This window comes from Bos indicus, chromosome 15 (assembly GCF_029378745.1).
Source record: "Bos indicus isolate NIAB-ARS_2022 breed Sahiwal x Tharparkar chromosome 15, NIAB-ARS_B.indTharparkar_mat_pri_1.0, whole genome shotgun sequence".
Lineage (NCBI taxonomy): Eukaryota > Metazoa > Chordata > Mammalia > Artiodactyla > Bovidae > Bos > Bos indicus.
Window position 1 is genome coordinate 6,398,426 of NC_091774.1, and position 144,179 is coordinate 6,542,604.

The following is a 144,179-nucleotide window of genomic DNA, read 5'->3' on the forward strand; positions in this document are numbered from 1 at the left end:
CTCCTTGCAGTCCAAGGGACTCTCAAGAGTCTTCTCCAACACCACAGCTCAAAAGCATCAATTCTTCAGCGCTCAGCTTTCTTCACGGTCCGACTTTCACATCCATACATGACGCCTTGACTAGACGGACCTTTGTTGGCAAAGCAATTTCTCTGCTTTTGAATATGCTATCTAGGTTGGTCATAACCTTCCTTCCAAGGAGTAAGTGTCTTTTAATTTCATGGCTGCAATCACCATCTGCAGTGATACTGATGCAGCCACTATGGAAAACCATATGGAGATTCCTCAAAAAACCAAAAATAGAACTACCACGTGACCCAGCATTTCCACTTCTGGGTATATATCCAGAATAAATGAAAACACTAATTTGAAAAGATCCAGGAGCCCAAATGTTCACAGTGACACTATTTACAACACCCCAAATATGAAAGCAATCCATATGTCCATTTATTTAAAGGCCTAGATAAGGAAAAGAAGGGCTTCCCTGCTGGATGGGAGGGTAAAGAGTCTGCCTGCAATGCAGGAGACCAGGGTTCGATCTCCAGGTTGGGAAGATCCCCTAGAGAATGAAATGGCAACCCACACCAATATTCTTGCCTGGAAAATCCCATGGACAGAGGAGCCAGGCAGATTACAGTCCATGGAGTTGTAAGGAATTGGACAAGACTGAGCGATTAACACACTTGAAGGAAAAGAAAGTAAACTAAGGAGATGAGAGAGGAGCCCAAGGACATGGGTATAAGCTGGTATAATGTGGCTAAGAGGTTAGGGTTGGGGTACATGAACTGAGTTTGATAATGCTAAATCTCTCTATTCAAATATTCATAACTTTTTTATTTTGATTACCTAGCTTGACAAAATTTTTTAGATATTGATGAATTCAGAGAACAAATAAATTTATAAATTTATTATTTAATGTTCCTAATTTAGGATGACTTGTTCCATGTATATTTAAATTTTATCGCATTTCTGACCATTGTAATTATTTTCTGGGAATTTAAGAGGTCATATTACTCTCCTTCCTTAATCAAGACTAGACCAAAGCTAAAGCCTAATATTCAGCCTGATAATTTGGCACCTTTCAAATCTATAATCTTAGAAGACTTATTCAATGCTTAGTTAAAAAAGATGAGGGAAAAAATCTTTTCTGGTAACAAAGTTCATGTGTGTGTTAGTCACTCAGTTGTGTTCAACTCTTTGCGACTCCATGGACTGTAGCTCGACAGGCTCTTCTGTCCATGGATTTTCTGGGCAAGAATACTGGAGTGGGTTGCATTCCCTTCTCCAAACAAAGATCATATCTTCTGTATATAAAATGAGATTTATCACAGGCACTTAATGGATCATAAACTTTTAACTTATTTGGATTTATCTTTTATTTCAATTTTTCCCTTAAATATTTAGGCAAAGCTAATGAGTTATTTTGTGTGGGTATGGTTTTACAGATTGTTTATAATAATTTTTTTCTGGCTTGAGTGTTCTCAAGATCGCTAGCATTTACTCTTCTCCTCATGAATATGTGCATGAAAATTATTGCCTGCCGTATAGTAAACAAGGGATGTTGCAGCTATCAAGGCATCACATCATAACCATCCCGAGGGATCTCAGGGTGGAGGCAGGATGCCCCATCTAGCAGTCCGCTGCTGCAGCTACCCCTCACCCCCAACCCTACCCCCCGCCCCCGGGTTGCATCCTGAGGAGACACAGGGTGAGAAGCACAGGATGCTGGTCCTAGATCGCTGAGGCGCATATCAAAGGGATTATTTCCATAAACTCAGATTATGTATACACAGAAGCACTAAATTCCTTAACTTGAGATATCTGGGTTTCCTTAATTAGGAATAATCTTGGGACTTCCCTGGTGGTCCAGTGGTTAAGAATCTGCCTGCCAATGCAGGGGACACGGGTTTGAACTCTGGTCTGGGAACTAAGATCCCACATGCCGAGAGGCAACCAAGCCACAACTACTAAGCTCAAGTACCGCAACTACTGAAGCCTGCACGCTCTAGAGCCTGTGCGCGAGCCACAGCTACCGAGCCCAAGTGCTCGAGAGCCCATGCTCCAAAACAAGAGAAGCCAGCACCGTGAGAAGCCTGCACATCGCAACCAGAGAGAACACACACACCACTCACCCCAGCCAGGGAGAGCCCCCACTCACCCCAGCCAGGGAGAGCCCCACTCCCCACAGCCAGGGAGAGCCCCACTCCCCACAGCCAGGGAGAGCCCCACTCCCCACAGCCAGGGAGAGCCCCACTCCCCACAGCCAGGGAGAGCCCCACTCCCCACAGCCAGAGACAGCCACTGCTTAGCGACAAAGTCTGGGGCACTGCAGAGAAGACCCAGCCCAGCCAAAACAAACAAAGAAACAAACAAAAAGCAATAACCTTCTGATGCTCTGCCTGCATGGTTTCTGTTGTAAAAACCTCTGTATATCTGGAGGCCCCTGCATTGCTGCCTCTTGTAGCAGTCTCCCCGAGTTACATATCTGAGATGCTGTGTCCCAGGCTTAAGTCGTTAGTGTCGTCCACCAGATAAAATGTTACTCTCAACCATTAAGCTGTGCATTTTTTTCAGTCGACAGATACAGCAATTGAAATTCGCTTTCACACTCTTTCACTAGCTCCTCGGAAAAACACTTCGAAGGAGTTCCTACTACATGGGCCTGAGTCCTATTTTTCTGCATCTAAGCCTGAATGATTTAAATGATCATTTTTTAAATGTTTATTTAAATTTTTCTTTTCCATTTTGAAGCAGCTTTAAGCTTACAGAAAAGTCGCAAGAAGAGTATCAAGGACGCTCACCCAGAGACGTCATCCGAGACCTGCTTTATGCTGGACACATCCTTTGCAGCAGAGGATCCCAAAGGCACCTGGTCATCGCTCTAGGTTCCTTCCACCTGGAACAGCTCCTCAGGCTCTCCTTGCCTGTTGTCAACTGCAAAGAAAATCACGTGACACATCCAACCCAGAACTCTTGAGTTCCCTTGCTCCCAAATTCACCCCCCTAGTCTTTATCTCATTAAAAGAAAAAAAAAAAAAAAGATGTCCGCTGAGTGCTAACGTGTGCTAAGATGTCTGACACAGTTCCGATAGCATTAAATGTCCTAACATTTAATCCTCAGAGCATTTCTAGCAGGGATGTATAATTACCACCATTTCTACTTTCCAGATGAGAAAAGTGAGGCACGGGGTCTGAGCACAAGCTGCAGACCCCGTCAGTAACCTTCTCCCAGCCCCTTAGCTAAGGTCAGAGGCTGAGTGCTGTATGCGGTAGTGTCCGACTCTTTGCGACTCCATGGACGGTAGCCCGCCAGGCTCCTCTGTCCATGGGATTCTCCAGGCAAGAACACTGGAGTGGGTTGCCATTTCCTTCTCCAGGAGATCTTCCCGACCCAGGGATCAAATGCGGGTGTCCCGCATTGTAGGCAGACGCTTTACCATCTGAGCCACCAGGGAAGTGTCAGAGCTTATCTACAGCCAATTCCTATCTCTTTATGGGGACATTTACTGTCTGGATGCTCCTGAAAAGGAATGTCCCAAGAGTAACTTCAACCAGTGAAGACAGGAGTTACTAGATAAATATCCCAGTTTCCTCCCACTTCCTGGGGAGTTCTGAAGTATGCTCCACATAGGATCTCAGGGGTCCTCGGTGGGGCTGAACCTTCTGTGGGTACACAGTGGTAACTTTCCTGTTATTATACCCTTTATTGGCTTCCTTCCCATCCCTGGGAAATGACACAGGATGCCCCTCTTGGCACTTCTGAGGATCACTTCACCTAAGTCATTCTTTCAGTGTCTACTTCTGCAGGAGACCTTAATTCCCCAAAGTCACACAGATACTTAGTGATGGAGTTAGGATTGAAACCCAGACAGACTGTCTCAAACTAATGTTCAAAATTGCCATGCCTCACTGCATTCCCTCACCACTTGCTCAGATGTAACAAGATTCATTCTGGATTCTTGTCTGATCCATACCGGATCCATGCCATCAGCAAGCCCCAGAAGCTCTCTCTGGGTATATCCCAGATCTGACATGTTCTTCCCACCAGTGCCCCGGACAGGAAGCATATATCAGAGTCTCCTAGCAGGCCGGTTAGAATACCGCTTGCTGGACCCCTAGCCCAGAGTTTCTGATTCAGTAGGCCTTGAGGGGGCCAGAAATTTTAAAACCCCGCAGTGATGCTGATATGGCTGGTCCAGGGACCAACTTGGAGAACCCTTCTCTAACCACCACCACTTTTTGCCTGGACACCAGGCAAAGTCCCTGCTCGGACTCACATGTCTCCAGAGCGGTCAGTCACCTCTATAGATGCGCTGGCTGCACGGCGAGGCATCTGCTCAACCCATCCTCCAGGCCTCCCCTTCCCGTGGAGAGCCAGATGTGGGACCCAAGTTTGCCGCGCTTGCCCCGCAGCCACCCTGCCCCTTCTGCCACACAGCCCTCACCCCCTCTGCTCTGGCCTCCGACTCTTCCTGGCTCTACCTGAGCCGACCGTTCCCTCTACCTGAAATGTTCCTCCCCCTCCACGCAGAAGAGACTCACTCCGTCCTTACATTTAAATCTCTACTTAAATGTCTCCTTCTCACTTCTGCATTCCCTGCATCCAGAACAGTATCTGAGACAAGTAGAGGATACTCAAAGAAACATTTTTGAACACATATTGAAGAAGGGGGCTTCCCTGGTGGCTGAGAGGGTAAAGCGTCTGCCTGCAATGCGGGAGATTCAGGTTTGATCCCTGGGTTGGGAAGATCCCCTGGAGAAGGAAATGGCAACCCACTCCAGTATTCTTGCCTGGAAAATCCCATGGGTGGAGGAGCCTGGTGGGCTACAGTCCACAGGATTGCAAAGAGTCTGACATGACTGAGCGACTTCCCTTCCTTCCTCCCTTCCTCCCTTCCTTCCTCCCTTCCTCCCTTCCTTTCTTCCCTTCCTTCTTTCTTTCTTTCAGAGGGGATGGTGGGAGATATGTGTGGTAGATCCCTCAAAGTGATTGAATTTATTTTGCATGCAGATAAAACTCTAAAGGAAAACGAAAATGGAGATTTCAAAAGAAACTTCTGGGCCAGCTATCGACTTCCAGAAATTGCTGATTCCTCCACTGAAATAGATCTGTAATTTAGAGAACTGACTGCTAAAATGATTGGGCACATGGTATGTGGTCTCATGGAACTTTTGACATCCCACCCCTCACACAGGCCACAGTAAACACACTGAATATCCGACCTCAAACGCTGATATTAGTGGTCCTTGCATTACAGGCCCGGGATTTTACAGAATAAACAGAACGCTAACCATACTGACATGCGTGTCTCCACCGTACTTGATCTAAGATAAACACAGCTGCTGGCACTCTGCCCGGGCTTCCTACAACCCGCCCCTCAGTGACCCCTTCCTGCCGTCCTCAGTCCCCTCCAGTTTGCGCCGTGCGCTTCAGAACAGTCTTTTCTGGAAATGCAAACCCCGTCATGTCATTCCCGGGGCAGAAATGCTCCCGTGGCTTCCCATCACAAACCCTTAATGTCTAGATGCCTTAGCCTGGCACACAGGGCTCCATGACGTTGCCCAGTCCACCCCTCTCTGCCCTTTAAATAAACCGAGCAAGCTCTCCAAAGCTGTCCAAAGATCCAAAGCTCTCCAGGCTCTGCTGTAGCGGCCCCAGGTGGTGCTGGGCATTCTGTTCACCTTCTGCCTTCTGGGTTTTGTCCACACGTGGCAGATCTGTGCCTGCACAGATCAGTCCTGCCTTCGGACCTCAGCGTGGGGCAGAGCTCGCTCTCCGGGCTTGCTTCGTGGCTCCCCCGGCAAACGGCCCCTGGCCTGCCTGGCTGATGCAGTCATCGGAACTGCGGGTCAGAGGCATCCTCCAGCAGACAGGTCTCTGCTACCTTTTCCGCTGCGTCTCCTGATGCTGCCCCCAGACAGACTCGGTCACAGAAATGCCTCCAGTCTCCTGAAGGAAACATGCCTTTTAATAGCTCCTCGCCCCCAATTCCTTCCCCTCAGAATTTCCCCTTCCCGCTTCCCTGGCTCAGTCCTCACCTCACCTGTCTTGCGGGTGGACTCAGCTGAAGCTCCACTCTGCAGGGAGCCCACTCTGACCCCCTCCTCCCGTCCCACCTCCATTCTCAGGAGTGCTCTTCCACCCTCATCCGGACGCCAGATACCTCTATTTCCAATTAATTATGCTGCAGGACTCTCTGAGTTTACCTCTGATTCGCTCCCTGGAGACCCAGAGACCCTTGTGGGTAGGAACAGGTTTTATTTACCTTTTGTACCTCAGCCCTAAGCCTAGTACCAGCACATAGATAAGATGCAAGAGCTTTAGAGTGGGGAAACAAATGAAGAATGGGCAAATAAATGAATAAGTAAATATGCCATTGAGTTCATCATATAGGTTTTCTCAAATACAAACGGAAGAAGTACATGGATGTAGTCTTAGATGGTTCACTGGTTCTTTTTTTGTGGCATCCAAATGTTATACTTGTTTCAAGCATAGTTGATGTTTGTTATAAGTATAGACATACAATACAATGATTCACAATTTGTAAATGTTTAGTTAATATAATATACTGGCTACATTCCCTGCGATGGACACTACTTCCTTGTCGCTTATTTTTTCTGTGTAGATTTATGTGCTTCTGCTCTTTGGCTGTTGTGGGTCTTTGGCTGCACGCGGGCTTTCTCTAGCTGCGGTGCGCAGCCCTCCCACTGCAGCGGGGCACGGGCTCCAGCTGTGCCGGGGTCCTTGGTGTTCAGTAGCTGTGGCCTTCAGGGTCAGTTGCTCTGGTCATGTGGGATCTTCCCAGACCAGGGATCAAACAGTGTTCCTTGCACTGCAAGGCCATTTTTCTTATTTTTTTTTTCACTCATTTATTTTAATTGGAGGCTAATTACTTTACAATACTGTGCTGATTTTTGCCAAACATCAACATGAATCAGCCACAGGTGTACATGTGTCCCCCATCCCGAACCTCCCCCGCCGCCTCCCTCCCCATCCCATCCCTCTGGGTCATCCCAGTTGCACCAGCCCTGAGCGCCCTGTTTCATGCATCAAACCTGGACTGGCGATCTATTTCACATATGATAATATGCATGTTTCAATGCCATTCTCTCAGATCATCCCACCCTCGCCTTCTCCCACAGAGTCCAAAAGACTTCTATATATCTGTGTCTCTTTTGCTGTCTCGCATATAGGGTCCTTGTTACCATTTTTCTAAATTCCATATATATGCATTAGTATACTGTATTGGTGTTTTTCTTTCTGACTTACTTCACTCTGTGTAATAGGCATTTTTCTTTAACCACTGGACCACCAGGGAAGCCCCCCTTGTAGCTTATTTTATACCTAATGGCTTGTACTTCTTAGTCTTCTCCCGCAAACGGCCCCTCCCCCTCCTCTCTCCTCACTGATAACCATTAGCTTGCTCTGTATATCTGAAATTTTCACTATGGTCAAATTAGAAGAAGATTTACAAACACAGTTATGTATAAGACCTTCCACCTTAACACTACTGCTGCCATTTCTCCAGATATTCTCTTTTGCCTTTATGTATATATATATATTTCGGGAGAAGGCAGTGGCAACCCACTCCAGTACTCTTGCCTGGAAAATCCCATGGACAGAGGAGCCTGGTAGGCTGCAATCCATGGGGTCTCGAAGAGTCGGACATGACTGAGAGACTTCACTTTCACTTTTCACGTTCATGCATTGGAGAAGGAAATGGCAACCCACTCCAGTGTTCTTGCCTGGAGAATCCCAGGGACGGGGGAGCTGCTGGGCTGCCGTCTATGGGGTCACACAGAGTCAGACACGACTGAAGAGACTTAGCAGCAGCATATATATATATTTTAGCAGACTGAAACAAATTTGCCCAATTTTGTGATTTCCTTTTTTGGTTGAAATTGTTCCTTTAATATTTTATGCATTGCTCTTTCCTTTCTAATGACTAAATTATACAATCTTGAGTTGCTATCACTTACATAACCACTTCCCTATTTTTAGACATTTAGGTTGTTTCCAAGTTTTTGCTGTTATCACTAAGACTAAAATAAACACTTTGGATTTTATTCTTTTAAATTATATTCTCAGTGAGAATTCTGAGGATTACACAAAATGTTCAAAAAAGTATGAACCCTTATATGGTTCTTGATACATAGTGATTTTAGGATTATATCAGTTTGCACCATTTTTACAAGTCAGACATTCAAAGTGGAGTATGTTTGTTTGAGAAGTATGAAAGAAAGGCTATGGTAATGCTGGTGGCTGATTTGCTAGGAGCCTGTCTCCTAGCAAGGCATTCTCCCAAACTGCACCTAAACCCCTCAGAAGTCCAGAGATCCAATCATTTGCCAGAGCCGAATTCACTAGAGATTGAGATGCAGAAACCAGAAATGTAGAAACCACACCTGAAAGTGCTCGGGAGCTGCTGGCAGCTGGAGTCAGCCAGGTGGTCCTCTCCTCGCTCGAGCCCAGCATCCCGAGGACACTGCCTGGCCCACGCACCCATGTGTGCATGCTTCCTGTAACCTACAGGAGCACAGGTATTGAGCTCTGACAAATTTGGATTAAAATCATGGAGCCATCAGTTAGCATCTACGGATACTCCAACTAACTATTCACCCTCCCTAACTAAGCCTGAAGTGTCTTCATCGGAAAAATGGAGTGTTCTACACTTTTGGGGGAAGTGTACATAGGGTGCTTGGCTCAAAGTGTGGTGTCTAACAAGGGTTTAAGAATACCTTGGGGTAATGCTACACACGTTGGTTTGATTCACCATATGGGTTAAGTAAAATTTATCCCTCTGAGGACAATCATTTTTCTTATTCCTAGCTTTAATCATTCAATCATTCATTCATGCATGCAATCATTTATTCAACTATTTACTGAATACCTATTTTGTGCCAGACACTGTTTTATGTACTAGAGATATTGTTGCAGAGAAAATATAGAGTCATTATTCTTATGGAGCTTACATTCTAGTAGTGAGTGTCAGACAAAACACACTTAAACAACATAGAGCATATCAATATGTACATTTAATGATGTGATGCTTTGTTTTTTTCCCATAATTGTTATTTTAATCAATGGTCAATTCAATAACCAATGGTATCTTAGAAGTTAGAAAACGCCATATGTTCATTTGTTTATTAATTAATCACAGTATTTCTGGGGAATTTTTGCAAATCATAGCAAAAAGCAATTCTGAAACCTCCTATTTCAGAATTGGACTGAATCCTAAGCTTCCATAAGCTATTTTAATCCTCTCAACATCCATCTGAGATAGATATTACCCCACTCCCTGATTTTACAATGCAGGAGATAGTTTAGGAGGGTTCACAGATTGTAATAGACATTTTCTGGGTTTGGTTATGTTTTGTTCTTTGCCCAGCACCAATTTTCTCTCCAGGGGATATTGCCATTATATGCATAATATATATATATAATCAGTGATCTCTATGGAAGGTGTCCTGCCTCTTAATGTGGAGACATGCTCGTTGACCCTGAACGTCAAGGTAAAGACACTGACCCAACCTAAGCAACAGAATCTCTCATTAAAGACTCTGAATGCTGTGGGAGAGAGAAAAAGACAATCAGAAACCAGAGCCCCGCAGCATGGCCTTGACTGTCAGCTGGGCCTGTGCCCGGCTGTAAGGTGCCCGGGTCCCAGCCACAGAGCACTCCTTGGCTTTCGTTTCTGCTGCCCTTATTTCTGCTGGATCTCCCAGCCTGATGTGCCAGCCTTCCTGGCAGTCCTCTCAGATGCCTGATATCCTTTCAAAACTGAATTATCCAAACAGATTTTCATAGCTTGAAACTTAATAACACTAACTAATAATACATTTAGAAAGTGACCAAGTCAATATTTAATTTTAGGTCTGTCTAAAAACAGAACCCCTTAAGTAAGTCAACTGGGCAAGCAGTAATTTATTCAACAATTATTCATCATATGCACAGCAGGCACCATCTCAGCAACCTAAATGCTGAGGATTTACTAAAACCCCTATGGAATCAAGGGCTTCCCAGGTGGTGCTAATGGTAAAGAACCTGCCTGCCAATACAGGAGAGTTAAGTGATGTGGGTTAGATCCCTGGGTTGGAAAGATCCCTTAGCATAGGAAATTACAACCCACTCCAGTATTCTTGCCTGGAGAGAGAAGGCAAGAATCCCATGGACAGAGAAACCTGGTGGGCTATAGTTCATGGGGTCACAAAGAGTCAGACGTGAGTGATCACACCATGGAATTGAATTCAGTGAGAGTCTAAAAAAGAGCAATTATTTGCAGTGAACTTTATTCTATAATTTGAAATACTTAGCCCCTTATATTAGTGGTATATGGAAACCTAAGTTCTGTATAAACTTTCTACAACGTCTGCAGGATCCCCAAAAATCAACCCAAACATCAGTAAACATGAAACAGATTATCAGCCTCCAATCTGCATATTATTTTTATCACCCAATTTTTCTACAGATACTGTGCTTTCCACATTTCTCTGTGATATGGTCTCTCATTTCATTACCTTTTAGTCCTTGACTTGCTTTGATATGAACTTTTTAGGTTGGAATGATTTGGATTTAACTTAGACTTGACACAAAAACGGTAGAAAGCAAATTTTTTCTCCTCTGTGAAGAGAGAAAATACCTAGAAATTATCAGCTTTTGTTCTTAACAATCAAAGGGTCGTACTTGAGAGTATTGAGATTTATTAAGCTCATGCAAATGAAAACTGGATGCTGGAATCTTCTAGAAATATCTAGATCATACCTTGTATTAGTTGATCAGTTGTGTCTGACTCTTTGTGACCCTAGGGGCTTTGGCCCACCAGGCTCCTCTGTCCATGGAATTCTCCAGGCAAAAATACTGGAGTGGATAGCCATTCCCTTCTCCAGGGCATCTTCCCAACCCAGGAATCGAACCCAGGTTTCCTGCATTGCAGGCAGATTCTTTACCATCTGAGCCACCAGGGACGCCCAGATCATACCTTATAAGCAGTTATTTTCCTCAATTTGTATCCAAAAATGGAATTTTGTAAACTCTTTGGAGTTCTGGAAATGAGAGCATTTTCTCTCAATTGGTCCAGAATTTCCTGCTGCCATCCCTCCACTTCCTGTCTGCACTGGACCATCATGATAAACTGGAACAGTAGTGTGGGGAGAAAACAGGGGAATGAGATGATCAAACGGAGGGAAGTTTCAAGGACTCATTCATTCTTTGTTCTTCAATTGTGGCAGCTGTTATGAAGTTATAGTATTAAGTAGTACTGTAGAAGATAGGAGAACATATAGATGGAAATTTTGAATGATTATTGTAATGTCTTTCCCTTTCCTCAGACCAAAAAGTGGCAATGAGTATATGTGTGTGTGTTCATTTATTCATTTGTAAAACAACCTTAAGTGAGACTTGTATCATTCATTCTTCAAGGAACAATATAATTTAGTTAGTTGAACTAGCCTACTGGATCTGTGATTTTCTTTTTTCTTCTGAGGATCATGTTTTGTGTATCTCACAGCATATGACAGAGATAATGTTCATATGTATAACACATTCTCATTGAGCACCCGGGATTATTCACCAAACCCCCATACACGGCTTGTAACTCCACTATTTTCTCTTCATGTAGGAAAATATATCACCATGCAACAGAGCAAGAGAGAGAGAGAGAGATCACCTAGGAATAACCTTGAATCTAATCATACTTATTCTGAAATCTAAGTAAGACATTCACATATTTTTATCTATCACCTAACAAATATTAGTGTTAAGTTATTTGCAACAGACTTCACAAATGACTTTAAATACAAGAAATGCCACACTGCTGCAGATGGCAAGGGTGATACTGTATACTGTCTGTGACCAGGATGTTTTGGCATTTTGTATATATTGTTCACTTCATCCCATATTTCATAATCCTGTTTGCTCAATTACTCCAATGGTTTTCCAAGCATGCATCAGAATAACCTGCACAGCTTGTTAAAACGTATCTCCTACATGTGTACCCCAGTGTTCATCACAGCACTGTGTATAATAGCCAGGACATGGAAGCAACCTAGATGTCCATCAGCAGATGAATGGATAAGAAAGCTGTGGTACATATACACAATGGAGTATTACTCAGCCATTAAAAAGAATACATTTGAATCAGTTCTAATGAGGTGGGATGAAACTGGAGCTTATTATACAGAGTGAAGTAAGCCAGAAAGAAAAACACCAATACAGTATACTAATGCATATATATGGAATTTAAAAAGATGGTAATGACAACCCTGTATGCGAGACAGCAAAAGAGACACAGATGTATAGAACAGTCTTTTGGACTCTGTGGGAGAGGGAGTGGGAGGAAGATTTGGGAGAATGGCATTGAAACATGTATAATATCATATAAGAAATGAATCGCCAGTCCAGGTTCCATGCAGGATACAGGAAGCTTGGGGCTGGTGCACTGGGATGACCCAGAGGGATGGTATGGGGAGGAAGGTGGGAGGGGGATTCAGGATTGGGAACATGTGTACACCCATGGCAGATGCATGTTGATGTATGGCAAAACTAATACAATATTGCAAAGTAAAAAATAATAATAATAAATAAATAATTTAAAAAAAATTTTTTTAATAAAACATATCTCCTGGGCCCCCGTCCCAGAGTTTCTGATTCAGTAATTCTGGGTGGGGCCTGAGAATTTACATTTCCAACAAGTTTCCTAGTAATAGTTATGCTACTGGTCTAGGAACTACATTTTGAGATTCATTGATTGAGTCATTCATATATCCATCAGTCAAACCAGGCTATCCTAAAGGAAATCCACCCTGAATAGTCACTGGGAGGACTCATGCTGAAGTTGAAGCTCCAATACTGTGGCCACCTGATGTGAAGAGCTGACTCCTTGGAGAAGACCCTGATGCTAGGAAGGACTGAAGGCAGGAGGAGAAGGGAGTGGCAGAGGATGAGATGGTTGGACGCCATCATTGACTCAATGGATATGAGTATGAGCAAGCTCCAGGAGATGGTGAAGGACAGGGGACCTGGCATGCTGCTGTCCAGGGCATCACAAAGAGTCAGATACAACTGGGCACATATATTCAAAAAACATTAATTAAAAGCCTACCTGGTGCCTGGTATCAAAGTAAAAAGATGAACATTATTTTGTAAGAGCTGATGTCTACTGAGCATTCTGTTTTGTTAAGACCTGATTTACTCCTTTATAACAATTCTTCAAAGTAGGCACATTTTCCCCCGTTTTCTCAGGAAAAATTACATAGCTGAAAAAGATTAAGTAACCTGCTCAAAGTCATATGGACAAGTGTCAGAACTAGCATTTGAACCCAGATCTACTGGATGCAAGTGGTGCCCACAGACATCATGCTGCCTGCTCTGCTACCTCTGTAATGTGACAAGCTTGCACACAGCATTAGTTAGTCTTTTGCAGATTAAAACAAACTGATGTTCAGAGGTTACATAACTTGTCCAAAATCACACAGCTAGAAATTTAATCTCTATTTGATGCCAAAGTGATTTTGCACCATTTCTGCATGCTATCTTTAAGTCACGATCCATTTAAATCAGAGCCAGGAACAAGAGGATGACTCTAGTTAACCAGAATGCACAGAGAATGCAGAATTTAATATTTCAGTTAACAAAGAACATCTCTCTTGCGCTAACTTATTCAAAAGCTTTCTAACAATTACCAGTGTACCTTGCAACCTAAGTCAGCACAGAATAATGTACTGTTTCCTTGATGACTCAGGATCTTACGTGTCCCAGCAGCATCGTTATAAGCGGCATTCGTTTCTGAGAAATGTCCAAGTGAACGCAGAAGAAGGTGATAGGGGTGAGCGTGTGGGGAGCCCAGAATTACTGAGGACAAATTAAAGTATATTCTATTCCTTTACCTTTCCTGCAAGTAGAATGGACAAGGCCCCAAATTGAGACTTATCAAAGGTTTCACTTGAGATGGGTTCAGATTAATCATGTCTACTCCAATTCGTGGAATTATTAATAGCTGACAAAATGCATTAAAAGTGATTGTTTTTCCTCCTTTTGCCACTTGATAAATGGCAAAGAATGAAGCTTTCCCTGACTCCTGTGTCCTACTGTGTTACCCCATCATCAGGGGAGAAAGGAGCTGTATAATTACCTTTTGAGACATGAATCATCCTTACTCTGAGGGCCCAGACCTGTTTGACTCTATAAAAGCAGCTCAAGGTTGAAGTGCAAACATGCACTGTCTCGCGTCCCCCAGGGTTACTATAATTACCGATCCACCAAGAGGAGATGAAGATGCTCCCTGCATCTGGCCTTGCTGTCCTCCTCGTCACCGCTCTGAAGTTTTCCACCGCAGCCCCCTCCCTACCTGCAGCCTCCCCCAGGACCTCAAGGAACAACTACCGCCTTGCACAGGTTGGTGAATCTTTGCACAATTCCCTCTTCCCCCTCCTGCCCCAGAAAATCTAAAGAGGATAATAATAAGAAAATCAGGAATATCTGTTGTGGTTTTGAAATCATCTTCTAAGTCCACTGAAGCCTGATGGATACGATTCCCTGTTCAGCTAAGACTGGTGTCTAGTACACGCTGAGTGTCTGTGTTGCAAGATTGCATAAATAAAGGAATGAATATCTATCCAGATATTTTGCTGCACACAGAATTTGAGGGGGCTTGCAAAAATACAGGCATTACAGAAAGACAAAAGAAGTGTTTGAGGAACAACGTAGAAGGAAAACTATAAGAAAAATAAAAAACAAAGTGTAAGATTTGCACAGTAGCTGCTGCTGCTGCTGCTAAGTGGCTGCAGTCGTGTCTGACTCTGTGCGACCCCATAGATGGCAGCCCACCAGGCTCCCCCGTCCCTGGGATTCTCCAGGCAAGAACACTGGAGTGGGTTGCCATTTCCTTCTCCAATGCATGAAAGTGAAAAGTGAAAGTGAACTCGCTCAGTCGTGTCCGACTCTTAGCGACCCCATGGACTGCAGCCCACCAGGCTCCTCCATCCATGGGATTTTCCAGGCAAGAGTACTGGAGTGGGGTGCCATCGCCTTCTCCACTGCACAGTAGAGGTGGGTTGCAAATTTAGTGCTAAGATTCCTAACAGTCACAACAGAAAGATTTCCTGTGTTCATTTTTCAGAAAAATGGCTTTTATACTCAGGGCAAATTTGATCAAAATTTGAAACGAACCGGCCAACCCACTTCTCATGCCAAGGTCTTTCCTCTCCAAAGCATATTCCCAAAGTCCCTTATTTACTTACACTTTCTGTATCTTTCTCTTTCAAAATCTCTCCCAACTGACTGTTGGCAAGGATTGAATACAAATAATTCATTCAGCATACCAGAATTCCTTCAAAGACTAAGAGTGATTCAAAGTGATTCAATGTATATTTGCTTCCAAGCGTTTTTTGGGTGTTTTTTTTGGGGGGGTGGGGGTGGTGGGAGGGATTTTTTTGCTTTTGTTTTTTTTTACATTTAAAATAAAGATGTCAAATTTTAGCCTAAAGAAATAAACCTTCAATGGAGGAATTTCCAACGTTCGTGAAAGGTGTGTGGTGAGACGTTTTTGCACCAAGGCCTCTGTTTTGTGTATCTGTCACAAAGACAGCATACTTGTGATTGCAGCCCTGCTGGGGATTGCTTTCCTACCTGCCAGGCTACACTCGTGGGCTGCTTCTTCTGTACACACCGCGTGGCCCTACTGATGGCTCATGCCACTCTTGCTTTCTAACTGATCAGTCCCCCTGCCACACCGGTCGTTCAATGTTTTGAATATCAGCTCTCCGTATAAACAGCACAGTGGGTGCCGAGTACAGAGCAGTCGAGTTGAACGTTCTTTGATTTGAAACCACTTTCAGACGAACTAAATTCTAAATAACATATCTCAGAATATTACCTGGGTCTATTTCCAGTCGTATTTTGCCACCAGCCTTTGCCTCCCTTCTCCTGACATGTGATTGTCGCTTACCCAGTTTCATGCCACTGGACCTCCAGAAGGAGTGTCATACTGAGGTTAGAACTGATCTGGTGGCTGAAAAACCATGGTTTTGTCCAGGTTCAGATAAGCTATGGTCGTCGGGCCCAAACCGGCCACCCTTGTTTGTTTACAAATCATCTTCTGCATTTGTACCGCAATGGTGGAAATCACGTGATGAAACAGAAAATATTAATTATCGGACCTTTCAGAAAACAGTTAACTGACCCCATAGTGGTCTATGCAGGAATAAGGCCAGCCAGCCTTGAAAGAAATCTGTCCTTGCTAAGAGTATTAGGAAAGAATTAGGTGTTCTTGGAATGTTAGGGGTCTCTAGTGACCCCCTGGGGCTTCTCTGGTGACTCAGATGGTAAAGAATCTGCCTGCAGTGTGGAAGACCTGGGTTTGATCCCTGGGTGGGGAAGATTCCCCAGAGAAGGGAATGGCCTGGGAAATCCCGTGAACAGAGGAACCTGGAGGGCTACAATCCATGGGGTTGCAGAGTCAGACACGACTGAGTAACTTTCACAGTGACCCCTTACCCTTTCTCTCCAAAGCAAGTCAGCCCCCTTCAGTTTCCCTTACGACATACTTTGAAAGACCTTCTACCGAGGATCAAGGAAACTTGTTGACACCTGGCAAACAGGCCTTCTCCTGCCTGCAGGGGCCCTAGGCGTCAGCTAGGAAGGAAGGAAAGGGTATCACTCTTCAGCAGGCTGGTATGATCTAGGCAAACCTCCTACGTGCATCCCAATGACTAGAAAGAATTACTGTCCCACCTTATAGTTTAAAGAAATAGCTAACAACTCAGGCAACAATACAACAAATGAAATGACATGAAAATAGACTTATTTCATAAAACAGCTTAAGTTTATTCATTTACCAATTATTTATTGAATGGCTTCCCTGATAGCTCAGTTGGTAAAAGAATCCGCCTGCAATGCAGGAGACCCCGGTTCGATTCCTCAGTCGGGAAGATCCGCTGGAGAAGAGATAGGCTACCCATTCTGGTTTTCTTGGGCTTTCCTGGTGGCTCAGCTGGTAAAGAATGCCCCTGCAATGCAGGAGACCTGAATTTATCCCTGGGTCAGGAAGATCCCCTGGAGGAGGGAAATGCTACCCACTCCAGTATTCTGGCCTGGAGAATTCCATGGACTGTATAGTCCATGGGTCGCAAAGAGTCGGATACGACTGAGCAACTTTCACTTTCACCCTTTCACTTACTATGCTATGTGCCAGGGTTTGTCCTAAGCAGTGGAGAAACATCAGTGAACAAAACAAGTAAAGTTCCTATTCTTCCAGCACTGACATGGGCATGACGGAGGAGTGGGAAGAGCTGGGAGGAGACAAGCCAGGCAATCAATAAGTGTCCATGTGATATTAAAAAATAAATTTACCAGGATGATAGAGAGTTACTAGGGCCCTGGAGGGGGAGAGGGGCATTCTCACCTGAGTAGTCCAGGAAGGCTTCTCTGAGGAGGGGATATTTGCAATGAACCTGAACTCTGTAAAGAACTATGTGGACCTGAACTTCTTGGTCGTGTGAAGATCTGGAGACAGAGCTGTCAAAGCAGAGGAAAGAGTATGAATGCAGCAGCCGGGGCAGCAGGCCAGATTGCAGGAGGACACCGCTGAGTCCAGAGTCAGGCCAGCACATACCGGGGCCTGGGCCTCCACCCTGCTCGCTTCTCTCTCGATCGCTCACCAAGAGCGGGCAAACGGTTCCCTGTGCCTGGGAACTCCAGGCAGGAAATGTTTCCAAGTGCTAGTCACTTCTTCCTCCAGGAACACAATAGTCTATTCTTGAAAAGATAAACAGGTTTGTAATTGATTTATTTCATGCCCACTTGTATCTTTTCAATTCTTATTGGCTATTTATCACAAAGGCTTAGAAAATGATGAAATAATTAGTCTCATCATCCAGAGTTTTAGCCTATTGTTTGTTTGTTTTTAAATAGTAATATCAATATGACATTTAATACAGGCTGTTAATTTGTCCTTAAAATAATAGAAGCTTTTATTATCACATTATTATGAACTTATGGAGAAGGCAATGGCAACCCACACCAGTATTCTTGCCTAGAGAATCCATGGACAGAGGAGCCTGGTGGGCTGCTGTCCATGGGGTCGCACAGTCGGACACGACTGAAGCGACTTAGCAGCAGCAGCAGCAAGCAGCATTATGAACTTAAAAGTTGAAGAAACTAAAAAAACTTCCAAATACAGATTGTTAAATTCAGGTGCCTTTACTACCCTTTTACTTTCTGTGCATAAAGATATTTTAAAATTACCATTATACTCAAATTTTGGTTCCTTCTTTTTTGTATTATTAAATCATAATAAAATTTTAATGTTTATATATCCATAAACATCATGTTTAAAAGTGACAAATATTTCAGAAAATAAGTGAGCTATAATTTGTTCCATTTATATAGTTGGATACATGGAATATTTCCATGTGAATAAGATTTCTGTGAACATCTTTGTACATCAGCTTAATTTAAAGGATTATTTTTTCAGGATAGATTTCCAGAAGTGGAATTAATGAGTAAAAGGATATGAACATGTTAAAGTCTTTCGATATATTTCAAAGCATTTTCACACTGAGCATCTCATTGGATCCTCACCTTGGTGTGGGAAGGCTAGACACTGAACCCATCTCATAGATGAGAAAACTGACACCAAAAGAAATTACAGGAATTGCCCACACTTTTTAGAACCTAGGATTTATCACACAGATGAAAATTCACACAGTTGCATTTCTGTGACTTTGCCAAAACAGAAAGAAATGTTGAAGACATCATATCTTGATGTCTTCATCAAGAAGAACTTGATGAACTTGAACTTCACCTTCTCTTGAGGAGCACTTAAATCTGAGCTTTAAGCTCCTTCCTCCTGGGAGGGACACTCGGAAGGCACACTCAGTAAGAGCTGGGCGGGATGAGAGCTTCTGGGCCTGTTCTCCAGGCCTCTGCTATTCTAATTTCTGGAAAGAGGATCACCCAAACACCAGCAGCAGGCTCCTGTGGTTTTACCAGTGGGGATGAGGAGGTGGAGGCATGTAGGACAGTTCTGGGGAAGCCTCAAATCCTTGGCCCAGATGATCCCACAACCAAGAGCTGAGCCAACAGCACGCAAGTGTTAGAACAGAACACACAAATCTAAGTGTGCACCTTTGTGCCTAACTGAACATTTTGACTCTGGAGAGCATGCTAAAACCTCGTCAGTAACCTCATCGGTAACCTCGTCGGTAATTTTAGCAATAAAGTGCACAGAAAACATTGGCCTCTCTGTACCTCGGAACACCTGATAATTCTTCAAAGAAGCATATTTGCTATATTTTGCCTAAAGGATAGGACCTCAAATTGTAACTGAACATCCACCCTGTGTCTGGAACTGGGTCAGGCCACAGCCGTAGCTGTGAAGGCATCATCATGCCCAGCAGGGAGGACCGTGAGGCCCCCGGGTGGGAGTGATGAGAAGGCCGTGGACTGTGTGCACAGCGGCCGGTGCTTCCTCGTGTAGGAGCCGCGTCCTGCGGGAGCACCCAGCGGGGAGCAACTCACCCGCTCACTTCAGCAACCAGTCCTCGTGCTCTAAGGAGAAATCGTTTCTGATTCTACCTTTACTTCATCGAAGATGGTTTGCATCCTGTTTACTATCACTGGCCTTAAACTTCTTGAGCTGCAGGCCTAGCCTCTTGTGCGCATTTTTAAGAAGAACCATTTTATTGTAAAAATTTTATTGCTATACGTTCATAGCAAACATATATATATATAACATATATGATTTTAAAAGTATTATTCTTAATTCCATCACCAACATATCAGAACTGTTAATCCCTTAGTCTGTATTTTTCAAAATACTTTCTATGACTCAGGGCTGGGACTAGGACAAAGGACTGCTGAAGGTTAGATCCTATCTTTATTTAAAATTTTAATATTTTTTCCACCATGAATTTTTTTGTCTTTTTAAGTTTTTTCCCAAAAATATTGCATTTGATATTATTTTTCTGGATCACTGTTTTTGGCAGCTCCCACCCACTTCCTCACCTCATCCTAGTTTATCACTGTATGTCTGTGTGTATTCATATGCACATATTTCTATTTACAAACTTGGCTTGTACTATAATAATAATAGTGATAAATCCCTTTTCACTTAATGCATAGTAAGCATCTTCTTCAGTTCAGTTTAGTCGCTCAGTCATGTCTGACTCTCTGCAATCGCATGGGCTGCAGCACGCCAGGCCTCCCTGTCCATCACCACCTCCCATAGTCTACTCAAACGCATGTCCAGTGAGCTGGTGATGCCATCCAACCATCTCATCCTCTGTCGTCCCCTTCTGCTTTCAATCTTTCCCAGCATCAAGGTCTTTTCAAATGAATCAGTTCTTCGCAGCTGGTGGCCAAAGCATCTTCTTATGGGACTATATTTTGTGAAATGAAAGTCAGAGTTTAGAATGTAACTGTAACACATACTCTAACAGGAAACAAAATATTTGAAATTTAAACAGCCTCAGAATATATGGAGCACAGAGCTCCACACAGAGGTCACCTCTAAAGAGTGTAATTCAGACTCACCACGAGCCTTGTATGACTACAGCATCTGCTTGAGCAAACAGAATAGCTCAGAGAATCAAAGTCATCTTGCCAAAAGAATTAGAAAAAAAAGAAACATAAATGTGCATATCGGATAGCTTAATGAGACACGGAAATGAAAGCAAATAGTCACACCTCTGTTCAGGGCACCTCTCCTGGGTTCCAGGGCTCCCTCACCCTTTTTCTCCTCTTGGGTTCTCATCTCACTAAGATTTTACCAAGAACAACCACCAGGGAAGTGAGGTCTGCTCACAAGCAGGCCAAGGACTAAGGGCTGTTTGAGCCCACAGGAAGGACACAGAGCACCTTGTCTAAACAAGTGAGTCTTACTCCTTTTCACTTTTTGCTTAACAATTACAGCTTATGTTGACACAAGAAATCTTTGGGATATAGGAAAGGATAAAGACAAATTGTCACCCATAATTTTATAACTCAGAGAGAAGCAAGATTAATATTCAGACATATTTCCTTCCATTATTTATGTTACTTATGTTCACTGTATTAAATTATATGTGCTAATTACCAATGCATTGATTAGTGTGTTAACTTTAAATGTTAATATACATGCTAACATTATTATTGATATATTAACATACAGATGTAATAAACATGAACGAAATACATATACGTTATATGATTTGGTTTATGTATGAAATTGTGATTATAATCTGTATAAAGATTTCACTTCTGCTCTTCTCAGTGTATTGCCATTATATTGAATCATTATACATGCCACTAAATATTTTCCAAAAACGTGATATTAGCAGAGGCCTAGTATTATTTCATATCAATATATAATAATGTATCTAACACATTCCCTATTGTTAGATATTAAGATTACTTCCAATATTTTATTATTTATACATAAATATATTTAACGAAAATGAATAATACACATAGTTTATATAGAACATAATAAAACACAGTTTCTGAATATAGTTCATATGATATACAAATAATATTATTTATATACAACAAACACCTTATAACATATAAACATTTATGTTTAATAAAATACAGATATAAATCTTTAGCTGCTTTCTGTTTTCCTGAAACAAGTTGGGTGGATGAAACTCCTAGGACAACAGAACACATTAAACCTGCATTTGCATGACTACGTTATTCACTTCACCTAAGAACTCATACAGAGTGTTTTGAGTGATATATTAGGGGTTTTAAGCCTTTAAACGCAAATGAAAACATTATATTTATGACTAATTTTCTAATATTTGCTTCAAGGGACAAAGAGTCAGTCCTAGAAAACCTGCCCCTTGAAAAACACCCCATATATCCCACACACCTGAATTATTTAAAAGTCTCAGCCAGGAAACAGATTGACACCTACTGCTTCACATAAAAGGAGAGACGGCACTATGAGGCCTCACAGAGCTAAGAACTCACTGATCTTACATAGGGTACAATGAAAAGGCAACACTGATAGTTGCTTACAGAGAAATAGGATAGTCTTTATTTTGCAAATTGGTAAAGACTTCAATACAAATAAATGGGCTGTGGGGAAAATGTTCACATTATTTTCTTTCTAATTTTTTTTCCCTCTTAAAATAGCAGGTCATTGTAGAAAAAGCACAAAATGCATGCAAATAAAAAAATCTAAAATCCCACCTCCCAAAGATAATTGTTGTTAATAACTTGGACTTATCTATCTAAGCTTTATCTATGCAAATACATCTAATTTTTTTTTTTTCCAAAAGTGGCAAATGCTGTGCAGACTGTCTTTAGCATAACAAGAATACTGTCCTGTCTTACCTGAGCATGAGTGTTGCTCAGAGCTTGTGCTGTAGACGTCAGCCTGCCTCTCCGTTTCAGGCGTACCTTGACAAGTATTACACAAAGAAAGGAGGGCCCCAGATTGGGGAGATGGTTGCAAGAGGAGGCAATTCCACGGTTAAAAAGATTAAGGAGCTGCAGGAGTTCTTCGGCCTCCGAGTCACCGGGAAGTTAGACCGAGCTACCATGGACGTGATCAAGAGGCCTCGCTGTGGAGTTCCCGACGTGGCCAACTATCGCCTCTTCCCAGGTGAACCCAAATGGAAAAAAAATACTTTGACATACAGGTAATGAGATCGAGTCTTTCCAAATTCAGAAAGAAATAGCCTCCCTCTCCTTCTTTTCTTTTAAAAGTATCTTCCTTCTGATGTGTATAAAAATCATGACTCGTCCCAATCATAAGAGAGAATGAGAACTTTTTGGTCTACTCCTTAGACACGAGAATTCACGAGAAAACATGACTTCGAGATTGTCATAATGAGTGGCCACTTTAGGTATAACAATTTTACCAGTTTAGAGACAACACGTTTTTCCATATAGAAAATGAATCTTGCCTAACATTTAAAACCTGATGGTACCAACCAGCTTTCTTAAAATAATCTTCTAAATTAGAAGTAAAGCTCACCTAATAAATTAATTTTTATTAATTCCAAAAATAATTTATTGGCAATTTGTTAAATGTCTGCCATAGGCATTCAGTTCTGGAGGTAAAAGGTAAGTACATCACTTTCCCTCGCCTTTTGGGGAGAAATACATGCAAATAGCCGCAGCTCCGGGTGAGAGATGTAAAATCACAAGTCTAAGCAGAGAGCTGTGACAGCATGTGGAGGAGCTACAAGGTCACCCAGGGATGGCCCGTGACATCCGCGCCTGACCCAGCACCTGCACCCCCCCCACCCCGGCCATCCTCCCGTTTCTTCCTGCCGGAGGGGGAACAAGGATTCTGCATCAGCCAAGGGGACTCATCCAGCCAGAACCGACCCCGCACTGTGCTTGGGAGTCTCAGGCCTGAACTCCAACCCCGCAGCCCGCATCCATTTGCGGGGCCAATGCTGGCTTCCTTCCCACTCAGTCCACCTCAGATAGACCGACCGTGGCTCTTCCTAATTATTACAGTGCATTTTACTGTTATCGATGTTCTGTTGGGGAGGTGAGTTACAGGTCTTATCTGTGTGATGGAAATGACCTGCTGCGGCTCATCTAGTCCCAACATCTAGTCCTACCAGGTTCGCTGGTGGCAGGCTGGTAGCTGAAGTTAGCCGTAGTGAAGAGTGTTTCTAACACGGTGATCAGCAAACCCAGCACGGGGAGGGGGCTGGCTACAGAGCCAGCTGTTACACTGCCCCAGCAGTCTGGTGACTCCTTGTGACCGCTGAGGGCCCAACCCAAGCAGAGATCAGATGATTCCTCTGTTAGTTGCTATGAGCCTCTGAGTCCATAAGGTGGCACTCTGAATACAGCTATTAGTTTCTGCCTCAGTTTAAGAATGCCTCAAAGATCTTTCTTGGCGGGGGGGGGGGGGGGGGGGGGGGGGGGGGGGGGGGGAACACCTAAAAGAAACAGAGCACCCACGAGATTACGAGGTAAGAAAGGAAATTTTTATATAAACTCATGAAATCTTTCCCATCATCTCCTAAACTGTGTCATAGGAAGTTTTCCTAAACTGTGTAAACTTTCCTAAACATTTCCTAAACTGTAAACATTTCCTAGCACATCGTCTATGATTACGTTTGTGCTAAATCACTTCAGTCGTGTCCGACTCCTTGCAACCCCATGGACTATAACCCACCAGGTTCCTCTAGCCATGGGATTGTCTAGGCAAGAATAGCGGTTTCCACGCCCTTCTCCGGGGGATCTTCTCGGCGCAGGGATCAAACCCACTTCTCTTTTGTCTCCTGCATTGGCTGGCGGGTTCTTTACCACTAGCGCCACCTGGGAAGCCATAGTCTGTGATTACGCACAGCAAAGACAAGCTAACTTGGGATTTGAAGTATAGTATTCTTGTGGTAATATTCTCTGGGCAGTCCCCAAAACCCCTCAACACACCCACACTGACCATCCACTTCCTCCTGAACAACTCGCCTTCTCCTCCCCTCCCCTTCTCCAAAAAAAAAAAGAAACCAGAGACTACCTTAGCTCTGTGAAGCTACTGGATCTCAGAATAACTTCTTTCAACATAGCCCAGAGGACTGAAAGGATTTCCCTGTAGCTCAAACGGTAAAGAATGTGCCTGCGATGCAGGAGACCAGGGTTCGATCCCTGGGTCAGGAAGAGCCTTTGGAGGAAGGGAACGGCAATCCACTCCAGTATTCTTGCCTGGAGATTTCCATGGACAGAGAAGCCTGCTGGGCTATAGTTCGTCAGGTCACAGAGACTTGGACAGGACTGAGCGACTGACATACACACAGAGGACTGAAAGGGCTCCCCAGGTGGTGGCAGTGGTAAAGAGCCCTCCTGCCAAAGCAGGTAGACGTAAGAGATGGGGGCTCAGTCCCTAAGTTGAGAAGATCCTCGGGAGGAGGGCATGGCAACCCACCCCAGTCTTCTTGCCTGGAGAATCCCATGGACAGAGGAGCCTGGTGGGCTACAGTCCATAGGGTCCCACAGAGTAGGACAGACTGAAGCAACTTAGCATGCAGAGGACTGAAAAAGATGAAATATAGCCTAGTGCTTATGTGCATAAACTTTGGAGCCATGAAGAACTGGGCTCAGTTCCTGACTACGCATGAAACATAGAGTGATACTATTACCTCTGAAGGTAGCTGTGAGGGTTACTGGGCATTCCACATTGAAAAGTGCCTGGAACCGGTCCAGCCCTTAGCGTGTGTTCCCAGAACGTTGGCTGTCATCACTGCTGCTGTATCGATCTCTAGACCCTCTTGGCAAGGACCTCTGTCCACGTGCTCTTCCTTTCTGGTCCACCCCTTCTCCATGCCTGTTTTCTCCAGCCCAGCACTCACAGGCCACTATGTGGGGATGGATAACTTATCTACAATATGAGAGAATTTGGGGATGCTAACTATACAAAGCCATGACAAATCACAGATTCATATTATGCTGTGGGAGTGGCAAATTCGGAAAACACTAACTGGTCCCTTTAAGAGTCCTGGTTCCCCCTCTGGACACTCTAGCTGCCTCCTCTTGGACCCAGTTACTGGAGTGAGAGATCTTATTCCTTCCCTCTCAGTTGCTGGGTTTGGCTATTTCCCCTCCTCTCTGTGGGACATGGTCCCCTCCTTTGGAGCCTCTGGGACAACTACTGTTGATTTCTGTCTGAGACTGCACCACCTGCATCAGAATAGCCTGGGACACTTGTTAAAATGCAAATTTCTTGATACACTTGTGTGTTTAACAAGCTTTCTGAGTTGTTATCACAGGTCCTAAACTTTGAGAACAACTGAGTAGGCCCTAAAAAACACTAGCTTTTATTCATTAGTTCATCCATTTAGCAAGTGTTTGCTAAGCACCTATTATGTGCAAGGGCCAGGGCTAGGACCTGGAGAAGGTAGAGTATGTGTCTGGCTCTCAATGTGGGCATTTACGGAATTCACTTCTAAATTTATTCACTTCTAACTCACCCCCACTATTCAACCTGAGCCCAAGTTCCCCCAGGTTTCAATTCCTTACTTCCACCCTTCCTTTATGGCAGCTTAGAATCCCCAGCCCTTGGGTTCCAGAGTGGCACGTCCTAGAAAAACACCAACTGTCTCTACCCACTGTATCCAAAAAGCTCTATACTTTTATGCCTTCCAATGTCATTGTCAGAGCAGGACTTGATGAAAGAAAGACTTGAGCCTTTTTCAGCCCAAGTGAGCATCCTTGTGACAAGCTAGCACTTCCTCTTTTAAGATGTACATTATTTTAAGAAAAAACATTCCCCCATGGCCCTGGGGAAAACCTGCTTGTCTTTGAGTAAGAATTTGCAAAACCTCAAAACTCTTTGTCTTTATTTTTTACAATTGAAAAATTTTGGTCTCTTTAGGGGAAAAAGATTCCTTCTCAATTAAAACCGCTTTAGAAAAAATGGACTTCTAGCTACTCATAAAGTTACACAGGTATTATTCTTTCCAATTAGTGATGTATAATAACAACAAAAGTCAAACTGTTTCAGCATCAGAAATCTCAAATTTTTCATTTCACCCCCTTCATTTTTCTTAAGTTAGCATGTTTCAGTAATGTAATAAAGATGAAAGCAAAATAAGAATTATTAATTTGGAGAAAAACCTATAAATTGTAGATTTATGGTCACTATTTTTATCACTATTTTTATTTTCAATATGAACTAGACATAACTTTCACTTTCCTCACTTAGGACCACTTGTTAAAAGGAAAACGTGTTGCTTCTGTATTGACAGAATATCCAAATACACCCCTTCCATGACCCCTGCGGAAGTGGACAGAGCCATGGAGATGGCCCTGCGGGCCTGGAGCAGCGCCGTCCCTCTGAACTTTGTCAGAATCAATGCGGGCGAAGCAGACATTATGATCTCTTTTGAAACCGGAGGTACTGTGGTGCTTCCTGGATTTTGTCTATTACTCCAGAGGAAAAATATTTCAGTACTTTTCCTCATACAATGTTTAATCCATGTGACCAGCACGCTCCTTCTCAGAACTGTGAAGGGCAGAGGCCAAGATAACGGCAAAGTCATGACCTTTATTTAGTCAGAAAACAGAGCCAGGGGAGTTCTCCACATGCTGAGCTACAGAATGGACTTGGCATAGCCCATTTTCGCTGTGGCATTGCCCCGTCAGGGACGAGTTCTGTCAGGTTTAGCTCCTCTATGGCTGGGAGGCCCTCTGACCTCACCCCAGCCCCATGATGGTGTCCATCACTCCCCTTCATATTAGCCAAGGATCTGCCCCTCTGAATCCTCTCTAAGGGTCAGTCCCACAGAGCTCCTGCAGCTTTCCTGGGCAGTGGAGGTTAGGAGGGCGGCTGCCGCTGCTGTCTGGCCCACACTTCAGACGCCTGTTGGTGGAGTTGCCAGGCCTGCCACCAGCCTGCAACACTCCGTCCCTCACTTGCCCCTGTTTCAGAGAAACGGGTCTAGAAGTAAATGAAGGAAAGGCCGTTTAAGTCCTTTCCCTCTCAGCTTTCTCAGAGTCAAGGTGAGTATCCCCACCTCTTTCCCTCCACAGATAACCTTTCTAAGTGTCCTCTTTAAAGTCTTTATCCTGATTTTAATCTGATGTCACTGGGGAGAGACATGCATAGAAGCTGGGAGAGAGGACCAAGCAAGTCCTGAGCCGGAGCCCTTCAGAGGTGGCCCTGGGGTGACTGGCCCATGGTAGGTCTCGACCCTCCCACAGGGTCAAGGCCACCCCCAGGGAAGCAGCAGGGTGGTGTGGCTTGGGGCAGATTTGGGGGTGACAGAGTTAACATCTGGCTCTCTCTTGATCTTTCAAGCTGGCTCTGTTCCCTAAAACAAGTGGACTGGGCACTCTGCTGCCATTTAACCAGGACCTCAGGGCATGTACTGATTAAACAACACTGCCCTGAAACTTGCGGAGAAGGCAATGGCACCCCACTCCAGTACTCTTGCCTGGAAAATCCCATGGGCGGAGGAGCCTGGTAGGCTGCAGTCCATGGGGTCGCTAAGAGTCGGACACGACTGAGCGAATTCCCTTTCACTTTTCACTTTTATGCATTGGAGAAGGAAATGGCAACCCACTCCAGTGTTCTTGCCTGGAGAATCCCAGGGACGGGGGAGCCTGGTGGGCTGCCGTCTATGGGGTCACACAGAGTCGGACACGACTGAAGTGACTTAGCAGCAGTAGCAGCCCTGAAACTTGGGGAATGGCACACCAGAACTTTGTTTTGTTGGTTTTAAATAAAACAAGGTATTCTCACAAAAATCCTGAAAATCTGTGAAATGTATTCTATAATATCCTTCATTTTATTCTTCCTCCTTTCCTATTATTTTGTAATGAACTTTTAAGTAAATATAGATACTAAAACAAAAGCCTATTAAGCTTTAAAAGCTGCAATTTTATAAATACTTCTGTTGCTTTCAGGAGTTTTATGCATGAAAGTATAGTAAAATTACAGAGAAATTTTCTTTCTTCTTTTGACATGTCCTTAAAATATATTGGGCTATACAAACAGAAAGCACACGCTTGTCCAATTTACTATCATCGTCTTAGCCAGATCGTATTTTTGTTTTGTTTTTTTGTTAGCAATTTTTTTTACATATACATGATATACAATGTTGTGTTAGTTTTAGTTGTACAGCAAAGTAATTCATATATATATATATATATGTTCTTTTTCAGATTTTTCCCCCTTATAGGTTATTATACTATACTCAAAAATGTTGAGTATAGTTCCCTGTGTGATATAGTAGTTCATTGTCAGTTACCTATTTTATACATAGAAATGTGTATATGTTAATCCCAAACTCCTAATTTGTCCCTCCCTCACTGCCACCCCCTAAATAATACATTGAAATCACTCTGCCAACATGTGTTCACAGTCCAGTGAGTGGATAAGATGGTGGCTGAATAACCATCTGCCTCTCTCCTTTTGTAATCTGCAGCATGGTCATAGTCTATAGTTGGCCATGTGCCAATTAATAGTGCAACAAATACAATAACGAAAGAACATTTTTTTTTAATTTTTAATGCTTACTATCTTTAAAATACAAAATATTGCTTTTATTATTTTAATAGATCACTCACTGGTATGTGAGATTCCTCTTATAAAAAATGAATATTGAAAAGTAAATCTATTTGTATGAGAAATACCAATGCTATTCAAAAAGTTATCCATTCCCTGTGATATTATGTACCCCTCAAAATTTGCTAGAAGGACTAAATCCTGTTGGCATTTTGCCCCATATGTCTAGATCACGGGGATTCCTATCCATTTGATGGGCCTCGAGGGACTCTAGCCCATGCATTTGCACCTGGAGAAGGCCTGGGAGGAGATACACATTTCGACAATGCTGAGAAGTGGACTATGGGAACGAATGGTATATATGCACAATTCACCATAACCTGGAAAATATTGTACCTTCTTCTGGGCCTCCATCATGAAACCTTGAGGTTCAACGTCCCAAGCCACCCTTTAACTAGGGGGGCTGGCTAGGAAAAACAAGTAAGCCAAAAATCCAAAAGGGAACACCATAAGGGAAAAGAACCACCCTCAATTGTGCTGTAGATTTGTCTGATCTCTAGTTCACAGGGTATAATCGCGAGAAACAGCAATACCCTACGCAACACACAGCAGTATTTTTCTTCAACTGCATAGTATTTTTTGTTTCTTACCTGTACTTGGAAATAGGCTACGTTCAGAAATGACCTAAGAAGAATTAGTACTTTACTGAGAAGTACAATGGGGATGGGTTAACATTTCTAGAATATCTGCATGTCATCTAGAAATCTCCAGTGTGAAACATGGGTGGATAAAAGAGAGCAGACAGGGAGCCAGTAAAGCATGCATGGACTAAATCTAGGTATTACAGCCACTGTTAGTGCTAAAGCCCTTCTTTACGGAGCACCATTGACCATGAACAAAATAAATCGATTTACATTTCCATCATCCCCTACCCCAATCCCCTCCTTGCCAAGGAGGGAAGAACTAGGCTAAAGTCAGCAAAGCTAAGGGCCAGAACACCCTACCAACATTATAATAACCCAGGTCTGAAAAGAAAATGAATGAACTATGATTTGGCATAAATTCTCCTGTGAAGACAGGAAATAGTGAAAATAAAACTCTGTGTTGATGCTGTCTTTTCCTCTCTCATATCATCCAGGTTTCAATTTATTCACCGTTGCTGCTCATGAGTTTGGTCATGCACTGGGCCTGGCCCATTCCACAGACCCGTCAGCACTGATGTACCCAACTTATAAGTATCAGAATCCCTATGGGTTCCGTCTCCCCAAGGACGATGTGAAGGGGATCCAGGCACTGTACGGTACAACCGCTACACTTTTTTGACTACAGACTCTGAAAGTGACAGGCATTTGGTTTCATGGCAAAGTGTATCCTGCCAGCCATTAACCTGCATAGGTGAAGATTAAGCTAGAAACCGCAGCCCCAACTATCCCCTCTTAGGAAGAACTTATTTACCATATATGAGTATTGCTTTCTTTTGTAAGATGAATATTTAAATTTTACGTCTTTCCTCCAGAACATATTGTTCCCTCGATGGCCATAGAAAATACAATCATTTGTGTGTATTTTGAGTGTTGATCAGGGGTTAGATATTGGAAAAGGGTGGATTTTTTTATAGTTCATATATATAGTGTTTATCCATTTGCAAATAAGTGACCTTATCTCGGGGCTTCCCTGGTGGCTCAGACAGTAAAGAATCTGCCTGCAGTGCAGGAAATCCAGGTTTGATCCCTGTATCAGAAAGATCCTCTGGAGAAGGGAATGGACCTTATCTTCCTAAAAATAGTAATGATGATGGTAATAACTGTACCATTTAGTCATATAGCCAGTCTGCAGTTTCCAAATCATGGTCATCAGTATGTGATGACCTCATCACTAGCCTGAGGGATGTAAAATGTTTTCTGCATTTTATAGTTGAGAAAGCTGAGGCTCAAAGACAGTAACTATCCCAAATTATCAAAATTATCTGAAATGTTAGTATTCTTTTAAAGATGATAAAGGATTATTAGGAACTCTATATCCCATTTTCCTAAACAGAAAGACAAGTCCATTCATCCATGAGAAGAAATCTTGAAACATCACTAGACCTTGACATTTTGTCTGTTTGATGGGTAAAATGCTGGAGAATCTAGGAAGCTGCCTTTCCCGTAAGCCTCAGAACCTGCTCATTCAGCATTTACTTGCAAGTACACCTGCTCTTCCACTCAGCCTAGAGAAGGGCCTGTAGAACCCAGCTCCTCCTGCCTTCCCGCATCTGGCCAGTTCATCTGTTGTTTAGACTTAGGTACACACAGCTGCAGTCAGATTTCACCTGAGGCACAAAAAAGACAAATTTCATCCCAAGAAGTGTTCAGCCAGCTGTTTCCCTTCAGAGTGGGGTCTATGCCAGTTCTGCTTCTCTCTTGAGTGACAGGAAAAAAAAAAAAAAAAAAAACTGTGAATCTCTCCATATAACAAGCTAGGGCTCCAGTGTAAAACCCTTCCTGTGGTTATCAGGGAATGCTTGCTCAGTCACTAAGTCATGTCCGACTCTTTGTGACCCCATGGACTGCGGCTTCTGTCCACAGAATTCTCCAGATGAGAATACCGGAATGGGTAGTCATGCCATTCTCCTGTGGCCCCCAAGAGGAACCCACTCCAGATCTGTGCCTACCCTTTATGGGTCTTTTTGCCCTGGAGCATCACCACCACTCTGACAGCCACTGTTCCTCAGCCAGGAGAGGAAGTTTATATTTTGACAAGGCTGTTTTTCCACAAGTGGACAAAATACAGAAACATGGTTTTATATCGCCGAGAGGCACAAGCCTCACCTACTGCTGACCACCTTACCACCCTGAGCTTCAGCAGAGTGCTTGGAGGATTAAGAAGTGTTCAAAAACTGGCAGCGTGTTTCTGATCCGACCAGTTTCCACTTTCTGATCTTTTCCCAAAGCCTCACCCCAACCTCTGATCTTCATCCTATTGCTGACCCTTCTCCACCCAGGTCTTATCCACGTCACCCCCTGGCCTCACTCCTTCCCTGATCCCCAGCTATGGTACCAAGACTCGATACAGCACAGGGACCTGCCGGGAGCAGTGGCTTAGGCAGCCCCAGCTCACTCCTCAGTAGCTGGCAGACAGTCCTCAGGAACAGAACAGGAGATGAAAACTCAACAGCATTTCCCCCAAGGCCCGGGTACTATGTTCCAAGAGGATCTACCAGAAGATGCCTTTAAATGGTAAACACCTCTATGGTACCTCAGGGCCCCAAGAATTTGCTCAGCCTCTCCTAGACACCTAAGAAAAAGCTTATGCACAGGGCAGGACACCCAGAAGCTGTTCAAAAATAAGAAAACACACAAGAAAGATATAATCTTATTGAGAGCAAGAGTACTTAATAACCAAAAAAAAAAAGAAAACCACAGAGGAAATTTTCAAAATAGATTCCTAATTCGAAACACCCATAGCTATCAAAGAAATTTGCATAATAATAAAATAATAGCTGCCATTTGGGGGGAACTTTTATTATGTGTTAAGCACTCCACTAAAAGTGTTTTTCAGGCATTATTTAATTCTCACAGAAACCTTCTGAGGTAGGTACCTTTATTGCCTTCCCCCATTTTACTATGAGGAAATGGAGGCTTAGAGAGATTGAATTATTCATCTGAATCACACGAGTCTTCCCTCGTAGCTCAGTTGGTAAAGAATCTGCCTGTAATGCAGGTGACCTCGGTTCGATTCCTGGGTTGGGAAGGTCCCCTGGAGAAGGAAATGGCAACCTACTCCAGTATTCTTGCCTGGAAAATCCCATGGACCAAGGAGCCTAGTGGGCTACAGTCCATGGGGTCACCATAGTCAGACACGACTTAGCGACTGAACCACCATCAAAGGAGTCAGAAACTAATGAAGCCAGGATTCAAACCCAGGTCCTCATGTCATCGACAGCCACGCTGTTTGTGATCTTGTAATATGCACTGGAAGTGAGTCCCTGGAGCAGAAGTGTACAGACTGCATTCCTGGTACCATTTTGACCGAGTCACTTTGAATCCTAGGACCTCGGAGAGCATTCTCAGGGAAGCCCACTGCACCCCACGGCCCCCCTCATAATCCATCCATCCCTGACCTCTGTGACTCCAACTTATCCTTCGATGCTGTGACGATGCTGGGGAAGGAGCTCCTGCTCTTCAGGGACCGGTAAGCCTGACATGTGCCCCCAGCTCTCACCAGGCCTCAGCCGCGCGCCCAGGTACATGTTGTCAGAGACGACCTTGTCGCTGCCGTGGGTGATGATTGTGCAGAAGTGCTGTCCTGTTTGATAATCGGATGGGAGGCAGGAGTCTTTGGGGAGACCCAGAATTGCCAAAGCTACTGTTTGGGGGGTACCTACAATGCTCTTGCCACTGGGCTGTTTTCTATATAAGTCCAGTATTTCTTCTAATCCTTTTCACTGTGAAGCAGAGTTAGAATCCAAAATTTACAGATGAAGACAGAAGCTCAAGAGAACACAAAACTTTACAAGGTAACACAGTTGTATTAAGTGACTGAGTTATGACATCAGCCCAGATTTCTCTGATTTCTACTTTATTCACTTCTGTATCCCTACTGGGAGTCCATAGTATATTCTCAATAAATATTTGTTAAAGAGGGTTGGGTAGATGGAAAGATGGACAGATAGGTTGTGCATGGATGGATGGATTCACAGATGAATAATCAGGTGCATAGGTAGATGGGTGGAGAGTTCTAAACTTAGTATTCTTCCTAAACCCCTGTTTCTCAAGGCCTCTTTTCAACTGTCAGTTGTCAAAAAGTGCAGAAAGAGAGGGAATATTGGTGACTTCTTGTTATACCACAGCTATAGCTACTAAAAGAATACCCTGATATTTGAGTTTCATTATTGTCGTTTTAGGAATGTTTCTTTTGGGCTTATTAATAGAAGTTTCAGTAGTTCTGTGATTTATAAAAACAATGAGATGGCATTGGTATTTGACTTTTATGGCATAGGAGACTGAGTAATTTATGATACTGGAGATGCTGGATTTTTAGTGAAGATACTATAGGAATAGCTGCAGATATAGCTATGATGAGTGGTGGTTGGTGGTTGATCTTTATTTTTTAGTAATTTTGTTGTTATGGAGATTACTCATGGAAATTAAGTAGACATAAGTTTAACATTAGTGTAATAAGGGAAAGGGAGAGAATTAAAACTTTTTGTTTATTTGAAGATAGGAAGTAGGCTTTGGTAATACATTTTTATAGCCAAATTAAGTGTAATAATACTTTTGGCTTGCTGAAAGGTGGATGGATGGTGACAGCCAGTGAGTGACAACTGGAAAAATCTGAAGAGGTTGAAAAATTCATCCAGGTGCTTCCCTGGGGACTCAATCAGTAAAGAAACCTACAGTGCAGTAGATCTGGATTTGATCCCTGGGTCGGGAAGATCCCCTGGAGAAGGGACCGGCAACCCACTCCAGTATTCTTGCCTGGAGAAACCCATGGACAGAGAAGCCTGGTAGCTACTGTCTGAGGGGTCCCAAAGAGTCATATACCAGTAAGCAACTAACACACAAAGGGGAATTAAATTTTAGGTTTTGTGTTATAAAGTTAAATTCAAGTACTAGAATAAAACCTGAGAGAGTTAGAGCAAAGCTGCTCATTTTAGGTGGTAGGGCAGAGTTATATGTCAATAGTTATTGGAGTAATCTTGTTGGAAGTAAAAATTCTAGTGAAAATGCTTCTGATTCAAAGACGTTTAATAGAATCATTTAGGAGAGGATTATTTTCATTTATTAAAATTAGAGTCAAAAAACAAGATTCTTCTAGACACATGAAGAAAAATCATTTGAATACTTTGGGCAGCTGCTAAGAAAGTGGCAGTGAGTCTTATTAATCAGGTGCAGGCATTAGTATACAATGTGTTAGCAATTTTGATAATTCAATCTTTGGAGAAAAATCCTTTAAGGGAAGGCCTGTCTACGAGCTGTAGGCTTCTGATAGTAAGTGAGGCTGAAATAAAGAGTAAAGCTTTAAATAAGCTGCCCGTTTGAAAGGTGACCTGAAATAATATGCATTTTTAAAATGCAGGTGTGCAGACATGAATGAATGCTAAGTGCGGTTGACTAATACCAATAGTAACTATTACTAGGCCTAAATGGCTTGATAGAGAAGAGACCAATCTGCTTCATGAGAATAGTTGGTGTGGGTAGTAACACCTGGACAGATGTCAGTGTTTTGGATAGTTTTATTATTTTCTATCACTGATAAAAACAAAGTAATAAAGCTCCAACCATTGTGCTTGAGTGAGGCTGGGGGAAGTGGTGGGCAAGGCCGAGATGGAGGGACTCGCCAGCCACAGCTGGGAGCCCCGTTGGTACGAGTAGACAGTGACCAAGGTTAAGCATGAAGACTTGTTGGAAAGCTCATGAATTAAAGTTGCATTGTTCCTCTTTCCCTCCTACTGTGCTGTCTCTGGGAACATGGCTACCAGTTACTCTGTAATTACTTCTCTCCTTGGACAAAAAGAAACCTCCCAACTCTCACTTCCACTCCTCCATTTACTGGGGACAGAATTCAACCACATCAGAATAGGCAGAGGTAGCTTAGGCATAAGCATGTGTGACATTACTTGTTCTTTTTCTTCATTGGAAAAGAGTGTGTGTTGAACTCATGTAGGGTGCTAACCCCATCACAGTACCTGGGCCTGTAAAGACAGATCAACAGTCCCCTGGCCTTTGCACACCTCAAGGTTAGATGAGGGAAAGAAACACCCAAACAGCACTGCCATCTGTGTGCTGTGGGTGTATTTAGACAGACAGAGAAAAGCTCTGGTGTCTCTTTCTATAAAAGCACACTAATTCCATCAGCCCCGCCCTCATGACCTTATCAAGCCCTAATCACCTCCCACTGGTCCCATTACACTGGGGGTTACGATGAACGATGTGAAGACACAGACGTTCAGCCCATAACACAGAGTAATCATATTGTTAAACATGTTATTGAATATCCTTCCAGACTTTTTCTCTGGGTAGAGCTTTATCATAAATATGGGAGGGAGATAGGGATATCCACAAAAGTAAGACTTTGTAATGTGCTAGATGTGCTGATTTGCAAACTTTTTCACTCAATTATCTCTCATTTTTTCCATGTCAATGAACTTTAATTTTCATCTTTATTTAATATATGTGTATATCATCCCAGTGTATAGATCTATCCTTACTTATTTAACCAGTCCCAAACAAATGAACATCTGGATTGTTTCCAATTTTTAAAAAGTTAGAAACAGCTGAACTAAATCTTCAACAATAGATGGGCATCTACTTTTCAAAGCAAGTGAGAGGAAAACCCAGAAATCTAGGCTTTAGCCTTAGGCTAAGTTGGTTTGAATTCTGGTCATGCTTCCTACTGATCAGGTGACACTGGGTAAGTCATGTGCCAAACTTGTGAGCACTCAATAAAAGGCAGTTACAATATTTAGGAGGGGGAATCAAAAATATGTACAATGGATTAAGGCTTGGAAACAATCAGAGGTATTTTTAATTGTTACCTGTTTTGATTGATTCTTTTTTCTTAAGACTTGCTGATTATTTACTGTGTTTTTATTATTACCAAAAAGTAAACCAAAGTGGAATCAGTAGGCATTGACCCAGGAGCGATAGGCAAGGTGCAGAGCAGGAGAGCCCCAGACACCGTGCAAGGTGACGTCGGCTCCACCTGACTCCGTGCTGTCCTGATGAGGGGTGTAGCGCCTGTGCCCCGGCGCAGCGAGTAGCTGCTTCTTTTGGTATTATCAACAGTTGTGATAGAGGCAAAGGAGACGGTGAAGTCAAAGACAGCCCTTTCACACAATTATATTTTCTTTAAAAACTAAAGGAAACACGTTTTAAACCTCTATTTATCAAACTATGAGCATTCAACAATTGCTGACAACTAATTGGAGATAATGTATCCTTTTATGAAATACCAAATGTAAATGAAATGTAAATACTGAGGGTGGTAAGAGAATAGAAAGAGAAGTATAGATATAAGGGACATTTATAAAGGGGTAAGCAGGGAAGAAATTAGGGGAAGAAAGGTAGCTCATTAACATATATCTGCTCAGCCATCACCTTCTCATCTTCTTCCACTCAGGATCTGAGGAGCTATTGTGGTAAGGGCAGGTAATTCCAAAGAACTAGGAAGAGCTAAAAAGAGAACAAGGAAAAAATAAATAAATAAATAAAAAGAGGACGAGGATGCTACCCTTTCAGCACTGGAGCTGCCACTAACCTGCCATGGGACCTTGAACCTCTCTTCCTCCTTTGCAAAAGCAGATGTTGCCTGATATTTGTTGTGACTTCAATGTGTTCAGTACTTGGTGCTAAGCATTTTGTTATCAACTCCTTACAGCAGCCCTGTAAAGTATGAATTATTATTACTCCCTTTTTATTAGACATAGAAAAGATGAACAACTTGTTCGTGCTCACAAGGCTAGTCATGTTTGAAGCTGGGGCCCACACCCACAGTCCTGTGCCGGAGGCTGTGCTCCTAACTGCCCTGCCCTGCTGCCTCGTGGGTGCCGTGCAGAGCTGGACTCGCATGGCGCTGATCCCCTACTAGCCGTCACCAGAAGTCCCCAAGGGCTTGCTAAGCCTGGACAAAGAACAAAGAATTCTTTCAGCCACAGCCAGCATGGCAACCTGGGGGTTATACGAAAGCATTCCCAACCTGTTCTCTCCCTCCCGCCAGCCTGGAATTCCCCATCACTAACAATAATCTGTTGAAGAGACATTTCAGGCTGTGCATGTAATAACCGCACAGTTTGTTTCCAAAGCATGATGGAATGCAGTGCCTTTTAAAGTCACTGTGAGACTGCTGCATATTCTCCACAGTGTATAAATGAATTTGGGTCCATTCAAATGTTCTGTTTGAAGAGAAACTTCAGCTATACACACACACATACACACACATATTTAATTCACATAGATTTACTCTTTATAATAAATGACAAAATATTATCTCAGATTTCCTTGAAATGACTGGAACAGCAGTCATACCCAAATGATATTTGTATGTCTTCTATTATTCTGGGTTTTATATGATACAATTTTAATGATAAGATCAAGAATATGTCTATCAGCTTCAGATTTCAGAAGAATAATAGCATTTCACATGTAGAATAGCCATAAAGGTTGATCATGTCCAAATCCTTCATTTTGGAGACAAGAAAGTCAGGCCCGGGACTCTCAGCCCAGAAGACCCTGCTCTGAAACCCAGGCCTGCTGACGCCCAGCACAGAGTCTATCACTCACATAGAAAGCTTCATAGCTGTGCAGTGGAACTGTGAAGAGAATGTTGAATTTTGACTTGAATTCATGAATGAATGCCTTCTGACTGGAATGCATCTGCGTGAGTAAGAAAAGCTGCTATGTCCCTGGGTCCTGGGCCTGCAGGTAAGGTGAAAAGCCACAAGGAGAAGGAGGTTCTTGAGTAGCCAGGTCCCCAGAAATGTCTGCTAGGCTTCTCCACATGCTGTTTTGTTCTCAAAATAGGGTTCTTTATTTTAAAACATCTGTAAATCCCTGACTGATCGACTAATTGTCACATTCTTAAAGATGTTATGTATCGTATATAGTAATGGAAAGAAAAATAGGTTTCAGGGTCATGCATGTAGGGATTGAAGAGAAGGACGAATGTAAGAGGTATCTTGATTTGATGAGAACAATGGAAAAAGAGAGTCGATGGTAGCAGCATCTCTCACTTAGATAAGAAAATCAAAAAGATTTAGACACATCAAGAAAAATTCAATTTTAGATAAACTCATAATATTATTAATTATAAAATCTGACATTTATGATCCTTTACGATATGCTATGTTATCCTAAGCATTTTATAGACATCTGCTCCTTCAATCCATGCTCTTTGTCCCAGCTAGAGTTTTAACCTAGGTTTACTTGACATCAGAGACAGAATCATTACAATGGAACCCCAGATAAGTCAGGGGAAAGAAGATTGTCTTTTTTTTTTTAATGATCAGTAGTGTACAATGCTGTTGAGGTCACCAGGTTGAAAACTGAAGAACAGGACTGACTGTCTGGGATGATGAAGGAATATAGTTTTAGCAGCACAGCTGGGGCTTCCCTGGTGGCTCAGTGGTAAAGAACCCACCTGCTAATGCAGGAGATGCGGGTTCAATCTCTGCCTGGGAAGGATCCCGTGGAGATGGAAATGGCAATCCACTCCATTATTTTGGCCTGAGGAAATCCCATGGACAGAGAAACCTGGAAGGCTACAGTCCATAGGGTTGAAAAGAGTCAGACACGACCTAGCGACTAAACAACAAGGAGGAATGAACCCAGATCCTGCAGAATGAAAAGGCCAAGGGTAATGGTGGGCTTCCTAGGTGGAACTAGTGATGAAGAATCCCCCCTGCCAGTGCAAGAGGCAGAAGGGATGAGGGTTTGATCCCTGGGTCACAAAGACCCCCTGGAGGAGGGCCTGGCAACCCACTCCAGTATTCTTGCCTGGAAAATCCCATGGTCAGAGGAGCCTGGAGGGCTATAATCCCTAGGGTCGCAAAGAGTTGGACACAACTGAAGCGACAGCATACATGCGTAGAGAGTGATGGTATAAATCATTCATTTTCAAATCATTCATTTGAAAATCTTGTTAATAACAAGGAGTTAAGTCAATAACTGGAAGAGGCAGCAGAGTCCAATGAGGATTTTTCAGTCTGAGAAATACCTGGGAATATTTGAAGGCATAAAAAGGAGCCATTGAGGAGAAAGAAATGCAAAGCTCTATCAGAAGGAGAGACAATATAATCAGTACCCTCTCCTATTATTAATAGATGAGTCCATTGGAACCTAGCGTTTTCCAGATTTTCATGGGCTCGAGGAAAGCGTGCACAACAACTAAAGAGGAAGTCTTCCTCCTTCAGTCTCCCTGAGGATATTTCTTTTCTGGCTATAAGGTTGCATCACTGAAAGTCAACACATGGCATTGTATTTACTTAGATTGATTCTCTGTTATGTATTATGAATTCAAAGAGGCAGAAGGTGTACAAAGATTGCTGATTCACTGTCGTTTCTTCTGAAACCCCTCCTTCTGACTAAGGACGAGGTTCTTTACATCTTCATAGGTTGTGGCTTAAAATATAGATCTCCATAGGCTCCACAGATGGATATATACACTTAATTTAAGGACACTATGAATAGTTTTCACTGTTTTAACCACTGTCTACATGTAGGATTTTAATTTTATAAGCTCTGTTTTTCTTGGTTTCAGGGAGATGTTTAATGCATGTCTGATTCTTGGCCTCTTAACCCTCCTGATATAAACAGCCCTGGTTAGCAAGCTCCCCACAAATGAATGCCTTCTTGACCAATGATGTGATTGTTTGTATTTCAAAGTTTCCACAGACAAAATTTTATATTAATGAGAAAAATTTAGAAGAAAATTTAGTTCTATTCATAAACTCTAAGTATTACATAATTAATAAATTTGTAGGGTGAAAACATCTTTTTAAAGTATTTACAAATAATTGTAAGATTATTTATGCACTTTCATATGCATTGTCTCAATTGATCCTTTGAAATGTTAGCAGTTATTATTATATTTTTCATTCTTATTTGACAAGAAGAAATTTAGCCTCAGAAAAATTAAGTGACTCATACAAGGTCTGCTGCTACTGCTGCTGCTGCTGCTAAGTCGCTTCAGTTGTGTCCGACTCTGTGCGACCCCCTAGATGGCAGCCCAGCAGGTTCCCCCATCCCTGGGATTCTCCAGGCAAGAACACTGGAGTGGGTTGCCATTTCCTTCTCCAATGCGTGAAAGTGAAAAGTGAAAGTGAAGTCGCTCAGTTGTGTCCGACTCTTCGCAACCCCATGGACTGTAGCCTACCAGGCTCCTCCGTCCATGGGATTTTCCAGGCAAGAGTACTGGAGTGGGGTGCCATTGCCTTCTCCATACAAGGTCACACATCCAATAATAAAATCAGGTCTCAAGCACCCATTGCTTCTTTCACTGCGCCACAGTGCCCATTCTCAGGGAAGAGAAGCATCAATTCAACCCAGCATCAAAAGACTGAAAGAAAAAAGACATCCCCTCCTCCTGAAACTAGGGCACAGAGTGACAGAGAATAGAAGAGTCAAGGAAAGTCAGGGGTGAACATGAAAGGGCCCATCAACTCTTGCTGGATTACAGCCAGCAAAGAGGTGACCGTGTCTCCTAAAAAGGAAAGAGCGAGAGGATCAGTCAAGCAGGTGGGGAATGAAGACAGAAGGGTCCAACAACAACAGAAAAAGGATAAAAAGCTTAACAGACTTGAATCAAGCCCCAGATGTGCCAGGACTTGCTGATCCCGAGAATACATAGATGAATAATACACGACCCTGCCGCAAGGAGCTCACAGGACTGGCAGCAAGCACCAGGAATGTTACCAGTGACTTCTGCTCAAACCTGATGACTTAGATGCTGTTCTTTAGTAAAGAAAATATGAAAACTGATGATTAAATAAGTTCTACACAACCGTGACATCTATCTATCTAGTCAACAAATATTTATTGAGCCTAACTATGTTCCAGATACAGCTTTGGTTCCTGGCTAAACAATGCAGTTAAATATCTATCAGCAAGTCTTTAATATCAATAAACTCCATTGTTTTGCCCTCCTTACCTAAGATCAGATTACAGACTATTAATATCTGTTTATTTCACTACATTTTAAAAATATCCTGCAATTGTTCTTTTTTATTTTAATTGAAGTATAGTGGGTTTCCCTAGTGGCTCAGTAGGAAAGAATCTACCTGAAATACAGGAGAAGCAGGAGACATAGGTTCTTTCCCTGAATTGAGAAGATACCCTGGACCAGGAAATGGCAACGCAGTACTCTTGCCAGGAAAATCGCATAGACAGAGGAGCCTGGTGGGCTGCAGTCCATAGTGTTGCAAAGAGTCAGGCACAAGTGAACACACATGGTTGGTTTACAGTTGAGTTAGTTTAAGGAATACAGCAGCGTGATTCAGTTATACATGCATATATTTTTTCAGATTCTTTTCTCTTATAGATTATTATAAAATATTGAGTATAGTTCCCTGCACTATGTAGTAGGTCCTTGTTGGTTATCTATTTTATATGGAGTAGTGTGTATATGTTAATCAAAAACTCTTATTTTATCCTTCTCTCCCTTTCCCCTTGGTAACCATAAATTTGTTTGCTATATCGATGAGTCTAATTCTTTTTGTATGTAAGTTCACCTGTATCAGTCTTTTAAGATTCCACATATAAGCTTATTATATGATATTTGTCTTTGTCTGGCTTACTTCACTTAGTATGATAATCTCTAGGTTCATCCATGTAGCTACAAATGGCATTATTTCATTTGTTTTATGGATGAGTAATATTCCATTATATACATATATATGTATGTATATATATGTATATATATATATTCCATCTTTCATACCCATTCATCTGTTGATGGATACTTATGTTGCTTCCATGTCTTGGCTTTTGTAAATAGTGCCACAGTGAATATCAAAGTGCATGTATTATTTCAAATTGGTTTTCCCCAGATATACACCCAGGAGTGGAATTGCAGGATTATATATAGCTCTATTTTTAGTTTTTTAAGGAACCTCCTTATTGTTCTCCATAGGGACTATACCAGTATACATTCCCAGCAACAGTATAGGATGGTTCCCTTTTTCCCATACCCTCTCTATTGTTTAGACTTTTTGATGCTGACCATTCTGACTGGTGTGAAGTGATACCTCACTGTAGTTTTGATTTACATTTCTCTAATACCATTAATGATGGTGAGCATTTTTGTTTGCCTTTTGGCCATCTGTACATCTTCTTTGGAGAAATGTCTGCTTAGATCCTTTGCTCATTTTTTGGTTGGATTGTTTGCCTTTGCAAATACTTTCTCACATTCTGTAGGTTGTCTTTTTATTTTTTTTTATGATTTTATTTGATGTGCAAAAGGTTTTATGTTTAATTAGATCCTGTATGTTTACTTTTTTATTTCTATGACTATGGGAGATGGATTCAAAAAGGTATTGCTGTAATTTATGTCAAAGAGTACTCTAGCTATGTTTTCCTCTACAAATTTTATAGTATCTGGTCCTACAGTTAGGCCTTTAATCCATTTTTAGCTTATTTTTGTGTGTGATATTAGAGAATATTCTAATTTCATTCTTTTACATGTTGTTGTCCAGTTTTACCAGCACCACTTATTGAAGAAACTGTGTTTTCTCCACTGTATATTCTTGCCACCTTTGTCATAGATTAATTGACCATAGGTGCATGGGTTTATTTCTGTTTTTTTGTGTGTGTGGTATCTTTTTCTGATTTTGGTATCAAGATGATGGTTGCCTCATAAAATGAATTTGGGAATGTTCTTTCCTCTGAAATTTTTTGGAGGAGTTTCAGAAGATAGGTGTTAACTCTTTCTCTAAATGTGCAGTAGAATTTGCCTGTGAAGTCATTTGGTGCTGGGCTTTTGTTTGTTGGGAGCTTTTAAATCACAGATTCAATTTCAGTATTTGTAATTCATCTATTCATTTTTTAAAAATTTCTTCCTGGTTTAGCTTTATGAGATTTCTAAGCTTTATAAGATTTCTTTCTAAGAATTTGTCCATTTCTTCTAGGTTGTCCATTTTATCAGCATATAATTGCTTGTAGTAGTCTTTTATGGTCTTTAATATTTCCATGGTATGGGTTGTAACTTCTCCTTTTTCATATCTAAGTTTATTAATTTGGGCCCTCTTCCTTTTTCTCATGATGAGTCTGGATAAAAATTTATAAATTGTGTTTATTTTGTCAAAGAACTAGCTTTTAGTTTTATTGATCTTTTCTATGTTTTCTTTGTCTCCATTTCATTTATTCAATATTTCTGCTCTGATCTTTATGATTTCTCCTCTAGTACAAACTTTGGGTTTTGTTTGTTCTTCTTTCTCTAGTTGCTTTAGGTATAAGGTTAAGTTGTTTATTTGAGATTTTTCTTGTTTCCTGAGGTAAGCTTTTGTCACTATAAACTCCTCTCTTAGAATTGCTTTTGCTGCAACCCACAGGGTTTGGATCATTGCGTTTTCATTTCCTTTTGTCTCTAGGTATTTTGTTTTATTTCCTCTTTGATTTCTTCAGTGACCCATTGGTTGTTTATTGTGGCATATTGTTTAGCCTTGATGTGTTTGTGCTTTTTTGCACAAATCTTGTAGTTGATTTCTAATCTCATAGTATTGTGAATGGAAAAAGTGCTTTATATCAGTGGTCCCCAACCTTTTTGGCCCCAGGGACTGGTTTTGTGGAAGACAGTTTTTCCATGGACAGGGCAGGTAGGGGGGTGGGCATGGTTCAGGTGGTAACGTGAATGATGGAAAGCAATGGGGAATGGCAGATGAAGCTTCACTCACTTGTCTGCCACTCACTTCCTGCTGTGTGGTCCACTTTCTAACAGGCCACAGACCAGTACTGGTCCTCAGCCTGGGGGTTGGGGACCCCTGCTTTATATGATTCAATCTTTGTAAGTTTACTGAAGCTTGCTTTGTGGCCTAGCATGTGATCTATTCTTGAGAATGCTCCATGTGCACTTAAAGGAATGAATATTCCACTGCTTTCAGATGGAATGTTCTATAAATATCAATTAAGTTAATCTGGTTTAATTCATCATTTAAGCCTTGCATTTCCTTATTGATTTCTGCCTGGATGATCTGTCCATTTATGTAAGTAGGGTGTTGAAGTCCCCCACTATTATTGTGTTACTGTCAATATCTCCTTGTATGTCTCCTTGTATATCTGTTAACAGGTGCTCCTGTGTTGTTTTTGTTGTTCTTTAGTCACTAAGTCATGTCCAACTCTTTTGTGGCCCCCTGTAGCCTGTAGCCCACCAGGCTCCTCTCTCCATGGGATTTACCAGGCAAGAACACTGGAGAAGATTAACATTTCCCTCTCCAGGGGTTCTTCCTGACCCAGGAATTGACCTGCATCTCCTGCTTGGCAGGTGGATTCTTTGCTCTGAGCCCCCTGGGAAGTGTATGTTGGGTGCATGTGTGCATGTGTCCTAAGTCGCTTCAGTCAAGTCTGATTCTTTGCAACCCTATGTACTGTAACCCACCAGGCTCTTCTTTCCATGTGTTCTCCAGGGAATAATACTGGAGTGGGTTGCCACACCCTCCTCCAGGGTCTCTTCCCAACCCAGGGATCAAACCCACATCTCTTAAATCTCTTGCATTGGCAAGTGAGTTCTTTACCACTAGTGCGCTACATCTGCAATTGCTGTATCTTCTTCTTGGATTGATCCCTTGATCATTATGTAGTGTCTTCTTTGTCTCCTGTAACAATCTATCATTTTTTAATTAATTTTTATTGGAGTATAGTTGCTTTACGATATTGTATTGGTTTCTACCACACAGCAAAGTGAATCAGTTATACATATACATATATCCCCTCTTTTTTGAGTTTCCCTCCCATTTAGGTCACCACAGAGCACACCAGCTGTACTATAGGTTCTCATTAGTTATCTATTTTATACATAGTAGTGTATATATGTCAATCCCAATCTCCCAATTTATCCGACCTCTCTTTCCTCCCTTAGTATCCATACATTTGTTCTCTACATCTGTGTTTCTATTTCCACTATGCAAATGAGATTATATATACCATTTTTATTGATTCCACATATATGCATTAATATACTATATTTGTTTTTTTCTTTCTAATTTATTTCACTCTGTATGACAGCCTCTAGATCCATCCACATTTCTACAAATGACCCAATTTCATTCCTTTTTATGATTAAGTAATATTCTATTGTATATATGTACCACATCTTTATCCATTCCTCTGTTGATGGACATATAGGTTGCGTCCATGTCCTGGCTATTATAAGTAGTGCTACAGTGAACATTGAGGTGCATGTGTCTTTTTGAAACTTGACTTTTTCAGGGTTTATTCCCAATAGTGGGATTCCTGGCTCGTATGGTAGTTCTATTTTTAGTTATTTAAGGAGCCTCCATACTGTTCTCCATAGTTGCTTTATCAATTTATATTCTGACCATCAGTGCAAGAGGGTTCCAAGAGCCTTTATCCTAGTCTATTTTGTCTTGGGTTTCCTTGGTGACTCAGTGGTAAAGACTCTGCCTGCCAATGCAGGAGACATGCGTTTGATCCCTTGGTCAGCGCTATCCCCTGAAGAAGGAAATGGAAACCCATTCCAGTATTCTTGCCTGGAAAATCCACTGGACAGAGGAACCTGGAAGGTTACAGTGCTTGGGGATGTAAGAGTTGGACTTGACTTAGTGACTAAACAACAACAACATTTTGTCTTATATGAATACTACTACTCCAGCTTTCTTCTGATTTCCATTTGCATGGAATATCTTTTTCCACCCCCCTCAGTTCTTCTTTTCTAACAGTTTTATAGATTTGCTTTTTTTGCCTTATACTTTAAATCTATTTACAGGTATATTAGGAGGTTAATTGTTATACCTTTTTTGGTCAATTTTAATTATTATTGTAATCTATAGCTCTAAGTTTGTAAATCCTCTGGATATGTGTCTTATCACTTTATTACCCACAAGATATAATTTTTCTTCATTAATATGAAATTTTTCATGAGTACAGATTCTTTTGGAATTTGTGATACTTTACATAAGTATCACATATAGGTAGTGTTTATTACTACCTCATGTATACATTCTAATATGTCACAACAGTGTTTAAGCCAAGGTTTCTTGACTTTGGCACTACTGATATTTTAAGCCAGACAAGTCTATGTCATGCTGGACTATCCTGTGCATTGTAAAAGGTAAACTAAAATGATATCCCTGGTTTTCACTAGACTCCAAAAGCAGTACCCACTCCTAGTTGTGACAACCACAATTGTCACCACTCATTAAAAAATGTCTTCCATGGCACAAAAGTATTCTTGGTTTAGAATGACTACTTCACATCAATTTAATCCTCCCAGTACCCACAATATCCTAAGTTAAGTAAGGAATATAAGATTCTACCACCTGTGAACAGTTCCAAAAGTACATTTTTGGTTTGCCTAAACTCTTAACCATTGCACTTTACTGCCTCTCACATTGAGTCATCTGGGACATCAGTAACATGTAACTTCACATAAAAGATTCGGTTTAATTTGTCTAAAGCCACTTGATTTTTAAATGAGAATTTAAAAACTCCCACATGATTTTTAAATGAGAAATGAAAGAAAATACAGCCCAGCTCTAGAGTACCCAAAAAGAGAAAGCAGCTGGAAGTTAACCTTATCAGTGATGTAATTCAAAAACAGCCTGATTATTAGACTATGTGTCTGCTCCTCCTCCTTCCCACTTTCTTCATCCTCATTATTTTAATTGCTTGAAAGGCACACTTTGTACCTTAGAGAGAATCTAGCACAGTGATGAGCAGAGTCAGCATTTTGGAATTACATATTGAGTTGAATTAATTGGAAAATGCTTTTTGGGTTCTTCATGGGTTCCCAGTGAATCCATTGTTTGGCTTCCTTATCAAAGATGAAATTATGAGCTTTTGACTTAATCTGTTTTTCTATATTTATTACCTGATTCTTCTGGATACCCAAACAAGTGTTCACTTTGTGATGGTGAAGAGAAGGAAGTGGGGAAAAGCAGTCCTTCTGGCCTCCAGAAAAGGCCAGATCTCATTGGATAAGCGGTCAAGTTATAAACAGAGGAAAACCAGAGGTCACAAGCCTGAGAAGGAGCAAGTAGAGAAATTAGGGGGTATGATGAAAATCAAGGCAGCTGGAGTTTAATTGACTCTGTCTGGCCTTAGCCACTCACTGACATTAGAGCCTCCCAGCCTTTCTGGGTCTCACTCAGTTTTCTATCTTTTACTTCATACAATGTAAATATATAATTTCCTTGAAAGATAAAGATTGGTATAAAATAGACTAATTCAGACAACCTGAGAATATACTGAGCTACACGTAATGGAATGATGGTGGTGGTTTAGTTGCTAAGTCGTGTTGAACTCTTGAGACCTGATGGACTTTAGGCTGCTAGGTTCCTCTGTCCATAGGATTTCCCAGGCAAGAATACTGGAGTGGAGTGAGTTGCCATTTGCTTCTCCTGGGGATCTTCCTGATCCAGGTATTGAACCCATGTTTCCTGCATTGCAGGTAGATTCTTTACCTCTGAACCACCAGGGGCTTCCCACACCTAACAAGTTTTTGGCCTAATTCTTACGTATAATTTTAATAATACTGCTAGCTATGTTACTTGCACTTTGCCTATTTTATGAGATTGTTGTTTCCTGCATTACCAAATGTGTGACTGAACCTCCAACAAAATAATAATAACTAGGCGACTTGGAAAAGTTGATCAAATACATAGTTCTGGATGCAATCAGTAATTGTAATTACTCTAGATATGGAAGGATACAAACAAGAGGAAATTTTTCCTGGACTGTAAGAGACTGGGTAAGACAGGTTGGTCCAGCCCTTTGGTTACTGTTGATAGTAACAGTACGCTAGTAACAGCAAAATCTTCACCAGACCTAAGAATGAGTTCCTTGCTCCATGGGATGAAATGGTCATGAAATGCCTCCCAAAGTATGGTCGAATTTGTAACCATGAGGGGGCTCTGTCAACTACAAATTGCCACCTACCTCTACAAGAATTAAATCGTGAGCTGGGGCAACTGCTGATTTTCAACATCCCCCGGAAAATGTTCAAGGTGGAGAGCAAAAATGAGGCACTCTGTGCTCAGGGAAAAGCTGGCAGAATGGGTTTTCAGATAGATATTTTTAGGAGCTGATTTTATGAGCTTAATTTTTGTACCTCTTCATATGTAGAAAAGCACTAAAATCCTTCACAGTGACAACTGTTACTTGTGACTAGCAGAAAGCTTCACCAGACTAGCAGAAACCTTCTGGAAAAATACGTGCTTGATTATATATATTCCTTCTTCACCAAAACCAAATATATATACTGACCTCCCCCAACTCTGCATCTTTGGAGCAATTTCTCAGAGCCATCTGAGGGGCCATCTCCCAGCCTACAGTCCTCATTTTGCCCCCAATAAAACTTAACTAACACAACAACAACCACAAAAATACCTACAGTCTAGATAAGGCCGTGATGTATAGGGCTTGGGGAGAGGAAGTGTACCCTCAATAGACTCCTGCCACACTGAGTTTTATCTATGGTAGGTGCCCAAGTAATTATTTTTAAAATGGACAATATCCAGCCAAGTGGCACTTTACAGTTTATGATGCACTTTCAGACGCTTTATCTCAGTTGATCCTCTTAATGATCTCATGAGATAGGCCAGGTATTATTATTTTCATTTAAGAGATTATGAAACAAGCTTGGAAATAATGGCAGCATTGGAGGTGCAAAGACAGCTTGCTGCTGCTAAGTCATTTCAGTCGTGTCTGACTCTGTGTGACCCCATAGACAGCAGCCCACCAGGCTCCCCCGTCCCTGGGATTCTCCAGGCAAGAACACTGGAGTGGGTTGCCATTTCCTTCTCCAATGCATGAAAGTGAAAAGTGAAAGTGAAGTCGCTCAGTCATGTCCGACTCTTAGCGACCCCATGGACTGCAGCCTACCAGGCTCCTCCGCCCATGGGATTTTCCAGGCAAGAGTACTGGAGTGGGGTGCCATTGCCTTCTCCAGCAAAGACAGCTTACAGTTTTCTAAAACACAGTATACTTTCTCTTCTGAATCATGATGCTGCTTGCTGCTGCTGCTGCTGCTAAGTTGCTTCAGTCATGTCCGACTCTGTGCAACCCCATAGACGGAAGCCCACCAGGCTCCCCCGTCTCTGGGATTCTCCAGGCAAGAACACTGGAGTGGGTTGCCATTTCCTTCTCCAATGCATGAAAGTGAAAAGTGAAAGTGAAGTCGCTCAGTCATGTCCGACTCTTAGGGACCCCATGGACTACAGCCTACCGAGCTCCTCCATCCATGGGATTTTCCAGGCAAGAGTACTGGAGTGGGGTGCCATTGCCTTCTCCGATGATGCTGCTTAGGAACATGAAAAAAATATTCCTCTCTCTCAATAGAGTTGTCCTTTGGATTTCATTATCAGCTCACCCAGATAGCTTCAGCAGACCCCTGTATGCAGCATCCCTCTTACGGGGTACATACTATGCTCCAGAACATCATGAACTTAACTCTTCATTGCACAAATTGCCCTGAATTATAATGTCTAATTGGGCTTCCCTGGTGGCTCAGATGGTAAAGAATCTGCCTACAATGCAGAAGACCTGGGTTCGATCCCTGGGTTGGGAAGATCCCCTGGAGGAGGGCATGGCAACCCACTCCAGTATTCTTGCCTGGAGAATCCCATGGACAGAGGAACCTGGCGGGGCTACAGTCTATGGGGTCTCAAAGAGTCAGACACGAGTGAAGCAACTAAGCGTGCACAGTGTCTAACTACTTATCTGCCTCTGCTACTAGATGATAGCTTCTTGAGGGCAGAGCCTGAATCTTGTTCAGTGTTTCATCCCAAGGTCTTACTCAGTGCCTGCTGATAGGTTCTTATAAATATTTGTTAAATTAACTAAAGCTCAACAGAATGTTTGAGGAGTACCTAAATTTACCACATGGAAATTTAAAAACCAAAACTTTCCCTTGAGTTCCCTGTCCACAAATACTTTTATGTATTGATTCTAGCTTCTACTGAGTCAGTAAACTATTCATATTTTATAAGAATGATTTTAAACTCCAAAATTCAAAATAGACCACATTTACATTGAAATTTTCAGACCAGTACCCTCATGTATACTCCCACAATTTTATGTAAATAATATTGGGAAAATGGATGGTTAAGCTGCTAAATCTTAAGTTAATGTATAGGTACCAGATTTTTGTGAACTAGCCATTCAGTTCAGTTTAGTTCAGTTCAGTCGCTCAGTCGTGTCCGACTCTTTGCAACCCCATGAATCACAGCACGCCAGGCCTCCCTGTCCATCACCAGCTCCCAGAGTTCACTCAAACTCACATCCATGGAGTCAGTGATGCCATCCAGCCATCTCATCCTCTGTCATCCCCTTCTCCTCCTGCCTTCAATCCCTCTCAGCATCAGAGTCTTTTCCAATGAGTCAACTCTTCACATGAGGTGGCGAAAGTACTGGAGTTTCAGCTTTAACATCAGTCCTTTCAATGAACACCCAGGACTGATCTCCTTTAGAATGGACTGGTTGAATCTCCTTGCAGTCCAAGGGACTCTCAAGAGTCTTCTCCAACATCACAGTTCAAAAGCATCAATTTGGCGCTCAGCTTTCTTCACAGACCAACTCTCACATCCATACATGACCACTGGAAAAACCATAGCCTTGACTAGACAGACCTTTGTTGGCAAAGTAATGTCTCTGCTTTTGAATGTGCTATCTAGGTTGGTCATAACTTTCCTTCCAAGGAGTAAGCGTCTTTTAATTTCATGGCTGCAGTCATCATCTGCAGTGATTTTGGAATCCCAAAAAATAAAGTCTGACACTGTTTCCACTGTTTCCCCATCTATTTCCCATTAAGTGATGGGACCAGATGCAGCCATTATGTCCTAACATATAAACACTTTCAATAGATAAGTAAATAGGCAACATAATTTATAATTGTTAATGTTTTTGCTGTTTTTACTGGAAGTAATTAGCATCTCCAAACCACAAAAATTTGGCTCATTTATATAATACTTATAAAATACACCTGAATGGCTAACTTTATGAGATTTTAATTTTCAAAAGATCTGATTCATGTTGATGTTTGGTAGAAACCAACAAAATTCTGTAAAGCAGTTATCCTTCAATTAAAAAATAAATTAAAAAAAATTTTAAGGCACAAACACACACACAATAAAAAAAAAAAAAAATCAGAAGAGGAAAGGGAAACTTGTAGCAAATGATACTTGGAATAGGAAGATGCACAGCTTAAGTGTATGCATCATTGATGTCAATCCCTGCTGTTTCCTTCCATGCTTTGAACATCCTTAAATAAATGAAGGAAAAAGAATTACAGAGTGCTAAAAGAATAAAAGAATGAAAAGGAAAAAGAAACAGATTACTAAAACCAATATATATATATATATATATATTCTACTTAAAAACAAGACATGGACAAGAAGCATTTAGAAATGGCCTCCAAAGTATGGCTTGCCGTATATTTCAGTCCAAGTTCAATTGAAGATCTAAGTCAACCCTGATCTTATTTCTTTTCTGTTGCCAAATAGGATTTTCTGGCGTCGGCAGGTTCACTTGATGTCAGGGATCCGGCCCAGCACCATCACCAGCTCCTTCCCCCAGCTTATGTCCAATGTGGATGCAGCTTATGAAGTGGCTGAGCGGGGCACAGCCTACTTCTTTAAAGGTAAGCTGAAGATCCCTCGAAGAAAGAAGTGGCCGGGTACAGGACACGGTGTGTCTGGAGCACCCAGAACTATCAGTGTTTACTAGTGATCACAGAGCAGTTCCAGCCATTCCTGCTCCTCAGATTGGGGTGAAACATCCCTCTACTCTATCGTGACAGTGACAGCAGTGACGGTACCCTTCCCAGAGCCAAAGGTGCAGTCTGGTGAGGCTCGGTGATAGGCGAGTGTCCGGGAAGGCGGAAACCTGCTCCCTGCCCCGCCCCGCCCCACCCGCCAGACCTCTGCTCTGAGTGACATGGTATTCTCTACTGAGAGCCTCTCATTCACAGAAGTCAGCGTGGGAACCTCAGGATAGCAATACAAGCATCTGGGAGCAGACAGACGCCTGGACTCTTGTCTCCAGCCCTTTAGTGCCTTAGGGAAGTTATCTAATTGCTCTGCATCTTCGTTTCTTCCCGTGCAAAATAGTCACAGTAATAACAACCTTGAAGATGTGACCGTGGCTAGCCAATGGAAATTGTCCAGCAAACGTTAACTATCAGTTTAGATTGTATTTTCTTGATGCCGAGGGCTGAGAATAGAAGATTAGTGCCAGTTTAAGCAAGAACCAGCATTTGTGCTTCACTTGCCCCTTCTCTCTCACACATATCTAAGACTGAAATGAGATTATACAGATGAAAAGTATCTTGAAAAAAAATGAATGTGTTGCATTTGAGACACAGTTGTATCAGTATTATTGCCTTCATAAGGCATGACTAGGGATTTCTGCCTCCAGGGCAAGTTTTAAGTCTTTTACTGAACTGAATAGAGACTTGTATCTCCTCCTGGGTTTTATCCATGGCAAATATCCCATAAACTAGCCCCATTGGTAATCCTGCCTAGAAATCCTAATGAGTGAAGGGCTCCACTAAATAGTACAGAGTTTTTGTAAGCTTTAATTTCTGGTTGCAGGACCTCACTATTGGATAACAAGAGGATTCCAAATGCAAGGTCCTCCTCGGACTATTTATGACTTTGGGTTCCCAAGATATGTGCAGCGAATAGACGCCGCAGTCTATCTCAAGGATGCACAGAAGACCCTTTTCTTTGTGGGAGATGAATACTACAGGTATGGCTTTTCTCTTTGTGATTTCCAGCTGTATTCAACGAGAAGGAAAATCCTTTTGCTAAAAAGAATGCAAGGCAAATTTACAAAAGGCCCGATGACTCTTCCCAGTCACTAGAGTGTCATTTGCTGATGGTTGACACTGTCTTCAAGATACAGAACCATCCAAATAATGGATGAATAATAATGGATGAAACATTCATTCAATTATTTGGTGTCTAACACATGAAACATACTAGTCTTTCAAAGCACTCATTAACTGGATGCCCAGTGGCCCAAAAGAGTGGAGTTCCCATTCCCAATACATCCCACTGGGAATGCCTTGAAAGAAGAACTGATTCCCTCTTATGTGAGTATATCTTATTGACACATGAATATCACTGCATTCCAGAATGCTCTGTGATTTTGTACAAAATGAATGTGGTGACGACAGTGGGGCTCTTTGAGGGAAATTTTTGCTGAAAGGAAAAGGCCTTATGTTCTTTAACCTGGAGCATGAAAATTCTTCTTATCCAAAGATCGTGTGTAATTTCCAGGCCTGTCTTACTACTATGAGCAGATTCGATCACTGTGCACAGGCTCACACCTCGTCTCTCTGGCCTCATCTCACTGCCTTAACTGGCTCACGTTGAAGAACTTGGTACAACTTTGCCAAGCTCTGCTGCTACACTTTCTCCAGTCACAGTTCTCACTTTAGCATTCCTTGACTTTTTGAACGTTAAGGGAGAAGCAAAAGCTTACACTTTCCTTCAAGGGAGGAAGCGTCTTTTAATTTCATGGCTGTAGTCACCATCTGCAGTGATTTTGGAGCCTAAAAATAAAGTCTGACACTATTTCCACTGTTTCCCCATCTATTTCCCCTGAAGTGATGGGACCAGATTCCATGATCTTTGTTTTTTGAATGCTGAGCTTTAAGCCAGCTTTTTCACTCTCTTCTTTCACTTTCATCAAGAGGCTTTTAGTTCCTCTTCACTTTCTGCCATAAGAGTGGTGTCATCTGCATATCTGAGGTTATTGATATTTCTCCCAGCAATCTTGATTACAGCTTGTGCTTCCTCCAGCCCAGAGTCTCTCATGATGTACTCTGCATATAAATTCAATAAGCAGGGTGACAATATGCAGCTTTGACATACGCCCTTCTCAATTTGGAACCAGTCTGTTTTTCCATGTCCGGTTCTAACTACTGCTTCTTGACCTGCTTACTGGTTTCTCAGGAGACAGGTCAGGTGGTCTGGTATTCCTATCTCCTTCAGAATTTTCCACAGATTATTGTGACCCACACCATCAAAGGCTTTAGCATAGTCAATGAAGCAGAAGTAGATGTTTTTCTGGAAGTCTCTTGCTTTTTTGATGATCCAACAGATGTTGGCAATTTGATCTCTGATTCCTCTGCCTTTTCTAAATCCAGCTTGAATATCTGGAAATTCTTGGTTCATGTACTATTGAAGCCTGGCTTGGAGAATTTTGAGTATTATTTTGCTAGCCTGTGAGATGAGTGCAATTGTGTGGTAGTTTGAATATTTTTGGCATTGTCTTTCTTTGGGATTGGAATGAAAACTGACTTTTTCCAGTCCCGGAAATTTCCAAATTTGCTGGCATATTGAGTGCAGCACTTTAACAGCATCGTCTTTTAGGATATGAAATAGCTCATTTGGAATTCCATCACCTCCACTAGCTTTGTTAGTAGTGCTGCTTCCTAAGGCCCACTTGACTTCACATTCCAGGATGTCTGGCCCTAGGTGAGTAATCACACCATCATGGTTATCTGGGTCATTAAGATCTTTTTTGTACAGTTCTTCTGTGTATTCTTGCCACTTCTTAATATCTTCTGCTTCTATTAGGTACATACGGTTTCTGTCCTTTTTTGTGTGCCCATCTTTGCCTGAAATATTCCCTTAGTATCTCTAATCTTCCTGAATAGATCTCTAGTCTTTCCCATTCTATTGTGTTCCTCTATTTCTTTGCAATGATCACTGAGGAAGGCTTTCTTATCTCTCCTTGCTATTCTTTGGAACTCCATTCAGATGGATATATCTTTCCTTTTCTCCTTTGCCTTCAGCTCCTTTTCTCAGCTATTTGTAAGGCCTCCTCAGACAACCATTTTGCCTTTTTGCATTTCTTTTTCTTGGGGTTGGCCTTGATCACTGCCTCCTCTACAATGTCACGAACCTCCATCCATCATCCTTCAAGCACTCTGTCTATCAGATCTAATCCCTTGAATCTATTTGTCACTTCCACTGTATAACTGTAAGTGATTTGATTTAGGTCATACCTGAATGGTCTAATGGTTTTCCCTTCTTTCTTCAATTTCAGTCTGAATTTGGCAATAAGGAGTTCATGATCTGAACCACAGTCAGCTCCCGGTCCTGTTTTTGCTGACTCTGTAGAGGTTCTCCATCTTCAGCTGCAAAGAATATAATCAATCTGATTTTGGTATTGACCATCTGGTGATGTCCTTGTGTAGAGTCGTCTCTTGTGGTGTTGGAAAGGGTGTTTGCTATGGCCAGTGTGTTCTTTTGGCAGAATTCTGTTAGCTTTTGCCGTGCTTCATTTTAGACTGCAAGGGAAAACTTGCCTGTTACCCCAGGTATCTCTTGACTTGATACTTTTGCATTCCAGTCCCCTGTGATGAAAAGGACATCTTCTTTCAGTTCTAGAAGGTCTTCATAAAACCATTCAACTTCAGCTTCTTCAGCATTAGTGGTTGGGGCATAGACTTGGATTACTGTGATATTGAATGGTTTGTCTTGGAAACACACAGAGATCATTCTGTCCTTTTTGAGATTGCATCCAAGCACTGCATTTCAGATTCTTTTGTTGACTATGAGGGCTACTACATTTCTTCTAAGGGTCTTGCCCACAGTAGATATAACGGTCACCTGAATTAAATTCCCCCATTCCAGTCCATTTTAGTTCACTGATTCCTAAAATGTTGATGTTCATTCTTGCCATCTCCTGTTTGAGCTTATATGGTAATTAACAAATAATTTTTTTAAATGTTGTGATAATTAACAAGTGATTGCTTAAACCTAAATATTCTTATAAATAGCAATCCAGTCAAAGAGTTCATCAAAGGGAATTTTGTTTTTAAACACTCAAATGCCTTGACATTGCACTGAAATCTCTGCTTCTGGCAAGGCAGATACAGTACTTTCAGCAATAAGAGTCTTCTATTTTACACTCTCTAACATACACACTGTTTTTCACAATAAAGAATATGACAAATAACCTCGACCTCCAGCTCAGAAGTTCAGGAAAAGCTAATGTATGATTTTTATTAATAACTGCCCCCTGTGTTGGACACATTTTCCTCAATAGGGCCTCATGTGTATGACATCTTACAGTCTATAAAGCCCTATATCAGATAGAAATTATGTTCAGCTGCTAGAAAGAGAGACCCAGTAATAACTGTGGCTTAAACACCACAAGGGGTTTTTTTTCTCATATATGTGAGATGTTTGAAGTTTTATGGGTTTAGAGCTGGTAAGATGGGTCCATAGCCATTAGGGTCCCAAGTTCCTTCTGACATTTTGCCCAAGTATTAACAGGTAGCTTCCACTCTTATGATTGCCACAGGATTCCAGATGGCCAGTTGTGCCTCAGTCATTACATCCTATGCTAAATAGGAAGAAGTTGGACTGGAAAGAAAGAGAAAGGGGGCAATGAAGTTCTATAGGTAAAGCACTAAAAATACCAAAGCCTCCAGTTACACACCAATAATTTTACTATATTGATACCCCTGGACAGTGTGTTAGGGTTTACTCTCCATGGTCGCCCCTCAGGTTCTTCTTTGGTCCTCATACTAGTTCAGTCTGTGGTACAAATACTGTGCTAATGGAAGAAAAGGCTCTAGATATGCTTGTTGTCAGGGAAATTCTCCATGAACCCCTAGGGCTGGGACCCGTTTTAGTGAATGAAGTGCCATTAAAAAACTACTGAATGGCTTCCTGCACTGAGGATTGAGTGTTGGGTTGGGCCAAGTTGATTCAGGCTCTAAGAGTAAGGGGACTTCACTGGTGGCTAAGGGTAAAGAATCTGCCTGAAATGCATGAGAATACCTGTAATGCAGGAGACTGCCTGCAGTGTGGAAGACTGGGGTTCAGTCCCTGGGTTGGGAAGATCCGCTGGAGAAGGAAATGGCAACCCATTCTAGTATTCTTGCCTGGAGAATCCCATGGGCAGAGGAGCCTTGTGGGCTACAAATCTTGAAGTTGCGAGAGTGGGACACAACTTAGTGACTAAACCACCACCACCACCTAAGAGTGAGAACCCACATATCAGTGTAATAGTAATTTACAGAGGAACAGACCATAGAACTACAAAGTGAAACCTAAATGGGGCTCTGCCAGGCTGATGCCAGCACATGCTGCCCCACCAAATGACACATCGTGTAAACTTTACTAACAAGGGCTACTTCCCCATTCGTCTGTTTGCTTTTATTCCTTCCTTTCCTATTTCTGCTGCTACTGCTGCTGCTGCTAAGTCGCTTCAGCTGTGTCTGACTCTGTGCGATCACATAGACAGCAGTCCACCAGGCTCCCCCGTCCCTGGGATTTTCCAAGCAAGAGTACTGGAGTGGGTTGCCATTGCCTCCTCCATTTCTATTTCTAGACAGCCTCAATTATCCATTCGGTTTCTTTCTTTACATTACTTCTACCGCCTCTGGATAACTTCTCCCTGTAAGTATTCTCCCTTGCTTACTAGCACCAGAGCAGTGATTACACCAAGGAGCTCCTGAGGACTCTGGGAGAAGGGGGGTGCCATCAACTCCACCGTGCTCTGAGATGGTCAGTTCAGTTCAGTCACTCAGTCGTGTCCAATTCTACGTGACCCCATAAACCGCAGCACGCCAGGCCTCCCTGTCCATCACCAACTCCCGGAGTTTACCAAACCCATGTCCATTGAGTCAATGATGCCATCCAGCCATCTCATCCTCTGTCGTCCCCTTCTCTTCCTGCCCTCAATCTTTCCAAGCATCACCGTCTTTTCAAATGAGTCAGCTCTTCCCATCAGGTGGCCAAAGTATTGGAGTTTCAGCTTCAACATCAGTCCTTCCTTCCAATGAACACCCAGGACTGATCTCCTTTAGGATGGACTGGTTGGATCTCCTTACAGTCCAAGGGACTCTCAAGAGTCTTCTCCAACACCACAGTTCAAAAGTATCAATTCTTTGGTGCTCAGCTTTCTTTATATTACAACTCTCACATCCATACATGACTACTGGAAAAACCATAGCCTTGACTAGATGGACATTTGTTGACAAAGTAATGTCTCTGCTTTTGAATATGCTATCTAGGTTGGTCATAACTTTCCTTCCAAGGAGTAAGCGTCTTTTAATTTCATGGCTGCAGTCATCACCTGCAGTGCTTTTGAAGCCCCCCAAAAATAAAGTCTGACACTGTTTCCACTGTTTCCCCATCTATTTCCCATGAAGTGATGGGACCAGATGCCATGATCTTCGTTTTCTGAATGTTGAGCTTTAAGCCAACTTTTTCACTCTCCTCTTTCACTTTCATCAAGAGGCTTTTTAGTTCCTCTTCACTTTCTGCCATAAGGGTGGTGTCATCTGCATATCTGAGGTTATTGATATTTCTCCCGGCAATCTTGATTCCAGCTTGTGCTTCTTCCAGCCCAACGTTTCTCATGACGTACTCTTCATATAAGTTAAATAAGCAGGGTGACAATATAAAGCTTTGACGTACTCCTTTTCCTATTTGGAACCAGTCTGTTGTTCCATGTTCAGTTCTAACTGTTGCTTCCTGACCTGCATACAGGTTTCTCAGGAGGCAGGTCAGGTGGTCTGGTGTTCCCATCTCCTTCAGAATTTTCCACAGTCTATTGTGATCCACACAGTCAAAGGCTTTGGCATAGTGAATAAAGCAGAAATAGATGTTTTTCTGGAACTGTCTTGCTTTTTCGATGATCCAGCAGATGTTGGCAATTTGATCTCTGGTTCCTCTGCCTTTTCTAAAACCAGCTTGAACATCTGAAGTTCACATTTCATGTATTGCTGAAGCCTGGCTTGGAGAACTGTGAGCATTACTTTACTAGTGTGTGAGATGAGTACAATTGTGCAGTAGTTTGAGCATTCTTTGGCATTGTCTTTCTTTGGGATTGGAATGAAAACTGACCTTTTCTAGTCCTGTGGCCACTGCTGAGTTTTCCAAATTTGCTGGCATATTGAGTGCAACACTTTCTCAGCATCATCTTTTAGGACTTGAAATAGCTCAACTGGAATTCCATCACCTCCACTAGCTTTGTTCATAGTGATGCTTCCTAAGGCCCACTTGACTTCACATTCCAGGAGGTCTGACTCTAGGTAAGTGTGAGTGATCACACCATCATGATTATCTGGGTCATGAAGAACTTTTTTGTACAGTTCTTCTGTGTGTTCTTGCCACCTCTTAATATCTTCTGCTTCTGTCAGTGGTTTCTAAAATTTGTGTAAAATGACTTACAAATGTTTAGGTACAAGCCCTTTTCCACTCCTAAATCATTCTTTCTAACAGGTAGACTAGAGGCATGATTGACATTCAGTCATGTCTGACTCTTTGCGACCCCTTGGACTATACAGTCCATGGAATTCTCTGGGCCAGAATACTGGAGTGGGTAGCCTTTCCCTTCTCCAGGGAATCTTCCCAACCCAGGAATCGAACCCAGGCAGATTCTTTACCAGCTGAGCCACAAGGGAACCCGAAGAATACTGGCATGTGTAGACTGTCCCTTCTCCAGAGGATCTTCCTGACCCAGGAATCCAACCAGGGTCTCCTGCATTGCAGGTGGATTCTTTATCAACTGAGCTATCAGGGAAGCACAAAGTAGGATACAGTCTTCCAGATTCTTTCCTTCCTGGATCCCTCAAGAATGCTGAAACTGGATCTGTTTATTTAAAGATTTTATAGTTAATTAAAATAGGGAAATAAATAATAGTAACAAAAATAAGAAAGATGGGTAGATTTCAAAATCTTGTTTTTTAATCTTTTTTTTTTTTTAATGCATTACCAAACTACTGCATTCATGCCCGTATTGGTCATGATTACATGTCAAGCTGTGTACTAAGACCTTGACACTCATGACAAGGCACAAAGTTTGCTGTTTAAGAGTGTAGACAGGAATAAGACAGTGTTCATCTCAGCTCTGGCATGTTGGATCATCTTTCTGCTGGATCATTTTTGGATGCAGAAATAGTATCTACTTCACTGAGTTGTGGAAATCAATGAGAAAAATGTGAAATTCCTGTTGTATAGTAAGGACTCAATTCATATTGGGTGTTATCAATGCCCTCAGCAAGTTGTACAGTTGAAAGTAAATGTATAGATAACTAATTAAAAGCAACCCAGATGCCACAAGTGGCCTCATGGAAGACTGCACGGGGTTCAGTGGAGCAAAACTAAAAGGAAATGGCCAATTCTAGCAAAATTGTCAAGAAAGAGTTTTTAGAGGAAGCAATGACTGAGCTTCATTTTGAGAGTTGAGTAGGAGTTTCCCAGACAGGATGGGCAGGGTATCTTCCAGGCAGAGAGAGCAGTTGAAGCAAAGGCACCGATGCATGAAAACAGACTGTGTATAGGAGGAAAACCTCAAGTAGTTCAGTATGATCAGAACATGGGCTGGGATGAGAGATGTGGCCCAAGGGTGGAGATCAGGATGGGCCCGTGCCATTCTAGGAGATCAGTGCTAGAGAAAATAGGGATATCTGTAAAGGTCTTAAACAGGGAAGTAAGTCATTAAGGTTTTTGTTAAATCACTCTGGAAGCAGTGCAGCTGTATTAGAGCGGGAACAAGACTGAAAAGCAGTCAAACCAGTTAAGCCAGAAAGTACTGGGAAACATCTTCAGAGTGCTTAAGGGAAAAATGCTCAACCAAGAATCCTATATTCTGCAAAGCTATCTTTAAAAGATGAAGGCAAAATGAAGACATTCCCAAATAAACAAAAACAGAGAATTTATCACTATCATCTTCCTTACAAAAAGTAGTAAAGAAAATTCTTCAAGCAAGTAAACCCAGACAGTAATTTGAAAATTTGAAAACACATTAAAAAAAAGAACACCAGTAAGTGCAATTATGAAATTATAATAGATAGTATAAATGTATGTTTGCTCTAATTTTTAAATTAACTGTATAAAATCATATATATATATATATATATGTATGTATAATTATATTGTTGGGCCTATAACATATAGAAAGATTTGTTTCTTTCTGAAGAAAGCAGAGCATGGTAAGTTAAAATATGTACATGGTATGCTTTATAGCAACTACTAAGAAAATAACTCTATTAAGTGAAGTGAAAAAATAACAAAAGAAATTTAAATGGTGCATTAGAAATTTGTAACTAATGCAAAAGAAAGCATAAGGAGGGGAAAAGAACTAAAAAAGATGTGGGGTATGTAGAAAACAGAAGTATATAAATCCAGTTATATTAGTAATATTAAATGTGAATAGATTAAGCAATTTAATCAAATTACAAAGGCTGTCATACTGGATTAAAAAGCAAGATGCCACTGTGTACTCAAAGATACAAATGGACTGAAAGTTAAAAGGATGGGGAAAAAAACAAAAACCATGGCCATAAGAAAGCCAAGGTAGCTATGATATCAGGCAACAAGAAGTATCAAAACAATACTTTTAAAATAAAAGTATTACTAGGAATAGACAGGGACAATTTATAGTGAAAGAAAGATTACTCTACCAAAAATATAAGAACCTAACAGTAGGGCCTCAAAATGCATGAAGCAAAGAAACTGACAAAAATGAAGAGACAAAACAACATGTGAAATGATCATAGTTGGAGACTTCAATTCTTCACTTTCAATAATGGACAGAACAACTGGAAAACAAAATCAATTAGGAAAGGAAGATTTGAACAGCACTATAATAAGCCACCTAGACCTAATAGGTATCTATGGAACACTTCATTCAGTCAAAGAAGACTACAGATTCTACCTAAGTACATGTGGAACATTGTCCAGGATAGATAAAAAGTTAGGCCAGAAGAGAAGCCTCAATAAATTTAAAATCATTGAAATCATACAAAATATCTCTTCTGATTACAATGGAATTGAGCTAGAAACAAATACCTGGAAGAAAACTGGAAAATTTACAAATAAATAGAAATGATATATCACACTCTTCAACAACCAATGGGATGAAGAAGATATCACAAGAGAAATTAGAAAAGACTTTAAGATGAATGAATATTAAAGCACAACCTATGTTGATGCAGTTAAAGCAGTGCTCAAAGGGAAACTTCTAGCTGTAAGTATCCATATGAAAAAAAAGAAAAAATTCAAATCAATAACCTTTCCACTTAAGACACTGGAAAAAAGAGCAAATTAATTCTAACAAGCAAGAAAAAGGAAATAATAAAGATAACAGTGAAAATGAAGTAGAGAATAAACAATTTGAGAAAATCAGCAAAGCTAAATGTGTTTCTTTGAAAAGGTAAAAAAAATTTATAAACTTCTCACTAAATTAACCTTGTACAAAAGAGAAAACCAAAATTACTAAAATCAGAAATGAAAGAGTGAACACAACCTTACAGAAATAAAATGGACTATAAAAGAATGAACAATTGTGTGCCAATAAATTAGAAAGTTTAGATGAAATAGACAAATTCCTAGAAAAATACAAAGTGATAAAAAAAAAAGTGAGTCACTAAGAAATAGACATTCTGAATAGACCTATAACAAATGAGGAGGTTTAATTCATAGTATAAAAATTATCCACAAAGAAAAACCCAGGCCTACATGTTTCCTGGTGTATTCTATCAAAACATTTAGAGAAGAATTATTGCCAATTTTTAACAAACTCCTCCAGAAAGTAGAAGAGAAAGTAATACTTCCCAACTCATTGTATGAGGACATTATTGCCCTTATATGAAAACCAGATGAAGGCATCATAGAATAAAACTTCAGACCAATATCTATTATGAATATGGATGCAAAAATCCTCCAAAAATACTACCAAACCAAATCCAGAAACATATAAAAAAGAATTATACACCATGACCAGCTGGGAATTTTTCCCCAAGAATGCAAGATTGGTTTAACATCTGTTCATCTATAATAACATCTATAATTGATTAATTATATCAATTAATATAATACACTATATCAATAGAGTTAAAAATTAAAAACCATAAGATCACCTCAATAGATGTAGAAAAAGCATTTGACAAAATCACACACTGTTGCATTATAAAAAAAACATTCAACAAACAAGGAATAGAAACTTTTTCACTCTGATAGAAGGCGTCTATGAATACCCACAGCTGATATCATTCTCAGTGTTGAAAGATCGGATGCTTTCCCTCTAAAATCAGGAACAAGACAAAAATTTTTATTCTTACCACTTCTATTTGACATTTTACTGGAGGCTGTAGTCAGGGCAATTAAGCAAGAATGAATGATATTTAAAAAAGAATGATAACAGAAGATGGGAAAGAAAGTAAAACTATTTGTATTTGTATGTCATATAATCTTTTACATAGAAAAGCCTAAGGAATCTCAAAAGAAAAAAACCTGTTAGAACTAATAAATGAGTCCACAAATTTGTAGATACGTTCAATATGAAAAAATCTAATGTATTTCTAGATACTTCAATGAACAATGCAAAAATGAATTAAGAAAGCAATTCCATAGCATCAAGAAGAAAAATACACTTAGGAATAAATTTTAACAGAATAAATGGGAAACTAGTAATCTGAAAACTGCAAAACACTGTCAGAAGAAATTAAACAAGATCTAAATGAAAAGATACCTTATGTTCATGGCTCAGAGCCCTAATGGCAGTGCTCCCCCAACAGATCTATAGACTCTACACAGTCCCTACCAGAATACCACTGGTTTCTTCTTGGAAATTGAGAAGCTGATCTTAAAATCTATTTGGAAAATCAAAAAACTCAGAATAGCCAAAATACTTTGAAAAAGAGAGACAAAGCTGGATAATTCAGACTTCCTAATCTCAAAATTTATCAGAAAGCAGAATTAATCAAGACAATGTGATACTAATAATGAAAACAGACATATAGACAAATGGAATAAAATTGACAGTCCATATATCTATGTTCAGTTGCTTTTTGACAAGGATGCTAAGGCCATTCAATAGGGAAAGAATAAAATTAAGAAGTAAAGCAAAATTAAAAGAATGAACAGAAATTCCAGTTTGTACTTATGTAGTTTGACATGCTGGTAAGATCAAAGAATGGAAATGTCTGGAAGGGAGTTGGACATACAGGTCTTGAATTTAGAGAATTCAGGCTGGATATAAATTTGCATTTCATCAATCAGGTAGTAATTGAGGTCATCAGTACTTTTCAACAGTATTACTAATTCTTTGTTCCAGAATTTTCTCATAGCCACTTTCCTCATGGGGATGCACATCATCTAGGATGGTGCATAGCCGGTTCTTACTCTTCTCCCTTCTCTTCATTCCTGACCATTTACCCCCCTCCCTCTCTAATTTAGACCACAAAGATCCCTTCCTCCATGAGAACCATGTGATTCCTGGCTAGAAGTGGCTTAACTTCAAAGGGGATTCCACTAGAAATTCCATTAGGTTTCACTAGAAAGGTCTCCTTGAAGAAACTTCCTGAAACATGTACCATAAATACATGTGTGCATGCTAAGTTGCTTCAGTCGTGTCCAACTCTTTGCAACCCTATGGACTGTAGCCCACCAGGCTCCTCGGTCTGTGAAATTCTCCAGGCAAGAATACTGGAGTGGGTTGCCATGCCCTCCTCCAGGGGATCTTCCCAATCCAGGGATGGAACCCAAGTCTCTTATGTCTCCTGCATTGTTAGGTGAGTTCTTTACCATTAGCCCCACCTGGGAAGACAGTATCTTACATACTTAACAGTAAATTCCTGCGTCTGCCATCCTTTCTCACATTTTCTTTAAGCATTGTTTAGCATACTGAACTCCCGATCCAGTAGTTCAAAGAAGACAGAATGCTGTTAAATTTTGCATTGACACAAGTTAGAAATCATCACAATGAAAACGCTAGAAATTTCTAACAAATCTAAGTTCTCGGTCAAAAGTTAAACAATTCGCAGGTACTTTACCAAAATACTCCCTAAATCCTTAGATTACAAACGTGGAGAGTAAGATAATATATATGAAAAAGCATATCAGATATCTACAGCCCTACAATATGCAGTTGAACAATATTGCTAGTAAAGTTTAAATGTCAGTAATGATTTGTTTAATTTCTATACTCATTGATCAGTGTTAAATGATGAAACAAACACTCTCAAAGGAAATAAACATAGTTACTGGTCAATCATTTTTAGCTGGTATTTGGATTTCACAAACAAGACCTTAGTGGTGAGAAAATGTGTGCAATGCTTTTACCTGGTATCTAGTATACTGGTGGTGCTAGTGATAAAGAATCCACCTGCCAAAGCAGGCAGATGTAAAAGACGTGGAATCAATCCCTGGATTGCGAAGATTCCCTGGAGGAGGAAATGGCAGCCCACTCCAGTATTCTTGCCTGGAGAATCCCATGGACAGAGGAGCCTGGCAGGCCACAGTCTATAGGGTCGCACAGAGATGGACACAACTGAAGCAACTTAGCACATCCACGGTATATAGTATATTTACAACAAATACTTTCTTAGTATTCAAATATTGATGGTTTACTATGTGTTAGAACTCATACTACTTTCTTTTTTTCCTCTCATTTTCCCATCTGCCTCCTCAACCATCTTGAGAAGTAGATATTGTTATTTTCATTTCACAGTTAAAAACATTGCATCTAAGAGATCAAGTGATTAAGTCAAGTCCACACAGTTAAAAGTAGTCCATCCAAGGCTACATTTTATGCTTTCCAAGTCCAGATCCAGAAGTCCTTTCCATCTACCATGTGTAGTAACTTTTCATTCTCTTCACCATCCATTTATTTACTGTCAATAACCATGCCCATAATTCTCATCCCGTCATATAATTTTACTTTCTTTAATCCTCAGTAAAATCCTCAGTATACTATTAACGGTAGACCTTCTAACCTCATTTTTGCTGAGGTCTCTGGACTACCTCCAATATTTTCAAGTCCTCCTTTCTTCTTTTTTTCTCAACTTTGCCTACTATTGCAAAATGTTATCCCAATGAAGTGTGTTTAAAAAATTAGGTAAACACTAAACTCTTTGATGACTCAGGATCCCAGACAAAATCACACATTCACTCAATTTCATACTAGCCAACCAGTTAATGGCTCCTGGGACCAAGTGAAGTGAAAGTCACTTAGTCGTGTCCAACTCTTTGTGACTCCATGGATTATACAGTCCATGAAATTCTCCAGGCCAGAATACTGGAGTGGATAGCCTTTCCCTTCTCCAGGGGATCTTCCCAACCCAGGGATCGAAACCAGGTCTCCCACATTGCAGGCAGATTCTTTACTGGCTGAGCCACAAGGGAAGCCCTCTTAGGGCCAAAATAAACATCAAATAATTTGGGCCAGCCCTTGATTTCTACACATGCCAGGCACGTTTCTATGTGCATAGGTGCCTGTGTGGTGTCTGTGTGTGTGTGTGTGATTTCTCTCATCCTCATGGCCACTATATTCCAGATAAAGAAACCAGGGCTCAGAACACTTTCTCCTGATCACAGAGCCAGCACATAACAGTCAGAACTCAAACCCTGATGTGCCATCGACTGTGCTCTCTGCTCTATAACAGAAACCCTCAAAGTGAAAATGAAAGTCACTCAGTCATGTCTGACTCTTTGCAACCCCATGGACTATACGGTCCATGGAATTCTCCAGGCCAGAATACTGGAGTGGGTAGCTGTTCCCTCCTCCAGGGGATCTTCCCAACCCAGGGATCAAACCCAGGTCTCCTGCATTGCAGGCAGATTCTTTACCACTTGAGCCACAAGGGAAGCCCAAGAACACTGGAGTGGGTAGCCTATCCTTTCTCCAGGGAATCTTCCCAACCCAGGAATCCAACTGGGGTCTCCTGCATTGCAGGTGGATTCCTTACCAACTGAGCTACCAGGGAAGTGAAATCCTTAAACACCTGTCCAAAAACCAAGGCATAGATCATCACAAAGTTTTCATTAGTCCACAGAAATATTAAAATAGCACAATAAAGACATAGGAGGATGTGATCTGGGTCAGTATTATTGGCAAGAACCATCTTTTCTTCTGAGGTTATGTTCTTTCTGCCTTTTTTAGTATTAAAGTTTCTTTTTTTATGAAATGATGATGAAAATAGGTGATAATTATTATTTTGATGGTTAATGGTAATATTCTTATTTGGTAAAATAAGAAGTAGTTTAACCCTATGTTAACTGCATAAGGCCATCTACACAGTGTCTATGTAAGAGGTCCAAATGAAATATATATGTTATCAGCTAATCTTAAAATGTGGGCTTCCCTAATCGCTCTGGCCCTGGATAGTAAAGAATCCACCTGCATTTCAGGGTTCAGTCCTTGAGTCAGGAAGATCCCCTGGAGAAGGAAATGGTTACCCACTCCAACATCCAAGGACCACATGATTTATGTGTCAGACTGATACTTTGACATAGATTTTATTGATACTCTTTAAAAAGATACTCTTTGAAAAGCAGTTCTAGGGTAAGGGGCAAGAGGGCAGAGACACAGTTGGCAGAAAGGGAGAGGAACTATTAAATACCTAAGCAGTAAAAGGGATAAAAAAAAGAAAAATGATTTCATAGGTTTGCCAAAATTTTTGCCTATGTTTTTATAAATGTAATTGAAAATTAAAATTCTCAGCTGGATATTGCTTATCCAAAATTTCTGCTGAAATTATATTTACATATAATATTATTAACTCCATTATCTTCTGAACAGATAGATATATAAGATTTTAGATGTCACCTCTGCCCTTAGCAAACTAAGCACACACATTAAAAGAAAGAAAAATCACTTTTTCAAATCTACTGGATTTTTCTATTTTTTTTTTTTGTTGGATTAATAGTCATCATTTTCTTGAAAACTTATTCCATATTATTTAAATGGTTTTTCCATTCTCAAGAAAAGATCTTCACTCTCTCCTTTCATACTTTCCAGATGTCTCAGTATGAGCAGATATCAATTTGTAATAGATTTCCCTACAGATATTCTTTGGCCAGTCATTTGTTTGGAACTGAGAACACATTTTGCTGTAAAATGATGTAAATGGTGATGAAGTTCTTAAAATCCCTCATAAATGTTTAATGCACACAAAGGTAAGGCATAGCTCTAATTATAATAGCTCACCCCCTAATCCTTTATTCAGGACAGATGAAAGAGGAGGAGGATATGAAAGGCATTTCACTGTTTTTCCCTGAGCTTAGGGATCGACATTAAACAAAGAATTCAAAATGTCACATTACCTGGTATCCCCCACCACAACTCTCTGTATGTCTACAGACATGCCAACACCTTTTGGTCACTTTGTTCTTCCTGTTTCATCCCTCGCCCCAAATATTTTAAGCATTAGAATTACCCTCCTCATTACCTCCAGTCATAGCATCCGTTTCCTCAATTCAGCTGTTTCAGGGAAGTGAGAGAAGGGAACCTAGTAAGCACTGGTTAATATGTAAACAACCACACTCCCAATTTAAACCAGGGACTCTAGATTTCAAACACTGGAACAAAGCGAACAAGAGAAATCCAAGCCCTGGCGAGGCAACATGCCCAGCTGTCCTTTCCTCCACTCGCTCCCTCGCTACAGTCCTGACACCTTGCAGCACTTCTGATAGCGTAGACATGCCCTGTCCCCACTCCCTACTAGCATTTCTGATGACAAACCGTGGCAATGGTTTCCATCTTTATTTGTATAACTCACATAGCTCGGGTTTCCCCTCGGCCCGCTGGAAGGTTCTAATGACTGTCCTGGAAAGGGAGTTTGGACTTCCAGGAGTTAACTTCCACTTCTCTCCTCAACACCCAGCAAAGCATCTCAACCACAAGTCAGTTTTAACCTGAATACTTCCTTCCCAGGGTTTGATCCGCTCAGTATCAGGAGCACTGTCCCCTGCCTGTGTAGTCATAGCCATGTGAGAGGCACATTTCAGGAGAAGGCGGTTATTTTTCTGCTGCTGCAGGAAACTCCCAGTGGCCCAGGCACCGGGAGAAACTGTTTGACCTTCTGGTGGGAAATGAGTAGGGTGTCCACCTAGGGAATGTCCCCACTGGGAGCTCCATGCTAATGAAGAAGGGACTTTTCTCACACTTTAAATGAAGTCTTCTTGAAGGGAAGAGAGCCTGCTCTGCCTACATGAGCTCATCCAAGTCATACTGGTTCATATGAGTCACAATCTCTTTACAAGGGATAATTTAGAGTTACTAAAGAGATGTATTAATCAGTCTTCAGAGTTATCATTGCATGGTAGTTGTGAATTCAGAAAAATAAACCTAATCTACTTTTTGATTAGTTGTATAATCTTTCTAGGAAACAATTAGAATGTTTTAAAAGCAGAATATCTGTTATTCCAGACTTTCTCACTTCTTGTCTTTATCTACTGATCATTCACACATTTGTTTCTTTATTTATTCATTCATCGTGCGTCATTTGTTCAATCCCTTCTCTACGGAGCACAAAGCTCCTTACTGGCACTTCTGATGACAAACCATGGCAATGGTTAATGAAAGCCTCTGTGAAGGGCTTTCAACTGTTTGGTGAGCCAGGAAATTCATACATGGAGGGTAAGAGAGAAATTACAATAGTAAAAAAAGCACTAAAAATAAGTGTAGATTTTCCATTGAAAAGCAGTACTTTTTTATTATAGAAATATGATCTTATAATTCCAAACAATATAACTAAGTCTAACCAACATATCTGGCAATTTGCTAAAGAAAATGTTTAGAGCAAATGACTCCCAAACTAGTGGCCACAGAATCTCTGCAACCTGGGAAAGTAATGGCAGAATGAGTGTGAGAGAGAGAGAAATAGAGAGAGAGAGAGACACAGCAAACAGAGAAGCAGAGGAGATCTGAAGTAAATCATAAGTCAACCCTGGCTAAATACACCCGACTAGCATGATGTCCTCTACATTCAATGAATACCTCATGTTTATATTATTTATGAAATAATATTCCTTACAGTTACGATGAAAGAAAAAGGAAAATGGAAAAAGACTATCCAAAGAGTACTGAAGAAGAATTTTCAGGAGTCAATGGCCAAATAGATGCAGCCGTAGAATTAAATGGTGAGTGTTTCCATGGAACACTTTCTTTGTAGAAATTGTAACAATTTCTGGGCTTTGCTTTAACATAACTGAAAATGGATTTCCGAATGGGAGTCCTTGGTTCTTATTTTTTGGGGCCCTGAGTCCCTTATAAATTTAACCAGATTAACCACCAGAAAAAGTATAAAAAGTCTGCCATTATGGGTCTCTGTTTACAAATGGAAAATTTTTAAAGTGTAGCTTCAGTCCATTAGCCAGTTACATCATAAAGGCCATCCAGTCAAAATTACCTTTTTCATCTTTAAAATGTACATATTCTCAACCCTCCCATTGAGAATAAATGCCTTTCCCCATTCTATCACCCAACTTCTGAAATTTGACACATAGTTGTGAAAGTTGAATTGAACTGGGTTGAAGTTTAACTGAATCTTTGAATCAGTCAGTCAACACATTCTTCTTGAATGTTTAGCACAGAGCTGGACACTGTTGAGAAATGCAAAGGCAACTTCAGATATGGTCTCTGCCCTCATGGAATGGTTACTCTCTTTGGGAAATGCCCCTCCATCCAATGCAGATGAAATTACTAGAAATCAAGTATAATTTAGTACTGAATTGTTGTGGTCATCTTCCCAATAATTGCAAGAGGTGATCTGAGAAAGAAAAGATCTTTTGATCTTTTGATGCCTGTTTTCAGGCATCAGTTGGTATAGATTTCGTGATGGGACTTTGGCTGGGTTTTAAAGAACAGCTAGATTTTTGACTCGGGAAAGAAAAAGTCGGGGGTGGTTTTCCCGGATGGGAGCAGCCTGAGAAGCATAGAGCGCCCCTGGCGTGGCAGAGAGAATGATGAGAGATGACTAGCAAGTTAAGGGTGTCGGATTCCTGGGCTCAGAGAGAGCTGTGCTGAGGGTTAGCCAACTGCCCCTGGCACATTTCCTGTTTCTCTTTGGTGCCCCCTCAAGAAAGTTACAACTGCAAGGCCATCCCATTTATAAATTTTCAAGCCCTTTTCAGTGACCATAATTTCATCTTTGTCTCTTTTAGGTTACATTTACTTCTTTTCGGGACCCAAAGCATACAAATATGATACAGAGAAGGAAGATGTGGTTAGTGTGCTGAAATCTAGTTCCTGGATTGGTTGCTAAATAGCAAAGTCTAGTCTTTCCTAAAGAATGAAGATGACTGAGAGCTGGATCTGAGGACTGGATCTTAAGGACTAAATCGGAACTCAGGTTACATATTCTTCCCATGGCCTTCACTTCTAAGGGTAATTTCGAATTCATTGAAAATAATTATGCTTCTAAATAGTTTCTCAGTTTTGGATTCAGAATTTTAAACCAAATGGGAAATTATTATACGGTCAGCTTCACACAAAATCAGAATCAACATAGTGCAACTCTTCAATTGGATACCCATCATTTTTTTTCCTCACTGATACACTGAGGCAAATTGATCAGTTTGTGGATTTTCTGACGTGTATTATTATTCTTTTAATAGGAAATAGCATTACCACACAAATTACATTAATTCTATACAAGCCTTTTTGGTCTTAACATTTGTTATGATGAATATAAATGTATCCGTCTTTAACCATATCACAGACTACACACTGTATAAGTTTTGTTTCTCATTGTTTGTGTGTTTGTTTGTTTGTTTAACTCTATGTGTGCTCACTGGTCTTTGAAGTAGGTTATAATGGGCAAATCTACTCACATGGATTCTCATACTAGGTAAGAGATGGGCGTTTTGCAACAACAAGAAAATTTTTAACAAAAGCCAATAAAATTGTTGTATAAGATGAATCCAGTATTTCTCTTTAGTTAATGGTTACTAGCTTCTATCACACTTTGATAGCAAATTCTGTGTACTTTATAGAAAACTCAAACCTTGAGATAGTATCGTGAATATTCAGACTCAGAAGAAATAATAGTAATTCACTCTTTTTCCTCCTTCCTGAAGATAAAATGCCCTCAATGAAACTGTCTTTAACCCTTCTAAGAGGGCCTCTTCTGACTAGCTTTTCATTTGGGGAAGTTTGTCTTTTGCTTTAGTTTTTCTTATTTCAAGCTAACATTTTTTTCTACCTAGTCATTAGTACAGATAAAATAAATACAGCTGTCATTCTTATTTTTTTATCTTACATTTTAGTAGTTCTACTTTGAAACATTGATAAATTAAATTGAAGATGATTCAAAGAAATGGAAAGATATCCCATATTCTTAAATTGGAAGGATTAATATTATTAAAATGGCCTTACTACCCAACACAGACTATAGATTTAATGCAATCCCTGTCAAATTACCCATGACATTTTTCACAAAACTAGAACAAATAATCTTAAAATTTATACAGAACCACGAAAGACCCAGAATTGCCAAAGCAATCCTGAGGAAAAAGAATAAAGCTAGAGGCATAACCCTCCTAGACTTCAGAAAATACTACAAAGCCACAGTAATCAAAACAGCAGGGTACTGGCACAAAGACAGAAGTATGAATCAATGGAACAGAATAGAAAGTCTAGATATAAACCCACGTACCTACAGTCAATTAGTCTTTGTGGAGATAAGAATATACAATGGAGAAAAGGAAGTCTCTTCAGCAAGTAGTGTTGGGAAAGCTGGACAACTACATATAAATCAATGATGTTAGAACACTTCCTCACACCCTACAGGATTCCCTAACAGCTCAGTTGGTAAAGAATCCGCCTGCAATGCGGGAGACCCCAGTTGGATTCCTGGGTTGGGAAGATCCCCTGGAGAAGGGATAGGCTACCTACTCCAGTATTCTTGGGCTTCCCTTGTGGCTCAGCTGGTAAAGAATCCACCTGCAATGTAGGAGACCTGGGTTCAATCCCTGGGTTGGGAAGATCCCCTGGAGAAGGGAAAGGCTACCCACTCCAGTGTTTTGGCCTGGAGAGTTCCAAGGGGGTCACAAAGAGTCGGACATGACTGAGCAACTTTCACTTTCACTTTCACACCCTACACAAAAGTAAACTCAAAATGGCTTAAAGACTTAATTAAATATAAGATATGACACCATAAAACTTCTAGAAGAGAAAACATAGGCAAAATATTCTCTTACATAATTCATAGCAACATTTTCTTAGTTCAGTCTCTCAAAGAAATAGAAGTAAAAGCAAAAATAAACAAATGGGACCTAATCAAACTGTAAGCTTTTGCACAGCAAAGGAAGCCGTAACAAACAAAAGGACAACTGGCAGACTGGGAGAAAATACACAATGAGACCTGACAAGGGCTTAATTTGCAAAATATACAAACAGCTCATATGACTCAATAACAAAGAAACAGAACCAAATCAAAAAATGAACAGAAGGCTTAAATAGACATGTCTCCAAAGAAGACATACAGATTGCCAATAAAATCGCTCAACTTCTCTAATTAACAGAGAAATGCGGATCAAAACTACAATAAGCTATCACTTCACGCAGGTCAGAATGACCATCATTAAAAGGCTATAAACAATAAATGCTGAAGAAAGTGTGGAGAAAAGAGAACATTCCTACATTGTTGGTGGGAATGTAAGTTGGTGCAGCCACTAGGAAAAACAGCATAGAGGTTCCTCAAAAAACTAAAAATAGAGTTGCCATGTGATCTAGCAATCCCACTCCTGGGCATATATCTGGAGAAAACTCTAATTTAAAAAGACATATGCAATCCAACGTTTATGGTAGCACTATTCACAGTAGCCAACACATGGAAGCAGCCTAAATGTCCACCAGCAGATGAATGGATAATGGAAATATAAACATACAATGGGATAGCACTCGGCTACAAACGAATTAAATATCGCCATTTGCAGCAACGTGGATGGACCTAGAGATTATTTAACTAAGTGAAATAAGTCAGAAGGAGAAAGACAAATACCGCACGATATTGCTTATACGTGGAATCTAAAATATGATACAAATGAATTTATTTACAAAACAGAAACAGACTCACAGACGCAGAAAACAAGCTTATGGTTACCAACAGCGAAAGGCAGGGGAAGGATAAATTAGGAGTTTGGGATTAGCAGCTACGAACAAATATTTATAAAATAGATAAACAGCAAGGCCATACTATATAGTATAGGGAATTATATTCAATATCCTGTAATAAGCCATAATGAAAACAGATATGAAAAATAATATGTAATACGTACATGTATAAAACTGAACCACTTTGTTATACATCAGAATTTAATACAACATTGTAAATCAACCATACTTCATTTTTTTTTAATGTGACTCAGGGAACTCAAACAGGGGCTCTGTAACAGGCTGAAGGGTGGGATGGGGAGGGAGGTGGGAGGGAGGTTCGGGAGGGAGGGGACATGGGTGTACCTATGCTGATTCTTGTTGATGTATGGCAGAGAACTGCAAAATTCTGTGAAGCAATTATCCTTCAATTAAAAAAATGTTTTTAAAAAGTAGTTCTAAAATTAGATGATAAAATATAGTTAGCATATTTCATAGACTGCCAGGAACAGCTACAGTATTCAATAGATACTAGTTATAATTTTACTATTATTTATTAAATTTGTTTCATATGCTCACTAAAAAGACTTAACAGTAAGACGGGATGGGACAGTTACTCAACGGTACTCTAAAATTTCCATTTGGTTTCCATTACTGAAAGTGGCTATTTACAGCCAACCAGACTGTTGATGACAAAATCTGGTAACCCTGATTTCCAATGTCAACTGACTCTACAGAGTAAAAAAAAGTCACTTTTGCAAAAATGGTCATCTGAGGAAAACTTAATACGCAAGAAGGGAAAACAGTCTGGCATCTCCTCAAAACACAGAACACAGAGATACCACATAACCCAGCAATTGCACTCCTAGGTGGTGGTGGTGTTTGGCTGCTAAGTTGTGTCTGACTCTTTTGCAACCCCATGGACTGAAGACCACCAGGCTCCAAGTAGGTATATACCTATGAGAAGTGAAAATATATGTCCACACAAAAATGTGCACATAAAGATTCACAGCAGCATTATTCATAATAGCCAAAAAGTGGAAATGCAGGCATCAAATGATGAATGGACTTTTTAAATCTGGAAAATTCACATATTGGAGTATTATTTGACAATTAAAAAAACACTAATACGTATTACAATATGAATGAAATTTGAAAACATTACGCTAAGTGAAAAAGTCACACACATAAGGCATTGATATGCACAGAAGGCAGAGAATATTGCATGATTCTATATGTATGAGATGTTCAGAGATGCAGGAAACTAATCTCTGCTTGTCAGAAGCTGGAGAGAGGGCGTGTGGATGTGACTGCTAATGCATATGACTTGCTACAGGTGATGGTTGCACAAATCTGTGAATATACTGAAAGCTATTAAATTGTACACCTTCAGTGAATGGATTGTATGGTATGTGAATTATTTCTCAATAAACCTGTTATATTTTTTGAAATAATAAGCGAGGAGATCAAGGTAGTGTGATGACGTGTGCAGGCCGTGCCTGCTGACCAGCTGTGGCCGGGAACCCACAGCAGCGAAGCTTTGGCCTGAAGGCATGTGGTGCTGAGCACACCCGGGGAGGTGTCTTGCAGCCACTGCTAGCCCTGCATGTGTCCGATGTAGGCACTTCACCAAATAAATGAATGTGTGTGCTCTGAGGCCTGCCTGACTGAATTCAAACCCCAGATCTGTCGTCTTTAGCCTTGTGGTATTGGTCAAGTTCCCTAATTCTATCTTAGTTTCCTCCTTTGTAAAATTACAGTAAAAATAATTCTTACCTCGCTGGGATATTTAGAGGCTTAAATATATGAATCAAAATATGTGGAACTCTAGACAACCCATATAAGGGCTCTAAAACTCTCACTTTTGAAACAATTAGAATGAATTTTGTTTTGAGATATTTTATAGAATTTGTAATTATCCCTTGAGATAGCTGAGCAATAGTACTACAAAGATTGATAACCAGTGACCTGAAATTTTTCATTCCCAAATTCCAAATTGAATTAATAATCAAATAATATACTGACTGTGGTTAACCCCCATCCACCAAAAGGAATTCTTACAAATCCTTAACCTTTTTTGAGTAAGGGAAATGCATGTATTTTGTAAATATATAGTGTCTCTAAAGCACAGGAAAAAGTGATTTTGTTTGTGTCAGAACTCAATCAGAGTATTTACATACTCATCTGAAAGAGGACTTTTGTGCAGAAGTAGTTTATAACATATACTGCTCACTTGTTTTCAAGATCAGTCAGTTCAGTCGCTCAGTTGTGTCCAACTCTTTGTGACCCAATGGACTGCAGCACTCCAGGCCTCCCTGTCCATCACCAACTCCCAAAGCTTGTTCAAACTCATGTCCATTGAGTCAGTGATGCCATCCAACCATCTCATCCTCTGTCTTCCCCTTCTCCCACTTTCAATCTTTCCAAGCATCAGGGTCTTTTCCAATCAGTCAGCTCTTCCCATCAAGTGGCCAAAGTATTGTAGTTTCAGCTTCAGCATCAGCCCTTCTAATGAATATTCAGGACTGATCTCCTTAAGGGTGGAGTGGTTGGATCTCCTTGCAGTCCAAGGGACTTTCAAGAGTCTTCTCCAAAACCACAGTTCAAAAGCATCAATTCATCGGTGCTCAGCTTTCTTTGGAGAAGGCAATGGCACCCCACTCCAGTACTCTTGCCTGGAAAATCCCGTGGATGGAGGAGCCTAGAGGGCTGAAGTCCAGAGGGTCGCTGAGGGTTGGACACGACTGAGTGACTTCACTTTCACTTTTCACTTTCATGCACTGGAGAAGGAAATGGCAACCCACTCCAGTGTTCTTGCCTGGAGAATCCCAGGGACAGGGGAGCCTGGTGGGCTGCCGTCTATGGGGTCACACAGAGTCGGACACGACTGAAGTGACTTAGCAGGAGCAGCAGCAGCTTTCTTAATAGTCCAACTTTCATATCCATACATGACTAGTGGAAAAACTACAGCTTAGACTAGATGATCCTTTGTTTGCAAAGTAATGTCTCTGCTTTTTAATATGCTGTCTAAATTTGTCATAACTTTTCTTCCAAGGAGCAAACGTCTTTTAATTTCATGGCTGCACTCACCATCTGCAGTGATTTTGGAGCCCAGAAAAATAAAGTCTGTCACTGTTTCCATTGCTTCCCCATCTATTTGCCATTAAGTGATGGGACCAGATGCCATGATCTTGGTATTTTGAATGTTGAGTTTTAAGCCAACCTTTTCACTCTCCTCTTTCACTTTCATCAGGAGGCTCTTTAGTTCTTCTTCACTTTCTGCCATAACAGTGGTGGCCATTGGCATACCTGAGGTTATTGGTATTTCTTCTGGCAATCTTGATTCCAGCTTGTGCTTCATCCAGCCCAGTGTTTCTCATGGTGTCCTCTGCATATAAGTTAAATTAGCAGGGTGACAATACACAGCCTTGATGTACCCCTTTCCCTATTTGGAACCAGTCTGTTGTTCCATGTCTGGTTCTAACTGTTGCTTCTTGACCTGCATCAGATTTCTCAGGAAGCAGGTAAGGGGGTCTGGTATCTCCATCTCTTTCAGAATTTTCCACAGTTTATTGTGATCCATACAGTCAAATTCTTTAGTGTAGTCAATGAAGTAGAAGTAGATGTTTCTGGAATACAGTGTTTTCAGGATAACAGTGCAAAAATATTTGGTTAAATAACAGTTATGACCAAAGTATGAACCAACTGCTTCTTTTGAAATCAAGAGGAAGCAGAACAGAGTTCGATTTCTGATGACCTCTGTGTATTGTCCTATTAATCTCTTTATAATGATTTGTGGGTGGCCTTGGAAAGCACCAGAAAGGCTGCTAAAGGACAAATGGATCACCTGGGTGGGGAGCTTCCCTAACAGATCAGCATTAAATTTTCTGTGGCTGGAACCAAGCTCTTTTCCAGTTAGCCTGGTGTGAAATGGTGGAGTCAACTTTGCTAGGTCCTCTGTTCTTTTTCAAATGTTTATTCAGAAGCATCTTGGACTTCTATTTCACGTGGTAGATGACAGATGAACTACAGTTTTTAATCTGGAATTGTGTGTGATATGTTTAAAATGTGTCACAGGGGTTTTAAGAGCTTTCATTTATACCTCACCCACATTTCCTCTTCATTCCTGCTTTTAGTCATTCCTTCTATTGAAGTTTGTATGTGGATATTTGTAGCTCAAATTTCCCAGTGAGTCGAAATGCCTAATGCTTGTCAACGGGTTGGAGTTTTAGATTCTCTTTATAGTCAAAGCTATGGTTTTTCCAGTAGTCACGTGCAGATGTGAGAGTTGGACCATAAAGAAAGCTGAGCACCAAAGAATTGATGCTTTTGAATTCTGGTGCTGGAGAAGACTCTTGAGAATCCCTTGGACTGCAAGGAGATCAAACCAGTCAATCCTAAAAGAAATCAACCCAGAATATTCATTGGAAGGACTGATGCTGAAACGGAAGCTCCAATACTTTGGCCACTTGATGTGAAGAGCTGACTCATTGGAAGAGACTCTGATGCTGGGAAATATTGAAGGCATAAGGAGAAGGAGGTGGCAGAGGATGAGGTTGGTTAGATAGCATCATCAACTCAATGGACTTGCGTTTGAGCTTGCTCCAGGAGATGGTGGACAAAGGAGCCTGACATGCTGCAGTCCATGGGGTCACAGGGTCAGACACAATTTAGTGACTGAATAACAACAACAAAATGGATCATAGAAAGGTCTGGGCCAAAAGGTTCTCTGTGTCTCTGTCCTACAGGCCTGACTAGGCCTAAACAGTATCTTCTGATTATCTTCAATCTGGTGAACTTGTCTTTGGTCTCATTCTCATCCCCAAGTGGCTTGTCAAGATGGTAAGGCTAAAGGGCATCCTATTATGCTAAAAACTGCATAATTTCTGCCTTGCTGTCACAGCTTAGAATCTTGGGATTGAAATAAAGCAGAATTGGAAGCATGCTGGTAAGTAAGGTAGAGTAAGAAATTAGTCAGTGACTTTGGGATGCTTCTAAAGGACCTATCCTCATTTTTAACCTCTTCTCCATTAATCTTAATCCAATATACTTTCCTTCATTCAAGATATCCTTTTTAATGGTTGGGGATAAAATTAAATCTTTGTTACACAATGCAGTATATTGTTTCTACAAGTAGAGGGAGAGATCAGAAAAAGATAAAAGGATGAAAAAACAGTTTCAAAAGACCAATTAAGAAATGTAACATTTAAATCCACTTTAGATCATCTGCAGTGGTGGGAGAAAATCAAGTCTATGTAAATAGCTAGTAATTTGTTTATTCTTGGAAAATTCCAGGCCTGTAAAACAAAGTAAATAATGTGAACTCTTGAGGTTGGGTGTTCACATCTGCCTCAGTAGGGGATGGGACGTCAAAAGTCCTCATAAAGCACGTTACACATGAATCACTTGCAACTCAATCCCCATTGAGTGCAACATGTTATTCCATTAAACTTTAGGCATATTTCCATATATGAATTGGCAATTTCTGGAAGTTAATTTTTTTTCAACGGTTTATTTTGAAAGACTTTCAGTTCAGTTCAGTTCAGTTCAGTCACTCAGTCATGTCCGACTCTGCAACCCCATGAATTGCAGCACACCAGGCCTCCCTGTCCATCACCAACTCCCGGAGTTCACTCAGACTCACGTCCATCGAGTCAGTGATGCCATCCAGCCATCTCATCCTCTGTCGTCCCCTTCTCCTCCTGCCCTCAATCTTTCCCAGCATCAGGGTCTTTTCAAATGAGTCAGCTCTTTGCATCAGGTGGCCAAAGTATGGGAGTTTCAGTTTTAGCATCAGTCCTTCCAATGAATATTCAGGACTGATCTCCTTTAGGGTACAGTGCTTGGATCTCCTTGCAGTCCAAGGGACTCTCAAGAGTCTTCTCCAACACCACAGTTCAAAAGCATCCATTCTTTGGTGCTCAGCTTTCTTTATAGTCCAACTCTCATATCCATACATAATCACTGGAAAAACCATAGCCTTGACTAGACAGACCTTTGTTGACAAAGTAATGTCTCTGCTTTTTAATATGCTGTCTAGGTTGGTCATAACTTTTCTTCCAAGGAGTAAGCATCTTTTAATTTCATGGCTACAATTACCATCTGCCGTGATTTTGGAGCCCAAAAAAATAAAGTCAGTCACTGTTTCCACTGTTTCCCCATCTATTTGCCATGAAGTGATGGGACCAGATATCATGATCTTAGTTTTCTAAATGTTGAGCTTTAGGCCAACTTTTTCACTCTCCTCTTTCACTTTCATCAGGAGGCTCTCTAGTTCTTCTTCACTTTTCAGTTCAGTTCAGTTCAGTTGCTCAGTCGTGTTCAACTCTTTGCGACCCCATGAACTGCAGCATGCCAGGCCTCCCTGTCCATCACCAACTCCTTGAGTTCACTCAGACTCACATCCATCCAGTCAGTGATGCCATCCAGCCATCTCATCCTCTGGCGTCCCCTTCTCCTCCTGCCCCCAATCCCTCCCAGCATCAGAGTCTTTTCCAATGAGTCAACTCTTCGCATGAGGTGGCCAAAGTACTGGAGTTTCAGCTTTAACATCATTTCTTCCAACGAAATCCCAGGGTTGATCTCCTTCAGAATGGACTTGTTGGAGCTCCTTGCAGTCCAAGGGACTCTCAAGAGTCTTCTCCAACACCACAGTTCAAAAGCATCAATTCTTCGGCACTCAGCTTTCTTCACAGTCCAACTCTCACATCCATATATGACCACAGGAAAACCATAGCCTTGACTAGCCAGACCTTTGCTGGCAAAGTAATGTCTCTGCTTTTGAATATGCTGTCTAGGTTGGACATAACTTTCCTTCCAAGGAGTAAGCATCTTTTAATTTCATGGCTGCAGTCACCATCTGCAGTGATTTTGCAGCCCCAAAAAATAAAGGCTGACACTGTTTCCACTGTTTCCCCATCTATTTCTCATGAAGTGATGGGACTGGATGCCATGATCTTCGTTTTCTGAATGTTGAGCTTTAAGCCAACTTTTTCACTCTCCTCTTTCAGTTTCATCAAGAGGCTTTTTAGGTCCTCTTCACTTTCTGCCATAAGGATTGTGTCATACTTCATCACCACAAATAATTCAGTGTTTTTTGAAGGCTCTAGCTATCCCACCATCACCCTCAGGATTCATTCTTAATTCATTAAAAAATAAGCGTTTGCTTTTTATGAACAGCAGTCTAGGCTCAGCTGCTTTCAAGTGTAAACTTCTACCCTGAGGAGCTTACATTCTAATGGGAGAGACAGTCAATATTCAAATGGATCAATAAATCTCAATACAATGAAAGACATTGAAAATAATTTAGAAAATATGTAAAGCAGGAGAGAAGGAAAAGGGTGTTGGAGTGACATTTTATAAAAGCAAGTGTGGGGAAAGGATACACTGAGTCAGGAATGTTCATGCAACGATGTGAGTGAGGGAAGGAGACACGGGTGTCTCTAGGTTTCAGGTAGAGGAAGCAGCAAGGTGAGGCCTTGAGCTAGGAAAGGGTCGGGCATGTTTGAGGCACAGCAGGAAAGCCAGGGTGGCTGCAGGCGGTGGGAGAAGTAGAAAAGGCGAGATCAGAGAGGAAGCCAGCCACACTCTGCAGAGCCTGTGGGCCACCTAAGGAAATGGGCTGCGCACTGACGAGAAGGGTGTGAGCAGGCACATGATGATCTCAGGTTTCTAAGGGTCCGTCTGGCTGCCGGCTGGCGGTAGGCCTGTAGAAGCATACGAGTGGACGAGGGATGCCATATGCATATGGTGGGACATACGCGTGTAGAAGCATTGACGGACACCAGACAGTGGCATTTCCCAGCGGGGAGATGACGATGGTGCTGACCAAGGAAAGAGCCATGAAGACGCTAAGGATGGTCAGATGAGAGGAAGGTTTCTAGACAGAGCCAACAGGATGCTCAGGAAATACATATCATAAACACAGAGTGATACCACTTCATACCCACTAAGATGGCTCTAATCAAAAACAATAACAAATACTGATGAGGATGTACAGAAAATGGAACCCTCAACGCAGGTATGTTGTAAAGTGGTGCCTGCAGCCACCAGGAGCTTGGAGGAATAGGGAATAGAATAAATGCTAATGAGAATGGGGTTCTTTTGGAGATGAAAATGTTCTGAAATCAGGTGGTTATGACCAATGCACAACTTTGTGAATATACCCAAAACCACTTAACTGTATACTTTTAAAGAGTGTACTTTATGGTCTGTGAATTCATACTACAACAAAGCTGTTACTTTTAAAAAAAAATAAATGAAAGCCAATAGGATTTGCCCCCACAGTGCATGTGGCTTTAAGAAAAAGAAGGGGGTCAGGAAGGACTCCAAGATTTGGGGGCTAAGCAAATGGGAGAATGGTGGTAAAATGAGGGAGATTAGAGGAAGAACAGGTTTATGAGGGCTGGAAATCAGGAGTGCAATTTTGACTTTGCTGGGTTTGGGTTACCTATCAATACATCCAAGGGGATGTATTCGAAGGGAAGATGTTCAATTAGGTAGTAGATATAAAAGCTTGAGTTCAAGAAAGAATTTGGAGATAGATATCTGGGAATCACAGATAACCCTTACCTTGCAGTTTACAACCCGCTGAGGCCCTTTCCCCCACAGACTACCACAAAACCTGGGTAAAATGAATTATAAAAGAATAAAGAGGCAGATAAAAATAATTCAAAGTTTTTTAATCAGGATCTAGTGCTCAGTCTACTAATCCATTCTTCTTACCCTCTTCAAGAACATGGTTTAATTTTTAACAAGAGTTTTTGATGTTTTGAGGCTTTTTTTCCATGATAGTTACATTTCTTGGAGCAAAAATGAAAGCCTAAATCATAAAAGAAAATACAAAATCTTACAGATTGCTCTTCTGGAAGGAAGTTGTTGGTATCCTGGGAATTTATTTAAAAGGAATTTATTTAAAACTCTTAAAAAGTTTTAAGAGTTTTTAAAAATCCATTTTGTTCTTATAGTGAAAGAACTTATATTTGTAATGTTCCCAAGCCTTACAGAGAAGGTGACTAGCCAGGTCTCGACCACATTTTTCTGTCTTTGCCTGAAAACCGAAGTCCCTGTGTCTTTACCTCAGTATCCAAGTCAACCTTTAAGACAACCATTAGGCCTGGAAACTCAGCCCAGCCATCAGTGGCGCTCTCCAGTGGGCCAGGATTCCAAGGGCGAGGATGACTCCCAGAGATGCACACCCTTACCCCTGCCTCAGAGTTTGTTCTCAGCACACAAATTCCTAACCTGCTTTTAACCCCAGATCACTTGGCTGGTGTCTCAGAATTATATTCAGCACCAAAGTTTTTAAAGCATCATTTCACACCTAATCTGCTTGGAGACTCACAATAACCCTGAGAGATATTATTACTTCCACAGTCACACAGATAAGGCTAGAAATGTACGTGAATGTGTACAGAGAGTAAAATCAATGCTAACTAAATTGCCAAGGGAGGAAGACAAGCTAAACATGCTATAGAAACCCAAATTTAGGGGGAAAAAATTGGCAAGAGGGAAGGGAAAAGAAACAGAAATCCAATTTTTTTTTTTTTTAATGTGGCAAGAGAGAAGGAAAAAGAAAGGGAATCTTGGATATTCCTTCTTACAAGTGAACTTGAAGTCTGATTCTGAAGTCTGATTCAGCAATACTTCCCTTTCTTTGGGATTGGAATGAAAACTGACCTTTTCCAGTCCTGTGGCCACTGCTGAGCTTTCCAAATTTGCTGGCATATTGAATGCAGCACTTTCACAGCATCATCTTTCAGGATTTGAAATAGCTCAACTGGAATTCCATCACCTCCACTAGCTTTGTTTGTAGTGATGCTTTCTAAGACCCACTAGACTTCACATTCCAGGATGTCTGGCTCCAGGTGAGTGATCACACCATCGTGATTATCTGAGTTGTGAAGATCTTTTTTGTACAGTTCTTCTGTGTATTCTTGCCACCTCTTCTTAATATCTTCTGCCTCTGTTAGGTCCATACCATTTCTGTCCTTTATCAAGCCCATCTTTGCATGAAATGTTCCCTTGGTATCTCTAACTTTCTTGAAGAGATTCTCTAGTCTTCTCCATTCTGTTGTTTTCCTCTTTTTTTTTTTTTTTTTTTTTACTATTATTGCCCCCCACTTTAATTTTATTTTATTTTTAAACTTTACAATATTGTATTGGTTTTGCCGAATATCGAAATGAATCCACCACAGGTACACATGTGTTCCCCATCCTGAACCCCTCCTCCCTCCTCCCTCCCCATACCATCCCTCTGGGTCGTCCCAGTGCACCAGCCCCAAGCATCCAGTATCGTGCATCGAACCTGGACTGGCGACTCATTCCATATATGATATTATACGTATTTCAATGCTATTCTCCCAAATCATCCCACCCTCTCCCTCTCCCACAGAGTCCAAAAGACCCTCTATTTCTTTGCATTGATCGCTGAGGAAGGCTTTCTTATCTCTTCTTGCTATTCTTTGGAACTCTGCATTCAGATGCTTATATCGTTTCTTTTCTCCTTTGCTTTTCACTTCTCTTCTTTTCACAGCTATTTGTAAGGCCTCCTCAGACAACCATTTTGCTTTTTTGCATTTCTTTTCCATGGGGATGGTCTTGATCCCTGTCTCCTGTACAGTGTCACGAACCTCCGTCCATAGTTCATCAGGCACTCTGTCTATCAGGTCTAGTCCTTTAGTAAAGTAATGCTCACAATTCTCCAAGCCAGGCTTCAGCAATACATGAACAGTGGATTTCCAGATGTTCAAGCTGGTTTTAGAAAAGGCAGAGGATCCAGAGATCAAATCCAACATCCGCTGGATCATCAAAAAAGCAAGAGAGTTCCAGAAAAACATCTATTTCTGCTTTATTCACTATGCCAAAGCCCTTGCTGTGTGGATCACAATAAACTGTGGAAAATTCTGAAAGAGATGGGAATCCCAGACCACCTGACCTGCCTCTTGAGAAACCTGTATGCAGGTCAGGAAGCAACAGTTAGAACTGGACATGGAACAACAGACTGGTTCCAAATAGGAAAAGGAGTACCTCAAGGCTGTATATTGTCACCCTGCTTATTTAACGTATATGCAGAGTATATCATGAGAAATGCTGGGCTGGAGGAAGCACAAGCTGGAATCAAGATTGCTGGGAGAAATATCAATAACCTCAGATATGCAGATGACACCACTCTTGTGGCAGAAAGTGAAGAGGAACTAAAAAGCCTCTTGATGAAAGTGAAAGAAGAGAGTGAAAAAGCTGGCTTAAAGCTCAACATTCAGAAAACTTAGATCATGGCATCTGGTCCCATCACTTCACGTGAAATGGATGGGGAAACAGTGGAAACAGTGTCAGACTTTATTTTTTGGGGGGCTCCAAAATCACTGCAGATGGTGACTGCAGCCATGAAATTAAAAGACGCTTAGTCCTTGGAAGGAAAGTTATAACCAACCTAGACAGTATATTCAAAAGCAGAGACATTACTTTGCCAACAAAGGTCCATCTAGTCAAGGCTATGGTTTTTCCAGTGGTCATGTATGGATGTGAGAGTTGGACTGTGAAGAAAGCTGAGTGCCGAAGAATTGATGCTTTTGAACTGTGGTGTTCAAGGAGACTCTTGAGAGTCCTTTGGGCTACAAGGAGATCCAACCAGTCCATCCTAAAGGAGATCAGTCCTGGGTGTTCATTGGAAGGACTGATGCTGAAACTGAAACTCCAGTGCTTTGACCACCTCATGCGAAGAGTTGACTCACTGGAAAAGACCCTGATGCTGGGAAGGATTGGGGGCAGGAGGAGAAGGAGATGACAGAGGATGAGATGGTTGGATGGCATTACCGACTCTATGGACATGAGTTTGAGTAAACTCTGGGAGTTGGTGATGGACAGGGAGACCTGGCGTGCTGTGATTCATGGGTCACAAAGAGTTGGACATGACTGAGCGACTGAACTGAACTGAACTAAACTGAATACTTCCCTGGTGGCTCAGACAGTAAAGAATCTGCCTGAAATGGGGGAGACTGGGTTCGATCCCTGGGTTGGGAAGATCCCCTGGAGGAGAACACTGCAACTCATTTCAGTACTCTTGCTTGGAGAATCCCATGGACAGAGGAGCCTGGCTGGCTACAGTCCATGGGGTGGCAGAGGGTCAGACATGACTCAGCACAATAGCAGCAATACTCTAAAGTGGTTAAGCTTAACTATCAGGATCCCCACTTTCCTTGAATACAACCCCATAACCAATCTCTCTCTCAGTACCTCCCCACAGTATCTCTGTCTCTTTTCCCAGGTTCCAGATCAAATTTAGTTTGAAAGCCTGAAACCTAGATACATTATGTGCATGTGAATGGAAGTTTTACTACAGTAGAAGCAGGCTTCAAACTACTACAGAAAGTAAAGGCTTTTCCGGAAAGCACATCACATGAAAAACTCTAGCTATGTGATTCTAGAGTCTTGCAATACTTCTCTCTGTCCTCAGCACATCACCCCAAGGCTCTGTCTTTATTACTATGGAAAAAGGGTGGGGAATGATATATGAATCACTTTTTTCATTAACTCAGGGTATTTATTTATTCACTTATAAGAAAAAGAGACACCCTTCTATAAATCACTGCAGTATTTATACCTGAACAAACATTTCAAGCAGCAAAATACAAAGAAACTACAATGGACTAAAAATAACTGTGTGCATGCCCACTTGGGGCAAGTTATGAACAGTAAGATTCAAAAAGGCCAAACCCTAACTGCCATTTCTGAGGTGCTGAGAGCAAAAGTGAAGTACTGAAGCATGATCCCTGCACACAGCAGCACCAAGGGGGTGGCCAGACCACCTAAGCCTCCCCTCTGGCCCGACCGTGGATCTGCCCTTACCCTCACCCCACTAGAGGGACCAGCTTGCCCCACTCAGAGATGGAGCAAGGGAACCCGTTACTTGTTTTCACTCCTGCATGCTTAGTCCTAATAAATCCTTGTCTGAATTTCTCATCAATTTCTATTGACTACAGAGTCCAAGAAGCCAGGTCAGTAACACCATGTGTATCATGAATTATTGGTCTCAGATGAGTTCACCTAGCAATCCCTGGAGATATCTCCTATTACTACCAACATGGATGGCAAAGCCAGCACACCTTTATTTCCCTTTCCAGACCCCATGGGTCACTCATGCCTGGACTCCATTCCATCCAAAACAGAGCTCCTGATGGGAAAGCCACCGCCAGCTTCCCTGATTTCTCCCAGCAGTGTTTCGTAGTTGTCAGTGTTCTGGTGTTGCATGTATTCTATTAAGTTTATATATAAATATTTCATCCTGCTGCAAATGGCATTCTTTTTTATTCCAGTTTCCAATTATTCTTTGTGAGTATATAGAAATACAGCTGATTTGGGGGTATGAATTTCGGATTTTGTGACACTGCTAAATTTATTTATTACAATTTTCAAGAGGTCTACACTGCTGCACATTGTGAGAAAAAGAAGACATAAGAATGGGAAGACTATTACTGCCTTTTAAATATATTATGCATTTATTTTTTAATAATTATATAAGTGCTTATTTACCTCTGAAAAAATCACAACAGTCCTTCTTTAAGACATTATAATCTAATTTATTAATACTCTGCCATAGCAATACCTTCCAGAAGTTGGAAAACATTTTCCATTTTCACAATTATAGGATAGAACCTGTTTCAGTTACAGACACTAACACAGAGAGATGCATAAGCACATAGAGAGCTTCTGGCTTCAGTCTCACACTTCAGCTGAGTCGAGAATAAAACAGAAAAAAAAAAAATCTAACTCATCTAGATCTTACAGCATTATCCTCCTTCCCAATGGCCTCAAAATTCTGAATAAATGTGAGCTCACAAATAGATAAACAGAAAAACAAACAAAAAAGACCAGTTTCTCTGCTGTTTCTCACCAAACTGAGAATTCATATCCATTATCTAGAAAGATTATCAAATGGTTGTGGTATAAAAGCAAATTTCCCAAAACCAAAATTGATGCAACCAACTGACAATATGCTCTTCAGTTCAGTTCAGTCCCTCAGTCACGTCCGACTCTTTGTGACCCCATGGACTGCAGCACAGCAGCCTTCCCTGTCCATCACCAAATACCGGAGCCTGATCAAACTCATGTCCATCGAGTCGGTGATGCCATCCAACCATCTCATCTCATCCTCTGTCATCCCCTTCTCCTCCCACCTTCAATCTTTCCCAGCATCAGAGACTTTTCCAATGAGCCCATTCTTCACATCGGGTGGCCAAAGTATTGGGGTTTCAGCTTCAACATCAATCCTTCCAATGAATACGCAGGACTGATTTCCTTTAGGATTGACTGGTTTGATCTTCTTGCAATCCAAGGAACTCGCAAGAGTCTTCTCCAACACCATAGTTCAAAAGCATCAATTCTTTGGTGCTCAGCTTTCTTTATGGTCCAACTCTTACATCCATACATGACTACTGGAAAACCTATAGCTTTGAATAGATGGACCTTTGTTGGCAAAGTAATGTCTCTGCTTATGCTGTCTAGGTTGGTCACAGCTTTTCTTCTAAGGAGCAGGCATCTCTTAATTTCATGGCTGCAGTCACCATGTGCAGTGATTTGTTTCCCCATCTATTTGCCATGAAGTGATGAGACCAGATGCCATGATCGTAGTTTTCTGAATGCTGATTTTTAAGCCAGCTTTTTCACTCTCCTCTCTCACTTTCATCAAGAGGCTCTTTAGTTCCTCTTTGCTTTCTGCCATAACGGTGGTGTCATCTGTATATCTGAGATTATTAATATTTCTCCTGGAAATCTTGATTCCAGCTTGTGCTTCATCCAGCCCAGCATTTCTCATGATGTCCTCTGCATATAAGTTAAATAAGCAGGGTGACAATATAAGCCTTAATGGAATCCTTTTCTGGTTTGGAATCAGTCTGTTGTTCCATGTCCAGTTCTAATTGTTGTTTCTTGACCTGCATACAGATTGCTCAGGAGGCAGGTAAGGGAGTCTGGTATTTCCATCTCTTTAAGAATTTTCCATAGTTTGTTGTGATCCACACAGCCAAAGGCTTTAGCATGGTCAATTCTTTCCAGAATTCTCTTGCTTTTTCTATGATTCAATGGATGTTGACAATTTGATCTCTGGTTCCTCTGCCTTTTCTAAATCCAGCTTGAATGTCTAGAAGTTCTTGGTTCATGTACTGTTGAAGCCTGGCTTGGAGAATTTTGAGTATTACTTTGCTAGTGTGTGAAATGAGTGCAATTGTGTGATAGTTTGAATATTCTTTGGCATTGACTTTCTTTGAGATTGAAACGAAAAGTGACCTTTTCCAGTCCTGTGGCCACTGCTGAGCTTTCCAAATTTGCTGGCATATTGAGTGTGGCACTTTTACAGCATCAGCTTTTAGGATGTGAAATAGTTCAGTTGGAATTCCATCACCTCCACTAGCTTTGTTCATAGTGCTGCTTCCTAAGGTCCACTTGACTTTGGACTTCAGGATATCTGGCTCTTGGCAAGTAATCACACCAAGGTGGTTATCTGGGTCATTCAGATCCTTTTTGTACAGTTCTTCTATGTATACTTGCCACCTCTTCTTAATATCTTCTGCTTCTGCTAGACCCATACCATTTCTGCCCTTTATTGTGCCCATCTCTGCATGAAATGTTCCCTCGGTATCTCTAATTTTCTTGAAGAGATCTCTAATCTTTATCATTCTGTTGTTTTCCTCTATTACTTTGCACTGATCACTTAGGAAGGCTTTCTCATCTCTCTTTGCTATTCTTTGGAACTCTGCATTCATATGGATATATCTTTCCTTTTCTCCTTTGCCTCTCACTTCTCTTCTTTTTTCAGCTACTTGTAAGGCCTCCTAGGACAACCATTTTGCCTTTTTGCATTTCTTTTTCTTGGGGATGAATTTGATCACCACCTCCTATACAGTGTCACAAACCTCTGTCCATAGCTCTTCAGGCACTCTGTCTATCTGATCTAATCCCTTGAATCTATTTGTCACTTCCACTGTATTTTAAGGGATTTGATTTAGGTCATACCTGAATGGTCTAGTGGTTTTCCCTACTTTCTTCAATTTTAGTCTGAATTTGGCAATAAGGAGTTCATGATCTGAGTCACAGTCAGCTCCCAGTCTTGTTTTTGCTGACTGTATAGAGCTTCTCCCATTTTAGCGCAGGCGGCTGCGACCAGCGCATTTAGCATGGGCAGAATGATGCTAAAGCTGAAACTCCAGAACTTTGGCCACCTCATGCGAAGAGTTGACTCATTGGAAAAGACTCTGATGCTGGGAGGGATTGGTGGCAGGAGGAGAAGGGGACGACAGAGGCTAAGATGGCTGGATGGCACCACTGACTCAATGGACGTGAGTCTGAGTGAACTCCGGGAATTGGTGATGGACAGGGAGGCCTGGCGTGCTGCGATTCATGGGGTCGCAAAGAGTCGGACACAACTGAGTGACTGAACTGAACTGATAGAGCTTCTCCATCTTCAGCTGCAAAGAGTATGAAGTGAAGCGAAGTCACTCAGTCGTGTCCAACTCTGTGACCCCATGGACGGTAGCCTACCAGGCTCTGCGATCCATGGGATTTTTCCAGGCAAGAATACTGGAGTGGGCTGCCATTTCCTTCCCCAGGGTATCTTCCCAACCCAGGGATTGAACCTGGGTCTCCTGTGTTGCAGACAGACGCTTTACTGTCTGAGCCACTAGGCAAGTGTATAATCAATCTGATTTTGGTATTGACCATCTGGTGATGTCAATGTATAGGGTTGACTCTTGTGTTGTTGGAAAAGGGTGTTTGCTATGACCAGTGTGTTTTCTTGGCAAAACTCTATCAGCCTTTGCCCTGCTTCATTTGTACTCCAAGGCCAAATTTGCCTGTTACTCCAGGTTTCTCTTGACTTCCTACTTTTGCATTACAGTCCCCTATGATGAAAAGGACATCCTTTTTTGGTGTTAGTTCTAGAAGGTCTTGTAGGTCTTCATAGAACCGTTCAACTTCAGCTTCTTCAGTATTAGTGGTTGGGGCATAGACTTGGGTTACTGTGATATTGAATGGTTTGCCTTGGAAATGCACAGAGACCATTCTGTCGTTTTTGAGATTACATCCAAGTACTGCATTTTGGACTCTTTTGTTGACTATGGTGGCTATTCCATTTCTTCTAAGGGATTCCTGCTCACAGCAGTAGATCTAATGGTCATCTGAATTAAATTCACTCATTCTGGTCCATTTTAGTTCACTGATTCTAAAATGTCAACGTTCACTCTTGCCATCTCCTGTTTGACCACTTCCAATTTGCCTTGATTCATGGACCTAACACTCCAGGTTCCTATGCAATATTGCTCTTTACAGCCTAGGACTTTACTTCCATCTCTGGACAAATCCACAACTGGGAGTTGTTTTGCTTTTTCTCAGCCTCTTCATTCTTTTGTGCACTATTTCCCCAGTCCTCTCCAGTAGCATATTGGACACCTACCAACTTGGGGAGTTTATCTTGCAGTGTCCTATCATTTTGCCTTTTCATACTGTCCATGGAGTTCTAAAGGCAAGAATACTGAAGGGTTTGTCATTCTCTGCAATGGACCACATTTGTCAGAACTCTCCACCATGACCGGTGTGTCTTGGGTGGCCATACATGGCATAGCTCATAGTTTCATTGATTTAGATAAGGCTATGATCCATGTCATTAGTTTGATTAGTTTTCTGTGATTGTGGTTTTTAATTCCATCTACCCTCTGATGATAAGGATAAGAGGCTGTGGAAGCTTCCTGATGAGAAGGACTGGCTGTGGGGGAATCTGGGTCTTGCTCTGATTGTCAGGGCCATGCTCAGAAAATCTTTAATCCAATTTTCCGTTGATGGGTGAGGCTGTGTTCCCTCCCAGTAGTTTGGCCTGAGGCCAAATTCCTTCAAAAGGACTCATGCCAGAACACCATGCAGCTCCCAGGACTGTTGTATTCAGTGCCCCTGACCCCACTGCAGGCTGCTGTCAAACCAGGCTTCCATGGGAAACTTCTGGACACTAACAGGCAAGTCTGGCTCAGTCTCTTGTGGGGTCATTGCTCTTTTCTCCTTGGTCCTGGTGCGCACAAGCCACCAGGATACCAGTCAATGTGTTATTGACTATGAGCAAATCAGAAAGGAAAATAAAACAAAAAAATCAGTCGAGAGAGAAGAAAAACTACAGAAACAGAGTAACTAGAGCTTAAGTTCTACTGTTACTGAAATTCACCCTGGATTCCAGGAAGAGATGTATTCAGGTTAAATAACCATTAGTGAACATTTCCAGAAGTGCGGTTTACTAGATACTAATACTTTGCTGACTAATACTTGATACTAATACTTTACTGACACAATGTGGTCCACTGGAAAAGGGAATGGCAAACCACTTCAGTATTCTTGTCTTGAGAACCCCATGAACAGCATGAAAAGGCAAAATGATAGGATACTGAAAGAGGAACTCCCCAGGTCAGTAGGTGCCCAATATGCTACTGGAGATCAGTGGAGAAATAACTCCAGAAAGAATGAAAGGATGGAGCCAAAGCAAAAACAACACCCAGTTGCGGATGTGACTGATAGTGATAGAAGCAAAGTCCAATGCTGTAAAGAGCAATATTGCATGGAATATTGGGATGGACCTGGACCATGGACCTGGAATGTCAGGTCCATGAATCAAGGCAAATTGGAAGTGGTCAAACAGGAGATGGCAAGAGTGAACATAGACATTCCAGGAATCAGCGAACTAAAATGGACTGGAATGGGTGAATTTAACTCAGATGACCATTATATGTACTACTGCGGGCAGGAATCCCTCAGAAGAAATGGAGTAGCCATCATGGTCAACAAAAGAATCTGAAATGCAGTACTTGGATGCAATCTCAAAAACAACAGAATGATCTCTGTTCGTTTCCAAGGCAAACCATTCAATATCACAGTAATCCAAGTCTATGCCCCAAGCAGTAACGCTGAAGAAGCTGAAGTTGAACAGTTCTATGAAGACCTACAAGACCTTTTAGAACTAACACCCAAAAAAGATGTGCTTTTCATTATAGGGGACTGGAATGCAAAAGTAGGGAGTCAAGAAACACCTGGAGTAACAGGCAAATTTGGCCTTGGAATACAGAATGAAGTAGGGAAAAGATTAATAGAGTTTTGCCAAGAGAATGCACTGGTCATAGCAAACACCCTTTTCCAAAACACAAGAGAAGACTCTACACATGGACATCACCAGATGGTCAACACCAAAATCAGATTGATTATATTCTTTAAAGCCAAAGATGGAGAAGCTCTATACAGTCAGCAAAAACAAGACAGGGAGCTGACTGTGGCTCAGATCATGAACTCCTAGTTGCCAAATTCAGACTTAAATTGAAGAAAGTAGGGAAAACCACTAGACCATTCAGGTATGACCTAAATCAAATCCCTTATGACTATACAGTGGAAGTGAGAAATAGATTTAAGGGACTAGATCTGATAGAGTCCCTGATGAACTATGGAATGAGGTTCGTGACATTGTACAGGAGACAGGGATCAAGACCATCCCCATGGAAAAGAAATGCAAAAAAGCAAACTGGCTGTCTGAGGAGGCCTTACAAATAGCTGTGAAAAGAAGAGAAGTGAAAAGCAAAGAAGAAAAGGAAAGATAGAAACATCTGAATGCAGAGTTCCAAACAATAGCAAGGAGAGTTAGAAAGCCTTCCTCAGTGATCAATGCAAAGAAATTGAGGAAAACAACACAATGGGAAAGACTAGAGATCTCTACAAGAAAATTAGAGATACCAAGGGAATATTTCATGCAAAGATGGGCTCTATAAAGGATAGAAATGGTAGGGACCTAACAGAAGCAGAAGATATTAAGAGGTGGCAAGAATACACAGAAGAACTGTACGAAAAAGATCTTCATGACCCAGATAATCACGATGGTGTGATCACTCACCTAGAGCCAGACATCCTGGAATGTGAAGTCAAGTGGGCTTAGAAAGCATCACTACAAAGCTAGTGGAGGTGATGGAATTCCATTGGAGCTATTTCAAAACCTGAAAGATGATGCTGTGAAAGTGCTGCACTCAATATGCCAGCAAATTTGGAAAACTCAGCAGTGGCCACAGGACTGGAAAAGGTCAGTTTTCATTCATATCCCAAAGAAAGGCAATGCCAAAGAATGCTCAAACTATCACACAATTGCACTCATCTCACACACTAGTAAAGTAATGCTCACAATTCTCCAAGCCAGGCTTCAGCAATACGTGAACCATGAACTTCCAGATGTTCAAGCTGGTTTTAGAAAAGGCAGAGGAACCAGAGATCAAATTGCCAACATCCGCTGGATCATTGAAAAAGCAAGAGAGTTCCAGAAAAACATCTATTTCTGCTTTATTCACTATGCCAAAGCCCTTGCTGTGTGGATCACAATAAACTGTGGAAAATTCTGAAACAGATGGGAATCCCAGATCATCTGACCTGCCTCTTGAGAAACCTGTATGCAGGTCAGGAAGCAACAGTTAGAACTGGACGTGGAACAGCAGACTGGCTCCAAATAGGAAAAGTAGTACCTCAAGGCTTTATATTGTCACCCTGCTTATTTAACTTGTATGCAGAGTACATCATGAGAAATGCTGGGCTGGAGGAAGCACAAGCTGGAATCAAGATTGCCAGGAGAAATGTCAATAACCTCAGATATGCAGATGACACCACCCTTATGGCAGAAAGTGAAGAGGATCTAAAAAGCCTCTTGATGAAAGTGAAAGTGGAGAGTGAAAAAGTTGGCTTAAAGCTCAACATTCAGGAAATGAAGATCATGGCATCTGGTCGCATCCCTTCATGGGAAATAGATGGGGAAACAGTGGAAACAGTGTCAGACTTTATTTTTTGGGGGGCTCCAAAATCACTGCAGATGATGACTGCAGCCATGAAATTAAAAGATGCTTACTCCTTTGAAGAAAAGTTGTGACCAACCTAGATAGCATATTGAAAAGCAGAGACATTACTTTGCCAACAAAGGTCCGTCTAGTCAAGGCTATGGTTTTTCCAGTGGTCATGTATGGATGTGCGAGTTGGACTGTGAAGAAAGCTGAGCGCCTAAGAATTAATGTTTTTGAACTGTGGTGTTGGAGAAGACTCTAGAGAGTCCCTTGGACTGCAAGGAGATCCACCCAGTCCATTCTGAAGGATATCAGCCCTAGTATTTCTTTGGAAGGAATGGGGCTAAAGCTGAAACTCCAGTACTTTGGCCACCTCATGCGAAGAATTGACTCATTGGAAAAGACTGATGCTGGGAGGGATTGGGGGCAGGAGGAGAAGGGGACGACAGAGGATGAGATGGCTGGATGGCATCACTGACTCAATGGACATGAGTTTTAGTGAATTCCGGGAGTTGGTGATGGACAGGGAGGCCTGGCGTGCTACGATTCAAGGAGTCGCAAAGAGTTGGACACGACTGAGCAACTGAACTGAACTGAATACTTTGCCAAGAGAGCCCATTCAGGTTTCTCAGTGGAAATTCCAAAAATGCTAAGCTATAATTTTCTAAAATCATGACTCTCAAACATAAACATATATCAAAGAATTTGTTTATTCAATTAATTAATGGGTGTATGAGTCAGAGATTCTGGAGAATATATATGTGCAATTAGGTACACTCAACTATTTTTGCTAATAAATGCAAAACTGATTAAAATTCTATAGGTCAATAAGATATAAATTTTACATTTCAAAGTTTTATCTCTATGAGACAATATGCCATTGACATTTTCATATATTATGAATTGATCACCATGATAAGTCTAGTTATCATCTGTTACCATTCTTCTTCTTCTTGTTGTTGAGTTGCTAAGTCATATCAGACTCTTTTGCCATCCCGGGGACTGTAGCCTGCCAGGCTTTTCTGTCCATGGGATCTCCTAGGCAAGAATAATGGAGTGTATTGCCATTTCCTTCTCCAGGAGGTCTTCCTGACCCAGGGATCAAACCTGAGTCTCCTGAGTCAGCCAGCAGATACTTTATCACTGAACCACCAGGGAGGCCTTGTCACCATACAAAGTTATTAAAATATTATCAGATATTACACTGTACGTTATATCCCCATGACACTTATTGTGTGTGCGTGTGTGCACCTGCATGCTGTTTTATCCAACGCTTTGCAAACCTAGGGACTATAGCTCACCAGGCTCCTCTGTGTAGCAAATTTTCCAAGCAAGAATACTGGAGTGGGTTTCCATTTCCTACTCCAGGTGATCCTTCTGACCCAGGGATCAAAACTGCGTCTCTTGCATCTCCTGCATTAGCAGGCACCACTGGGAAGCCCAGTTATTTTATAACTGGAAGATTTGTACCTGTTAATCCCCTTCACCTATTTGGTTCAACCCCTACTCCACCGGTTTGTTCTCTGTTTCTATGAGACTGTTTTTGTTTTGTTTGTTCATTTGTTTTTAGAGTGTTTGCATCTCTATGGGTGAGATTGTTTGCATTACTGTGGACTAGAAAAACTTAGATTGCTATCAGTTTTCTACAACTTAGTTTCTATCTCTCAGAATTATAGAATATACTTGTCGATCAGACAAGACAGTGAAATAGTAAAATATAATCAAATAATCCCTGGATGATCAGCTAGACAACACTCATGACCACTCTGCTGAAAGAATACTCAATGCTCTCTTTTTTCTCCATTTCTAAGTCTCATAATTTTTCTTGAAATTTGCAATAAATAACCAAAATTAGTTTCCAACATCACTTTATTCATTGCTATATAATTAATTCTTTGTTCAGTTTTCATGCACTTTTTGAGTCTGCTTTCATATACCATCTGGACAAGAAAGACTGCACAGGTACATTGTAAACATTCAATTAGGGTTAGCTATAATTTGAAAGTTAATTCTAATATTAGCTCTTAATACGGTGTAATTCTGAGCTTACTTTTTTCTTTTTGAATTTTTGTAAATAAAGTCAATATAAATAAAGTTAAAACTAAATAAAAGATACTCATCTAAGTCAGAACACTGCTCTCTCCTTCCATTTTGCTAGATACTATTCTTCAGAAAGTTGGTTACTGGGTAGAGCTACTGAGAGATGGAACATTTGAGAAAAGACACTTCCTGGAGCGGGACTTTTGAAGACATGTGATGTGGCCTCTGGAAGTTCACTGAGCACCCCGAGGAGTGTTTGGCATCTGCTCCTTCAGAGCTGGGAAAATGCAAGTGGGTTCAGAGCCTTTAGGCAAGAACTAGCAGTTATTCCCTTGTCTGTATTTACCCAAAAGCCACCTTCCAAGCCACACCTGACAGGTAATTGGTGATATGTCTATTACTGAAGCAGCACGATGTCAAAATAATTGGCTGAGTAAGAATTTTTCCATCCGGTATTTTGGGGCACAACCAACTTTATCAAAAGCATAAGAAGCCCTTGAGTTTTTACCCTCAAAGTTTCAGGTTTTTGCAAACAGAATGTCTGAGGAAATGGGTTAATTATTTTGCTAAAGGACAATCTGGTTGCAGTTCCCTGGTCTGGATGCTGTACATGAGAGAAGCATTTGAGCAGTAGACCCTGCAGCCACTGGGGTCACTTACCATCAATATCTTCACCAGCGTCAAGGTTCTACTGGGTTTTTTAACTTCTTATCATACTTTCTAAACTCCAGGGAGCAGGAAAATACAAACAACACATAACAACATTTTCCTTACCATCAGAGAACATTTATTTTCATTAGATCAATAAGGTGGGGTTAATATGATGGCCAACATCATCTCAACAACACCTGAGATAACATGGCTAGAAGCTAAAGTTCTCTAAGGAAATCCTGAAAAGTCAAGGGGCCTGTGAGTACTTATGGAGAAGCAAGGTTTTTGAATCTCATCCTGAAAAAAATAATGAATTGGGGCAGATGGGAAAGGAAGGGAGGAGATTCCAGAAAAGGGGAAAGTTAGGATAGGAAGATAGTACCTGTTAAATGAACTAATTTAGAATGTGTACAGTATTGAGGAGAGAAAAAACATGCCTTTGATGGCAGAATTAGATTGAGTAAAAAGCAAAATTTATCATAAGAGAAAAGAGGAAAATAGCGTGGAGAGACTTCATATTATGCCAGACATGTTTACATCATTATCTCATATAATTTAAAAAAATAAAAATCTTTATGAGGCTTCCCTGGTGGTACAGTGGTTAAGAATTGCCAGCCAACGCAGGGGACACGGGTTCAATCCCTGGCTCAGGAAGATTCCGCATGCCCAGAGCAGCTAAGCCCGTGACTGCACCCACTGGAGCCTGTGCACGTAGAGCCGGTGCTCTGCAACAACAGAACCGCCATGAGGAGCAGCCACCACAGCGAGAAGCCTGAGCGCCAAAACAAGGAGCAGCCCCCATCTCTGCGACCAGAGAAAACCCGAGGGAGTGGGGGGAGGGGGGTGGGCAGCCGCAAAGACTCGGTGCCGCTAGATACAAGTAAGTCAGTCTGTTTTGAAAAAAATAAATCTTTATGAATAAAAGATCACTATTGGCCCCATTTTACAGATGACTATACAAATGAGACTCAAGGAGTAAAGTAACTTTCCCAGTTGGGATTCACACCGAAGTGTTCTGACTCTCAACTCTTCTGACAAGAGTCAGTACTTTTTCTAATTACACCTCATGGGGAACGCAAGACTTGAGCTAGTCCCCAAAGCAGGTAAGTATTTGAAATACTAGTTATTAAACTACTGAGGGGCAGAAACCCATTGCCCAGCATCTGAAGTGAAAAAATAAAGTGAAAGTGTTAGTTGCTCAGTCATGATCATTCTTTCAGCCCCATGGACTGTAACCTACCAGGCTCCTCTGTCCACTGAGTTCTCCAGGCAAGAATACTGGAGGGGGTAGCCATTCCCATCTCCAGGGGATCTTCATGACCCACGGATTGAACCCAGGTTTCCAGCATTGCAGGCAGATTCTTTATCATCTGAGCCACCAGGAAAGCCCAGCAAATATTCATTAGATGAGTGAATAAATTCATAAATATTTAAGCAGAGAAAACATTCTGGGAAAAGAAATGGTTTAAATGGATAATAAGAAGAAATTGTTTAACTTTTATAAGAATTATGAGAAATTCAGCTGTTATACTGGGCTTATGTTAAGATCTTAAAGGTCAAGCTGAAGAACTATATTTTATTTAATAAAAAATGCAAGTTGCAAAACTGAATTTTTTTAATGGAGCTACTCCTCCTTAGTATAGTGGTGAATATCCCTGCTTGTCACACAGGAGACCAGGGTTTGATTCCCTGACGGGGAGCAGTACTGAGCACTTGGGCTTTCCAGGTGGAGCTAATGGTTAAGACCCCACTTTCCAATGCAGGAGCCGCAGGAGATGCAGGTTCCATCCCTGGGTTGGGAAGATCCCCTGGAGGAGGGCCTTGCAACCCACTCCCATATTCTTGCCTGGAGAATCCCATGGACCGAGGAGCCTGACAGGCTACAGTGCATAGAGTCGCAAAGAGTCAGACACAAATGAAGTGACTCAGCAGCAGCAGAGAGAAAAGGGGGTATTTTTAATAATGGGTATTGGTTCACAACTTCAAGAGTTCCCTTGGATGAAATGTGAAACTGGCTCCCACATGTGTAAAGCAAGGAGAGGCTGGAGAAAGCAGATCACTCCAGATGGGTAGGTGGCAGGTATGATAAGCAAGGGAGCTGACATACAAGGCTTGTCTTGGGTGACCTCAAGGGGAGTAAATGTCTGCACCTGCCCCCAGAGTCTTGTTTATACAGAGGTCTTAACCAGGTTCAGTCACCGTCACACATGATCTCAACAGCACACACTCTCTTAAGCTGTGCCCTGAAAATGACTCCTGCTGTGGGAAGGGTGGGCAAAACATGCCTTCCAGGGGCAGCAGGGAGGGAAAAGCCTCTGGTTGCCCATTTCCAGCCAGGGGGTCATGGGGACAGAGCACACTGGCCAAAATGGACTGTTCAGACACTCTCGCCCCCACGTTTTGTAAATAATGACTGTGTAACAGCTGAGATCATTTTTAAAATTAATTAATTTATTTATTTTAATTGGAGTCTAATAACAATGTTATAGTGGGTTTTGCCATACATTGACATGAATCAGCCATGGGTGTACCTGTGTCCCCCATCCTGAACCCCCCTCCCCCCTCCCTCCCCATCCCATCCCTCAGGGTCATCCCAGGGCACCAGCCCCGAGCACCCTGTCTCATGCGTGGAACCTGGACTGGTGATCTGTTTTATATATGGTAATATACATGTTTCAATGCTATTCTCTCAAATCATCCCACCTTCACCTTCTCCCACAGAGTCCAAAAGACTGTTCTATACATCTATGTCTCTTTTGCCATCTCACATATAGGGTCATCATTACCGTCTTTCTAAATTCCATATATATGCGTTAATATACTGTATTGGTGTTTTTCTTTCTGACCTGCTTCACTCTGTATAATAGGCTCCAGTTTCCTCCACTTCATCAGAACTGATTCAAATGCATTCTTTTTAATGGCTGAGTAATAGTCCATTGTGTATATGTACCACAGCTTTCTTATCCATTCGTCTGCCGAGGGACATCTAGGTTGCTCGCATGTCTTGACTCTTGAAAACAGTACAACTGAGATCACTTACAGCACTGCGCATGCGCCTCACAAAGTGCTGGCATAGTCTCGGGTTGTGTGCGGTGTGCATATGTGAGCTCCACTCAGAAGGTGGTGGCAATTACTGCTGCGTCACGGCTGTGTCCGTGGGGTCAACCTGCAGAGGGGAGAATACAGCACGTGTGCTGCTACGGCCGCTGCGTCAGACAGGCGAGAAGAAACGCATCTGCAGATCCGACCGCTGCCCGAGTTTGCTTCCAGCCTCTTAGCTTGCACCTTGCCTTACCCCGGGTTCAGCACAGTGCGGACACTGTGAACAGCAAGACAGCTGGTGTCATGAACACGATCAGTGATACAGTTGGCGTAGATGGCAGGATGCACAGCAATCCAAGGGTCAGCGGGCAGTCGTGTCCTCACAGGGCCTCCTCCAACAGTGGTTTAAACAAAGTTGACATTACACTGACTCAGAGGAACAATTCTTTATGCACCTTATGTCAATATCACAGACTTTTATGTCTATAGAAGAAGGACAAGGAGGAAAAGAAGAAAAAGGAGGAGGAGGAAGAGGAGAAAAAGGATGAGGGGAAAAGGAGGAGGGTGGGAGAAAAAGAGGAAGAGAAGCAGCAGCATGAGACGAGCCACTTGCTTCTCTTTGGAAGACTTTATTACAGACATACTAGACGGACATAAAATCACTCTGAGAAATTGCTTATAAAAATGTATAAATGCTTACTGTCAGGTTCTATAGAAGTTCTGCAGGTATGTCTTCACAGATTGGTAGCAAGCAGATCGTAGACGGACATTGCCCCGTGAACCACATTCTGAGTATCCCTGGTCCATGGGATGGAGCCATTCAAAATGATGCACCTTAAATTCAAATTTGTTATCATATCAACAGTGTTGTTCAGCGAGTTTTCAAATTCAAAGTCAACTGTAAAGTATTTCATATTAATATATATGTTTATATTTATGAGGTATCTGAAAATAGATCACAGCAGGGATATAAAGGAAGAAGGGAGGGAAGTAAGAAGAGAGGAAGTAGAATGAGCTGACGGTTTTATGATTGCATCAAAATGTATATCAATAAGGCTTTATTCATAAAATATTACAACCAAATGTGACAATCCTGCTGAGGAATGAATAAGAGAGCTTTGAATGTAATTTCACCAAGTGAGCATTTGATGAGTGTTTAGTTCTTACACAAGTAATAATGTCCTCAACAGTGAAAATTGTCAAGCATTTCAATGTGACATTTGTCACACCCAGAAACCCTCCTAGTGGCTGGCCTAGCATCATGGGACTTACTCTTGTCTATTCAAGGATGTCAACCAATTCTGAGTCATTTCCAGGTCAGCCCAAGATGTAATTACTCCTCTAATACCAGAGCTCAAATTCCAAAATATGACCATGCGACTAATTTAACCATGGAGTGCAAAGATCGTCAAGCCAATAAGGCTCAGGAATTTAAGTACCAAACATCACCAAATTGAAGTCGCTCAGTCGTGTCTGACTCTTAGTGACCCCACGGACTGCAGCCCACCAGGCTCCTGCGTCCATGGGATTCTCCAGGCAAGAGTACTGGAGTGGGTTGCCATTGCACCAAACCACAACATTATGAATCAAATATAAAACAGTCCTCAAGTTATACTTGGGTTGAATTTCAAAACTTTGTTAGTTGGCTCTTTAGAGCTCAGAGCATATTTTCCATGATGGTGACCTTTTAAACTAACAAAAATTGTAACTTTGAATAGAATTATTGAGATAATTGATGCATATGTTCAGCTTTGATAAATAATATATGCAAAAAGTTGTCTTCAAGAGTGCATGCATCTTTGAAGGATTGTCCTGATATACATTTCAGTCAACAGTGTGTGCGTTCCAGTGAATGATCCTTTTTATTGAGCATTTACTATGTACCAGACACCATGTAAGTGCTTTACATGTGTTGTTTTATTTAATCTTCACAACTCAATGAGGTGGGTATTTCTGTTTCTCTATTTCTGGGTTAAGTGAACTTGCCCTAGTCCTAGAGGCAGAGGTACAACTGGAATCCATGTCCAATGCTTTGAGCCACTAAGCCTTCCCTGAGAAAGATTCAGTACACCCAGAGCAAGCACATCTGAAAAGTACCCCTCAGTGTAGTAAAGGAAGAGCTGCATTTGGTCCTGTGAGTCAGCCACCCATCAGCTCTGCATGGGGATACACGGAGAGCTGATAGGAATAGAAACAAGCCTCCCAGATGCAATTAGTGTAGGAAGATGATTTGGAGATTTGGAAGGAGGGGAAGGATGGCTTAGGCAAGACTGGGAGATGGACAACACCCAAGTGAGGTCAAGAGCTCTGCCTGGGATCGCTCTGCCCTCTGCACTTGCAGCCTCCAGCATCTGTCACTTCCTGAGCAATGAGTCGTCTGACTTTCTGGAACTTTCTTAGAATAATAATACAGAATAATACAGACTCCAGGGCTCTGAATGAGTGATTTTCACACACATTTCACCTTTCCCAGGGAAGAAAATTTCTGTTATCTCTTCCTGGAACTCCACCCTTTGTTCTTGGTTCTGTTTGTTTTTTCTATTTCTTCCTCATTCCCCTGCTGCGGGCTTATCCTCCCACTGTGATGGGAATTCCTCTGAGAAAGCCGGCAGCCTCTTTGATGAGCTGAGCTCTAAAAATGTCAGGTAAACCCTGGGAAGGGTGCTCTGAGGTTCTGGCTGTCTGACCACCTTCCCACAACCCGCAAGTGGAGCATGTCTGCGCATAGATCATCGGTTTTCCCCTCTTGAAACTCTTGGATGTCCTTCAGGGAGGGAAAAACCCTGGGAGACTCAGTCTGCTTCTTTGAGGGCCAAGTTGGCCTGGCCTTACCCTCTGGGTGGACACAGTCCTGAGTCAGCCTACACTACTGATTTTAGCTCCAAATTTCCACCCTCAAGGTCACCCTTTCTGCACTGACTCTCAAGTTATCACCAAGCAGATCCTCTGAGACTTTCCATGCTAGGGGGATGCTTGCTTTCTCTCTCATCTCTTATTTGTTCCATTGTCTTTGCTCAAGCTCCTCCTCATCATCACAGTCGCCTGTGCCTTGTCATCTCTCCTATGCCTTTTGTCCCCTTCATCATGGACACAGCCCCTCTTCCCCTTGTTCCAGGTCATCACAATCACAGGGCTATGAGGGGCAGATTAATCGCAGGTTTAAGGAGAAAATTAGAGCACAGGAGTCTCTCAACACTCTCTTAAAACATTTTCCAACCATGTGTGTGTGTGTGTGTGTATGTGTGTGTGTGTGTGTGTGTGTGTGTACATGTTAAGTCACGTCTGACTCTTTTTGCAACCCCTTAGACTGTAGCTGGGAAATACTGAAAGCAGGAGGAGAAGGGGATGACAGAGGATGAGATGGTTGGATGGCATCACTGACTCAATGGACATGAGTTTGAGCAAGCTCTGAGAGATTGTGAAGGACAGGGAAACCTGGGGTCCTGCAGTTCATGGGGTTGCAAAGAGTCAGACACAACAGAGCAACTGAACACCACGACTGTAGCCCACCAGTGCTTTCGCCATGGGATTTTCCAGGCAAGAATATTGGAGTGAGTTGCCATTTCCTTCTCCAGGGGATCTTCCTGATCCAGGGATTTAACCCATGTCTCCTCATTGGCAGGCAGATTCTTGACCACTGAGCCACCAGGGAAGCTCCTTCCCTTCCCAAACCATGTCAGCCCAATATCCTTTCCTGCCTCTTTCTCGCCCCAGGCCCTAATCCCCTCCACCTGCAGGGCTCTTCTCTCTCCCCTTGCCTGTACTTTCCTTTCCACTTCCCAAAATTCAGAGGCCCCTGACACTTCCTTGGAAACACCAGGAAAAAATAGGAAATTCCTATTACTTTAATGTTGCTGTTGTTCTTTTTGTTCAGTCACTCAGTCATGTCCAACTCTTTGCGACCCCATGGACTGCAGCACGCCAGGCTTCCCTGTCCATCACCACCTCCTGGAGCTTGCTCAGACCAATGATTCCATCCAATGATTTCATCCTCTATCGTCCCCTTCTTCTCCCACCTTTAGTCTTTCCCAGCATCAGGGTCTTTTCCAATGAGTCAGCTCTTCACATCAGGTGGCCAAAGTATTGCAGCTTCAGCATCAGCATCAGTCCTTCCAGTGAATATTCAGGACTGATTTCCTTTAGGATGGACTGGCTGGATCTCCTTGCAGTGCAAGGGACTCTCCAGAGTCTTCTCACCCCAGTTCAAAAGCATCAGTGCTCAGCCTTCTTTATGGTTCAACTCTCACATTCATACCTGACTATGGGAAAAAGCATAGCTTTGACTAGATGGACTTTTGTTGGCAAAGTAATGTCTCTGCTTTTCAATATGCTGTCTAGGTTGGTCATAGCTTATCTTCCAAGGAGCAAGCGTTTTTTAATTTCATGGCTGCAGTCACCATCTGCAGTGATTTTGGAGCCCAAGAAAATAAAGTCTCTCACTGTTTCCATTGTTTCCCCATCTATTTGCCATGAAGTGTTGGGACTGGATGCCATGATCTTAGTTTTTTGAATGTTGACTTTTAAGCCATCTTTTTCATTCTCCTTTTCACCTTCATCAAGAGGCTCTTTAGTTCTTCTTCACTTTCTGTCATAAGGGTGGTGTCATCTGCATATCTGAGGTTATTGATATTTCTCCCGGCAATCTTGATTCCAGCTTGTGCTTCATTCAGCCCAGCATTTGGCATGATGTACTCTGCATAGAAGTTAAATAAGCAGGGTGACAACAAACAGCCTTGACATACTCCTTTCCCAATTCTGAACCAGTCCATTGTTCCAGCTCTGGTTCTGTTTCTTCTTGACCTGCATACAGGTTTCACAGGAGGCAGGTAAGTTGGTCTGGTATTTCCATCTCTTTAAGAGTTTTCCACAATTTGTTGTGATCCACACAGTCAAAGACTTTAGTGTAGTCAATGAAGCAGAAGTAGATGTTTTTCCGGAATTCTCCTATTTTTTCGATGATCCAACAGATGTTGGCAATTTGATCTCTGGTTCCTCTGCCTTTTCTAAATCCAGCTTTAATATCCGGAAGTTCTCGGTTCACACACTGTTGAACTGGCTTGGAGAATTTTGAGCATTACGTTATTGCACAGCTCACTTCAGCTCCTTTGCCTCCATTTCCCATTTCATAGTCTTGACTTTCATTAAGTGAGACGATCTACATAAAACACATATCACAATGCCTAGCTCATAACAAGCAATAAATTGATCAATAAATATATTGATATAAAATTAAATTAATAATTATTTTTACTTCCTTTTACAGTCCTGAGGAACTGTTTCATGTTGCAGTGCTACCCAACTTGTTACCAGATGCTAGGAAACAATAAATCTGAGCTCCAGTCCTGGAGCTGTTAATGAAGCTTCTGTTAATGAAGTCTGTGTTCTTGGATAGCTTGCTTCATGTTTCCAGACTGACTAAATATCAGTCTCCTTTTTATTATCACCATATGCCAGCAGTTCTAACAAATAGTATTGAAATAAGCCCCCTCCAAAAATCTTGTGTCAATCTGTATTCTAAATAAATGCTGACATTACAGTTGAATTTTAATAATGTATATGCAGACTTCCAGTAAGCATGGTTTTATTACTTATCTTTAATAGACATTGTGTCCCACATAGAACTTAATTTGGAGAACTTATAGCTGAAGTTAGCCATGGACTAATGAGGACTCAGCTACACACATACCCTTAAAAGTAAATTCATAACTTTCATGATCACTATGGCCCAATTTTTTTCTCTAGTTTCTATAGGACTACTCATTCCTATGTTTGAAGAGTAGATTCAAGATAAAGAATAGAAATAAGGGATTATAAAAATAAGAGAACAGAATTTGAACTTCATCATTTCTGTCATCCCCTGTGACTATGTGGAGCTTTTTGGTATTTTAAATTTTTTGACTGTAGAGATATATGAAAGATGCTAAAGTCAGTTCCAAAGTAACAGATGTGAATAGCACTGTGATATCTGGAAACTGATGTGAAATGGGATTTTTTTATGACTGACAAATGTATCCCTAAGTTTAAGATTTTTCCTAACTATTTGTTTTTCGGTCACTTCATGTGAAAAAAAAACCTTTAAAATTAAATTAATAAAAGCTGTTCTTTTTGAAATAATGCCATTTGCAGCAACATGGGTGCAATTAGAGACTGTCATACTAACTGAAGTAAGTCAGAAACAGAAAGACGAATACCATATGATATCCTTTATCTAAAATACAGCACAAATGAACTGATCTGCAAAGCAGAAGCAGACTCACAGACATAGAGGACAAGCTTGTGAGTGCCAGTGGGGAGCACGGAGAGAGGGACCGGGGGTCTGAAGCAGACTCACAGACATAGAGGACAAGCTTGTGAGTGCCAGTGGGGAGCGCGGAGAGAGGGACCGGGAGTCTGGGGTTAGCAGATGTAAACTGTTGCATACAGGACGGATAAGCAGCAAGGTGCTACCGTACAGCACAGGGAACTAGATTCAGTACCCTGTGATAAACAGTAACAGCAAACAGTATTTTAAAAATAATGTCCCTCTATATGTGCATAAGTGACTCAGCTACACAGTAAAGACTGGCACAACACTGTAAATCAGCTATATGTCAATTTTAAAAGTTTAGTAAATAAAGTGCAAATCAAAAAAGTGTTCTTCGATGCACTGTGAGTCAAGATAGATTGACAAATTTTGACACAACTGTGCAAAATCGATTACAATGACGTTCAAGTCCAAAAACAAAAAGTGCAGCATTATTCAGTACAATGTTCGGTAACTGAAAATTTCACCTTCTGCATTTTCTTTCCAGTCAGTACTCTTATTCATTTCATTTCCTGATTATGATGGAAAATAATTTTGTCATACAGAGAAAGGAGGTGTTGAAAAATGACTCATTCCATGGGCCGTAAGATTTGCTCTGGGTCCTGTCAACCAGCGGTGAAGAGTTTGGGCTGGTTTCAGGGTTGGAAAGCATGATCCATGGGGAAAATCTAACCCAAAGGCACACGTTGTTTGACCTGCAGGGTGTTGGGCCACACAGTATGGTTGTTTGTTTGTTTACTTATTTATTTAAATTAGTTACATAAACATTCTTTTTAAATCAGGATTTTCTGGCTATATGCCCAGGAGTGGGATTGTAGGATCACACAGTAGCTGTATTTTTAGTTTTTTTAAGGAAACTCCATACTGCTCTCCATAGTGGCTGTACAAATAAAACCATAATTCAATAAGATATGTGTACCCCCATGTTCATTGCAGCACTATTTACATCAGCCAAGATATGGAAGCAACCTAAATGTCAACAGATGAATGGATAAAGAAGATGTGCTGTATACACACATACAGTGGCATACTGTGCTGTGTGCTGTGCTCAGTCACTCAGTCGTGTCTGACTCTGTAACCTCATGGACTGTAACTCACCAGGCTCCTCTGTCCATAGGATTCTCCAGGCAAGAATATTGGAGTGGGTTGCCATGCCCTCCTCCAGGGGATCTTCCCAACCCAGGGATCAAATCCAGGTCTCCTGCATTGCAGGCGGATTCTTTACCAGCTGAGCCACAAGGGAAGCCCAAGAATACTGGAGTGGGTAGCCTATCCCTTCTCCAGCGGATCTTCCCACCCCAGGAATCGAACTGGGGTCTCCTGTATTGCAGGCAGATTCTTTACCAACTGAGCTATCAGGGAAACCCAAGAATCTATTATCTGCTAAGTAATAGGCTTACAAAGATGAAAAAAACATTGCCTCTGCTCTTGAGGAGGTATATGTCTTGTTGTTCAATTGCTAAGTCCTGTCTGATTTCTTTGTGACCCCATGGGTTGCACCATGCCAGGCTCCTCTGTCCTACAATATCTCCTGGAGTCTGCTCAAACTCATGTCCATTGGGTTGGTCATGCTGTCCAACCATCTCATCCTCTGTCATCCCCTTCTCCTGCTGCCCTCAATCTTTCTCAGCATCAGGGTCTTTTCCAATGAGTCGGGTCTTTGCATCAGGTGGCCAAAGTATTAGAGGTTCAGCTTCAGCATCAGTCTTTCCAATGAATATTCAGGATTGATTTCCTTTGGGGTTCACATTCCCTGGGTTGGGAAGATTCCCTGGAGAATCATCCAAGAATCTTCCAAGATTCTCCAGGGAATCTTCCCAACCCAGGAATCAAACCAGAGTCTCCTGCATTGCAGGCAGATTCTTTACCAGATAAGCTACCAGGGAAGCCCACAGTGGCATATTACTAAGCCATAAAAAAAGAAATAACACCATCTGCAGGAACTTTATCATACTAAGTGAAGTAAGTCAGATAGAGAAAGAAAAACACCACATAATTTAACTTATATGTGGAATCAAAAAAGAGGCAAATGAACTTATATACAAACCATAAATAGAGCCAGAGACATAGAAAACAAATTTATGGTTACCAAAGGGGAAAGGGGGAGAGGAATAAATTAGGATTTGGAGATTATCATATACACACTACAGTATATAAAATATTAGTAGATTACCAACAAGGACCTACTGCATAGCACAGGGAACTACACTCAATATTTTGTAATAACCTATAAGGAAAAAGAATGTGAAAAAATAGATACACGTGTATTTATAACTTACTTTTATATACACCTGAAACTAACACAACATTGTAAGCCAACTATACTTGAATAAAATTTAAAAGTAATAAATATAAATAGAATTTAGCAGATTGGGAAATGGTTAAAAAATTTTTTTTAATTTACCTTTTTGAATGCCCAGCTCTGTAAAACCTTTTAGAGGTCATTAGTGACATTATTAAAATAAACACAATGGAAAGTGATACAAAAAGATCAGAATTTTCATGTATTAGGTATTAAATTTTTAATAATATTAAAAATTTCTGGGACTTCCCTGGCAGTCCTGTGGTAAATCAAGAGACAGCAGCTCAATCCCTGGTCTGGGAAGATTCCACGTGCCGTAGGGCAATTAAACCCATGTGCTACAACTACTGAATCCTGCGTGCCTGTGTTCCACGTCAAGAAGCCTCCGCAATGAGAAGCCTGAGCGCTGCAGCTAGAGAGGAGCACCAGCTCACGTGCCAGAGAAAGCCCACACACAGCAACCAAGACCCAGCACAGCCAAAATCAAAATACATAATCTTTTTTAATTTATGATATCTCTGGTATCAATATGGTATTGATCTGGTATATATCTATTATATAGATATATCTGGTATATATTGATCTGGTATATATCTGGTAACAATATGCTGCCTCTTAACTGAAGTGTCAGAGACCTTAAGTAATTACCCTCACATTACTGAAACCAGCACATCAGATCTCCTGAGTTGAATTCCCAGGCTCTCCCCAGTGTACTGGGAATTTGATACAACCGGCCTATTGTGTGTGTATATAAAAGAAAGAGGTCACCGTGGCAGTGGTCACTGCAAGGATCAGGGGCCATCTAGAGAGGACTCTGTTTCAGCACACTGAGAGGAGTTTATTTGAAGAGGAATAATACCAAATCGAGTTCTGTGCCGTGTTCTCTGTCTCCCACCCCCACCGAGCACATGTCTGTCGCTGCACTTACTGAGCACCTGTGACGTTCCAGGCACTGGCCACTCATTATTACATCATCCCTCCAAAATCACTGCACTTGAATTCTCTCAATCCCATGGCTGCCAAACTTCACGCAGTGGGGCTCCTGGGATAGCTTAAATTTTCAGGGGAAATACAGCAATGCTCAGTGTTTCTTGGAAACTGAGCAAACTAGTAGTTCAAGGTAGTTCACAATTTCAATATTAGATCACGCTACATTCCTTTGGATGTCATCAAACTTTGCAAAACTGGGTTCTGTGATAAAAAGCAAGTACTGTGTGAAAATCAGTGTGGATTGATCCTCCCCCAAAATCCAGAAGTTGTGTAGTGTCCACCAGGAGCCTGCACATTCCATTAGTAAGAAATTGTGATTATTTAAGGATGAAATAAAAAGATTATTTTTCTTTCAATGTCTGTTTTTTTCAAATAGCTTTTAAGTTGTTAGGACATAATTATTAAGTTGATTCAAACCTAACTACTTAATAAACAGGACTGTTGAACATTTACTTTGGCTAAGAAGCCCTGCAAAAAAAAAAAAAAAATTACCAAGAGCCAGGGGACCAGAAACAAGCATTTTAGAACCCCATTGAAGAGGTAAGAAATCAGACTCAGAGAAGCTGAGTAACCTGTCCAAGGTGATGAAACTCGGATTTGAATCAATATGTATCTTATTCCAAAGTCCACATTCTTTCCATCACCCTGTAACTGCCTCCTGCCTGTGAGAAAACAAATCATCTCCATCAATAGAAACACAAGATCAGACTCAGTCACTGCCTTATCAAGGGGTTCACAAATGTAGCCAAGCCTGTTGTGGGGGCTACAGCAACCCTTTCAGCATCATGTGCGCATGTGCTCAGTTGCTCAGTCATGTCCAACTCTGTGACTCCATGGACTGTAGCCAGCCAGGTTCCTCTGTGCATGGAATTCTCCAGCCAAGAATGCTGGAGTGGGTTGCCATGCCCTCCTCCAGGGGATCTTCCTGATCCAGGGATCTAACCCATGTCTCTTGCGTCTCCTGCGTTGGCAAGCAGATTCTTTATCAGTGAGCCACCTGCGAAGCCCAGCATCATATCACCCACTCCAAATATTTATAATCTTCCAGTAACCTTCATTCTGCTTCCCCAGTTGATGATCTCTATCTGGCTCATAATATATACCAAATTCAAGTCCCTAAGGAAGAAGACTACCCTTCTACAAAATAACCTGACTTACAATACATAGAGACATGATGTCAATTCAGGCCAGTCTGTGATGAAGGCTAGACGTGGGATGTTGGAAATTCAGTAATGAAGAGAGTCCCATGAAAGAAGAGCTGATGGAGTTTCCTAATAACCAAGGGGAATCATTCTAACTGTACAAACACTTCAGGAAATTCTCAGACTAGAATGATCAGGATACAACATGATGTTAGAATTACTTCCAAGGGATATAGTAGATTATTAGAGAAGTCCTTCCTTTGCCACAAATGAATGCAGCTTCTTCAAAACAAAAAAGTACGCAAAAGAAACATTTTCCCTGATAGCAAAAATGTTGAATTTATTATCTCTTGCCACACACACACCCACAAAATAAAACAGTGATGTGATGAATAATTTAAACATGATTTACATCATGACAAAAAAAAAAGGCCAAAAATAATCAAATGCAAATGATAAAAAAACACCAGCTATTATACTTAAGGGAAAATTAGGGACTTTTCACATGATTGCTGTATCCCACAAGGCCTCTCCTCCATAAGTGCTTAATAATTGTGAGTGGGTTGAATTGAACCAAATTATTGGACAAGCTAAATACTGCAGTGAATTTGAAAATGCTACCATGAGCTAAAACAAAACTTTGTAACTAAGACTTTTTTTTCTCTAAACCAACCACCATTAGCAGGTGAATTGTATGGTATGTAAATGAAATCCCAATAAAGCTGCTTAAAAAAAAAAACACTATTAATATCTATGCAAGCACTGTGCTCAGTCGTGTCTGACTCTTTGCGACCCTATGGATTGTAGCCTGCCAGGCTACCCTATTCGTGGGATTTTCCAGGCAAGAATACTGCAGTGGTTTGCCATTTCCTTCTCCAGGGGATCTTCCTGACCTAGGGATCAAACCTGTGTCTTCTGCTTTGGCAGACGGATTCTTTGCCGCTCTACCACCCGGGAAGCCCCATTAATATCTATGATACTCTTAAAAATTGCACAGGTGAAAGTTTAAAATTTCATCTTCATCTTGTAAAATTTTATTTTCCATTCACATTTCTTTTCACAGCTTTTAATTTCTCCAAGATACAGAAGTAACACATGTGTTCATAAGCATGCTTACAAAAAGTTCAATTATCCAAGAGAACTGAGAAGCAGTTTGACTAAATAATTAAGAGCCTAGGTTTTGGGGACAGGCTGGGTTTAATATTTGACTCTACCACTTACTAACAAGTTACTTAAAACTTTTGGGCCTCACTCTGTCTATAAAATGGAAATGATGATGACAATAATAATTTCATGAGTGCTTTATGTGTCAAGGCCTGTTCTAACAAGCTTCCATGTGTACCTCAGTTAACCCTCACAACAACTCTATTACTTCTGTTCACATTTTGCAGATGAGGAAACTGAAGCACAGAGTGTTTAGGTTCTTTGTTTTAGGCTCACAGTTGTACTGCTAGACTATAAGCTGAGATATGAACTCTTAAATGTCTATAGACTGGAAGAGTCTACACTCTCAACCACAAGTATCTTCCTCCTGGGGTTGTAATGAGTAAGTGAAACAAAAAAAAAGTAAAGCTTTAGGACAGGGTCTGCCACATACAAAAATGTTATCTTTTATTAACTGTTGTTATAAAATAAAAAGTGAAAACCTCCCTTTATCTGTGCTCCACTGTCCTCTCTCCTCAAAAGAAATCACTACTACACATATATTTTATACTTAAACATATATTTATGCAAATGGAATAATACTAGCCATTTTATTCAGCTAAATGCTTTTAACTTATCTATACATCTTTGGAGACTTGGAATCATTTATATGACAGTGCATGAGGGTCATTTAATTTAGGATGAAGTTCAGTTCAGTTCAGTCACTCAGTCGTGTCCAACTCTCTGCGACCCCCTGGACTGCAGCACACCGGGCCTCCCTGTCCAACACCAACTTCCAGAGCTTACTCAAACTCATGTCCACAGAGTCGGTGATGCCATCCAACCATCTCATCTTCTGTTGTTCCCTTCTCCTTCCACCTTCAATTTTTCCCAGCATCAGGGTCTTTTCAAATGAGTCAGTTCTTCGCATCAGGTGGCCAGAGTATTGGAGTTTCAGCTTCAGCATCAGTCCTTCCAATGAATATTCAGGATTGATTTCCTTTAAGATAGACTGGTTGGATCTCTTTTGTGTCCAAGGGAATAATACTAAATATTTTATTTAGCTAAATGTTTTTAACTTACCTATACATCTTTGGATACTTGGAATCATTTACATGACAGTGCACGAGGGTCATTTAATTTAGGGTAAAGTTCAGTTCAGTCACCTTTTAGGATAAAAGTGATGGTTTAATTCAGAGGAGAAGCTGAATGTGAGAAATGACAAGACAAGGAAATGGGATTTAAGTTTCTGGCACAGCAAACTGTGGGAAGGTAGATATATGGGGGAACTAATGGAAGATCTAGTGAGTAAACCTTGTTATATAGATTCCTCTAGGGCTGTCTCTGAGTTGATAGGAGGTCTGGTCCGTCCTGGTAAATAGAGAATGGGGATACTTTATAAATTTGTGTCCTGCTTTTAGGAAAGTAGGGAGAGGGCATAGAGCTTTTCTTATCTCTGTTTCTTCTCATTTGCCTTTAGCTCCAAATAAGCCTTATGCCAAAGTGACATATTTGGGGTGGCATTTTCTGCTCCCCTTCACTAACTGATGACAGGGAAAACTCTCATGCCTGGCTCACTGTAGGCTGTTGCCGTACTCGAGCCTCCCGGGGGGGTGACTGTGAAAGGCAGTAACGAAGGGTGATGCTTCCAGCAAGCAGAGCATTGAACAGTGCATTTGCTGTTGATGTTGATGATGATAAGCAGCCACCAACTCAGTCTGGAGGGGGAAGTAATCACATAAAAATAAAAATATACATAAATTCCTGTAATCACAAGTCACTTGACTGGTTCATCAGGAATCTGGAAGGAACAAGATAGAAAGATTATAAAGATCAAATATAAAGAGGTCTGGGAAAGTAGCACCTGAATGAACCTACGCAAGTAAGCACAAAACGTGTGGATCTTTACGTCTCACATCAGTGCCTGAAGGAGCACGTCTTCCTAGGAGGAAGCCCTGACCACCTCTGTGGATGGAATCGCGTGTCTAGTAGAGGTCAGCTCGTCTCTGCCCTCAGCTACCCATGAACGTAGTGGACCTATGAACAAAATGCACAGTAATGGACATGGAAGCTATTCATGAGCTCAGCTACAGTTCATCTGGCTGTTGCCGCTGCTACTACAGATTTGACTTGTCAGTATTAAGAACCAAATCTGAGCCTTCAGTATGGTAGCATTTCTCAAGGGGACCAGTCAGTTACTTGATTAACCAATCAGTTAATCGTTATGTGATGGACTCAGATGTTGCAGGTATGAGTGAGTCTGCCTTCGTTGTCCTAAGTGCATCAGCCAACAACACCAGGCTGTGCTAAATATTCCTCCTCCCTATTCCTTCATATCTCAAGAAAACCTTATCATTGCACTGACCATATTGCATTCTAGTTTTCTGTGGCTATTTCAGCGAAGCTGCCAACTCCCTGATGGTAGCGTCTAAGTGTTAGTTTTCTTGAGTTCCCTAGCCCTCTCACAGGGCTATAGCACATACCATATGCTTTATAAATATTTGGTAAATAAATGAATATGTTTCAAAAAAGAAAAAACCTCATGCAAACACTGAAAGGCGGGATGGTAAGAGCCGTAACTAGTTTAGCAGCAGTGGGGCCAGGAACCTTTGCAACAGTGCAAGAACCTTTTTGGTATGATTGGCCCCACATCAGGCCCTGCATTCCCCAACCTGGGGAATCCAGCAAAAGGACTGGGAATCCCCAGGGAATCTGACTTTGAAGGTCAGCGGAACTTGATTACAGAACTTCCACAGGACCGGGGAAAACAAAGACTCTTGGAGGGCACCAACAGACCTTGTGCACCCAGGACCCAGAGGAAAGGAGCAGTGGCCCCACCAGAGACTGAGCAGACCTGCCTGTGAGTGTTTGGGGGTCTCCTGCGGAGGTGTGGGTCCACAGTGGCCCACCTCGGGGTTGGAGCACCGGCAACAGCAGTCCTGGGGGGTGCAGTGTGTTGGCATCAGTCCTCTTGGAGGAGGTCCCCATTAGCATCGCCATAGAGCCGCCAGGTGGGCAATCCACAAACGGGAGATCATACCAAGTTGGGGAAGGGCAGCGACAAAAATAAAAACTGCCAAACAAACAAAAACTAACGTCTTGGCACTAAAATTATCTTCTGGCATTGATGTGATGATTAACAGCAAAATCACATGTAAAGTACTTACTAAACAGTAATAGGCAGTCAACAAACTGTGGCTTTTTTAATAACAACACTTTTAAGAGGAATGGAATTAAATGTAATTACCAGAATTACACATCCAATTTGAATTTTCTCCTTATTCAAATACAAAAAAACACACTTATTTTTAAATGTTGAACTTTGTGTGTCATACTGACCTACTTTAAAGCACAGAAATTTATACTGCTATCACTGAAAACTAAGGAGGAAAACCTGGTGGTTAAAAACTCTGAATATTTAGAGTTAGACTGTTGGATATCATTATCAGATTGGCCCCTATAGTCAGCTTTCCTCTCTTGCTTATTTGAAGATTTAAAAAACAGTAAGATTCCAAATGCAACTTGGTATATAGTATTGGACCCTGGAATAGAAAAAAATTATTGAAAAAACTGGTGAAATCTAAATAAAGTCTGTATGTTAGTCAAGTGATATTCCAATGTTAATTTCATTTTGATAAAGATCATGGTTGTGTAAGATATTAATATTAAAGGAAGCTGGGTAAGGGGTATTCAGGAACTCCTTATTTTATTTTTAAGAACGTTCTGAAAATCTAAAATTATTTTAAACTAAAAAGTTTTTAAGGTACATATGAAAAGAGAAAATAACTTGGAGGACACGCAAAATGGAGCACACAGCAAAAAAAAAAGACAAGTTCCTGCTCTCAAGGACCTTGTAGTCCCATTGAGTCAGGAAATAACCTTGAAGTAATTTATGAAACAATATTTCACCCCATGATACAGGCAGTACTATACAGTGATGAATAGGATAGACTGCCTGTCTCTGCCACTTTAATAGCTGTGTGATACTGGATAAGTTGCTTCCCTGGTGGCTCAGCAGTAAGTGGTAAAGAATCCACCTTCGATGTAGGAGACACAGGTTCAATCCCTGGGTCAGGAAGATCCCCCGGAGGTGGAAATCGCAATCCACTCCAGTATTCTTGCCTGGGAAATTTCATGAACAGAGGAGCCTGGTGAGCTACAGTCCAGGGGGTCGCAAAGGGTCGGATACAACGGAGCATGCATGCACTGGGTAAGTTGCTTAAACTCTACACCTCAGTTTCTTCAACTGTAAAAAAGAATGAAAATAATAGTACCTACCACAGGTGTGTTTTGAGGACTTAACAATATGTTAAACACTTAGAGCTGAGTACACTGTAAATTTTATAAGAATATTTGCTATTATGGTTATATTATAAAGTTTTAGTATTATATTATAAAGTATAATACAAAAATAGATAGCACTTTCATATTGGAAAGCAAGAAGTAAAATTGTCACTGTTTGCAAATGACATGATACAATACATAGCAAATCAAGACACCACCAAAAAACTAGAGCTCATCAACGAATTCAGTAAACTGCAGGATACTAAATTAATATATAGAAATCTGTTGCATTTCCATACACATAACAATGAACTATCAGAAAGAGAAATTAAGGAAACAATACAATTTACAATTGCATCAAAAAGAACAAAATACTTAAAAATAAACCTACATGAAAGACCTGTATTTGGAAAACTATAAGACACTGATGAAAGAAATTAAAGATGACAAACAGATGGGAAGATATACCATGTTCTTGGACTGGAAATTTTAATACTGTTAACATAACCATACTACCCAAGGAAATCTGCAGACTAAATGCAATTCCTATCAAAATACCCATTACACGTTACACAGAACTAGAACAAATAATCCTAAAATTTACGTGGAATCACAAAAGGCTGAATTCCTCAAGCTATCTTTAAAAAGAAAAAACTGGAGCTATCATGCTCCCTGACTTCAAATTGCACAAAATTACAGTATTCAAAACACTATAACATGGGCACAAAAACAGACACATAGACCAGTGGAGCAGAATAAAGGGCCCAGAAATAAACCCACACACCTATGGCTCATTAATCTATGACAAAGGAGGTAATAATACACAGCAGAAAAACAGCCAGTGTCTAATAAATGGTGCTGGGAAAACTGGACCGCAACAAGTAAAAGAATGAAATTAGACCATTCCTTAACACCATATACAAAGATAAACTCAAAATGGTTTAAAGTCCTAACTATAAGACCGGAAACCCTAAAACTCCTGGAAGAAAATATAGGCGGGACACTCTTTGACATAAATAGCAATATTTTCCAGGATCTATTCATTGGAAGAACTGATGCTGAAGTTGAAGGTGCAATACTTTGGCCACTTGATGTGAAGAGCTGACTCACTGGAAAAGACTCCGGTCCTGGGAAAGATTGAAGGCAGGAGGAGAAGGGTAAGACAGAGGATGAGATGGTTGGATGGCATCACCAACTCAATTGACATGAGTTTGAGTAAACTCCCAGAGATGGTGAAGCACAGGGAAGCCTGGAGTGCTGCAGTTCATGGGGCCACAAAGAGTCAGACACGACTTGGCAACTGAACAACAACACAGCAATATTTCCCAAGATCTATTTCTAAAGGCATAGGATACAAAAGCAAAAATAGACAAATGGAACCTAATTAAATTTAAAAGTTTTTGCATAGCAAAGAAAACCACCAATAAAATGAAAAGATGACCTACAGAATGGGAGAAAACATTGCAAATTATATGACCAATAAGGAGTTAATACTCAAAATATATATTAAAAACACTTACATTTCAACATCAAAAGAATAAACAACCAAATCAAACAATGCATAGAAGACTTGAATAGACATTTTTCCAAAGGAGACCATGCAGGTCACCAACAGACATATGAAAAGAGGCTTACCATCACTAATTATTAAAGCAATGCAAATCAAAACCACAGTGAGGTATCACCTCACATCTGTGAGAATAGCTATCATCAAAATGTCTGCAAACAACAAATGTTGGAGAGGATGTGGAGAAAAGGGAACCCGAGTACACTCTTAGTGGGGATGTAAATTGAGGCAGTCACTATGGAAAATGGTATGAAGTTTCCTCAAAAAATTAAAGTAGAAATATCACGCCTCCATGCAAAGTCGCTTCAGTCTCTTTGTGACCCCATGGACTGTAGCATCCCAGGCTTCTCTGTCCACTGGATTCTCCAGGCAAGAATACTGAGTGGGTTGCTCTGCCTTCCTCCAAGGGATCTTCCTGACCCAGGGGTTGAACCAGCTTCTCTATGTTGAAGCCCAGAAATACCATATGATCCTGAAATTCCACTCTTGTATAGATATCTGGAAAAAATGAAAACACTTAAATCAAGAATATAAAAACAACCCCAGTATTCACAGCAGTACTATGTACAATAGCCAAGACACAGAAGCTACCCAAGTGCCCATCAACAGATTATTGGATTAAGAAGTCTCTCTCTCTCTCTCTGTCTCTCTCTCATGTGCACACACACATAAACACACACAATGGAATATTATTCAGCCATCAAAAATGAAATTCTGCCATTTGCAGCAATGTGGATGGCCTAAGGCTTCCCTGATGACTCAGATGGCAAAGAATCTGTCTGCAATGCAGGAGACCTTAGAGCACATTGTGCTTGATGAAATAAGTCAGACAGGTGACAAATATAAAGTGTGGAATTCTGGGACCATTGATGCAGAGAGCAGCTCTCTGATTTCCCAGGATCCTGCATATGGAAGGAGCGGTTTCTTTGACTGGTAAGTTTTATGGCATTGTTCTGAAAGTTCTTCCTCTATTTCCTTTCTTCTAAAACTAGGTAAGGTGATTTCTGTCATTCTCAACTGGACCCTGACTATTACACTGCTTCATGGGATTACTTTGTGTATTATGTGAAATAATGCACATGGTACATTAAAAACCATGTCTGACACATAGTAAGAGCTCAATAATTCATCTTTGAATTATAATTTTTAAATTACAGTCATTAATATTGTTGAAATTCGATTGCCCTTGGCTTTTCTGCTTTCCTTACCAAGTATTATTTCTTTTTCCTTTCTCAATGTTTTATATTTTATTTTCTGTGTGCATTTTTAAAGACTTAAACATGTATTATATTTTGTTTCTGTTGAAGTATAGTTGATGCACAACATGAGTTTCAGATGTAGAACATAGTAATTCACAATTTTTAAAGGTTTAGCTATTATAAAATATTGGCTATAATTTCATTTGCTCAGTCGTGTCTGACCCTTTGTGACCCCATGGACTGCAGCACCCACATTGTGTGCTGTACAGTATATCCACCACCCTAGCTGCTAACCTGAATTTGAAAGCCAGAGTCAGAACTTTGGCTCCAGACCTACACTATGCCTATAGAGTCACAAAAGCAAATGTGAACTGTGGTAACACTCACTGAAATAAAAAACACAGAGCTGAGGAGGACCGATGAGAAAGACCATGACTTTAGTTTATCATGTAGTTCCTATAGAACATCCAAATGAACATTTCTAGAATGCGATAGGAAATACAAATTTATAAGGAAGAGATTTAGGCTAAATTTATGCCAGGGAATGAGATAAATGATATGTAAACATTTCCTTTATCCTGATAGCAACAAAGTGACAAGATGTTATTAAGTCCAGGAAAATGAGATTTAAACAAGCTTGGAACTGATTAAAGTATGGACAGTAAATGAACCTGTGGAGTGATATGAGATCATGGGTCAAACAGGAGATGGCAAGAGTGAACACTGACATTTTAGGAATCAGCAAACTAAAATGGACTGGAATGCGTGAATTTAACTCAAATGACCATTATATCTACTACTGTGGGCAAGAATCCCTTAAAATAACTGGAGTAGCCATCATAGTCAACAAAAGAGTCCAAAATGCAGTACTTGGATGCAATCGCCAAAATGACAGAATGATCTCTGTTCATTTCCAAGTCAAACCTCTCAGTATCACGGTAATCCAAGTCTATGCCCCGACCAGTAACGCTGAAGAAGCTGAAGTTGAACAGTTCTATGAAGACCTACGAGACCTTCTAGGACTAACACCCAAAAAAAGATGTCATTTTCATAATAGAGGACTGAAATGCAAAAGTAGGAAGTCAAGAGATACCTGGAGTAATGGCAAATTTGACCTTGGAGTACAGAATGAAGCAGGGCAAAGGCTAATAGAGTTCTGCCAAGAAAATGCACTGGTCATAGCAAGCACCCTCTTCCAACAACATGAGAGAAGACCCTACACATGGACATCACCAGATGGTTGACACCAAAATCAGATTGATTATATTCTTTGCAGCCAAAGATGGAGAAGCTCTATACAGTCAGCAAAAACAAGACCGGGAGCTGACTGTGGCTCAGATCATGAACTCCTTATTGCCAAATTCAGACTGAAATTGAAGAAAGTAGGAAAAACCACTAGACCATTCAAGTGTGATCTAAATCAAATCCCTTACAATTAAACAGTGGAAGTGACAAATAGATTCAAGGGATTAGATGTGATAGACAGAGTCCCTGAAGAACTATGGATGGAGGTTCATGACATTGTACAGGAGGCAGTGATCAATACCATCCCCAAGAAAAAGAAATGCAAAAGGCAAAATGATTGTCCGAGGAGGCCTTACAAATAGTTGAGAAGAGAAAAATGCGAAAGGCAAAGGAGAAAAGGCAGTATATCCATTTGAATGCAGAGTTTCAAGAATAGCAAAGAGAGACAAGGAAGCCTTCCTCAGTGATCAATGCAAAGAAATAGAGGAAAACAACAGAAGGGGAAAGACTAGAGATCTCTTCAAGAGAATTAGAGATACCAAGGGAACATTTCATGCAAAGATGGGCATAAGAAAGCATAATAAAGAACAAAAGTGGTATGGACCTAACAAAGGCAGAAGATACTAAGAAGAGGTGGGAAGAATACACAGAAGAACCGTACAAAAAAGATCTTAATGACTCAGATAACCACGATGGTGTGATCACTCACCTAGAGCCAGACATCCTGGAATGTGAAGTCAAGCAGGCCTTAGGAAGCATCACTATGAACAAAGTTAGTGGAGGTGATGGAATTTCAGTTGAGCTATTTCAAATCCTAAAAGATGATGCTGTGAAAATGCTGCACTCGATAAGCCAGCAAATTTGGAAAACTCAGCTGTGGCCACAGGACTGGAAAAAGTCAGTTTTCATTCCAATCCCAAAGTAAGGCAAAGCCAAAGAATGTTCAAACTACCACACAATTGCACTCATCTCACACGCTAGCAAAGTTATGCTCACATTTCTCCAAGCCAGGCTTCAACAGTACGTGAACTATGAACTTCCAGATGTTCAAGCTGGATTTAGAAAAGGCAGAGGAAGGAGAGATCAAATTGCCAACATCCGTTGGATCATCAATAAAGCAAGAGAGTTCCAGAAAAACATCTACTTCTGTTTTATTGACTATGCCAAAACATTTGACTGTGTGGATCACAACAAACTGTGAAAAATTCTTCAAGAGATGGAAATAACAGAACACCTGACCTGCCTCCTGAGAAATCTGTATGCAGGAAGCAACAGTTAGAACTGGACATGGAACAACAGACTGGTTCCAAATAGGAAAAGGAGTACGTCAAGGCTGTATATTGTCACCCTGCTTATTTAACTTATATTCAGAATACATCATGAGAAATGTTGGGCTGGATGAAGCACAAGCTAGAATCAAGATTGCCAGGAGAAATATCAATAACCTCAGACATGCAGATGACACCACCCTTATGGCAGAAAGTGAAGAACTAAACAGCCTCTTGATGAAAGTGAAAGAGGAGAGTGAAAAAGTTGGCTTAGAACTCAACATTCAGAAAACTAAGATATTGGTATCCAGTCCCATCACTTCATGGTAAATAGATAGAGAAACAATAGAAACAGTGACAGATTTTATTTTGGGAGCTCCAAAATCACTGCAGATGGTGACTGCAGCCATGAAATTAAAAGACATTTGCTCCTTGGAAGAAAAGTTATGGCCAACCTAGACAGCATATTAAAAAGCAGAGACATTACTTTGCCAACAAATGTCCGTCTAGTCAAAGCTATGGTTTTTCCAGTAGTCATGTATGGATATGAGAGTTGGACTAATAGTCTTAACAGAGAAAGCTGAGCACCAAAGCATTGATGCTTTTTAACTGTGGTGTTGGAGAAGACTCTTGAGAGTCCCTTGGCCTGCAAGAAGATCCAACCAGTCAATCCTAAAGGAAATCAATCCTGAATATTCATTGGGAGGACTGATGCTGAACCTGAAACTCCAATACACCTGACGCGAAGAACTGACTCATTTGAAAAGACCCTGATGCTGGAAAAGGTTGAAGGCGGGAGGAGAAGGGGACCACAGAGGATGAGATGGTTGGATGGCATCACCGACTCAATGGACATGGGTTTGGGTGGACTCTGGGAGTTGGTGATGAACATGCAGGCCTGGTGTGCTGCAGTCCATGGGGTCGCAAAGAGTCGGACACGACTGAGAGACTGAGCTGAGCTGAACTGAAGGAATGTTCATAGCACAGGAAGTAAAGGCCACTGATGGAAACTTAAAGATCACCAATAGTTAAGATGTGGACACAAGAGGAGTTTAAACAGGAAAATCAGGATCAAAATAGAAGAAAAAACAAAAGAATGTATTACCACAGAATCCCAGGGAAGACAGCCTTTCATGAAAGAAGACAGGCATCAACTGCCCCTCTGTGATCAAATGTGATAAGGACCAAGTAAGTTTTCCAGATTTAGCAACAAATGACTCTACACATATTTTTAGTTTAATATTTAACTTAAGCTCTGTAAGATGATTGCATTATGTCTCCCTACAAGATAATTGAGTTCAGAGTATACTGACTCCTTTATCCCCAGGACCAAGCACTATAATGGATAAAAGAATGTTTTTGTTTTATGAATGAGTAAATTTGGGCAAGGGCTTCTCAAGTGACTCAGTGGTAAAGGATTTGCCTGTCAATTCAGGAGATGTGGGTTGGATCACTGGGTCAGGAAGATTCCTTGGAGAAAGAAATGGCAACCCACTACAACATTCTTGCCTGGGAAATTCTACAGACAAAAGAACCTGGCAGGCTACTGTCCAATGGGATCTCAAAAGAGTCAGACATGACTTAGCAACTAAGCAACAATACAAATTTGAGGACATAGAAATATACTTAATGGTGCTAGGTCAAAGAGAGTTCAGGAAAAAATTTTCTTTCCTGAGTGAAGTCTTACGCACAAAAGAGAGAATTGCTATGATGAATAAAAATATATCTACAAAGAAAGAATTATCAAAACAATTTAGGAAGTATTTGTAGCTGGTTTTAGGAAAAGTTTTCTTCCTGATGCCCCTTGCCCTCAAATATTCACCTAGTCTACTTGATATTCCTTCTTTTGAAAAAGTCATTTAAAGCTATTGTTACCAAACACAAGTTCATGTGCCCAATGCCCACGGGATGAAACAAACCAAAACATCAGTAGTTGGAGCAGAAAGATTTATTGCAGGATCATGCAAGGAGACAGGTGGCTTGTATCTGAAAAACCCCCAACTCCTCGAAGGGTTTCAGCAAATCACTTTTAAAGGCAAGACGAGAGAGGGGCATGGCTGGTTGTTGCCAACTTCTTGGTGGAGGAATCGTTTGTTCTTGCAGCTGCCCATGTAGGTCAGTCACAGTGTTCCTGTAAACTTCCAAAGGGACAAATACTATTGTTTCTTCTGCAACTCTTTAATCTCTAAAAAAATGGACTCATCAAAGCCAGAGCCTTAAGAATAGGCTATCCTATATATTTCAGGCTATAGGCAACGTTGTTTTACAAAAGGCACACAATCAGCATGACTAAACATGGGCAACAAAGCAAAAGTTCAAAGCAAAATACATTTTAAGCTAACTGCAGAAAATTCAGAAATAACGTGCTACAGTAGAGTATACTCAGGAACGTGCCCAATGTAAACACTATGACTTCCCCTCTGTGACTTTGGAGACACTTACAGCGTTTGCTTCATCATGACTTAACTATTTGCATGTTTTATGTGTTAGTATTTTTCTATGCGTTTCACTTTTTTTAATATTGTTTAAAATACAGATGTCCTGTTTATAATGCTCCCTCGATTTTTTCATTGAGAAGACATGTCGGAACACGTGTACCCCGGTGGCGGATGCATGTTGATGTATGGCAAAACCAATACAATATTGTAAAAGTAAATAATAATAATAATAATAATAAAATTTTTTTAAAAAAAGACATGTCTAAGTAGCAATTTGAGGGCTTCCCTGGTAGCTCGGTGGTAAAGAATCTGCCTGCCAATGCAGGAAACATAGTTCGATCCCTGATCTGGGAAGCGGAGCAACTAAGCCCATCTGTCATAAATACTGAGCCTGTGCTTAAGCCCGGGGGTCCCAGCCGCTGAGCCCGCATGCCACAGTTCTGCAGCCTGCATACGCTACAGCCTGTGCTCCGCAACAAAAGAAGCCACCGCGATGAAAAGCCTGCGCATCGCAGCCAGAGAGTAGCCCCACTGGCTGCAGCTGGAGAAAACCCTGCGCAGCAACGAAGACCCAGCACAGCCAAAAATGAATGCACAAATAAAGGCTTTAAAATGAAAAAAAAAAAAAAAAAAACAAGTAGCAATTTGATTCTGGCAAAGAAAATATGTCTTCTCACAGGTTAAATTTATACAGAAGACAAGTGGGAAAAAAAACCCTTTGAAAGACAAATCCGTTGTGTGCTTCCTGCCAATAAGGGCATACTTCCTCGTTGTCATTAATGAAAGATAACACACGCTTTTCAAAGTTCCGTAAGACATTCCAAACAAAGAAAACACTCAAATGAGTCACCTGTTTCCACATTCAAGGTTAAGAAGCCATATAAATTTCTCCAGCCTCCGGCACAGAACACCAAATGCCCCGTAAGTGCGAGGAGACAGCTATGCGGCTGGTGCTGCTATGCGCTGCCTGCCTGCTGCCCGGCAGCCCGGCCCTGCCACTCGGCCCGGGCCCGGGAGGCGAGGGCGACCCACGCTGGCAGCTGGCTCAGGTACGTCTCTGGCCCGCTCTCCCGGGCCGCCACGGACTTTCCAGACAAACTGTGCTTTGCCACTTTAATAACTTTCCCTATTATAAAGGCAATATATGATTTAATCAAGTAGCGATTAAGTGCAGGCTCTGAAGCTTGCCCAAAGGGGATTCAAGCTCCACCTCCTCCACTCGACTGCGTGGATGGACAGAGGCGTGTTATTAACCTTTGAGCTTCAGTTTTATAGCTGAAGATACAACGATATCAGTCAAATAGGGGTGTTGTGAAGCAACATCCCTGAGACATATTATATAAATTGAAGCTTTCACGACCACTACAGTGTATTGTAACTCGAGATATTCTCATAAAGAGCAAAGCGATACTCCTTAAGATGAGGACCCTGGTGATGGAGAGACTTGAGAACAGAAAATGAGGGTAGATGTTGCAGCTCTCCTGCTGATAAACCGATGATGATGGGTGAGGCATGAACTTCTGACTTCGTTTTCTCATATATCCAGTGGAGACAGTAATACTGTGTTTTATCTGGAGGAGTCTAGCAAATAAATGAAGTGGTAACAATACCAGGTATCATGTATGTAACAACTTCAGATTATGAAATACATCCTAAATGTGGTGTCATTGAATCCTCAGCTCTATCCTGGGAAAAAGAAGAAACCAAAGTAAAAGTAATTCACATCCCACATACTTGCTAACTGTAGAGACAAGAGTCAAGAACAAGTTCTGGTTCAAAAGTCATGTACTTTCCAATATATTACTTAATAATTATCCTAATGTGAGTGAGGGACAGAAAGTGTTAGTGGCTCAGTCGAGTCCAACTCTTTTTCGACCCCATGGACTACAGCCCACAGGGCTCCTCTGCCCATGGGATTCTCCAGGCAAGAATACTGGAGTGGGTGGCCATTCCCTTCTCCATGGGATCTTCCTGACCCAGGGATCAAACTCAAGCCTCCTTGGGTTCTCCTTCAGATTCTTTACAGGCTGAGCCACCAGAGAAGCCCAAAGTGTAATTAATTATTATTTGGTAAAAGTAGTGTTTATAAATTTAAGCATAAGAAAAGTTGAGTTTTATTTCACACTAACTTTGACTTTTTTCAAAGTCCCTGTAATGTGTTGGATTGAACCATATGAAATTACTGATATTTGACCATTTTTAAAAAGTATTTATTTTATTTTTGGCTGCGCTGGGTCTTCGTTGCTGTATGTGGGCTTCCTCCAGTTGCAATGCATAGCCTTGTCATCGTGGTGGCATCTCTCGTAAGGACAATAGGCTCAGTATCTGTGGCACACAGGCTTAGTTGCGCCCCGGCATGTGGAATCCTCCCAGAGCAGGGGTCAAACCCATGTCCTCTGCATTGGCAGGCAGAGTTTTAACAACTGGACCATCAAGGAGGTCCTATTTGACTATTTTCTTTTGATCTGAAAAAGGTCCATTTCATATGGTTCCAACCTTCTGGATTCAGAAGGAGTCCACTTGCAGGAGTGTTGAGCCCCTCCACCCAGGGTGCAGATTGCCAGTAAACCAGAGGGAGGTTCTCTAGTTTTAAAGGAAGGTAGGAAAAGTCATCTCAAGGATACTGAGAGATTTCTTCCAGAGAGTGTCTTTGCAAAGCTGGTAGCTCTGGAAGGGAGAAAATGAGCTATTTGTTTTTAAATCAGGGATTAACTCCCAACTGTCATGGATGAACAGTGAGTACTTGTATTGAATGAAACACAGTCTTGGGAACAGGAAGAGAGAGCACCTTACTGCTAAGGTTACTTACCTGAAGTTCATAAACCTAACTCATTTTGACGGCACTATCACCCATTAACATGACGCTGTACGTTTTTCTGAGGAAATGGGCTTTGGAATCAGAATTGGAGTTCAAATATCCGTTCCTTTTGTTACTCCTGGGGTGACTTCATGCAAGTTACTCCCCTTCTCTGAGCCATGATTCTTCAAATGTGAAATAGGAAAGTATTGCCATACCCAACTTCCAGGGTGGTTATGAGGTTTAAATAAGATAAGCATATAAAGCTCTTGGTATAGTCCCTGCCACTAGTAAGTGCTTCATCAAGGTTCTGGGGAGGCTGCTGCTGTTGTTATTTTCATTCACTCTCTATTTTTTCCTATTTAGGAAAAAATAAATATCCTCACACCCATTCACTGGGGTCCTTTAAGAAATTCCCCCGGACCTAACGGCACATGGAACACACCTAAGAAACCTGCTTTACCTTACAGCTTCACAAAGAGGGTTTTACAAAGAACTTAGCTATGGAAAGAGCTCTGGCCTGGCAAGCAGTCAAGAAACTCAGGACCAGTTTGCCTACTAGCATAATACGTGACTGCGGAGCACATCATTTAGTTACTATGAGTTTTGATTTCTTCACCTAGAAAATACATATATTAAATGAAATAATGTCCTAATTTCCTTTCCCAGGACTAAAATGTTAAAACCTTTAACCTCAGGGGACCTGACCTCCAGAGCATCTTAGAAAGGGCTGGGTGACTTTGGATCTCCCCAAAGGGTCTCTGATGCCAAGGGCAGACCTCAGGTGCACACCTTGAAGGCAAACGGGGCACTCTTCCTGACTATTAAAAACAAGTCTATGTTTTAAAATTATACAATGGGATAACAGAAAAATAGAGGGACTCTTTTCTTTCGGCCATGAAATGAAATGGCAATGACTCATCATCAATATTACATTTCCTTCTCATGAATGTACTTTTGTTTTACCTGGTTACTGTGTAACTATTCTGCCTTCAAACTACTGTTTGGGTCCATAGGAATCAGAGGCAAAGATGTGCAGACTTCTGAGATAAAAGAAGACAACAAACAAGAATTACAGATCAATTACTCTTTCCAACAGGACTATCTTAAGAGGTTTTATTCATCTGACTCAAAAATTAAGAATGCCAATAGTTTAGAAGTCAGACTCAAGCGGATGGAAGGATTCTTTCACCTGCCTATAACTGGAATATTAAGCCCCCGTATTATAGAGATCATGGAGAAGCCCAGATGTGGAGTACCAGATGTTGCAGAATTTTCGCTATTCCCAAATCATCCAAAATGGACTTCTAAAGTAGTTACCTACAGGTCAGTTTTGCTTTGGCTCATTTTGGCAAAAGCAATATAGTCTTTTTCCTAAAAGGTCAAACATTGTTTTCTTGCTTGCTACCAGGATCATGTCATATACTTCAGACTTACCACATATCACAGTGAATCAATTAGTGGCCAAGGCCTTCAAAATATGGAGCGAAGCAATCCCACTGACGTTTAAGAGACTTAGATGGGGAACTGCTGATATCATGATTGGCTTTGCAAGAAGAGGTAAGGAAGATTCCTTCAGGCTGATCCTGTGCGCTGTTTTGCTTGCTGTGTATATCCGTGCCCTCCTGTTTTCCAGATTTAAAATCTTTAATGAGATATAGGTAGATGATAGACAGATACATCAATCTCTTTACAGATTAATGGGATACAGATATAAAGATAAGCATATATGTCAATGTTACTACATTTTTTTCTAGTCCATTAATTTAGAGCCACTTTTTATAGCAGAAGATGGCAAACTATGATCCATGTGCCAAATCCATAAATAAATATTTATTAGAACATAGCCATTTGGTTCAGTTCAGTCACTCAGCCATGTCTGACTCTATGACCCCATGGACTGCAGCACGCCAGGCCTCCCTGTCCATCACCAACTCCCAGAGCTTACTCAGACTTATGTCCATTGAACCAGGGTCTCCTGCAATGCAGGCGCATTCTTTAGCAACTGAGCTATGAGGGAAGCCGGAACACAGCCATGTTCTTTCACTTACCTATTGTCTGTGAGTGCGTTGGGCTATAATGACAGACTTTAGTAAATACAGCAGAGATCATGAAGCCCACAGATCTGGTCCTTTGCAGAAAAAGTTTGCCAACCTCTATGAATCATTTTATATATGTGTGTAAGTTATAAGCAAGGGCTTCCCAAGTAATGCTAGTGGTAAAGACCTGCCTGCCAGTGTAGGAGACATATGAGACATGTGTTTGATCCCTAGCTTGGGAAGGTCCCCTGGAGGAGGGCATGGCAACCCACTCCATATCCTTGCCTGGAGAATCCCGTGGACAGAGAAGCCAGGCAGGCTACGGTCCATAGTGTCGCAGGGAGTCAGACACGACTGAAGCAACTTAGCATGCACGCACATATATAAGCAAAAGAAGAGGTTACAACTTCCAAAAGGCCTAAGTGGTCTTCAAGAATTGAACTGCCCCTGTGGCCTATTGCCAACACCTTTCATGTATTTAGTAAGAAAGCAGAAAATATAAAATTTTATATTAAAGGGCTTAAGGAGATAAAACCCATATACATGAACTGCTATTAATTACTGGTGCTTCATGGTACAAATTTTAGAGGCAAATGTTGCTCTTTTAGTCTGCTTTAATATTATACTTCCTGGGTGCTGTGAATTTAGCTGAAATTTAAACTTAAACACAATATTGACAAGAGTAAAGAAAACCTTATAGAAAGCACTGATCACGACACTCCATGCTTTTTAAGAACCAGATAAGTTGGATATGGCCAGATAACAGTTTGAAAATAAATTTCTCTGCATCACAAATAAAAGCACATCAAAATCTACTTTAGGACACCTTGAGCACAGTTCTTCAAGAAACTACTATATTCACAAAGAATAAGCTAGATTTTTAAGAAAACTTACATTAAATGATATTCAATTACCTGCTGAATCCAGTATTCTCCACTCTGCCACCATGCGGCAAAGGAAAATGATCAAATTTAACGTTTAGATGGCACCATAAATTAGATGTGAATGTTTTTAAAGTCCTGCATCAGTAAGCTTTCAAAATGTGGAGGTTATCAGGGATGAGCAGCAGCTGTATGAAAGAAAAAGTTCCTGTGACAAACAAATACCCAAACCACCCTGTCATGTAGCTGGCTGCTTGGACTGATCTTTTTCACCTCACTAATCATATAGACTGAAAGATGGAATGACTGGATATAGATTCAGTCTCTAAAGGCAATCGCCCTGCTTTCTTTCAGCTCATGGGGACCCATATCCCTTTGATGGGCCAGGAGCCACACTGGCTCACGCCTTTGCACCAGGGCCAGGCCTGGGAGGAGATGCTCACTTCGATGAGGATGAACGCTGGACTGATGGTATCGGGATAGGTACTGCATCCTATATCTCTTCCACTACACATCCTTTTTAAAATCCTGAACTTTCCATATCTTAACTCTCTCTAACTTTGATAATTGCTTTGATTAATAATAGTTATCTAGTCTTGCTAACTGCCAACCTCTGTGCTTTAAATGTGCTCATAATGTTCCACGTATGGAAGATGGAGGCTCGGGCTACAGAGTCAAGCAACATTGGGTTCAATTTGCTCTACCTCTACCAGTTAGTCACATTCTCTTTGGACAAGTTACTTAACTTCTCTGAGCCTCAGTTTCCTCATCTGTGAAATGGAACTGTAAGTAATTCCCACCCCACAGGATTGTTGTTTGAATTAAATGAGATAATGCTTATGCAATGCTTAGCATAGTGCTTGGAATATATTAATATTTCAATAAATTATAACTCTTTTGTATATATCCCCCAAATGTTTTTTAATTAAAGGAGAAAAAGGGGCCGCTGCCGCCGCCGCTAAGTCACTCAGTCATGTCCGACTCTGGGAGACCCCATAGACAGCAGCCCACCAGGCTCCACTGTCCCTGGGATTCTCCAGGCAAGAACACTGGAGTGGGTTGCCATTTCCTTCTCCAATGCATGAAAGAGAAAAGCGAAAGTGAAGTCGCTCAGTCGTTTCCGACTCTTAGCGACCCCATGGACTGCAGCCTACCAGGCTCCTCCATCCATGGGATTTTCCAGGCAAAAGGACTGGAGTGGGGTGCCATTGCCTTCTCTGGAAAAAGGGGCAGAGACTATGATATTTGGAGAATTATATATAATTCTAATATTATATGGGCTTCCTAGTTTCCTCTAGTCACAAATAATCCACATGCCAATGCAGGAGACATAGAGATGTGGGTTCGATCCCTGGGACAGGAAGATCCCCTGAAGGAGGGCATGGCAACCCATTCCAGTATTCTTGCCTGGAGAATCCCATGGACAGAGGATCCCGGTGGGCTACAGTCCATAGCGTTGCAAAAACACGGGCACAACTGAAGCAACAGCACTCACACACTAATATTAGTCATTATTGGTCAGAAAGAACCCGCACTATAACCCAGCCCATTGTGGTCATCATTTTACAAAGTGGAAGATTATAGACAAAACAGAAAACTAATGAAGAGAAGCTCTAGATAAATAATCCTAATTGAAAACAATGCTTTTAAAAAATTGGCTACTAACTGGCCCTGAAAGTAAAATGAATACCTGTGTTTGGCAGTGGGAATTCACCACCATAGTGATGCCTTGCTGTGAAAATCTAACCTATGTAAAATTATGACACTGCTTCCATCTCACATCTTGCGTGTGTTTTTCATTCTTCCCTCTTCCCACTCAAAGTAAACTAAAGACACCTTCCTTCAGTCTAATGCACCATGATTGGAACTCTGGCCCCTCAAACTCACACACTCACAACTTCTTTGTTATTTGCAAAGCCTATCTATGAGTCTGAGGGAGAGAGAACATATATTTAACACACTTTAACAAATCGAAAGCAAATTGCAGCCTTGCCTGGAGGTCCTGCCCTACAGTCATGCTTTCTCAAAACCAGCTTTCTCTCTCCTGCTATTCAGAGCCACTATCATTGGGCTTCCCTGGTGGCTCAGAGGTTAAAGCATCTGCCCGCAATGCGGGAGACCTGGGTTCAATCCCTGGGTCGGAAAGATCCCCTGGACAAGGAAGTGGCAACCCACTCCAGTATTCTTGCCTGGAGAATCCCATGGACGGAGGAGCCTGGTGGGCCACAGTCCACGGGGTCGCAAAGAGTCAGACAAGACTAAGAGACTTCACTTTCACTTTCATCATTTATTGAATATTCATCATTTTTCAGATATTGGGAAATTCAAGTTATTATGACAAATCTATAAGGTAGGAATTATTGTCTCCATTTAACAGATGAGGAACTGAGCCTCAGCAATACCCATTAATTTGTCCAGAGTTGTCCAGCTAGTAAGTAGCTGAGCCAGGTTTCAAACTCAGGTCTTTATAATAATCCTTTGCTTTCTGCTTCTGAACACTGCTGAGTGATTACATAAGAAGCAAATAGGCAGAAAAAAACTTATATTTTCTTAAAACCAGAAGTGGTGATAAGATTAAAGTACTACTTTTCTGATTCCTCTTTTAAACCTACCTCCTCATGAAGGCCTGGAAACAAATAATAAAACTATGGAGGATTTAAAGAGTTAGGTATCTTATAGTTACTTTGATTTTGATTATATGTTTTGATTTTATTATACATATAGTTATTTTTACAGTCACTGTATGTCTCTCTTTGGTCTCAGGAGTTAACTTCCTGTATGTTGCAACACATGAGCTTGGCCATTCCTTAGGTCTGAGTCATTCGTCTGATCCTAATGCTGTGATGTATCCAACCTACAGCAAAGAAGATTCCAAGAATTTCAAACTTTCACAGGATGATATCAACGGAATTCAGCTATTATACGGTAATACTTCCATATTTCCATAAGGAGGCATTGTCTCCTTATGGTAGGCCTGAATGAGAAAGGCTGGGAAATAGGTATTTACTCTGAAAAACACACTGGAACATATATCTCTAAAAGCCTATTGAGGGGAGAAATTTGAGACATTAGATACTTGAAATCTAATCAGACTATCTTATACTATGAGAATATTTATACTATGATTTTAAGTTTTCAGTAATATAATATCATTTGATGAAATCGTGAAAATGAAACTTCAAGGGGTTTTTCTTTAAGCTGCAACTCACTCTTACTTCTTGCTCGATTCAAGTACTTTAGGAGTCTCCCCCACAGGGATGGACTGAGGAATATAACACCTTCCCCTGTAGCTTCCCACTCCCAAGGATTTGGCCCTAGAGGAGGAAAAGTGACCTAATTTTTCCTGCCTGCATGTGTACATAGGGAAAGGGGTTAACCATAAACAGTGACTTCTTATAATTGTTAGTCATGACTGTATGAATATCCCATGTCCCAATCTACATGGGGTTTTTTTGTTTTAATCAATTTCCAAACTCAGTTTTAAAAAAATTAACTGATTTGTATTTGCTTGATCAAGTCAGAAAGAGTATTGTGAGAAAGAAATCAAAGGACAAGGATAAAAAGCTATGTCTCCAGACAAATGAAAGATTTAATTATATAGGTATTAAATGTAAAGAGTTTATTAATTCTTATAGAAAATATAATAGTAATAGAGCAGAAAATATAATAGTAGGAATCAAAGAAGATAAATAAATCATCCAAGGACAAATTCTGGGTTCTTGAACAAAGATTCCAAGCCAGGGCTGCATGACTTCACACTTTCTACTACACAATTCAGCTGATTACTACTTAGTATGCTTTTAAAGGCAATTTGGAAAAGAGAATATATATAGGATGATATCTTTAAGTAAACAGATACAATTAAACTTTTCTGGCAAAAATGTCAGGATGATAAGAATACACTGCAAAAAGATCACCTAAGAGTCTTTGAATGTTCAGAAAAGCAATGAAAGTGCTCCCACATAATAAATAATGCAATGTCCTCAGAGGGAAATTACTCCTGAAAGATAACAGATTGAAGCTGTAATTTACTATTAATCAGCTTTTCTCAAATTGTGTTCCCAGAACACTTGGCCTACCAGATAATTCCCGCCCCTACCCAGCCCCCACCAAAAAAAAAAAAAGATGCTTTGGAGAAACAAATTCAAAAACCACTACCTACTGTATTTGAGGTACACAGGATGTTACAGAGAACCTAACAAACTCTCATTTAATTCAGCACTTACTAAATTACAATCCTCTGTGTGGAACACCCATTGAGCCCTCTCAGAATAGCATTTCAAAGAAGACAGTTTGGAAAATATCATGTAACTGTACCTCAAAGTTCTTATTTAAGGAGATGCTGCTGTCAAAAAAGTTCACGAAACACTGACAACTGTTGGCAGTTTTCACCAACAAAGTAGAAAATATTATTAGTACCTCCCCTTATATAAAACCATGGAACTCATGGATTAGTGCTTTAAATCCTATGTTTTAGAGAATGAGGTGCCTCCAGTCAAAGTTGGAAAGAGGTAGCTTCTGGATAAATTAAAGCAAGACTTAATTATACAGGTATTAAATGTAAGGTGTTTATTAACCCAAGAAGTGATATGAGCAGAAAATATAAATTCAAAAGAATGTGATTAAACTCACAAATGTAGAATTCCCAATATTCTTTTCAGGATTATAAAAATAATAGCTAAAATGCATCAAGTTTATATAGCGTACCAAGCATTTCACATGCATTATCTTGTTTATTCCAACAATCCAGTAAATTCTTAGTGCCCTTGTTCTATAGATTGGTAATCTAATACGAAGAGAGGCTGTTAATAAGGAGTATCTTACCCAAGATCATGCATCTGGTAAAATGGCAGAGACAGGACGCAAAAGTATCTGACCCCCAAGGCCTACACACTATTCAGTGCTGCCTTTTTAGCCTTTGGAGGTTCATCTTCAAAACTTGTCCCAGGCATAGAAAAGTGGGCTGGATGAATGAGTACCTACTGCAACACTTCTTGTGTTTTTTTAGCCTTAGGATTTGTGTGTGTGTGTGTTTTATACAATGCCAGAACGTTCTTATTTTTGTCTCTTAACAGGAAAGAGAAATGATTCAAGAAAAAAATAGAAACTTCAGCAAAACACACCTTCATTCATTGGGTTCTATGTAACCATTCCCAACCAGAATTAATGAGCACTGTTCCCGTCTTCCATTTAACACTTGCTGCCTCCAACCTTGTATTGTGGTTGGTTTTTATGTCTCTCCATTTGCGGATAAACTTGTTTACAACATCAGTATGTCTTACTCATCTATGACTCTCCTCAAGCAAGATGCACTTGGTGGATGACAATAAATGTTAAACATACAGATAAATACAATTTTTATTTCTTGGTAAAACTATTCTGGCTTCCCAGGTGGTATGGTAGTAAAGAATCTGCTTGCCAATGCAGGAGACCCCAGAGACTCGGGTTCAATCCCTGGGTTAGGAAGATCCCCTGGAGCGGGAAACAGTAATCTGCTCCAGTATTCTTGCCTGGAAAGTTCCATGGACAGAGGAGTCTGGCGGGCTACAGTCCATGGGGCCGCAAAGAGTCGGACATGACTGAAGTGACTGAGTACAAAAATGATTTCTATTTGGGAGGACTGTGGCAAAAGAAGATATCCCATACAATGAAATCAAAGGCTGAAACCAAAAACATAAGTAACCCCACCACATTATTTTGGGTGTTCAGTTGCCCTTAAACTATTATCAGGTCAGGTATGGTGTAATATAACCCAAGACAGTAGAGCCCAAAAGCACACTAAGTTCCCCTCACCCTTTGGGCTGAGCGCTCACTGTGAGTATTCTGGGTAGTCCAGTGATTCCCACAAAACACATGTGAATTCCCAAGGATTTGCATTCTCATAGCCACTCCCAGCGGCAAGCTCCCTCCGGACCAGACCTCACTCCATCTCTCCCACCACAGCTGCCCTGGCCCCCCTCCTCTGCCCCACGGCAACACAGATATGGCTCACCCTCTTCACTCTTCCTTTCTCCAAACCAGTCCTATAGACTTTGTGAGATCTGTATCAACCATGCGGTTTTACACTGCACAAGGACGCTGATTGACCAAAACTCCATTTGGATGTTATCCTCATCCTTCACATCCTTGATGCGTCCCAGCGTCAGGAATTTCCCGCCCGCCAGCGGCCTCCGCAGGCCCCAACCTCCTCCCTCGTCTCTCCTGATCTTCAGATCTCTACACCCCAGTCCTTGTAGCTTTCCTCAGAAGCTCATCTCCTGAAGTCCAAAGAGCTCTCCCTTTCCAGGCGTAGAGACTCACTACCATGTTTCTGTGGGAAAAACACTCTCCATGCGGGGCTTAACCCTCAGCAGGACACAGAACCGGAAAAGGCTTTCCCTTGTGAGCTGCTCCTCCATACTCCCTACACCCCTGCATGGTTTTCTCTGCAAATGGGGGGATGAATAATTGGAACTGACTTTCTTTCTGATGCAAATTATGCCACACATAAGCGCCCTGAAAAGATCTGTTATTTCACCCAAAATGTATCAATAATTCAAAACTCAGAAATACTGCCAAAACCATTAGGAAACCATTCCAAAAATACAAAAAATGAGAGGGGGAATCCACTACCTAGGCAAAATATAAGGTATATATGAATAGGAGTTCAAAGATTTTTTAGAAACATAAGGGAATAGGTCTATGATAAAAATGTAGAAGAAGATAGAGGTCATTAAAATTCCTCATTTTGTAGATGATAAAACAGATCAAGAGAAGTTAAGTGATTTCCATCAGTTTCATAGTAAACAAACGTCTTGTATTTAAAGCATTTCTTGTTTTTTTGTTTGCATTTTGCTTTGGGCAGCAGAACACAGTATCTATCTTGCAGCTGAAATGCAGGTTAATTGTTTTGACCTGCCCAGCATCCTTTCACCCTACTTTTGGGGACAGGGACCCTCTTTCTCCTTTGTAGACTGTCTTAGTGAGACATCACTAAGTATGCCACATACTGCCAGGGCTGAGAAGGCTTACAGGAACCAAGTTTGGCCTCTCGGACACTCACCTGTAAACACCAGAGGCTGATTTACCCTGGCAGTGGGTTTTGGAGACACTGCCTACTCAGTCCTACACTCAGATAAATCTCTGAAGCTGCCTTGGGTCCTGTCCTACAAACATCTCAGGTACAGGGCTTCTCTTTGAGGTTTTGCAGCTGACTACAGGGCTTTCCAATAAATTTTATCTTTTGCTTCTACTAACCAGAGTCAGTTTGTGCCTGTTGTTTGCAAATCTCTGCCATGGTAGCATGACCAGCTACCAGCTATGCTGTATGACACAAGGGCTCTGTTGTGTATCTCACCAGTCTTAAATATGAAGTTAAGCACTAACTAAGCATAGAAGCTGAATTTTCTTATTTCTATGCAAAATGCATAAGCTCACTTCTAACTAGAAATCCTGCCTAGAAAATAAGAACCCATGTTCTTTTTTTTTTTTTAATTGTGGTTAAGTACACATAAAATTCACCGTTTTAGCCATTTTTAAGTGTATATTTCATATTAAGTATACCCATATTGTTCTGCAAGAGTAAATGTTCTTACCCTCAGTGCTATTAGCATGCTCAACTGAATAATTCTTCATGAGAGGCTGTTCTGGGCATTGGATAATGCTCAGCAGCATCCCATGGCCTCCCCACTCAGTTCAGTTCAGTTCAATCACTCAGTCACGTCCGACTCTTTGCAATCCCATGGACTGCAGCACGCCGGACCTGTCCATCACCAACTCCAGAGTTTACTCAAACTCATGTCCATTGAGTCAGTGATGCCATCCAACCATCTCATCCTCTGTTGCTCCCTTCTTCTCCCCACTAGATGCCAGTAAACCGTCCTCAATCATGGCAACCAAAGATGTCTTACAACATTGCCAAATGACCTCTAAGGGGCAAAATAACCCTTAGTTGAGATCTATGAAGCTAGAGAAAATAAATTCTTATTTTAATGAATTATACGCAATGTCCCTCTTTACCTTTTTTCATCCCTTTCATCTGCTAATCCTGGGCCATCCCATGGGAAAGGAGAACCAACAAAAGATTAATGTGGCTTTGTTTTTGAGACATTTATTTGACAAAGGGACTATCATATTTTAAGGAATAAAACCAACTGTATGTTAAAACCAACATACTGCATACTTACAGAAGTTCACAAAACTTGTTTATATTTTATTGATTACTTTTATTATCTTTTCTAATTTTAAAGTCAAATTCCAGTTTAAAATAAAAGGCTGAGCACTGAAATTTATCTTTACTTTCCTCTGAGTTTCCATCTAATGGTAGTAAGGCAATAAAACAGAATAGAAGGAGGTCTACCCATAGACAAGGAATTTCAATTTATGAAGGAAATTAAAGGAAATTAAATTTATGAAGACCTAATACAGCTGATGGGTGAAATATATCAGACTCAGTCTGGATATGTGGAGAGGTCTCAAGTGGAAATGAGAGTCAACTATGGTTACAGGATGAAATGTGATTTTGATCAATCATGACAATATAAAAATGTAGGAAATTGGAGCACATTGCCAATGCCACATATTGTAAAACATAATATACATGTTTACATATTAACATTGCTAAAAATAAGATGACATCTTGCAATAGGGGCTGGCAATTCTCCAGGAGATTTGGGTTTGCTTTTGCCTATCACATGGAGCCTATCACCCTGACATCTCTCTACACTGAATCACGTGCTTTGGGTTGTTTTCACTGTACTGTTTGTGTGAGTTCAGTCAGCAATTCTGAGAGAGTACCAGGTTGCCAATATCAAAAAAGCAAGAGAGTTCCAGAAAAACATCTACTTCTGCTTTATTGATTATGCCAAAGCCTTTGACTGTGTGGATCACAACAAACTGTGGAAAGTTCTTCAAGAGATGGGAATACCAGACCACCTGACCTGCCTCCTGAAAAATCTATATGCAAGTCAAGAAGCAACAGTTAGAACTGTACATGGAACAACAGACTGTTTCCAAATCAGGAAAGGAGTTTGTCAAGGCTGTATATTGTCACCTTGCTTATTTAACTTATATGCAGAGTACATCATGCGAAATGTTGGACTGGATGAAGCACAAGCTGGAATCACAATTGCTGGGAGAAATATCGATAACCTCAGATATGCAGATGACACCACCCTTACGGCAGAAAGTGAAGAACTAAACAGCCTCTATATGAAAGTGAAAGAGGAGAGTGAAAAAGTTGGCTTAAAGCTCAACATTCAGAAAACTAAGGTCATGGCATCTGGTCCCATCATTCATGGCAAATAGATGAGGAAACAGTGGAAACAGTGACTGACTTTATTTTCTGGGCTCCAAAATCACTGCAGATGGTGACTGCAGCCATGAAATTAAAAGACACTTGCTCCTTGGAAGAAAAGTTATGGCCAACCTAGACAGCATATTAAAAAGCAGAGGTATTACTTTGCCAACAAATGTCCATCTAGTCAAAGCTATGGTTTTTCCACTACTCATGTATGGATGTGAGAGTTGGACCATAAAGAAAGCTGAGCATCAAAGAATTGATGCTTTTGAACTGTGGTGTTGTAGAAGACTCTTGAGTGTCCCTTGGACTGCAAGGAGATCCATCCAACCAGTCCATCCTAAAGGAAATCAGTCCTGAATGTTCATTGGAAGGACTGATGCTGAAGCTGAAACTCCAATACTTTGGCCATGTGATGCAACGGACTGACTCATTTGAAAAGACCCTGATGCTGGGAAAGGTTGAAGGTGGGAAGAGAAGGAGATGACAGAAGATGAGATGGTTGGATGGCATCACCAACTCAATGGACATGAGTTTGAGTAAACTCCAGTTGGTGATGGACAGGGAAGCTCAGCGTGCTGCGGTTCATGGGGTTGTAAAGAGTCGGACACGACTGAGCCACTGAAGTGAACTGAACCAGGCTGGAGACCACAAGGTCAGGTAGGATGGTTTCTTCCTCTCAGCTCTATGATTGAGACAGCCATGTGCTCTTGCTGCATTTTTGGTGTGGCAGGTTTACTTCTCTTTAATTCTTTTACCAAAAGACCAGCCATTTGTTATACCAGCCTTATGTTGGGATCTTATGTTAGAATCTGCTGCTTGAACGTCTTGAACACAGAGATGGTTCATCCTACAATAGATGACATTTTAATTCACTGAAACGTGCTCGCTGGAGTACCAAGTTTAGATGCAGTACATGAAAAGAGACACAACTTTGTACAGTAATCTTCCACAATGGAGTATTACTCAGCCATTAAAAAGAATACATTTGAATCAGTTCTAATGAGGTGGATGAAACTGGAGCCTATTATACAGAGTGAAGTAAGCCAGAAAGAAAAACACCAATACAGTATACTAACGCATATATATGGAATTTAGAAAGATGGTAGCAATAACCCTGTATACGAGACAGCCAAAGAGACACTGATGTATAGAACAGTCTTTTGGATTCTGTGGGAGAGGGAGAGGGTGGGATGATCTGGGAGAGTGGCATTGAAATATGTATAATATCATATATGAAACGAGTCGCCAGTCCAGGTTCGATGCACGATACTGGATGCTTGGGGCTCGTGCACTGGGACGACCCAGAGGGATGGTATGGGGAGGGAGGAGGGAGGAGGGTTCAGGACGGGAACACATGTATACCTGTGATGGATTCATTTCAATATTTGGCAAAACCAGTACAATATTGTAAAGTTTAAAAATAAAATAAAATTAAAAAAAAAAAGAAAATCTAAAAAAAAAAAAAAAGAAAAGAGACACAACTTTGTACAGTAATCTTCCCTTATTTTAAGTTTCAGTTTTCCAGAACTATTGATTTCTTGTCAGTATTTTTAGGGATAAAGACAAATAACACTCACCTTCTGATCCTGGCCAGCTGCCTGACAGTCCTTGCTCTCTGAGAATGTCACTGACCCGCGGCGGATCCAGAGCGCCAAGTGTTTCCTATCCCACCTCCTGCCGCAGTCGTTTGGAGCGAAGGCAGACACCCACCCTAGGCAAGGCCCTTGAGGTATCTTCTCCAGGGGGACTATGATTCCATTCACTTATTTATTCAATGATATTTATTGAGTGTTTACCATGTTCCAGACACAATTTTAAACTTAAGGATATAATTTCAAACAAAGAAAGTCATTATGCACATGGATCCCACAAATTCACCATAAGCAGTAATGAACAGAGAGACTCAGAGACTGAAATTTCTGAGCTGAGTCTTGTTCATGGTCAGATTCTTTAGGAATACTCCATAAACTTCTGTGGCTCAAGATCCTAGAAATTCTTAGTATTTTCCTTTCGTAAGGCCTGGTTGTTCAGTATTTTTCTGGATTCTATAAGGCATTGTAATGTCCTTTCAATAAATCTCCTCTTCAACTAAGCTAATATCAGAATAAGTCCAAAAATTAAGAGAAATAGTATAACACAGGCATCTTCTTCCTCTCTTCATCAGCATTATCTACCATGGTTTGCCATGGAATCTTCCAGAAAAAATGGAGTCCAACAAGAAAGAACAAAGATCAGATCAAAAGTGACTGAAGAGGGGCTTCCCTGGTGGCTCGGAGGTAAAGAATCCACCTGCCAATGCAGGGTACACGGGTTCCCCTGACTGGGGGAAATTCACAATTGCTGTCACCAGAACTACTGAACCTGTGCTCTAGAGCCTGGAGGCTACTGCTGAGCCCACCCGCCACAACCACTGAAGCACGCGCTCCCTAAAGCCTGTGCTCTGCAGCAGGAGAAGCCACTGCAATGAGAGGCCTGCACCCCATAACTGGAGAGTAGCCCCCAGTCTCCACAGCTAGAGGCAAGCCCCTGCAGCAATGAAGACCCAGCACAGCCAAAATAAATTAATAAATAAAATCATTTTTTTAAGTGACTGAAGAGGTATAGACTGTGTAAGCCCCGTGCAAAGCTAACCAGGGCTACCCTTTGTTGTCAGTCCATTGCTGTTAATGTAAAAACAATGATATGTAATAAAAAGAGTATTAACCATGTCTGAGGTTCTGTTTGGGTTCTAGCTGTGCTCTGACAGACAGTAAGGAAAGCTTGGGCTTCCTTACTTCTCTTGGCTTTGGACTATCCTTTGAGTTCTCTCACTTCATAAAGCAGGACTTAGAGATCTAGAATTCAGTGATCAACTAAGGATTCACTCTTGACTAAATTTGCCTATCAGTTTGATTAGGAAAAACAAGGAGATAAAGGCAGATGTTTGCCATCAGAATCACTCCCTGAGGCTCTACAAGGAAAATAGTCCCAGCTTACAGCACTTAAGCAGATACAAAAAATATGCATGTAGGCATTTCCTTTTCTTCACCTGGCAACTCTTGCAATTCTTCACACCTCGGCCCTGACATTTCCACACCCTCCACTTCACCCCTGCATCTGCTTAGGCGTTCCCCTGAAGTCCTTCCACGGTACCAAACGTGTACCACTCATGGTCATCTTTTGTCTCACTGACTTCCAATCTTCTGATGAATACACAGTCTCCACTAGATTGTCAGTTCCTTTATGAAGCTGAATGGGTTTTTGTGCAAAGGAAAATTATTCCTAAAGCAAAATGAAAGGTTCACTCACAGAAACCTCTCGTTTAGGTTGTGTCCAAATTAAGAAATCATTCAAAGACTTCTAAAAGACATAAGATCAAGTTATACATTAAAATGTAACTGGATTGATATCCTAGAAATAAAGAAAAAAACAGAACTTAAAAATTAAAAACAAAAAAACAAACACAGAGGAAGTTTCTGAGAAGATGGTGGAATAGGAAGCATCAGAAATGTATCTCCCCTCCTAGACAAAAATTGCACTGACCAACTCAGTCTAAGGCAACTTGTTTGGAACTCTGGAGACTATAGAGAGCCTGAAACTTCCAGGAGAAGGCTTGGACTGTAAATTTTAGTCAATACTGGTCAATTTCAGCTCTTAGTATTAGCACCCTATGGCAGGCAGCTATGCACATACTCCTGAAGCAGCTTGTACCCAGTTTGCACAGCCGTGGGAGTGAGGATGTCCTCCAAATGTTAGAAGTCTGATATTTGATCACTAATGGCTCCTTTTTTTTTTTTTTTTGACTGTACCATATGGCATACGGGATCTTAGTTCCTCACCAGGGATTGAACCCAGATGCCCTGCATTGAAAGCATGGAGTCTTAACCACTGGACTGTCAAGGAAGTCCCACTGATGCTGCTTCTACCACAGAAGTGCAGACTAAAAGGAAATATTCCTTGGGTTGCATGTCCTCATACCATTTCAAGTCTCTCCCCATCCTGCCAAAGTGACTTCCACATACTTTAAAGGATCAGTGACTTTTCCCCCTCATTTCTGTCTTTTTTCCCTATTAAGGGCCAGACAGAAGACTGTGCGTGCATGCTCAGTGGCTTCAGCCGTGTCCTACTCTTTGAGACCCCATGGACCATAGTCTGCCAGGTTCTTCTGTCCATGGGATTCTACCGGCAAGAATACTGTAGTGGGTTTCCATGCCTGGAAATTCAAAAGCAACTGCAGATACAGAGAAAATTAGAAAGTTACCACACATGCCCTGGAGAAAGTGCAGACTCACAAAAGACCTGAGAAAA

At 41.1% G+C, this 144,179-nt stretch overlaps 2 protein-coding genes across 2 annotated transcripts; both read left to right on the top strand.

Moving 5' to 3' along the window:
- Positions 1-14,266: 14,266 nt before the first annotated feature.
- On the top strand, positions 14,267-72,213 carry MMP20 (matrix metallopeptidase 20). The gene is made up of 10 exons (XM_019974640.2): positions 14,267-14,392; positions 22,376-22,623; positions 26,692-26,840; positions 29,182-29,307; positions 30,091-30,252; positions 32,984-33,125; positions 52,102-52,238; positions 53,191-53,347; positions 70,394-70,497; positions 71,521-72,213. The coding sequence occupies exons 1-10, from the start codon at positions 14,267-14,269 to the stop codon at positions 71,619-71,621; spliced, it is 1,452 nt and encodes a 483-aa protein (XP_019830199.1). The 3' UTR covers positions 71,622-72,213.
- A 53,488-nt stretch (positions 72,214-125,701) lies between these two features.
- On the top strand, positions 125,702-135,989 carry MMP7 (matrix metallopeptidase 7). Its single transcript, XM_019974517.2, has 6 exons — positions 125,702-125,944; positions 128,792-129,018; positions 129,104-129,252; positions 130,967-131,095; positions 133,376-133,537; positions 135,688-135,989. Exons 1-6 carry the CDS (start codon positions 125,810-125,812, stop codon positions 135,714-135,716), a joined length of 831 nt encoding a protein of 276 aa, XP_019830076.1. The 5' UTR covers positions 125,702-125,809; the 3' UTR covers positions 135,717-135,989.
- Positions 135,990-144,179: the final 8,190 nt, after the last annotated feature.

Coding starts and splice junctions, on each gene's coding strand:
- MMP7 (XM_019974517.2), top strand. CDS start 125,810: ATGCCCCGTAAGTGCGAGGAGACAGCTATGCGGCTGGTGCTGCTATGC. Junction 129,253..130,966: donor GATTGGCTTTGCAAGAAGAG/GTAAGGAAGATT, acceptor GCTTTCTTTCAG/CTCATGGGGACCCATATCCC. Junction 133,538..135,687: donor CGGAATTCAGCTATTATACG/GTAATACTTCCA, acceptor GTCTCTTAACAG/GAAAGAGAAATGATTCAAGA.
- MMP20 (XM_019974640.2), top strand. CDS start 14,267: ATGAAGATGCTCCCTGCATCTGGCCTTGCTGTCCTCCTCGTCACCGCT. Junction 14,393..22,375: donor ACAACTACCGCCTTGCACAG/GTTGGTGAATCT, acceptor TCTCCGTTTCAG/GCGTACCTTGACAAGTATTA. Junction 53,348..70,393: donor GTGGGAGATGAATACTACAG/GTATGGCTTTTC, acceptor TATTCCTTACAG/TTACGATGAAAGAAAAAGGA.